Raw genomic sequence first — 144,179 nt, 5'->3', positions numbered from 1 at the left:
CGGTATTCACCACTGAGAGGGAACTTGATGACGGTGAGGACAATATGAGTGAGGTTGATGTTCTGGAGCATGTTGATATTAAGGGAGAAGAGGTGTTGGAGTTGTTAAAATACATTAGGACGGATAAGTCCTGGGTACTGACGGAATATTTCCCAGGCTGCTCAATGAGGCGAGGGCAGAGATTGTTGAGCCTCTGGCTAGGATCTTTATGTCCTCGTTGTCCACGGGAATGGTACCGGAGGATTGGAAGGAGGCGAATGTTGTCCCCTTGTTCAAAAAAGGTGGTAGGGATAGTTCAGGTAATTATAGACCAATGAGCCTTATGTCTGTGGTGGGAAAGCTGTTGGAAAAGATTCTTAGAGATAGGATCTATGGGCATTTAGAGAATCATGGTCTGATCAGGGACAGTCAGCATTGCTTTGTGAAGGGCAGATCGTGTCTATCAAGCCTGATAGTTCTTTGAGGAGGTGACCAGGCATATAGATGAGGGTAGTGCAGTGGATGTGATCTACATGGATTTTAGTAAAGCATTTGACAAAGTTCCACACGGTAGGCTTATTCAGAAAGTCAGAAGGCATGGGATCCAGAGAAGTTTGGCCAGATGGATTCAGAATTGGCTTGCCTGTAGAAGGCAGAGGGTCGTGGTGGAGGGAGTACATTCAGATTCGAGGTTTGTGACTAGTGGTGTCCCACAAGGATCAATTCTGGAACCTCTACTTTTCATGATTTTTATTAACGACCTGGATGTGGGGGTAGAAGGTTGGCAAGTTTGCAGATGACACAAAGGTTGGTGGTGTTGTAGATAGTGTGCCTCCATGAGTTGTTGTTGTTGTTCGTCGGAGTCAAAGACGACTTCTGTCAGGTGGAGGGTTTGTGACTGGGGGTCCGGAGGTGACTGGTGAGGCCAATCCAGGCCCTGACAGCTCGCCCACATGTGGGACACATGAGGGTAGGTGCTGCAGTGGAAGTGGAGGTAGTTCGAGCCTTGCGCGTGGCACGTTTCCTCTGAGCCTCTGCGGTGCATCTGATTTCTGCTGCATACGCTCCTTTAGTGGTCCTGCTCCACCAGGTTGGGTGGTCCAGAGCAAGCGATTCCCAGCTACTGGGATTGATGTTTGAGGGACACTTTGAGGCAGTCTTTGAAACGTTTCTTCTGCCCTCCAACTGAGCACTTGCCCTGGCTCAGCTCTCCATACAGCAGGTGTTTTGGTAGTCGACTGTCAGACATCCTGACAACATGGCCAGCCCATATGGCTTGGGCTTTCTGTAGGAGGGTGTAGACGTTGTGGGTGCTAGCCCGCTCCAGGACCTCCGTGTCTGGGACTTTGTCCTGCCATCGTACGTGGAGAAGTCTGCGGTGGCAGCTCAAGTGGAAGTGGTTGAGCTCAACCACTGTCGATAGTGTAGAGGATTGTTGAAGGTTGCAGTGAGACATTGATAGGATGCAGAAGTGTGCTGAGAAGTGGCAGAGGGAATTCAACCCAGAGAAGTGTGAGGTGGTACACTTTGGAAAGACAAACTCCGAAGCAAAGTACAAAGTAAGTGGCAGGATACTTGGTAGTGTGGAGGAGCAGAGGGATCTGGAGGTACATATCCACAGATCCCTGAAAGTTGCCTCACAGGTGGATAGGGTAGCTATGAAAGCTAACATCCTATAAGCTTTCTTAAGTCGAGGGATAGAGTTTAAGAGTCGCGAGGTAATGATGCAGCTCTATAAAACTCTAGTTAGGCCACACTTGGAGTACTGTGTCCAGGTCTGGTCGCCTCACTGTGGGAAGGATGTGGAAGCATTGGAAAGGGTACAGAGGAGATTTACCAGGATGCTGCCTGGTTTAGAGAGTATGGATTATGATCAGAGATTAAGAGAGCTAGGACTTTACTCTTTGGAGAGAAGGAGGATGAGAGGAGACATGATAGAGGTGTACAAGATATTAAGAGGAATAGATAGAGTGGACAGCCAGCGCCTCTTCCCCAGGGCACCACTGCTCAGTACAAGAGGACATGGCTTTAAGGTAAGGGGAGGGAAGTTCAAGGGGGATATTAGAGGAAAGTTTTTCACTCAGAGAGTGGTTGGTGTGTGGAATGCACTGCCTGAGTCAGTGGTGGAGGCAGATACACTAGTGAAGTTTAAGAGACTACTAGACAGGTATATGGAGGAATTTCAGATGGGGGGTTATATGGGAGGCAGGGTTTGAGGGTCAGCACAATATTGTGGGCTGAAGGGCCTGTAATGTGCTGTACTATTCTATGTTCTATCCACGTCATTGGTCCCTACATGGACCACGACATCTGGCTGCTCACCCTCCCTCTTGAGAATACTGAGAACTCAATCCGAGATATTGTGGACCCTAGCACCAGGGAGGCAACATACCATCCGGGATTCTTGATCTCTTCCACAGAACCTCTTATCTGTCTCCCTAAATATCAAATCCCCCCTATCACTACTGCTCTCCTCTTGTCCCTCCTTCCCTTCTGATCTGAGGGTCCAGTCTTGGTGCCAGAGACGCAACCACTGCAACTTGTCCCTGGTAGGTCATCCCCACCAACAGTATCCAAAACGGTATACTTATTGTTGATGGGAATGGCCACAGGGGTGCTCTGCTCATTCTGTCTATTCTCCTTCCCTCTTCTGACAGTCACCCAGTTACCTTGTCTCCTGACTCTTAGGGGTGACTGTCTTCCTGAAACTCCTGTCTATTTCTGCCTCACGAATGATTCGAAGTTCATCCAGCTCCAGTTCCCTAACTCAGTTTGTCAGGAGCTGCAGCTGGATGCACCTTTCGCAGGTGTAGTCATCAGGGACAGCTGTGCTCACCCTGACTTCCCACATACTGCAAACGGAGCACTCAACTGCCCTAACTGCTGCTTCCATTATCTACTTCTAAGCTAATTAGATTAATTAAAGGAGTTTACTCGACCTTACCTGACTGGGAACAAGCTCGTCCTCAGCCTCTGCTCGCCAAAGCCTCTCAAGCCAAAGCCTTCCTACTCTGTCTCCCACTACTCCGACGCCCACTCTGTTATTCTGCTCACTTTTTAAACTCTCCTGCTGTCTCAGAGGCCAACTTTCAAGTGCTTGTGCAGTCGTGCCCCATTCAAACTGCCGAAGAAATGACTTCCTCCCTCAAGCTGCTTGCTTTTTAAACTCTCCCGCTGTCTCAGAGGCTGACCTTAAAATTATATTCCTCTAGTTTTAGATCAATGGTTTTCCTCTCGAGACGGTCCAAAAAGCCATTGGCATGGCACAGTAGCTTTGTGCCGTCAAAGTCAATCCGATGGCCATTACAAATGCAGTGTTCTGCTACTGACAATTTCTCCTGGTGACTGAAATGGATACAGCTTCTGTGCTCTTTGATGCAGGTTTCCACTGTATGTCCTGTCTGTGATTTGAGCTTCCTTATGGAATTGTGGGTGGTATTAATCTGGTACTTCTTCAGGACCTGCAAACCTGAAAGGAAGCTCAAATCACAGCTTACGCGGGTCAAAGCTGACCTGGGACTCAGGTCGGCTGGTGTTTTCAGGATCCCCTGTGAATGTTGAGTTGCGTATATTGGTCAGATGTTGAAAACCCACATCAAGGAGCACAGCAGGTGTATCTGTTTGGGTTACCCGGAAATTGGTGGTAGCAGAACTCTGCATTCACAATAGCCATAGGATTGACTTCAATGACACAGAACTACCATGTCGCGTCAATGGCTTTTGGGACTGCCTGGTGAAGGAACCTGTTGAAATAAAACTAGAGGAAACAAATTTTAACAAAGATGAAATAACAACTGGAATTTGATTGTAAACTAGGTGGGAGAGCAGAAACCTAATTGGATAAGGATTAACCTATCAGGAGGGATGGACTACAGAGTTATAAATATCACTGGACTACACCTACCCTGGCATCATCCCTGATGAAAAGGGGAGAGTTTGTCATTGAAATGTCAGTTATTATTGATACTTGTACCCAACAGGAAGCTCAGGAAGAGTTTGCTTGTAATGGAAGTATTATTGGGATTTGAATGTGTTTCACTGAAACTAAATTAACTGTATTTTGTTAGGTAGAAGGTATCTTCTTCCAGGTAGGGAGATGGGACCCACCACTCCAATAATGGTTTTTGACCGCTAAACTCACTGTAGGAGGAGGGAAGTGAACTATCTAGCTTTTGAAGATTAGGTAGGTACAGTATAATCTCCCCTTCATGAGAGGACTTGTGGCTATTTATATCTGATAGTGCTTAAGGTCTTCATTTGAGTTTAGAGCTTCACAGTCAGCAAACCCAAAACCATCACATAGGGAGCTATGGAATTGGATCCAAGATCTCACTGTATATCAACGTTGTTAAGGGTCCTGCTAATAACTGTGTGCTTTCCCTTTACATTTGATCTCCCAAAGTGTAATGCCTCACACCAGGCTGGATTAACTCCATCTGCCATTTCTTCATTCATATCTGCAACTGATCTACTATATATCTTCTGTAAAATTTGGCAATTTTCTACACTACCCATAACACCACTATCCTTCTTTTGCCTGTGAACTTACTGACCCCTCCACCCCCGCCATGATTTCATCCAAATGATAAGAATGTTATCATCCAAATTAGTTTAAAAGCACCTGACAGCAGAGCTCAGGGAAAAGAACGGTATTTGTCCTCAGTGTGCTGGGTAATAGTTACCTCACAGCCAATACCACTTTCCCAGGTCACAATCACTCTGCTGTTTGTGGGATCTTGTCACATCCAAACTGGAACGGGAAATATTTCCTTCTTTCCACAGGCAGGAGCAGGGCTGCTGGGAAGCAGGAAAGGGAATGGGATTCTGAGACAGAAGATGAGTATGGGACTCTGGAATCTGGGATAAGAGGTGCCATTAGACTCTAGTGACTAGAAATTAACCGTGGTGATGATGTAGAAAATGCCAGCAGATTGGGTATCTGAGTAAAGTGACTTTAGAACAGGGCAGACATTGGGGAACTGATAAAGGATACAAGTATTGCAGATGATTAAAAGGGATATACAATGGCAATGGAAGAGCATTGGCTGGAGAGGGTGTGCAGTGAGAATAGAGAAACTGAGGACAGCAATCTGAGGATGAATGAATGGAAAGTGGGGCTGAACTGGGCTCTGACTGTCACAATTCCACAACCCTCCCCGCTGACAAGGACATCTGCAAGAGGATCAAAGTTCAAAGTGCATTTATTATCAAAGTGTAGCGGTGTGCTTCATGCAGCGCTAAAATAACGACACGGGAGTCGGTAAACCGCAGTCAAAGATAACTTTATTCGAACTCAACAGCCTTGCTTTTAAGCCTCCCTCAATCCGCTCCCCCGTGGGCGCAGATGCTCCAAAAGACACGTACTCACAAACCCCCGTAGGCTATCTCCCTTAGCCAGAACGCTGGCTAATTGTGAACCGGTTCGGGTGTGCCAGGAAATGGGTCGCCACATAAGCACATATAGGTCACCATATACAACCCTGAGATTTGTTTTTGTGGGCATACTCAGTAAATCCATGATAGAATAATAACCATAATAGAATCAACGAAAGGCTGCACCAACTTGGGTTTTCAACCAGTGTGTAAAAAACAACAAACTGTGCGAATACAAAAGAATAAAATAATAATAAATAAATAAGCAATAAATATCGAGAACATGAGATGAAAAGTCCTTGAAAGTGAGTCCATTGGTTGTGGGAAGCTTTCAATAATGGGGCAAGTGAAGTTGAATGAATTTATCCCCACTGGTTCAAGAGCCTGATGATTGAGGGGTAATAACTGTTCCTGAACCTGGTGGTGTGAGCCCTGAGGCTCTCCTTCCTCCTTTCTGATGGTAGCAGCGAGAAGAGAGCGTGACCTGGGTGGTTGGGGTCCCTGATGATGGAAGCTGCTTTCCTGCAACAGTGCTCCGTGTAAATGTGCTCAGTGGTGGGGAGGGTTTTTCCTGTGATGAACTAAGCTGTTTTTTGTAGGATTTTCCATTCAAGGGCACTGGTGTTTCCATACCAGGCAGTGATACAGCCAGTCAACACACATTCCATCACACCTCTATAAACATTTGTCTGAGTTTTAGCTGTAATGCCAAATCTTCACAAACTCTTAAGGAAATGAAGGTGTTGCCATGCTTTCTTTGTAATTGTACTTGCGTGCTGGACCCAGGACAGGTCCTCTGAAATGATAACACAGAAGAACTCAAAGCAGCTAAACCACCCCACTTCTGATCCACTGATGAGGACTGGCTCAGGAACCTCTGGTTTTCTCCTCCTGGTCGATAATCAGCTCCTTCATCTTGCTGACATTGAGTGAGATATTGTTGTTATGGCACCACTCAGCCAGGTTTTCAATCTCTCTCCTGTGTGCTGATTCATCACCACTTTTGACCCAGCTTAAACAAGTTAGCAACTTGTATATAGCATTGGAGCTGTGCTTAGCCACACAGTCCTAAGTGTAAAATGAGTAGAGCAGAGGGCTAAGCAAACAGCCTTGTGGTGCACCTGCGCTGATAGAGATTGTGGAGGAGATGTTGTTGCCAACCTGAACTGACTGGGGTCTACAAGTGAGGAAATCCAGGATCTAATTGCCCAAGGAGGTATTGAGACCAAGGTCTTGGAGCTTATTGATCAGTTTTGAGAGATCAATGGTATTGAATGCTGAGCTGTAGTTGATAAAGAGCATCCTGATGTATGCATCTTCCATGTCCAGATGTTCCAGGGTTGAGTGAAGTGCCAATGAGATGGCATCCGGTGTGGTAGGCAAATTAGAGCTGATCCAAGTCACTTCTCAGGCAGGAGTTGACATGTTTCATCGCAAACCCCCAAAATACTTCCTCACTGTGATATAAGTCCTAATGGACAATAAACATTGAGGCAGGTTATTACATTCTTCTGAGGCACCGGTAAAATGAAGTCTGCAGGCAGATACCTCAGACTGCTGAAGCAAGTGGTTAAAGATCTCAGTGAACACTCCAATCAGTTGGTCAGCACAGGTCTGTAGTACTTGACCGAGTCACAGCTGTGCACTTTCCGTGAGTTCACCCTCCGGAGACTGTTCGCATGCCAGCCTCAAGGACTATCACAGGATCGTCAAGGGCTATGGGAGTTAGTGATGGTTTTACCATGTTTTGACACTCAAAGCAAGCACTGAGCTCATCTGGAACTGAAGCCCTGGTGTCACCATTTAACTTTATAAGAGGTGATAGCATTCAAGCCCTGCCACAACTGTCAAGCATCCCTTGTTGATCAAAGTTTAGTCTGGAGTGCCAATTTGCCTATAAGATGGCTTTCAGAGTTTGTACCTAGACCTCTTGCAACTTTCTTGGTCACCAAACTTGAATGCCTGTCATCTGGCCCTCAGCAAATTGTGGTTCATCCAGGGCTTCTGGTTGGGGAAGTCTCTGAATGATTTTGTGGGGACACACTTGTCTACAACAGTTTTAATAAAAATTGTGACAACCACAGTATATTCATTCAAATCCATATGAGCACTACCTCAGTTTGCACAATTGTCTATTTGTTATCTACTGATGTTGTGCCTTGCATTGTACTGCTGCCACAAAGCAACTAGTTTCAAGCCATATGTGAGGGCTATGTTGGAGGGAAGGGTTAGATTAGATTAGGTAAAAAAGGTCAACACAACATTGTGGACTGAAAGGCCTATTCTGTTCCATGATAATAAACGTGATTTTGTGCAGGTGGAGGCTGTGGATGAGATCTGAGAATAGCAACCGAGGATAGGGTCAGCCATTAGAGAGTGGCGTAGCTCTCTGAGAAGGGGGGCGGGTAGACAGTACCCAGCAAGAGCAGGGAGCTGAGACTGGGAAATGTGCATTGGCATCTGATGGTGGGCTGGCCAAAAGAGTAACTGGAGAGGATGAGGCAGAGAGTGTGGTCTGGGGAATTGGCAATGATGACCAACATGTTAAGGGAGTATTGCATTTCTAGAAAACGGTCTTTTTACAATTTTCCATAACAAAAAGCTGCATCATCTGCACATCCATCAAGAAATCCGAGTTGGAAGAAGTGTTTATATACTTTCTCATCAGATTAATTCAGTAAGAGTGAAGTTTATTCTGTGTCACAAATATTTTTCCAGCAGTGATTTGTGAATTTTTTAAGTACTCCTCCATACTAATGCCACTTCCCTGCTCTGGGTTTGCAGCCTGCTTGGCTTGGGTAATTTATGGTCACCATGGATACAGTAATATATACATTTAAATATTTGCCACCACCCAGTCAGGCAGCCCCAATGTGATCCAAGAAAATTTCATAAATTTTCAGTGTTGGGATCCTGTCTCACCTTAGCACAGGAGTCAAACAGGCAACAGTTGACGTTTCAGACTGAGGCCCTTCGTGAGGACTGGGAAAGAAGGGGAAGGAAACCAGAACAAGAACGTGGGGAGACAGGAAGCACAAGCTGGCAGGTGAGAGGTGAAACCAGGTGAGGAGTGGAAGGTGGAATCTGATAGAAGAGGAAAGTCTTTCATGGGAGAAAGAGAAGGAGGAGGGGCACCAGAGGGATGTGATGGGAAGGTAAAGGGAAGGAGTGAGAGGGAGTCAGAATGAGGAATGGAAGAGAGAAGGGGAAGTAATTACCAGAAATTAGAGAAGTCTATGTTCAAGCCATGCGAGTTCATGGGAATGTGGGGGGAATAAAATTGGAATCACTGTAAGGGGTGGCTGATGATCAGTACGGACTCGGTGGGCTGAAGGGTCTGTTTCTGTGCTGTACCTCTCTGTGACTACAACACTGGATAATTCTGCCGATACAGCAGATGACTTGTACTTGGACATACTCACTTGGCCACTAGAGGACGCTGTCACTACACTTTCACTGTCTACATCAGGATTTTGAAGCAAACTTTTTGACGGAACTGAGGACGTTTAAATATCACGGCTTCAGCATGTCTGAGAGCTCTTTCACAGTACTGTAGGTATATAGGATTTCTAGATGAAATAAAAACCAAAGTCCTTTCACATTCACTATCCACTAGTTAAGGTGAAGGTGTCAAGCCCTACTGAAGAACAGCAGGAACGAAGGTAGAACATTACAGAATAGCACAGGCCCCTCAACTCATGATGTTGCGCCGACCTTTTCAATCTAGCCCTTCCCTCCTAGCTAGCCTTACAATTTATACCATCCACGTACCTATCTAAGACTGCCTTAAATGTTCCTCCTGTATCTCCCTCTCCCACAACCCCTGGCAGTGTGTCCCATGCACCCACCACTCACTGGCATCCCCCTATACTTTCCTCCAGTTACCTTACTCCCTCTATTAGCTCTTTTATGCCCCGGGAAAAACTCTTTGGCTGTCAACTCAATCTATACCCTTTATGATTTTGTACACCTCTACCAAGTCTCCTCACATCGTCCTTTGCTCTGAAGAGACAAGCTCTATTACCTCAGGAAATATGCTCTCTAAACCAGGCAGCATCTCATCTTCCTAAGGACAGCAGTCTGCTCAGGCCTGCCCAACCATTCAGTGAGGTCTTAGCAGCTCTGATCTTAGCCTCATCTCCCCCTTCCTGTCTGTTTCCTCGAACACCCTCTGCAAATGGATCCTTGGCTTTCTGCACAATCAAGAAGGATGGGTAGCAACACATCTGCCATAGTTATTCTCAAGACTGGTGTCAGACAAGGTGCATCCTCAGCTCCCTGCTCTACTCCCTGTACACCCATGACTGTCTGGCCATTTCTGTTCCAACTCCATCAGTTTGCAAATGTTATCACTGAGGTGGGCAGCATACAGGAAGGAAATAGAGAGCTTAGTGACACACAAAATGCTGAAGGAACTGGAGACAGCATCTATGGAGAGGAATAAAAGTCAACTTTTTGAGCCAAGACTCTTCATTAGGACTGGAAAGGAAGAGGGAGAAGCCAGTGCAGGAAGGTGGGGGGGAGGAACCAGTGTAGGAAGGTGGGGGGAGGTAGGAGCCAGTTTAGCAAGGTGGGGGAAGGGGGAGGAGCTCAGTGTAAGAGGTGGGGGGAGGGGGAAGAAGCCAGTGTAGGAAGGTGGGGGGGAGGGGAGCCAGTGTAGGAAGGTGGGGGAAGGGGAGGAGCTCAGTGTAAGAGGTGGGGGGAGGGGGAAGAAGCCAGTGTAGGAAGGTGGGGGAAGGGGAGGAAGAATGTAGGAAGGTGGGGGAGGGGGAGAAGCCAGTGTAGAAAAGTGGGGGGAGGGAAGGTGCCAGTGCAGGAAGGTGGGGGAAGGGGAAGAGCCCGTGTAGGAACGTGGGGGGAGAGGGAAGAAGCCAGTGTAGGAAGGTGGGGGAGGGGAGGAGCCAGTGTAGGAAGGTGGGGGGAGGAGCCAGTGTAGGAAGGTGGGGGGAGTGGGAGGGACCAGTCAAGGAAGTTGGGGGGAGGGAAGGAGCTCAGTGTAGGAACGTGGGGGGAGAGGGAAGAAGCCAGTGTAGGAAGGTGGGGGGAGGAGCCAGTGTAGGAAGGTGGGGGGAGTGGGAGGGACCAGTCAAGGAAGTTGGGGGGAGGGAAGGAGCTCAGTGTAGGAACGTGGGGGGAGAGGGAAGAAGCCAGTGTAGGAAGGTGGGGGGAGGGGAGGAGCCAGTGCAGGAAGTGGGGGGGGGAGGAACCAGTGTAGGAAGGTGGGGGGAGGGGAAGAGCCAGTGTAGGAAGGTGGGGGAAGGGGAGGAGCCAGTGTAGGAAGGTGGGGGGAGGGGAAGAGCCAGTGTAGGAAGGTGGGGGGAGGGGAGCCAGTGTAGGAAGGTGGGGGAAGGGGAGGAGCCAGTGTAGGAAGGTGGGGGGAGGGGAAGAGCCAGTGTAGGAAGGTGGGGGGAGGGGAGCCAGTGTAGGAAGGTGGGGGAAGGGGAGGAGCCAGTGTAGGAAGGTGGGGGAAGGGGAGGAGCCAGTGTAGGAAGTGGGGGGGGAGGAACCAGTGTAGGAAGGTGGGGGGAGGGGAAGAGCCAGTGTAGGAAGGTGGGGGAAGGGGAGGAGCCAGTGTAGGAAGGTGGGGGGAGGGGAGCCAGTGTAGGAAGGTGGGGGGAGGGGAAGAGCCAGTGTAGGAAGGTGGGGGAAGGGGAGGAGCCAGTGTAGGAAGGTGGGGGAAGGGGAGGAGCCAGTGTAGGAAGTGGGGGGGGGAGGAACCAGTGTAGGAAGGTGGGGGGAGGGGAGCCAGTGTAGGAAGGTGGGGGGAGGGGAGCCAGTGTAGGAAGGTGGGGGAAGGGGAGGAGCCAGTGTAGGAAGTGGGGGGGGGAGGAACCAGTGTAGGAAGGTGGGGGGAGGGGAGCCAGTGTAGGAAGGTGGGGGGAGGGGAGCCAGTGTAGGAAGGTGGGGGAAGGGGAGGAGCCAGTGTAGGAAGCCACTGACATGGTGGAATGGCAACAACCTTTCCTTTGAGAGAGTTGGTTATTGATGTCAGGAGGGGGTGGTGCACACTGCTTCCTCAAAGTTGCACAGGTGCACTGACGCACAGTAATTGAAATGTTCCTGTGCACGTCACCTTTGTTGCTGCGCAAATGGAATTAGACGTAGGTAGAAAAAGTTTACGAAACATGAAAGATTTTCTTTTATTATTCTGTATTTCATTATTCATTTCAATTAATAAATAAAATCAAAAGCATGTGATTTTTCAGTTTTCATTCTAAATATTCATAGTATGAATATTACAAAAAAAAATTTAAAGTGCCCTGTTTTCAGGCCATGTAAAATTTTTCTGCTCAGAGTAATGGTTGGTCTGATTAGGTATAAAACAAACTAGAGGGAACGCGTGCAAACAAGCTGGAGGAACTCAGCAGGTTGGGCAGCATCCATTGAAATGAGCAGTCAACGTTTCGGGTTGAGACCCTTCATCAGGACCGAAGAAGGAGGGACAGGGGCCCTATAAAGAAGATGGGGGGAGGGTGAAAAAACCAATCAGAGGAAAGATCAAGGGGTGGGGGAGGGGAAGCAGGGAGGGGATAGGCAGGAGAGGTGAAGAAGGAATGTAAGGGGAAAGCACTATGGATAGTATAAGGCAGAGTCATGAGAGTTGATAGGCCGCTGGAAGAGGAGAGAGAGTGAAACTGGGATGGGGGGAGGAAGGGGGAGGGAATTACTGGAAGTTGGAGAATTCAATGTTCATACCAAGGGGCTGGAGACTACCCAGACAGTATATGAGGTGTTGCTCCTCCAACTTGAGTTTGGCCTCATCATGGCAGTAGAGGAGGCCATGTATGGACATATCCGAATGGGAATTTGAAGCAGTGTTGAAGTGAGTGGCAACCGGGAGATCCTGTCTGTTGAGGCGGACGGAGCAAAGGTGCTCGACAAATCGGTCCCCCAATCTGTGTCGGGCCTCACCGATGTAGAGGAGGCCTCACCGGGAGCACCGGATGCAATAGATTACCCCAACAGACTCACAAGTGAAGTGTTGCCTCACCTGGGAGGACTGTTTGGGGCCCTGAATGGTTGTAAGAGAGGAGGTGTAGGGACAGGTGTAGCAATTAGGCTTGTAGGGTTAAGTGCACTTTGTGTAAACTAGAAGGAATGTTGTCGCTGCACAAGATCCTGTCCACATCAGTGATGTTGAGGTTGAGAGCTTTGTTGCTGGGTGTGAACATCAACAATAGCCTGTCCTGATCATATGTGTTACAATTGTACCCATCTCAGACACTTCCTCTGGCAGCTCATTACAGGCACTCTCCACCCTCTGGGTAAAGTTACCTCTCGGTTCCCTTTTAAATCTTTCCATCTCTTACTTTGTATCTGTGCCCTTCAGATTTGGACTCCTCAACCCTGAGGAAAAGACTAAGACCGTCCACTTTATCCACAGCCCTCTTGACTTTACAAACCTGTGAACTCAGCCCTCATTCTCCTCCACTAAGTAATAATGACCCAATGGCCAACCTCCTCCTATAACTCAGCCCTAATTCTCCTCCACTTAGTAATAATGACCCAATGGGACTCAACCCTCATTCTCCACCACTTAGTAATAATGACCCAATGGGACTCAACCCTCATTCTCCACCACTTAGTAATAACGACCCAACGGGACTCAGCCCTCATTCTCCACCACTTAGTAATAATGACCCAATGGGACTCAGTCCTCATTCTCCACCACTTAGTAATAATGACCCAACGGGACTCAGCCCTCATTCTCCTCCACTTAGTAATAATGACCCAATGGGACTCAACCCTCATTCTCCTCCACTTAGTAATAATGACCCAATGGGACTCAGCCCTTATTCTCCACCACTTAGTAATAATGACCCAACGGGACTCAGCCCTCATTCTCCTCCACTTAGTAATAATGACCCAATGGGACTCAGCCCTTATTCTCCACCACTTAGTAATAATGACCCAACGGGACTCAGCCCTCATTCTCCTCCACTTAGTAATAATGACCCAACGGTACTCAGCCCTAATTCTCCACCACTTAGTAATAATGACCCAACGGGACTCAGCCCTCATTCTCCTCCACTTAGTAATAACGACCCAACGGGACTCAGCCCTCATTCTCCTCCACTTAGTAATAACGACCCAATGGGACTCAGCCCTCATTCTCCTCCACTTAGTAATAACGACCCAACGGGACTCAGCCCTCATTCTCCTCCACTTAGTAATAACGACCCAACGGGACTCAGCCCTCATTCTCCACCACTTAGTAATAATGACCCAACGGGACTCAGCTCTCATTCTCCTCCACTTAGTAATAATGACCCAATGGGACTCAGCCCTCATTCTCCTCCACTTAGTAATAATGGCCCAACGGGACTCAGTCCTCATTCTCCTCCACTTATTAATAATGACCCAACGGGACTCAGCCTTCATTCTCCTCCACTTAGTAATAATGACCCAACGTAGCCAACCTCCTCCTATAACTCAGCCCTCATTCTCCTCCACTCCAAGTAATAATGTCACAATGTGGCTCTTTCATTCACTGTACACGTCCTATCCTAGTTTGAATGTCTTAAATATACCACCTCACACTTAACCAAACTAAAATCCATTTGAGGTTCCATGTGACCTAACCTTCCAGATCAGCCTGACATGCTGGACCCTGTCAAAGTCCTTACTAAAGTGTTTAAAGATAACATCCACTGTCCTATCTTCATTTATCCCCTTAGAAATTCATCAGAGATTACCTCCCCACACACAAAGCATTGTTGCCAATTCTGGATCAGGACTTCACTATCCAAGCGATAGTGATTCTTGGCTATAGTGCCTACATGGTTGGATCAGAGCAAGCTGGTGGTGATTTTTACACCTAGTAACTTGAAGTTCTCAAGCACCATTGATCATGACAAGGTTCATCATAGCTGTGGCAGTTCGATGAAGTCCCACACTTCTGCTTATTTTACTTACTGCTCTAAACCTTCCTCCTCTGAAACATTGACACAAAGATGTTGTACTATCAGATATTGCATGACTCGATACCTTAGTAGCTAGAAAAGATACCAAATATCTCAGTTCATAAGAACCATGAGAAAGACCAAGGAAAAGCAGTTGACTTCAGCTTCCAATGTGCAGCCAATTGACCAATCAGGACTATTTGCTGTGTTTTGCTTAACCAATCTGGACTGTTTGCTGTGTTTTGCTTAACCAATCTGGACTGTATGCTGTGTTTTGTTTAACCAATCAGGACTGTTTGCTGTGTTTTGTTTAACCAATCAGGACAGTTTGCTGTGTTTTGCTTAACCAATCAGGACTGTTTGCTGTGTTTTGCTTAACCAATCTGGACAGTTTGCTGTGTTTTGTTTAACCAATCAGGACAGTTTGCTGTGTTTTGTTTGTTCTTTGTTACCTTTAGTTCTTTTGGCACTTACATTAAATTCAACACTATAGACTGTGTAGTGTAGGCACAATCCTATCAAATTGTGCACCTGGGAGAAGAGTTTGCATACATAGGTTACAGTGTGTGTGTTTTTGTAAGATGTGTGTAGAGAGGTGTGCATAGGAGGATATTTATTTAAGGGTGGGTATGGATGGTATATGAGGTGGGGAGTAGGGTGCATGTGGTGGGAGGGTTCAGTGGGAATGCTGTGACTGGGGAGGTACTGGAAAAAAGCTGGGCTGATGGGTATTGAGGTGTAGATTGAGCTGAGATGTGTAGTTAGCAGAAGGCCAGGTGAAGATCAGGGTTAGGCTGATGGGGATGGAGTGAAGAACGCAGGGGAGGGCTGGCTCAGGTTGGAAGACAAGTTTAACACTGAGAGAAGTGCTCAGACATGAATGCATTTCTCTCACGCATATCTAAACCTGAGCATTACAACTCTGGGAGTGCTAGAGAACATCTCTGCTGACAAAGAGAATTAAGAGTTGATAGGATTATCCTCAGCACTATTGCCTCTTGAAACTGTGTCTTCAGACCCCTATTTTATTCCCTTTACACTCACAGGGACAGGGATGGGGGGACTTAAAGGTCAGGCTGGAGTCTAAGACTACATTCCATCAAAGGCTGGTGATGTGGATGTAGTCAGATTGGGTAGATTGGGTCGGTAGACCAGTGAGGAGGCAATGGCTATTGGTGAGAATGGAGCTTGAGGCCTAGTCTTTGGGGTCTTCTCATCGAGTCCGGAGTTCAGGACCTCATGCAATGTCCCCATTCATTGAATTCATCAAGTTCTGTTTCAATGACAAAGATTGAAATCCAAAGGTTGATTAGAAGTCCAGATCGAAGCCTAAGGTCAATGGGAAGTCTGAATCTATCCTGAAGGTCGATCAGAAATCCAGAAGCTGAGGCCCAGTGGCTGGAGCTCTGAGTCTGTGAATCTCTGTGAGCTTCTGAGGAAGTTGAAGGCCCAATATCTACAAATCTACTTCTCTGCTGGAGGGTGGAGGTGGTTGAGAGCCTGTCCTCGGTTTAGAGGACTGCAATATATGTTAGAAACGGGGCTTGTTTTGTTGTTGTTGCTTTTGTACGATGTACTGTGTATGTTAATCAAAATGGCTTCTTTGTTATGATAAGTGCTTTCTCTCGTAGTTGTTTAGCTTTAGACTTGCTGATTGTATTCATTTGTTAACCAATGGGGAAATGTTATTTTGTCTTGTGGGTCTGGGAGCTGGGGGATTTTCGCAGTCTTTTCAGGGAGTCGGGAGCAAGATGCCGAGGAAGGTGGACGTGTGCGGCACTACTCGGTCGACCACCAGGGTGGTCCCAGGTGCAAGGATATGGAGGTCAGCGGAAAGCGACGAGGGGTCGAGTGGTTCGATGGTTGAGCTCCAATGATGTGCACTAACTGACTGAACTTCGATAAGTTTTGGCGCCTTTTATTTTATTCTCTTTTCCTTCATATATATTGTATTGTTAGTAACCTTTTAGTTCTAGTAAAATCTTTAAAGTATATTTTATAACGGTATCCGGTGTGAGTTTGATATTGTGTGTGCATCACTGCATTAACTTGTTTTCCACAGCACCTGCGTATACGGGAGGTGGGGTTGGAGAGTGGCTGGAGTTCTTCCCCTAGACATATACCAGTCTGTTGGACAAGTGTTACATTTGTGGGGGCTCGTCCAGGATTTGGATTTTCAAGGGCTGTGGAATCGCGCAGGCAGTAGTGCGGAGATGGACAGAGATAAGATTGTGAGCTGGTGCGATTTAGAAGATGTACTGGCACATTATGCGTGCATGGTGAGTGGAGTGGATTTTGGGGTTTCGGGAGAGGCGTTAGTGCGGGGGGTTGAGTTTGGTAAAAGGAATGGGGCAAGTAGAACTAGTAGCCAGACGGTGTGGTAAAAAGGTAGGGTCTAGCTGGGTGTTGGTTTGTACGAGTGCTGACATGATGACGTTGGATCTGCCAGTGACGATCAGTGTTCCGGGGAGGCGAGGCCGTGGGGACTCCACACCCTCTTCGAGGATGAGGATGACGAGATACCGGAGGAGGAGCTAGAGCTAGAAGTGGCCCCCGGGGGAAGTGCCCATCACTAGTAAAGGGGGGTCGGAGGGGGAAGGTGTGACCAGGCCCCTCCCCCCCCCCCCCCCCAGGGACGGTGGCGGCCTCGGAGCTGGCAGTCGCACTTAACTCCCCGGTGGGAGTGGCTGAAGCTGGGGGTGTTCTCCGGAGCCAAGCCTACTCCAGACAGGGAGGTGGACTATGAGACCTGGATCAAGCATACATCCTTGATGTTAGAGGAGTGGCCAGGCTCGGAGGAGGAGAAGAGGCAGCGATTGGTGGGAAGTTTGAGGGGTGCGACGGCCAAAGCAATCTGGGAGACGAAAGCTGAAAAGCCCGGGGCTTCAGTGGAGGAGTGTATAGAAGTTTTGGAGGGAGCGTTTGGGTTGTCAGGGGAACCCTGGCTGCTTTTAGCAGAGTTCCAATGCCTGGAACAATGGAGAGGGGCAAAGCTCTCCGAGGACATATTTAGGATGGAGGGGATGCTCTCGGGGCTGCGGCGCCGGGGGTTATTGAAGGCGCCTGACGTGGCTAGCGTGAGGATGAGTCAGTTATTCAATGGCTCTCTGGAGGAGGACAAGGTGGCATGGACTATCAAGCAGGCTTATAGAAAGGGCCCCCTCTATCATTTGGGCAACTGATTAAAGAGGTGTGGGAGGAAGAGAGAGCGTTGGGGCGGAAAAGGGGCTTTGGCCACCGGGAGCGATCCTCAGCGATACAGGGAGTGGTGGCTGGGTGGGGGAAGGGAAAAGCCCAGGGGAGTAGGGACCCCCCCCCCACCTTTGGAGGGGAAGGATGGGGAAGGTACCCACTCCCGGGGGCGGCCTGTGCAGTGGGCTGGGAGCAGGGGCTGTACTGGGAGAGGAGGGGCAGCGGGCAGTGTGTGCTTTAACTGTGGGAAAGAGGGGCATTTCAGGTGGGACTGTGGCTGGCCGAGGGTGTGCTATAGTTGTGGAGAGGAGGGACACTTTTGGTGGGATTGTGAGAGACAAGCCCCCCTGTGACTAAAAAGGGAGAGGTGTCGGGAGTCTTAGGAGAGGCTCAGTGAGGAAACGGACTGGAGCCTCTGGAGGAACACGTTCCCAGAGATCAGCCTGGGGACCACTGGGTGCCCAAGCCTTTATTCCAGATGGGCTGGTAGGACCCCATGCTAGTGTCTGTCTAAGGATAGAGGGAGTTTACACGAAAGCCATTCTTGATACGGGATCGCAGGTGACCTTACTGTACCGGTCGTTCTACAACCAATATCTAAAGCATTTGCCCGTAACCCCATTTGACACCCTGCAGATTTGGGGTGTGAACGAGGGTGACTACCCGTACGATGGGTATCTATCAGTGAGATTGGAGTTCTCGGAGGACGATGTGGGAGTGTCCGAAGTGTTACGTACTTGTGACACATGACAGTGGTACCCTTGTCACATGACAGGTGTTGAAGCTATACTGGACTTGAGGTAATGGTCTTGTGATGGTGGAGTGACGTCATTTTCCCGCCAGTAGAGGTCATGTGACAGGTTTTTTTTTACAGGGTATAAAAGGAGGACCCCTCTCTGTGAGGAGGGGCAGTTCATGGCTGGATTTGCCATGTTGACTTCATGCCACTGCGTGATTTAATGTGATGATGCAGTTTAGTTGAAAGATGAAGTTTTATCTAATGCCTAAAGTTTAAAAGGTCATTCCAGCAGTTTCTTTACAATACTGCTAGTTGAGAATTAGTGGAGAGTGAAGATCGGAGTTCGGGAGTTAAAGATCGAGGAGAATCGATTTCGACAGTGGAACAGGTTCGACCTTGTTTGATCCTTATTCAGGAGGAATTCGTTGACTGTTCTCGTGTTAATCCCTGCAAAATAGCAGAAAGGATTGGGAATAGTTCTGTAAAGGAAAGGTCAGTGCCTTTAAGCCGTTTCGTTTCGTAAATTCCTCGTGGGAAAAAGTTCGATCTTGGGAACCGAAGTAACACGACTTGAAAGAGAATTTAAATCATCTTAAAAAGTCTCTCCCGTAAATGGACTGTGAGCATTTTGAACTTTTGGCAATACTACTCTAAAGATCTGTTTTTGCAACATCGCTTTAAGAACTGTTTAAGCTGCCGCACAGCAGCTGATTTCCGGTTACATTAGTGATTTGTTTACTTTTGGGGCGTTTGTTTTCAGTGTTTAATAAATGTGTTATTTGTTATAAGAACTCCTGCCTGACCCATTATATTTATTGTTGCCTGAATCTGTAACAGAAGCTACTGAGACATTGGTGTTGGTGTGTCCGGACACAGTGGAAACAGGTGGTGCTGTCCTCCTGGTGGGGACTAACTCCCCCGTTGTGCGATGGCTTCTGGGAGCTTGTAAGGAGAAAGGGCGGAGGAATGCTTTCTGGAGACCCTCTCAGTGCATCCAGTGTTTTGAGCGGTATTCGAAGAAGGGGTTGCCTCCCAAGGGCTGGACCCGGAGTGTAAACGAGGGACGGTGTGGTGTACACAGGCAAGGCCCAAGGTGATCCAACTGGGGAGGTAGCACTCATGATGGGGACCCCCAGATTCCCCGGAGTGTCAACAGACGAAGCCCTGTTAGTGGACGCCCTGGACGATCTTGAGGGGGAGACATGATTTCTGGCGGGGGCGCTGGTGAGGCCCGAAGTGCAGAGACCAGGGGTGGTACATGCGAGGAACACCATGGCAAGAGAAATCAACTTTAAGAGGGGAATGACGCTGGCACATCTATTCCCGGTGACGGTATTGTCTAGCACACCAGTGAGGGCCCCTAACGGGGAAGGGTTGGAGCATCGAAGGGAGCTGACCGCTGAAGCCTTTAACTTTGGGGATTCTCCTGTGTCGCCGGAGTGGAAACGCAGGCTAGTGGAGAAGATGCTGAAGATGGAAGCTGTTTTTTCTCGGGGCGAGTTTGATGTTGGCTGCTCCAAAAGCACTCGCCACACCATCTGGGCGACAGAGGACACCCCGTTCCGAGAGAGAGATCACGGCGACTGGCCCCAGCAGATGTTGAGGACGTGCGACAGCACTTGTGCATGTTGAAGGAAGCTGGAATCATAGCTGAGTCTCGAAGTCCTTATGCGTCCCCAATAGTGGTGGTGTGGCGACCCACTTACTTGCGCACTCGAACCGGCTCACAAATAGCCAGCGTGCCGGCACAAAGGCCAGTCCCAAAAGGGCGCCAGGTCTGCTTCACCAACAAGGGGAAAAGCCTGTGCGGGACTGTGAATACATGCCCCCTACAGCATCCGCGCCTGGGGAGGGCGGGATCAGGGAGGCTTTAAAGCGAGGCTGCGAAGTTCAAATAAAATATTTTTAAACTGCAGTCTACCGACTCTGTGTCGTTATTTCAGCGTTGCGTGTAGCACACCGCTACAGTGGCACGGAAGAAGAATGGGAGGGTGCGCACGTGTGTTGACTACAGGACTTTGAATCGGCAAGCTGTCCCTGATCAATATACCGTCCCGAGGGTCGAGGATACATTGGCCTGCCTGAGCGGAGCGAAATGAAATTAAGGAGTGGGTATTACCAGATCCCGATGAGTGCGGGCGATAAAGAGAAGACGGCCTCTATCTGCCCGCTGGGATTCTTTCAGTTCGAACGAATGCCCCAAGGCATATCGGGGGTCCCAGCCACCTTCCAGAGGCTCATGGAGAGAACTGTGGGGGATATGAATCTGTTGGAGGTGCTGGTGTACCTGGATGATTTGATAGTGTTTGGATCGACTTTGGAGGAACATGAGGAGAGGCTGTTGAAGGTATTGGGCCGGCTTAATGAAGAAGGGTTGAAGCTTTCCCTGGACAAATGCCAGTTCTGCAAGTCGTCGGTCAGCTATGTTGGCCACATCATTTCGCGAGAGGGAGTGGCTACTGATCCAACCAAGATAGAGGCCGTGACCACCTGGCCAAGACCACAGAAAGTGGGTGCTCTGCTCTCGTTTTTGGGGTTCTGTGGGTATTACCGGCGATTTGTGAAAGGATACGCCAAAGTGTGTCACCCGTTGACTCAGCTGTTGTGTGGCTATCCCCCGGTGGGAAAGAAAAGGACGGGGGACCAGAGGCAGGACGCTGGAGGACACTGGAACCCAGCGGAACCTTTTGGCTCGAGATGGGATGATCAATGTGAAGAGGCGTTCCGATCTTTGAAAAGGGCGCTGACCCAGGCCCCGGTGTTGGCTTTTGCCGATCCCCAGAAGCCATATGTGCTGCACACGGATGCCAGCCGAGAGGGTCTCGGGGCTGTTCTGTACCAGGAGCATGGCAAAGCATTGAGACCGGTAGCCTTTGTCAGCCGAAGCTTGTCGCCATCAGAGAGAAACTATCCCACTCACAAGTTGGAGTTCCTGGCGCTGAAGTGGGCGGTGGTGGACAAGTTGAGCGATTACCTGTATGGAGCCAAGTTTGAGGTGAGAACGGATAACAATCCTCTCACTTATATTCCGGCTAAGCTGGATGCCACAGGACATCGGTGGCTGGCGGCCTTGTCGGTATATGATTTCAGCCTGAGGTACCGCCCCGGAAGCAAGAATGTCGATGCGGATGCATTGTCTCGTCGGGAGCCGGGGGAGGAGGAGAGGGACGAGGAGTGGGAGAGTGTCCCTGCCCCTGGAGTGAAGGCGATGTGTCAGTTTGTTATCACCGTGAAGGCCGAGGGAAGAGGGAGGTTGGAACGAGCCGTGGACCATTTGGGGGTTTTTGACGACGCCATACCCCTAGCTTACTGTGACCTGACCGCACTGCGGACTAAACAGTTGCCGGTACTGAGTCCGGGGGAAGTGGCAGCTGCTCAGCAAAATGACCCGGGCATTGGCACAGTGTGGAGAGCGGTCGAGAAGAGGGATGGGGCGTTGGCTGAGAAGGCGAAACACCCGTGCGTGCCTCTGTTGTTGAAGGAGTGGTCTCGGTTGAAGTTAAAGAACAAAATCTTGTACCGGGTAACGACGCCTCCGGACCAACCCGCTGTTGGCAACTGGTCCTGCCAGAGGAGTATCGGCAGGCTGTACTCCAGGCCTTGCATGATGATTCCGGACACTTGGGGGTGGAAAAGACATATGGATTACTCAAAGACCGGTTCTACTGGCCCTGGATGAGGGGGGACGTCGAAGAATACTGTAGGGGATGCCGTCGTTGCATCCAGAGGAAGACCCTGCCAGAGTCAGTGACTCCACTGTCGCACTTGCAGAGTGTGGGACCTCTGGACCTGGTGTGTATGGATTTTCTGTCGATTGAGCCTGACACCAGCAACACCGCGAATGTCTTAGTTATCACCGATCATTACACTCGCTATGCTCAGGCATTTCCCACTGAGGATCAGAAAGCGACGACAGTGGCGAAGGTGTTATGGGAAAAGTACTTTTTTCATTATGGCCTTCCCAGGCGAATCCATAGTGATCAGGGGCGGGACTTTGAGAGCCGCCTTATCCATGAATTACTGACTACGCTTGGGGTTGAGAAATCCAGGACTACCCCTTATCACCCACAGGGAGATCCTCAGCCTAAGAGGTTCAACAGGACCCTGTTGGATATGCTCGGGACGCTGGAGATTGGGCAGAAAATTAAGTGGAGTTGTCATATTGGACAATTAGTTCACTGTTACAATTGTACTCGCAATGATGCTACAGGGTACTTGTCTTATTATCTGACGTTCGGGCGGGAAATGAGGTTGTCCATTGACTTGTGTTTTGGGGCTGAAGCAGGTGAATTACCCAGGAAGCCCTACCTAAAGTATGTGTCCGACATGAAGAGGGAGTTACAGTTGGCCAAAGTGGCGGCCACCAAACAAAATCAGAGGAATAAGAGGAGATATGATCAAAAGGTGAAGTTTGCTCAATTATTGCTGGGCGACTGGGTCCTTTTACAGAATTTGGGACTCCCCGGTAAGCACAAGTTGCAGGGCGAAAAGCATTATAGACAATAGACAATAAGTGCAGTAGGCCATTCGGCCCTTTGAGCCAGCACCGCCATTCACTGTGATCATGGCTGATCATCCAGTCAGTACCCCGTTCCTGCCTTCTCCCCATATCCCTTGACACCGCTATCTATAAGAGCTCTATCTAACTCTTTCTTGAAAGCATCCAGAGAATTGGCCTCCACTGCCTTCTGAGGCAGTGCATTCCATAGATCCACAACCCCCTTGTTGAAAAAGCTTTTTCTCAACTCCATTCTAAATGGCCTACCCCTTATTCTTAAACAGTGGATCTTATCAAGGAAGCATCTCACCCTAACCATGGACTTTTTACTCTCCTCCCGTCCAGTAGGTGCTACAGGAGCCTCCACTCCCGCACCAGCAGGCACAGGAAGAGCTTCTTCCGAGGCTGTGACCCTGCTGAACCTCACAACACAGCGCTAAGCAGTATTGCACCCATATTGTACTGTCTCAGTACTTTTATATTTGTGTGCTGTAGCACTTTTTATTCACAGTTATTTTGTAAATAACACTATTCTTTGCATTTCTGGTTAGATGCTAATTGCATTTCATTGGCTTTGTATCTGCACTCGGCACAATGACAATAAAGTTGAATCTAATCTAATCTATTCTAGTAACACCACTCCTCCTCCTTTAATCCCTCCCGCTGTGTCGTGTATAAAACAATGGACCCCCAAAATATTGAGCTGCCATTCCTGCCCCTCCAGCAATAAAATTGGCCACAATATCATGATTCCAGGTGTTGATCCATGCCCTGATCTTATTTGCCTTTTCTACGATACCTCTTGCATCGAAATATATGTAGCTCAGAACATTAGTCGCACCATGCTTATTCTTGTGATTCCTGACTTTGTCCAAGGTCTTAACACCAGAAATAGAATATGAGTGTTCAAGAGCCTAAGTTTGAGGGATAGTAACTGTTTTTGAACCTGGTGGTGTGAGTCCTGAGGCACCTGTACCTTCTACCTGATGGCAGCAGCGAGAAATGAGCATGGGTGGTGAGGATCTTTGATGATGGATGCTGCTTTCCTACGGCAATGTTTCATGTAGATGTGCTAAATGGTTGGAAGGGTTTTTACCTATGGCGTACTGGCCAAATCCACCACCTTTCGAAGGACTTTCCATTAAAAGGCATCGTTGTTCCCACACCAGGCTGTAATGCAGCCAGTCAGCACACTTTCCAGCACACGTTTGTACAGGTTTGCTGAGGTTTTTGATGTCATGTTGAATCTCTGCAGATTCCCAAGGAAGTAGAGGTGCTGCTGTGCTTTCTTTGCAATTACATTTATATGATGAGTCCAGGACAGGTCCTCTGAGATAGTGAACCCAGGAATTTGAAGTTACTGACCCTCACCACCTCTGATCCTCTGATGATAACTAGTTCATGGACCTCTGGTTTCCCTCTCCTGAAGCCTACAAGCAGTTTCCTGGTCTTATTGACATTGAGTGAGAGGTTGTTGCTATGTCACCACTCAGCCAAGTTTTCAATCTCCCTTCTGTATGCTGATTCATCACCACCTTTGATACAGCCCACAACAGTGAGGTCATCAGCAAACTTGTAAATGGTGTTGGAGCTGTACTTAGCTACACAGTCATAGGTGTAAAGCGAGTAGAGAAGGGGGCTAAGTACACACCCCGTGGTGCTCCTGTGCTGATGGAGATTGTGGAGGAGATGTTGTTGCCAATCTGAACTGACTGGGGTCTGCAAGTGAGGAAATCCAGGGTCTAATTGCACAAAAGGGTATTGAGGCCCAGGTCCTGGAGAATACTAACTAGTTTTGAGGGGATGATGGTATTAGATGCTGAACTGTAATCGATAAGGAGCATCCAGATGTACACATCTATGCTGTCCAGATGTTGCAGGGTTGTGTGAAGAGTCAACGAGATAGCATCTGCTGTAGACCTGTTGCTTCAGTAGGTGTATTGGAGCAGATCCAAGTTGCCATTCAGACAGGAGCTGATATGCCTCGACACCAGCCTCTCAAAACAGTTCATCACTGTGAATGTAAGTGTCACTGGGCAATAGTCATTGAGGCAGGTTACCACACTCTTCTTGGGCACCGGTATGACTGAAGCCTGCTTGAAGCAGATGGATACCGCACGCTGCTGAAGTGTGAGGTTGATGATAGGCAGCTCACTCGTCATGTTTAGGTACTAAGGGTCATCGGGAGACATGAGGGTGTGCAATGGTTCCTCAATGTTCTGGCAGTAAAAACGTGCATAGAAAGCCTTGAGTTCTCTAGAAGCGAAGCTCTGCTGTCCCCTACATCACAAGATTTGACTATATAGGAGTTATGGCATTCAAACCCTGCCACAGCTATTGAACTTCCCTCATTGATACCAATCTAGTCAGAAATCTCTAAACTTCGTCTGAGAGCTGGCTCTCCAGAGATCATTCCTGCACCTCATAGCATTCTTAATCTCCAGACTTGAATACCTCTGATCTGACTCTTAGCAAATTCCAGATTTCATTGTTCATCCAGGGCTTCTGATTGGGGTAGACCCAGAATGATTTTGTGGGGACACACTCAACTACAACTGTTGTAATAAAGTCTGCTACGATGCTAGTGTAGTCATTCAGACCCTCAGATGAGTTCTTGAACACGGCCCAGTCCACTGACTTGGGCAATCCTGTAACTGTTCCTCTGCCTCCTGCGACCAAATCTTAGTTGTCTTGATGTCTGGAGCCTTGCTCTTTAGGCTATGTCTGTATGCAGGTAACAGGAGTACAGACAAATAATCCGACTTGCCAAAATGTGGTCTTGGAGAAGGAATGGAAAGCGTTCCTTATCGTAGTGTAGCAGTGGTCTGGTGTGTTCAGACCTCTAGTGCAACAGTTTTCGTGCTGGTAGGCAGGGCTTTCTTCAAACAGGCCTGGTTAAAGTTGTTGATTATAATTTGAAATGCATCAGAATGGGCTATTTCTTGTTTACAGACAACATCGTGCATTTTTGCGAGGGCTTGCTTATAGTCAGCTGATGGTGGTAAATAAACTGTGGTCGGGATGACGGTTGGGAACTCCTGAGACAAGTAGAACAGTCTACATTTATTCGGTAGGTGTTCTAAGTCAGGGAAACAAGAAGTCAACATAACCCCAACTTTTTGCATACAGTATTATCAGAGGGAACTGAGGGACATTGGGATCCAAGTCCCTGGCTTACTGTAAGTGTCCACACAAGTAGATCAGATGGTAAAGCAGACTTATGTCTTTATTGGTTAGGGCGTAAAGTAAGGAAATTATGTTGCAGCTATAGAAAACATTGGTTAGGCCATGGAGCATTGTGTCCACATCCCTTTACAGGATGATGTGGAGGCTTTGAGAAGGGTGCAGAGCTGCCTCAATGGGATGCTGCCTGGCACTAAGTGAAGAGGTTGGACAAATTTGGGTTGTTTTCTCTGGAGCACTCTAGGCTGAGGGGAAATCTATTTGAACTGTATGAGATTATGAGAGCTGTAGTTAGTGCACAGAGTCAGAGTCTTTTACCTATCATAGAAAGTCAAGTACATGAGAATATGTACTTCAGGTGAGAGGGAGAAAGTTTAAAGGAGATAAGCAGGGCAATTTTTTCTTTCCGCAGAATGTGTAACGCAGAGCGTGAGACATACCTGGAATAGGCTGCCAAGGATAGCAGGGAAGCAACTACAATAGTGGGGTTTAAGGGACTGAAAATGCATGAATATGTAGGGATTAAGGGCATGTTCTGGAGATAAGCATTATAACAAATATTAGTTTCAACAGCAACCAGCCTTCAGATCTGAATATAGATTGTAGATTTGAATTTAAAATGCAGCTCAGAACAAGTCTTCCTGAAGCTGCATTTTAGAGTAAATACTTTATTCACAGAGATGTCTGCATATGCATGAATGCAATCAACACAGCATCAACATGAGACTCTGCATAGGCATGAATATGACTCAGAGACCACATTAGCACCAATTTTGGGTGTGTTGGTGGGAAGACACAGGTATTCGGAAAAAATTTACATGTATCTCAAAAGGAGCATTATGAAGGAATTATAACTATAAAAATTGTCCTGTTACCTTTGTTCTTAACATATTAAAATGTGCTGTAATTTTTGGTTGAAGAGCTTCTCTCCCTTCCGAGTGACTTGCAAATGTCCCAAATGATTTTATTTTATCTCCCAGCTGCACCCTTCCAGTGGCTTTGTTCACAGTCGTGACAATAGGCACGTGCAGGCAGAGGAGTGAAGACCAGAGTTCTTCACATAGTGTCTGGGGTCCCAGTCATCGGGCAGTCCAACATTCGAAGCTTGGAGTTCGGGGTCCTCACTTCTCATCATTGGCAAGTCCTTGACTGATACTGAAGACTGAAATCTGAAATTTGATCGGAAGTCTGGAAGTCGAGGCTTAGTGGCCAGAGAGTGAGTGAGTGTGTGTGTGTGTGTGTGTGTGTGTGTGTGTGTGTGTGAGTGTGAGAATGTGTTTGAGTGTGTGTGTGAGAGAGAGAGAGAGAGAGAGAGTGTGTGTGGTTGGGAGGAAGGAAGAGGGCTTGTTTTGCTGTTATCATTTTGATGCTCTGTGGATCATACTATATTAGCATTGCTGGCTGTCCCCCAGAACACAAACAATGCATCTCACTGAGTTCCAATATACAAATGATAAATAAGTGAATCTGAATCATTATGTTGGGCACAGACATCTTGGCCAAAGGACATGTTCTTGTGCTGTACTATGCTGTATTCTAACTGGAAACACCTGCTCCCTTTCAAATGTTTGTAATGAATCCATATTCTCCAGTGTTATGTACCCGTGGGTATCTTGTACTTGTCACGTGACTGTGGTGTTGAAGCTATACTGGACCTAAGGTAATAGTCTTGTGATGGTGGAGTGACATCATTTTCCCACCAGTAGAGGTCATGTGACAGTTTTTTTCAACAGAGTATAAAAGGAGGACCCCTCCCTGTGAGGAGGGGCAGTTCGTGGCTGGATTTGCCATCTTGACTCCATGCTACTGCGTGGTCCAATATTATGACGCAGTTCAGTTGAAAGGTGGAGTTTTATTTAATGCCTAAAGTTTAAAAGGTCATTGCCGGCAGTTTCTTTATAATACTGCCAGTTAAACATCAGTGGAGAGTGAAGATCGGAGTTCGGGAGCTAAAAGATTGAGGAAAGTCGATTTCAACGGTGAAACAGGTTCGAACTTGTTGGATCCTCATTCGGAAGGAATTCATTGGCTGTGCCTGTGTTAGCCCCTGTGAGAAGTGCATAGAAACATAGAAAATAGGTGCAGACGTAGGCCATTCGGCCCTTCGAGCATGCACCGCCATTCAGTATGATCATGGCTGATCATCCAACTCAGAACCCTGTACCTGCTTTCTCTCCAGACCCCCTGATCCCTTAAGCCACAAGGGCCATATCTAACTTCCTCTTAAATATAGCCAATGAACCGGCCTCATCTGTTTCCTGTGGCAGAGAATTCCACAGACTCACCACTCTCTGTGTGAAGAAGTTTTTCCTCATCTCGGTCCTAAGAGGCTTCCCCTTTATCCTTAAACTGTGACCCCTCATTCTGGACTTCCCCAACATCGGAAACAATCTTCCTGCATCTAGCCTGTCCAATCCCTTTAGAATTTTATACGTTTCAATAAGATCCCCCCTCAGTCTTCTAAATTCCAGTGAGTATAAGCCTAGTGGATCCAGTCTTTCTTCATATGAAAGTCCTGCCATCCCAGGAATCAATCTGGTGAACCTTCTCTGTACTCCCTCTATGGCAAGAATGTCTTTCCTCAGATTAGGGGACCAAAACTGCACACAATACTCTAGGTGTGGTCTCACCAAGGCCTTGTACAACTGCAGTAGAACCTCCCTGCTCCTGTACTCAAATCCTTTTGCTATGAATGCCAACATACCATTTTTCTTTTTCACCGCCTGCTGTACCTGCATGCCCACCTTCAAGTGCAGTTTCGTCAAGGAAAGGTCAGTGCCTTTAAGCCGTTTCATTTTCATCTTCGTAAATTCTCCGGGAAAAGTATAGTTTGACTGGGAACCACAACAACACGACGTGAAAGAGAATTCAAATCATCTAAAAAAGTCTCTCCTTTAATGGACTGTAAGCATCTTGAACTTTTGCAGTACTACTTTGAAGAACTGTTTTTGCAACATCGCTTTAAGAACTGTTTTCGCTTTATCCCTTTAAGAACTGTTTAAGCTGCCGCACAGCAGTTGATTTCTGGTTGCGTTAGTCATTTGTTTACTTTTGGGGTTTGTTTTTCAGTGTTTAATAAATGTTTTATTTGTTAAAAAAAACCTTGCCTCACTTATATATTTATTGTCACTGAACCCGTAACATCAGATACTTGGCAACTTCCAAAGGTCCAGTGCTCACAGCAGGACCAAAAACACGTGTGATGCTGGCGGTGAGTTGGTTGGTAGTGCCAGCTCTGACACAAAGCATTCCCTATATCCTTACCTGCTGCAGGCCCATGCAAACAACTACTATATTCTTTGCAAAATTCTTTGACTGTTTTGCATAAAGTTCATGTTAAATTTATTATCAAAGAACATATATGTCACCATATACAACCTTGAGATTTAATTTTCTTGCAGGCATTCACAGAACTTAAAGAATACAATAGAATTTACAAAAATCTATACATAAACACTGACAAACAACAAATGCGTAAAAGGAGACAAATCATGCAAATAATTTTAAAAAGTAAATAACATTGAGAACATGAGCTGTAGCTTCAGTTTGGTGTTGAGGTGAGTAAAGTTATCCATGCTGGTTGCAGGGCAATGACTCTTCCTGAACCTGGTGGTGGGGCATCTCCTGCCCGATGGTAGTAGTGATGGATGCTGCTTTCTTGTGGCACAGCTGCTTGTAAATGTGCTCAATGGTGGGCTGGGATTTTCCAGAGATGAACTGGGCTGTATTCACCACTTTCTGTAGAGTTTTCCATTCTCGGGTGTTACTGTTTCCATACCGGGCTGTGACACAGCCAGTCAGGATACTCCACACGGCTCACCAAGAGAGTTTGTTAGGGTGTAAACTTCTAACATAAACTTATTTGGTACATAAAGAACACATTCCTCTTGTAATTATCTTTAATCTGGGTCTCCTGATTACTGACAGAATGCCAATTGCAACATTTTCTGTCCAACTGAAGCACCTATTATTATGAGCTGCTCTATTATATCTTTCCTTAACCTTCACTAGTCCAAGCATTCAAGTTTCTCCCGCGGAGATACAAAATTGCTGGTTATTTACTGCTGAAATCCTGCAGATGCCTAAAATCTGAACTAAAAACAGTAAAACAGACTGGGGTTTGATTCCTGCCTAGTGTTGTTCCTCAGGCGTCAGTATTGGAACTGCTACTTTTCACATTGTTTGTCAATGATTTGGATATTGGAATTGATAGCTTTGTGGCAAAGTTTGCGGATCATACAAAGATAGGTGGAGAGGTAGGTAGTTCTGAGGAAGCTATATGATTGCAGCAGGACTTGGACAAATTGGGCAAAAAAGTGGCAGATGGAATACAGTGTTGGGAAATGTATGATAATGTATTTTGGTAAAGGAACAATTGTGTGGACTATTACCTAAATGGGAAGAAGCTTCAAACATCAGAGGTGCAGAGGGACTTAGGAATCCTTGTGCAAGACTCCCAGTGAGTTAATTTACAGGTTGAGTCTGTGGTAAAGAAGAGAAATGCAATGGTGTAATTTATTTCAAAGGGAGTAGAATATAAAAGCAAGGAGATAATGCTGAGATTTTATAAGACACTAGTCAAGCTGCACTTGGATTATTATCAACAGTTTTGGGCCCCATATCTCAGAAAGGATGTGCTGTCATTGGAGAGTCGGGAGAAAGTTCACAAGGATGATTCCAGGAATGAAGGGGTTAACATATGAGGAGCATTTGGCAGCTTTGAGCCTGTACTCACTGGAATTTGTGGGGGTATCCAGAACTAATGGGCACAGCCTCAAAATTGAAGGGTGACCCTTTAGAACAGAGGTAAGAAGGATTTTTTTTTTAGCCAGAGAGTAGTAAATCTGCCACAGACTGTGGTGGAGGCTAAGTCCATGTGTATATTTAAGGCAGAAGTTGATCATTTCCTGATTGGTCAGGGCATCAAAGGATATGGTGAGAAGGCAGATGTACAGGGTTGAATAGGATTTGGGAACAGCCATGATGGAATGGCAGAGCAGACTCGATGGACTGAATGGCCTAATTCTGCTGCTATGTCTTATGGTTGATAAGGAGTTTGTATGTTCCCCCATGACCATGTGGATTTCTTCCAGGTGCACCAGTATCTTCCCATATTCCAAAGATCTACAGTTAGTGTTTGTAAGTTTTGGGCATACTACATAGGCACCAGAAGCATGGGCTGTCTGTGGCACAATCCTCGCTGATCTGATTTGACACAAACCCACAATTCTCTCTATGTTTTGAAGTATGTGTGACAAATATTCCTAATCTTTATAATCTTTATAAAAAGCCTAGCAGTGGACTACCTGTGCAGAGAGAAACAAAGTTTATGAACTTTCACTGAAACCATTCCAATTTTCTTTGAAGATTTAGCACCCTTTCTAAATCTGGGTGCCCAGCATCAAACACACTGATCTAATCAAACCCTAAAGGATTTCTGGCGTTGTACTCCGTTAAGAACCCCCAACAGAGTTTTGATATCTGGATTTTCCAAAATTTCTCTGCACATACCTTCAATTTTCTATTGTCCTTTAAAATAACCACTTTTGATTAATATTATGTTATTTTCCTTTTTGAAATAAATCCCTTCTACCTCCTTCAGTATGACATTATCCGCCCTTTCTATGTGGTTTATGTCTTTTCTCTAGCCTCGGAGCTCTGTATCATTTGCAGGGTTTTACATTATGCCATGCAGGTATACCCAAATTCAGGTTATTAAAGAAAAAGTGCAATGGTTTTAATACTCATCCTCCAGCGAAGTAACTGATGCAATGATGGACGGGCAGCTGCTCACGACAGGCGGTTCCGGGCCCGGGCCGTGACGTAAGCCCACAGGTGGGAGCGCGGCTGATGACGCCATTGATCCCGCGGTTGACGCAGCTCGCGCGCGCGCGCGGATTCCCTGTGAAAGATGGCGGCGTTGTGAGAGGAAGGTGGATCGGCAATTGCGTGGCTCAGGGGCTTGCGGGTAAGGAACGGGTACGAGCGGGCGCTCAGGATGTCGGAGTGGAGGTGGGGTTGGTGGTGGTCGTGGTCGGAGACAAGCGTGAGAAAACGCCGTTCCTCCTCCACTTCCACCACCACCTTCTGTGGGCCGTGGCACGCTGCTCGGGTCATTGCCTCTTCTCGCACCCATCGTGGGGCAGTGAGAGCGATGGTGGGAAGCAGACATGCAGTGGTGGAGATGTTGGGCTTGGGGGTGTAGAGCTGGACCTACTAGCTCCGTTTCGTCTCGCTGAAATCGGCTCCCGATTGTGTCTTGTGGTACTCTCAGTCCTACCAGCTCACTCTTTTTCTCCGCCCCCTTCAACACTTGTTTATTCTCTCCCGCCTCTCCTACTAATCGCACACCGGTTCCCTATTCTCTCTTTGCAGCTCTCCCTCACGGACATATCCTCTTCACCTTTCTCCCCCTTCCACCGCCTCACTCTCCCTCTCTCTCCCACCACCTCCGCACTGCTGATTCTCCCTTCTTGCCCCCGCAATCTCCCGTACCCCTACACAGCTCCCTCAATCTCTGGCTCATTTTCCATACCCCATTGCACCAACTATTCCTCACCACATGCCCCAAGGGATGAGTATGAGGACCATTTTGGACTATTGTAACGGCTGGATATACCTGCATGGCAAAATTTAAAAGTTTGCAAATGATAAAAAGCTCAAAGTAAAAAGAACACTACTAAGAGGTGCATCAGCACACCATTTTACAGTGCTACTTTAAGGCTGGGGTTTAATTCCTGCTGCTGTTGATAAGAAGTTTATCCTTCTCCCATGACTGTGTGGGTTTCCTCTGGGTGATCTGGTTTCCACCCACATACCAAAGACATACGGTTAAAGTTGGTGAGTTGTGAGCATGCTGTGTTGGTATCAGAAGCATGGTGACACTTGCAAGCTGCCCAGCGCAATCTGAATTGATGCAAAGAATGCATGTTTTGATGTTCGTGTGACAAATAAAGCTAATTGTTTGTCTTTGCAAAAAGAATCAAACTGGATGGATGAAATTTGCGCTTCAAAGAATGTGACATGATTTATTTAAAAATTACTAGTATAATATAAAATGGTACAATTTTAAAGTGCTTAAAGATGCACATAATAGAGAGCATCTGCACAGAAATCTGGGAAAATCCAAATGGCAAAATATTACTTAAGATTCTTAGCTTTATTAAACTGTGCTTGATTCAGGGAAGCTAGCTTTAGGGGTATATTAAATCTTCAGAGTTCAGGGCCCACTCTAGACATACATTTGAAGCTGACTCCCCTGAGTATTGGGGTAGCACCGCCCAATCAGATGTGCTGAGTTTGGACAGTGTTGAAGTCACATCTGCTCTGCTTTTTCTTTTGTTGATTTCAGGGCACCTTTTAAAGTGTAGTAAAGTTCTGATCTTCCACGGTACCTATCCTATGACCAATATTGTGATTTCTTCAAGTATTATTTGTGGAGTCTTGCCAAATGCAAATTGACTACCGTGCTTCTTTTCATTATAACTGATTTCGCTTCGAAAATGCAATTGACAGTTGAACATAACATTTCCACATGTTATGGTTTTGAAGTTCGTTAAATAAGCATTTACTGTCCCACATATTCCCACCACACACAATATTGCTGCAGTCACAATTTTACTGCACGAAGCAACTTCTCAATGATGTGCTGATTGTTGGTCAGTTTTTGTTATTAAGACATTTTTATTTGTCATTTCTCATTGCATTGCATAATAGCAATATCACAGAATGTGCATTTCATTTCCAAACTTGAAAATATTTTATATTTTTCATTTGAAAACAAGTAGATCCTCTCGCCATGGGAGGATATAACTGGACATGTAACTGACCCAGTCAAAACTTACTAGCTTTTGTGTTATTTTGACCCACAAGCAACGATTTTTCTCAGTGACTTATCTCAGTGGATTTGCTTTTATCATATGACATTTCTTTTTACTTGCAACCTTTAAACTTTGTAGTTTTCTGGACAATTTAACACAGCCTGTGAATTGTCATGATATTCTGTCAATCCCGAATGATTACTGAAATTGTTTTGGAAGATCTTGAATTGGAAAAAATTTCCATATTTTTCATGCTCTCCTTTTGACAAAACTTATCCTTAAGACCTTGAAAGATGGTTCAAAGTTCTGACTGTTTGGAATACATGTATTGCTGTGTGTTTGTCCTGAACCTGAAGAGGATTGGTAACTTTGTAAAGTTGGATGATAGATGAGTGTGGTGATACAGTGGTGAGGTCAATGTATTCTGAAAGCTGATTTAAATCTGTCAGTAAGGAAATGGTGGTGAAAGGGCCGGTACAAATCAGAATATGCCAAACATTCTGATCAGCATCAAGTTTTTACCCATCTTCAAATGTTGCTACTGGAATTTATTTTACCATATTTGCTAACATTGAGAAAATTGGCACAATATTTAGTTATGCATGAAATAGTTACCCGATTTTCATTTGTTTGGTCCTAGATCTGGTTGCATTTTGTATTATAGAATACAGTATCACAAATAGAGTTCATAAACAGGGTAAACGGTGAGTTTGTGTGCTTCTTCATATTCTCACTTGTTGATGAACTGCACTTTGCAGGTGATCAAATCTTAGTAAATCTGGTCTTGAGCTTATTTAATGACACTGTTTGGAATATAATTTTCCTCAATTTTTTAGTCAAAACATCAAGAAAGAATCAAATGGGTTGAAAAGTTGAGGTAATGCAATCACACACAACATTGCTATAGTCATACTGCCCAAAGTAATTTCTCAGTGACAGGCTGATTGTTAGTCTTTAGACCTTTTAAATTATGATCCTTTTTTATTTTCTTGTCATTAGAGGTATTGGAATTTTGTAGCTTTGAATATGTTTGGTATGCAAATTCTATGTCATGCCATTTAATTTCCCGAGTATGTGCAACATGCAACTGTTTGTTTTATATAAGCCATATTGGAAAAATAGCAGCAGTAATATTAGCTTTTGTTGTTCAGTCATTTAGTTGAGTCCAACTCTTCATGAACTATAGGGTTTTCATGGCAACTTATTGAATTGACTTTATTACTTACATCCTTCATATACATGAGTAAAAATCTCTACATTGCATTTCTGTCTAAATGTGCAATTTATAGTAATTTATAATAAACGGTATGTACAACAGGACAGTCAGTATAACATAAAAATGCATTTGTATCAGCATGAATTAATCATTCTGATGGCCTGGTGGAAGAAGCTGTCCCGGAGCCTGTTGGTCCTGGCTTTTATGCTGCAGTACCGCTTCCCGGGTGGAAGCAGCTGGAACAGTTTGTAGTTGGGGTAGCTTGAGTCCCCAATGATCCTTCGGAACCTTTTTACACACCTGTTTTTGTAAATGTCCTGAATAATTGGAAGTTCACATCTACAGATGTGCTGGGCTATCTGCACCACTCTCTGCAGAATCCTGCAATTGAGGGAAGTATGATCCCCATACCAGGCAGTGATGCAGCCAATTGTGTCCCTGTAGAAAGTTCTTAGGATTTGGGGCCCAAACCTTCTTCAACCGTCAGAAGTGAAAGAGGCTCTGTTGTGCTTTTCTCAACACACAGCTGGTGTGTACAGACTATGTCAGGACCTCGGTGATGTGGATGCCGAGGAACTTAAAGTTGTTCACCCTCTCAACCCCAGATCCAGTAGGGGTGAGCCTGCCCCCATTCCTCCTGTAGTCCTGGACCAGCTCCTTTGTTTTTGCAACATTGAGGGGGAGATTGTTTTCTTGACACCACTGTGTCAGGGTGATGACTTCTTCTCTGTAGGCTGCCTCATTATTGTTTGAGATTAGGCCAATCGTCAGCAAATTTAATTAGGTTGGAGCTGTGGATGGCAATACAGTCATGGGTATACAGGAAGTAAAGGAGGGAGCTTAGTACACATCCTTGAGGGGCAGAGGTGAGGGAGCCCACTCTTACCACCTGCCAGCGATCTGGCAGGAAGTCCAGGATCCAGCTACACAAGGCAGGGTAAAGGCCGAGGTTTCTGAGCTTCTTGTTGAGCTTGGAGGGAATTATGCCGAACTGTAGTATAAGATTAGGATTCTCACATATGTGTAAGGAAATAGATTGCCAGACTGCCCAGCTTGGGACCCAACTGGGTTTGAAGTCCAGTGCTGATGCCACTACCCACTAGCTTACCCATATGTAATGTCTTTAAAATAGTAAGACAGCCATGGGAATTCAAAGTGGCTTATCGTATTGATGTTGAATCCAAAGGAATGAGTAGATCAGTGATCAAAGCTTTGTAAAGTTTAAGATTGAAGAGCTGTGGAGATTTAGATAAGCAGTTTCGATGCTTGGGACTGACTGAGAAAAGGCATGGTTGTTAGCACAAACAAAATGCTGGAGGAACATCAGGACGGTCCTGCTGAAGGGTCTCAGCCTGAAACATTGACCATACTCTCTTTTTTTTTTCCATAGATGCTGCCTGACCTGCTGAGTTTTTCCAGCATCTGCAGATTTTCTTTTACTCACAGTTGTTAACAATTGAGCTTAAAAATGCAAACACAAGGAAATCTGCAGATGCTGAACGTTCAAGCAACGCACACAAAATGCTGGTGGAACGCAGCAGGCCAGGCAGCATCTATAGGGAGAAGCACTGTCGACGTTTCGGGTCGAAACCCTTCGTCAGGGCTAACTGAAAGAAAAGATAGAGGTTTGAAAGAGGGAGGGGAAAATCCAAAATGAGAGAAGACAGGAGGGGGAGGGATGAAGCTGAGAGCTGAAAAGTTGATTGGCAAAAGGAATACACAGCTGGAGAAGGGAAAGGATCATGGGATGGGAGGCCTAGGGAGAAGGAAAGGTGGAGGGGAGCACCAGAGGGAGATGGAGAACAGGCAAGGGGTGATTGTGAGAGGGGCAGAGAGAAAAAAATAGAGGAGGGAATAATAAATAAGGGATGGGCCTTTCCCATCAATGATCGTCAAACTTCTCATGCTTTGAATTTTTTCAATGATTTTAAGTTCCCTGGCCCCCACCGCCTTATTTTCACCGTGGATGTCCAGTCCCAATATACCTCCATCCCCCACCAGGAAGGTCTCAAAGCTCTCCGCTTCTTTTCAGATTCCAGACCTAACCAGGTCCCCTCTACCACCACTCACCTCCGTCTAGCGGAATTAGTCCTTACTCTCAATAATTTCTCCTTTGGCTCCTCCTGTATGGGTCCCAAATTTTTGTTGGCTTTGTGGAACGGTCCATATTCCAAGCCTATATGGGTATCTGTCCCCCACTTTTCCTTCACTACATCGACGACTGCATTGGCGCTGCCTCCTGCACGCATGCTGAGCTCGTTGACTTCATTAACTTAGCCTCCAACTTTCATCCTGCCCTCAAATTTGCCTGGTCCATTTCTGACACCTCCCTCCCCTTTATTGATCTTTCTGTCTCCATCTCTGGAGACGGCTTATTTACTGATATCTACTATAAGCCTACAGACTCTCACAGCTACCTGGATTATTCCTCTTCCCACCCTGTCTCTTGCAAAAATGCCATCCCCTTCTCGCAATTCCATCATCTCTGCCGCATCTGCTCTCAGAATGAGGCTTTTCATTCCAGGACGAAGGAGATGTCTTCCTTTTTTTAAAGAAAGGGGCTTCCCTTCCTCTCCCATCAACTCTGCTCTCAAATAGATCTCCCATTTCACGCACATCTGCTCTCACCCCATCCTCCCGCCACCCCACTCGGGATAGGGTTCCCCTTGTCCTCACCTACCACCCCATCAGCCTCCAGATCCAATATATAATTCTTTGTAACTTCCACCACCTCCAATGGGATCCCACCACCAAGCACATCTTTCCCTACTCCCCGCCTCAGTTTTCCGCAGAGATCACTTCCTACGCGACTTCCTTGTCCATTTGTCTTCCCCCATCCCTTCCCACTGATCTCCCTCCTGGAACTTATCCTTGTAAGCAGAACAAGTGCTACACCTGCTCTTACATTTCCCCCCTCACCACCATTCAGGGCCCCAGACAGTCCTTCCAGGTGAGGTGACGCTTCACCTGTGAGTCGGCTGGTGTGGTATACTGCGTCCGGTGCTCCCGGTGCAGCCTTTTATATATTGGTGAGATCCGACGCAGACTAGGAGACTGTTTTGCTGAACACCTACGCTTTGTCCACCAGAGAAAGCAGGATCTCCCAGTGGCCATACATTTTAATTCCACATCCCATTCCCATTCTGATATGTCTATCCATGGCCTCCTCTGCTGTCAAAATGAATCCAAACTCAGGTTGGAGGAACAACACCTTATATTCTGTCTGGGTAGCCTCCAACCTGATGGCATGAACATTGATTTCTCTAACTTCCGTTAATGCCCCTCCTCCCCTTCTTACCCCATCCCTTATTTATTATTTTCCCCCTCTTTTTTCTCTTTTTTTCTCTCTCTGCCCCTCTCACTATCACTCCTTGCCTGCTCTCCATCTCCCTCTGGTGATTCCCTCCCCCTTTCTTTCTCCCTTGGCCTCCTGTCACATGATCCTTTCCCTTCTCCAGCTCTGTATCCCTTTTGCCAATCACCTTTCTGGCTCTCAGCTTCATCCCTCCCCCTCCTGTCTTCTCCTATCATTTTGGATTTCCCCCTCCCCCTCTCACTTTCAGATCTCTTACTATCTTTTCTTTCAGTTAATCCTGACGAAGGGTCTCTGCCTGAAACATCAACTGCACTTCTTCCTATAGATGCTGCCTGACCTGCTGCTTTCCACCAGCATTTTGTGTGTGTCACATTTGAGCTGTTGTTTTTTTTAAATTTGGAGTGTAGGGAAGTGCAGATGTCTCTGAGAGTATTTGGCCTGGAAGGGATTATGAAATCAGTATGAAACTATTTGATTCTGAGTCCATAAAAATCACTGTTGTAGGTTACCAACACAATGGATGAATGAATGTTACTTGGTGTGACAAGGACTGAGGTGGCAGCTCTTTATGCTATGGGTAACTGAAAGTGCACTGTGGGAGACCAAATGAGTACGAGAATGGTAGATTGCTTACCTTTGCACTAAAGTCTTAAATGTATTCTGAAAATTACTTAATTTCATAGATTCCTGGTTTCAAGTTCATTCATTCTTTCTTTGGTACACTTTGTAACCTGTTTATTCCCTTCTCTTTGCTCTGTCAAAAGGCGTACATTTTCATACTGCTGATATTTTTTCATGCAGTCTGAACGGACTGTTGTTAATTGACTTGGAAAAAAGCTCTCACTAAAGTGGCCTGGTTCACTCTGTCATTCATTTTGAATCCATTATCCACAGACAAGCTCGTGGTGCCAATCAAACTAATTTTATTTGTTGTTGCTGCAGAAACTCCATCAAAAAGCAATTATCTACTGTCCTGCCATTTCACTAACCTTAAATAAAAACAGTATTTTTCTACTCTTTATTTACTTACTCTAGGCAAAGGACTCCTGATGAAGGGTTTCAGCCCAAAACGTCATCACTACCTCCTCCCATAGATGCTGTCTGGCCTGCTGAGTTTTGCTAGCATTTTGTGTTTTTTTTATGGTACCATAAATGTGTTTTGAATTTAATGTTAATTTTTAAGGATATCAAGGTAAACAAGGCAACATAAGAAGGATAACAAACACAAAGTACACTGCAGATGCTGCGGTCAAATCAACACGTACAAACAAGCTGGATGAACTCAGCAGCTCATTTCAATGAATGCTGCTTGACCTGCTGAGTTCATCCAGCTTGTTTGTATGTGTTAACATAAGACGGAGCCTGCTATATCCTTCAGTCAGCCATCATATCAAAGGTAGTCATTTCAATTAGTTCATCTCATCCAAAGTTGGTAGTTTGTTAATATTAGGTCCATAAAGACCTGAGTAAATAATCTCAGCTAATACTTGGATATTCTGGTGAAATTAATAAAATTCCTGTCCAGTAATTTCACCAATTCTTTCCTTGCCTGGATGATCTCCATAAAACTGGTAGGCTTCGACTGTGCTGATTGTAACTCACCAGAGAATTGCTCATGCTGGGGTGCCACTTTATAGCTACTGCAGGAATTAATTACAGAAAATCCAGTGCTTGCTTAATTTACAGTACAGTAGTGTCATGATATTTGTTAATAAATTGTAATACATGCATCTATTAGTATGGGATTTTTTCCATCTACCTTGACAGCTTTGCTAAAATAGCAAACAAATGAATCCAATGTGACAACACTGAAGCATTCATCTCAAAATGGTAGATGTGTTTTCTATTCAATGTTGTTTAACCATACTGCACAGGTGGGCAACATTAACAAACATTTTAAACATGAAAAGTATTACAAGATTGTTTTCTGTTCAAAGCAGAGTCAAAGGATGTTTCTGGGGGGAAAAAAACACATTTTATGTCTGGGCATGGACGTGGGGAGTGCAGTCAAACGTGACAGTATATAGTTCATGTACACACACAGTGCTACATATTGTGGAATGTTACTTTGCTATTAGTGTGAAGTTCTACATGTTACATCTTTTTGAGATGGTCAAAATTGTAAGCAATTAGTTCTGTTGAGGAGAACACATTGAAAAGACTGAGCTCATCAGGCCACTTAATTTATTTTAGTGGATCTGGGTAGCATTGCATCTGATGCATTTATGGAAAAGGTTAAGTGGATCAGAGTATCGCGTGATTCCTTCAGAGTGCGTGGAAGGGATTGAGATTCGATACGATATTATGCTAAACCTATTGGTAACTGGAATGCAGTTTATTTGTCAGGAGGACGAGTGTAGTTATAGTAAAATGCCTTTATCTGGAGGCTGTGAATGAAGTTGAAGTAAGTTGTTCTTTGTAAGAGCAAATCCATTCATGGAAGGGGTATGATGATATTGTTACGTACCCCGTAACTGGGTGTCTGACCAGCAAAGATAGAAGTATTTGTTGGAGTCTGGAGGTACTATTTTCAAACAGTGTTTATTAGTAAAATATACAGATCAATATCAAACATGCAAATATGTAGACAATACACGTTAGCAATACTAAACCTAAAAGTGTGGGTATAATAATAATCAATAATAAACAAGCTCTATCGATGTCTAGGGGATAATGAATTGTCATATGTGAATATGAAGTTCAGTTCAGTTCATGTGGGCTGAGGTAGTTGTTGGTTCTTGTGTTTAATTGTTGGAGAGAGAGAGAGAGAGAGAGCAAACAGTGACAGCTATTGTCGGGCAAACCTTCCTTTACGATCTTGATCCGTTGATGTGTTGTGCCCATTCAAGTATGACCCCTCTGTCCTTCAGCTAGACCGTTCTTCTGTGGTGGACTCGTCACCCAGGCAAGGGTGGACGCACACACAAGCCCCCACCGGCCCTGCTATAAACATTGTGAGTTAAACTGACTGATCCTTTGTTCGGTTTCCGATGCCCCACACCTTCTCGTGGGTTCCAACACTCAAGCAGCGTTCACTAGTGTGTCTCCTGGTGTGTCTGAGGGGTGTCTCCCCAGACCTCACTTTTATCCCCACTCACGGGGTCTCAGGTGTCAATCAGTTTTGAATGTCTTAGTCCATTAAACCAGCCCACTCCGGCTGTCCACTGAGGAATTTTGATGAACAGAATAGTATGTAAACAATCCTTCTCAGAAGCCATAAGTCTTTCAGGAGTCATAATATGGTGGAACAACAAGCCTCCCTCCCCTCTCTTTATCAGTAGCAGATGTTCTGGCATGTTTTTGTTCCATCTCTTTCTCTCTCATTAGCAGCATGGCAACAGTAACGGTTTGTGATTCTCCGGGGTGGGGGAAACATGGGCAACTCTGTACCCCTTCTGCCCATCAGAGTTGTTCATCCTTCGTAACAATATGTTCAGGAAATCCCTGTGGTGCAGCATGGATGTAATGAAGGGATTTCTCTATTAAATAGGGAAATTAGACACTTGCAAAATTGTAGTAAAAGTAAATTTATTATCAAAGCATGTACATGTCACCATATACTGTAGATTCCATTTGGGACGTATGGGGACCAGTACATTTTAGTCCAATAAAGTGGCTGTCCCAATTAGCCATTGTTTCATGGAAATAGTTAAAAAGGTATAAAAAGATAAACTACCATCTAACTAAGTAATAAGTTATTTATTTAAATGAAATGGGAAACAAATTAGAACACTCATAATACTACAGTACTATAAAATTGTGTTTTAGTTCCTAATAGTTAGGATTGCATCCTCCAAATCTTCAATTTCATTGTAACATTCAACATAATTGTGGACCTTCAGATCCTTCATAGTTTCTAACTTGAAGTAGCAATATCATTTCATTTTCACTCCCAGCCATTTCTGGCATCTCCAAGCCTGAATGCTTGAAACCACAGTGAGCAAAACAGTTCTGAGTTGTTGTACAACTTGTTTCTTACCAACTACCAGTTGACAAAAATCACAGCTTTTTGAAAACAAACTCATGCTCTGAGCATGGTGTCATGCCTTTTGGCCACACAAGTGCACGTGGCTAATGCTAGTTAGAAACTGGCAAATCTCTCGCCCCAATTAAGTGTCATAGTGTCCCAAATGAATGAAGGGAATCCTGGCTATTTTCTCAATTAGTTTTTGTTCTTTAAGAGTTGGCCCAAATAAGTGGCTGCCCTAATTAACTGGGCAGTCCACTATACTACCTTGAGATTAATTTTTTTGCAGACATTTGCAGGAAAATAAAGGCATGAGTTGTAGAGTCTGGTGGTTGAAGGTTAATAACTGTTCCTGAACCTTGTGATGTGGGACCTCCGGTCCAATTGTAGTACTGAGAAGAGGACATGAACAACAGAAAATCTGCAGATGCTGGAGGAGCTCAGCAGGCCAGGCAGCATCTATGGAAAAAAATAGAGTCGATGTTTGGGCCGAGACTCTTCAGCATCTGCAGATTTTCTCTTGTTTGTGAGAAGAAGACATGGCCTGGAAAGTGAGACACCTTAATGATGGATTCTGCTTTCTTGTGGCTGTACTCCTTGTAAATGCACGCAATGTGGAGAGGGTTTTGTCTCTGTTGGACTGGGCTGTATCCACCACTTTTCCATTCTTGGACATTGGTGTTTCTGTACCTCACTGTGATGCGACCACTGTGCGTATATAGAAGTTTGTCAGTTTTAGGTGATATGCTGTATCTACGCAAACTTATAAAAGTAGATGTGCTGCTGTGCTTTCTTGGTGATGGCATTTGTGTGCTGGTCTCAGGACAGATCCTCTGAATTAAAACTTACTGACTCTCTCCACCTCCATTCCCCTAATGAGAACCTCTGGTTTCCTCTTTTGCTGATGTTGAGTGAGAGGTGGTTGTTATGGCACCAATGAACCAATTTTCCAAACTCCCTCCTGTTTGCCGATTTGTCATTACCTTTAATTCAGCCAACAGCAGTGGTGTCATCAGCAAATTTAAGTATGGAATTGGAGCTCTGCTTAGCCAGACCAAGCTAAAAGCTAGAGTAGGACAGACTGTTACAGATGTCAGTGTGGATCAATTGGACTACGAAACAAAATAGATAAAGGAGAGCAGTTCCATGGAGCAGGAAAAAGAATCAACGCACGCCTTTTGGATGTTGGGGAGATAGAAACAGAAGTGGGAAATGGTTGGCTGGCATCTAGTTATGGTCTACCAGATGGTAACAGAACTGGCTTTCTGCTTCTGCACAAAATAAGTTTTATTTCCTCAATAACAACAACTCCATCCTTGGTACCAGTTTAATGGCAGCTCACGATGAACCTGAAAGCTGCAAATACAAAGAAATGTATTTTAGAGGAAGTAAGCAGAGTAAAATTGTTCAGACAACTGTCTACATAGCAGTAAAAATATCTGAAAAAAATTGCATTAAAGTTCTTTTGAAAGGTTACAATTCTTTTTCTCCAAATGCTACTTGATGTTTTTTTCTGGTTTGAAAAGCAATAGATTTCATTAGCAAAATGTTGAGAGGATGATGAAAAAATGAACTAAGTTGCCAGAGTTGTAGGTTTCCTGCCACATTTCGCAAATTTGTGGCATCTTGAAATTAATTGCTTTATTTTCCAGTTTTGTAGTTGTGCTTTCCATTATTTGTTGCATTCCTGTGTATAGCTATTGAAGCACTATAGAAAATCGTGGTCAATTACTTTATATTAAGGAAAATCTAGTAAATTTAACATTGTTTTTCTGTGTCCATATTTCTTCTTGGTTTGGGGCATTGGTTTCCTGATCTGATGTAAGTTTTGGAAAGTAATAGATAAAAGATCTTGGAAAATGGGCATTATGATCATGTATAATTTATCCAGGGGATTTTTCAGTTTGTGGAAAGTTGATGGAAAAACGTTTAACAAAAGCAAGCTTATCACTTTTTAACTTCCAAAGTGATTAAGCTTAATTTCCAGTATAGTATTATAAACTGCTTCTGTAAACACATTTAACATTTTAGAGAATAAAATTAACTTTGAGTAGCAAAATAATAATTGGTTGCAATCTGTATTTTTATGCACTTCGACCCTTTTCACGCTTTTCTGGTGATCAAAATGATCACAAGATGATCAAAAACGTGTAGAACTTTTGACATTATTTCAGTTGGCCATGTTTAGTTGAATGATGAAACTTGTAGATATGTACCTAGGCTTTAAGCAGTGTTGTTTTGGCCTTGCAACTTTGCATGTATCTGAATTTGGTAAATGTTTATCTTTATCTGAAATATGGTCTTTCCTCTTGCCTGGAATTGTAAATATTAATATCCCACATTGAACTGCATATTATGTTACAATCCTGCTTATTTGAAAGTTAATTTGATTTCATGAATGTTTTATGATTGTTACTCATGCTCAGTTATTTCTGTGTATCTTTTGCAGTTTATCGTGGAACTTGCAGAATGGTGTTGCCTGTAATTGATGGATAAGTGCAAGCATGTCGGGCGGCTTCGGCTTGCCCAGGATCATTCGATTCTAAATCCTCAAAAATGGCATTGTATGGAATGCAATACCACAGAATCGATGTGGGCATGTCTCAGCTGTTCAAATGTTGCCTGTGGACGATACAATGAAGAACATGCACTCAAACATTTTCAGGAAAGTAAACACCCCGTGGCCTTGGAAGTAAATGAACTGTATGTGTTTTGTTATATATGTGATGACTATGTGTTAAATGATAATGCCACAGGTGATCTAAAATTATTGAGGAGCACTTTAAGTGCAATTAAGAGCCAAAATTATGACCGTACAACTAGAAGTGGTAGGACTTTGCGGTCAATGGCAGGCGGCGATGACTCTTATCTTTCTCGGGGATGTACACAAGCACAGCTGCGAAATGAAGATAGGATGTTCACAGCACTTTGGCATCGGCGTAGATCTCTTTTGTCTAAAGTTTTCCAGTCTTGGTTTGCACTGACACCCACAGGGAAACTGAGACTTGTAGAAGAGCGATTAAAGGAGGAGGCTGAAATTAAAAGAGCAGATGCCAGAAAAAGACGACAAGAGCTGAAACGACGGCTGTGTGAAAAGTTTGCAAATTTGCCACCATGTAAGAGTTCACGTATAAAAGAATCCTCTCGTTCCAATGGTCAGTCAACTGAACATGCATCTGCAAAATCTCCAGCAGTAACAGCTGGCCTTTCTTCAGGTACAGTTAGATTGAAAAAAATTGGTGATTCTCCCATTAAGCGGAGGCCAACTGTCACACCTGGTGTGACAGGACTGAGGAATTTGGGTAATACTTGCTATATGAACTCCATTCTACAGGTGCTTAGTCATCTGCAAGTGTTCTGTGAATGTTTCTTGGATCTTGATTTAAGTTATTCCCAAGACTTGCTGGCTGGTACAGCAAATGGGAAAACCAGGTCTTCTAGCAAGCAATATTTTGGTGACACAAGTTCAAGTTCATCTCTGGATGTGGAAAAGAGTTTGAGGCGACCCAGTTTTTCTGAAGGCTTAAGTGGGGGAGCATCTCAGAGCCAAAGTAGAGAGCTCATTCAACGAAAAGAGCCTAACTCAAAGCATATTTCTCTCTGCCATGAGCTCCATACACTTTTTCTGGTCATGTGGTCTGGCAAATGGGCATTGGTATCTCCCTTTTCTATGCTGCACTGTGTCTGGAGACTTATTCCAACATTCCGTGGATATGCCCAGCAGGATGCTCAGGAGTTCCTTTGCGAGCTGTTGGATAAGGTTCAGCAGGAGTTGGAAGCTTCACGAACAGTGTATACACCAACGATTCCTATATCACAGCGAAAACTATTCAAAAGAGTTCTGAATGTGATTAACACCATTTTCCATGGACAGCTACTCAGTCAGGTATTGATCATGTTAAACTTCGTGTTTTCTGAATATTAATTGGTTACATAGTGGAGCATTACCAAATAGATCAAAGTTTTAATCTAAATTCTCCTTGCATTTTGGTTTCAGATCGAAGAAGATATTTTAATTTGCTATATTTTTGGTGTTTTTTAGAGAGACCAAGATGCACATGGTATTAACATAATAAAGAGCTTAAGATCTTATGCATTTACCTTGTAATATTTGTGATTCATTGCATAATTACATTAGGAAGTTGAAACAACTCTAAATAAAACATGAAGTCCTGAGTAGCTAAGTGAGTTTAGCCACTTATTGCCCAGAGCTAATTGGAACCTAGAAAAGAGATTAATCCACTGTTATTGCTGAGTTTGGAAAGATTAGAATGAGCTTTGATGAAAACGTCAGCCAGAGTTAGGCTCTGTATCATTGTCTAGTGGCTATATGTTCTCGTCCCACTTACCTTTGCTCCCTTCAGCAAAGGGCGACATTTAGATGAAGTCTGAGGCTATAAAATGCAGCATGATCAAATAACCTCTGAAGCTTTCTTTTAAAGTTCATTTAAGGTGTGGCTGAAGTACTTGAGCGTTAAGTATGAACACTTATACAAGTCTTGGTATCTCAATTTTCTAAGCATGTTTCATGACACCCTCAAAACAACTGGGGGCCAGTACCTAGATTAGGAGAAATGTCTCACCAACAAGTTGAGCAGTGCTGTGACACAGTCGTATTCTGAATCATATTCCAGAGCTTCTTCACGATCTATTGTAAAGCACTTTGAACTGCATACTTCGTATGGAAAGTGCTCTATAAGTAAAGATTATTATTAATAATCTCTGCATTTGTCCTGTCCCATCAGGGGGACCCACCAGAAGGGGTAGCATGATAGTATATCAGTAGTAGACAATAGTCCTGTGAGTCTGGTATAGGGGAGTGCATGATGTGCACTTTGGTAGAAGGAATAAAGGCAAATACTATTTTCTAAATGGGGAACAAACTCAGAAATCATAAGTGCAGAGGGACTTGGGAGTCTTCGTGCAGGATTCCCTAAAGGTTAATTTGCAGGTTGAGTCTGGGTAAAGAAGGCAAATGCAATGTTAACACTCATTTCAAGAGCACTAGAATATAAAAAGATGAATCTCATTGAAACCCCTTGAATTTTGAAAGGTTTTAATAGAGTGGATGTAGAGAGTGTGTTTCTTATCGTGGGAGAGTCTAGGACCAGAGTACATAGCCTTAGAATAGAAGGACGTTCCTTTAGAACAGAGTTGAGGAAGAATTTCTTTAGCTAAAGGGTGCTGAATGTAAGTCATTCATTTCCACAGATGGCTGTGTAGGCCATGTCACTGGTTATAGTTAAAGTGGAGGTTGATAGGTTCATGTCAAAGGCAGGAGAATGGGATTGAGAGCAATAATAAATCAGCCATGATGGAATGGGCTGAGATCTGCTCCTATGACTAATTTATTCTTCAAAACTGCTTCTCAATTGGCTTGGGTCTCATGAAAGACTCAGTCTAGTTTGGGTATTGAATCCATCAGATTTCTTCCTTGCATCCTTTTTTAGTGCCTCTCAATGCTGGTCAAAATTTGGAGCAGTACTGAACAAAGCAGGACCAGATGGGGCACATTGATGCCCAGTCAACAGGCTAGGTCAGGCATTGTTGACTAAGTTGCAAAGACAGTAGCCAGACTCAATTAGAGAAAGGTAGTGAATAAACAAATCCTTCTGTTCCAATGTACCTGTGACAGATATTCATAATAACATTGGCAAAACCAATGACTGCAGTCGCAGGGGAGAACAAGCCCTTTTGCTTTTATGGCACCCTCTGTCATATTATGTGGCACTATAAAAGTACTTAATAGAGTAGATTTAAAACAATCCAGAACTTAAAATCAGATTTTCCTGCTGTGGAGACAATCATATCTGGTAGCAGTAGTGTACACTCAGTCTGTAACCTTATGGATTGGCATGTTCCTCTGTCTTCTGATACTAATGTGCCAGGTTTGATTAAGAGGTATTGAAGGGTATACTGGGAACCCTACCTGCAAGCAGCTTTGAATTGTGAAGGATGCTTAAACAGCTAAAGAGAGCAGGAAGTTCCAAAAACAATGCTACCTCTGAAGGTGAGCTCTAGACATGAGTATTAATGAAACGGTTGAAACATTCATAAATTTGTTCAGCTATAGGTGTTGAGTACATCACCTCCAGAAATTGCCCTTAGTCTCTGGAGAAAAATAATAGGGCTGAGGCACTATAGATCTGTCCTCTAGAGGTAGTGGTGTCTCTACCAGTAATTACAGCACCAGCATCTACCTAACCACGCTTCTCTGATATGTCCTGTTCACCAAAAAGCAGGATGATTTCAGTCTAGTTAATTACTATGCAGTCATTCTATTTTCACATCACTAAAGAAATGGAAACTGTTCTCAGTGCCATTGAAGGGCTCTTGCTCTCCAGTGCCCTGTTTGGGTTTCACCAGGACCACTTGACTCCAGGTAACAACAGCCTTAGTCCTACAGAACTGTGTAAAAGACTTAGCCACCCTAGCTATATAAGACTTTTGCACAGTACCATATTTGTCAACGAGTTCGTAAATCTGGTTGGAGCAAAGATATTGGGAATGGGGAGGGTGAATGCCATGGGAAGGATGAGGAACAGACTGTAGAGAAGTAGTGTCGGGGCAGGGAGTGATAGCATGGGTGCAGACACAACCAGCCCTGAGACACTGGGCAAGACCAGTTGATCATTACAGTGCTTCCTGCTCCTTCGCTGTTTCCCAACCATGATCCTTCTCACTCTCGGTCCATAATAGAAACCATAGATATATATCTTTTGCACAGTACTGTATCTTGGAATTTTTTTAAAAAACTGAATTTCAGTGGCGAATTAAGTTATTTTTGTTGACATCAGGGCAGCATTTGACAGTTTGACTTTATGTAATTCTGGCGTAACTAAAATTGATGAGTATCCCGGAAAAGCACTGCATTAGTTGAATTTACATCTTGTACAAAAGGCAGCGGTTGTGGTTATTGGAAGTCGTTCATTCCAGCCCTAAGGCATTGCTGTAAGAAACACTGACACATTGTCCTGCACCTGACAGTTTTTGGGCTACTACTTCAGTGCTCTTCATCCCTTTATTCATAGTGTCTGAAGGGGGATGTGCAGTTATCGAGGAACTATTCAGTTCTAAAGCAGTGTATGCCTGTTTGCAGCAAAGTGTAAACATTATTCAGAAATGGACTAATATCATTTGTGACAAGAAAGTTCCAGGCAGTGACAATCTCTGCACAGAGAAAATCTAGGAAAATGTACTTGAAATTTTATAATAATAACAATGAACAATAGTGGTGAAAATGATGAAGCTTTTTGGCTATCATTAAGTGGTGGGATACTGACATTAAGGATGGAAGAAAAAGAGGGACACTTCATGATCGTGGCATTAATAAGAGCTTAATGTGCTGAATGATCGGTGGATGCCCATGCTAATTGAGAAACCAATCTCATGCCTATCCAGCAATCAATATCCCAAGCTCAGTCAAGTCCTAAAACTTTGATTCCCCTGTGCACTGGTGGGAAGTGGCTAAGGAGAATAGGTTCTTCATCTGCAGAGGGGTTCCGAAAGCAAGGCAGGGTGTGAGGGAACTGCCTAAACTCCACACAGAGTTGTAGTCAAAGGGATTGGAAGTGAGGGAGGAGTTACGAGATGTGACATTCTCACACCTCTTTTCAAAAGTTTCACTGGGGGAGCTCTGTGATTCATAACCTTTAAGAAGAGGACTTCTAAGTAGCATCCTCACAGACTGGTTAGCCCCCCCGCTCTTCTTGCTTTACAATTATGGCTGTGCTAAGCATAGCTCCAAAGCCATATTCAAATTTGCTGACAACACCACTATTGTAGGCTGAATCAAAGGTGGTAATGTATCAGCATGTAGGAGGAAGATTGAAAATCTGGCTGAGTGCTGCTCTAACAACTACCTCTTACTCAATGTCAGCAAAACCAAGGAGTTGATTATTGATTTCAGGAGAGGGAAACCAGAGGTCTGTGAGTCGGTCCTCATCCGAATATCAGAGATGAAGAGGATCAGCAACTTTAAATTCCTTGGTGTTATTATTTCAGAGGACCTTTCCTAGGCCCAGCATGTAAACACAATTACAACGAAAGCATGGCAGCGCCTCTACTTCCTTAGCAATTTGCGAAGATTTGGCATGATAAATAAAACTTTGACAAACTTATATAGGTGTGTAGTGGAGAGTATATTGCCTGGCTGCATCATAGCCTGGTATAGAAACACCAATGCCCTTGAATGGAAAATTCTACGAAAAGTTGTGGATATGACCTGGTCCACCATGGGTAAAGCCCTCCCAACCATTGAGCACATCTATATGGAGCACTGTCGTAGGAAAGCAGCATCCATCAGCAGGGACCTCCATCACCCAGGACATGCTCTCTTCTCACTGCTGCCAGCAGGGAGAAGGTACAGGAACAGTTACTACCCCTCAACCATCAGGCTCTTGAACCAAAGGGGATAACTTCATCAAACTTCACTTGTGGCATCATTGAAATGTTCCCACAACCAGTGGACTTGCTTTCAAGGACTCTATCTTGTATTCTTTAATTGTTTATTTATTTATTATTATTTCTTTTGTATTGGCACAGTTTCTTGTCTTTTGCACACTAGTTGAATGCCCAAGTTGGTGCAGTCTTTCATTGGTTCTATTATGGTTATTATTCTATAGATTTATTGGAGTATGCTCAAACAAAATGAATCTCAGGTTGTATATGGTGACATATATGTACTTTCATAATAAATTTATTTTTAACTTTAAAATTTTGAACTGGCCTGACTGGTCCATCAGGTCTGATTATGTGAAGGTGCTGGAGATCTGGTTCGGAGGGAACAAGACATGCAACGGGAATAGGTTGGAAGAGATTGGGAAGGCAAAACAGGAATTGGGGCTATGAGGATGGATGTTACCTCTCTAAATGGGAAGAATCTGCTCTTCAGGTGTGTGGTGCTCAATTACCCAATGCCACCCTCACCCTGATAATCACCTTCATGTGTGGCTGCATCATGCTCTACATGGAACTGAGGAGCTGAGGAAATAGTTATGTTGGTACCCTGTCCCAGTTGGTATTTTTTGATCATGTTAGTATGGATTATCAGGTAACAGAAGAAGGAAAAGCTATTTGAGATCCCAAAGGCCAGGAAAAGAAAATGTTATTATACTTTATTATATCTTGTACATTATATTGTACAAAATGGAGAAGGCTCCATCTGAATGGATAGGAAGGAAGCTAAGTGAGGAAAGCTATGCTTCAAGCATGCTTTTTGACCAGAGTAACATGATTGTATAGTGCTTTGTTTATAGAGAGTATACCATGGTAAATATGAGCTATTTAAAGGGCTTAGAGTATAGGAGTTGGAACTAGCTGGTTGGGCACCATGGTTGATGGCTGGTTAGGCCAAAGGGCATGCATCTGTGTTGTTGTGTGGTATGACTTTGTCCATTCCAGCTGGAAACAGGAAAGACATTAGGGAGTACATGGTCCTCGTCTCTATTTTGGTAATGCCTGTTTCTGACATAATAGGAATGGAAATAAGCCTGGAGTTAAGCAAAAAATGTACTACAAAGCATCAAGTCTGTTTAAAATTTATGTGAAAGTGCGATTTCCAGATTGTTTCCAAGGCAGTTGTCTGTTATTGCAATGCTAAACATTGAATTCCTAAACAACTAAAATGGTGCACATAAGTAGGAAAGATGGTGCCAGTGAATGATGTGACCAATGGCGATGTCTTGCAGACATTTCACAAAACTACTACTTTTACTTTTTCTTTCAAATATGATTCCACTTCTAAGCTGGGTACAATTAGAACCTGTGATTTACATTCTGGTGTGTTTTTGGGCTGATTGAGCATCCTAGCGCTTTGCTGTCTTCAAGGGAGTTCGGTTGAGCTTTGAAGTGGAGTGTGCGGACTGGAGATGGGTTGTGAGCCCATGGTCAACTCCATCTCTCACCGATTGAAGTGTTGAGCAACATTGAATTCAACAAGTGTGAGAGTGGAAGGTGAGCGGGTATTCATCACCATCTGCCTGTGTTTGACTAGTCTCCCCTTCTCAATGGTCTTGGGGCAAGGTTTAATCGATGAAGTTTGTGCGCTGGACTCTAGTTCATGTTATGTGTTTCTGGTTGCCCCTTTTTTTATTTCTATTTTGTGCCATTTTGATTAGGGTGGACTGGCTCTGTGGCCTGTAGTCAATGAAAAACACAACACTAAATTGAAATGATGTGAGCATTCCTGGATTGTTACATTGACTCTGTGGTTTGATATTTTATATTGTGTGCTTTTTCACTCATTTTTTGCATTTGAGTGATTTGGTTTATTTGTGCATAGGGTATTCGATTTTTTTTCTTTTTTTGGAACAGGTTCCAGGGTGTTTCCTTGGTCCGTGGCTATGTGTGCGAAGTTGAATCTCAGGGTGGCATACTACATATATATACTTTGATAGCACTTTTTTCAAAAGTGTTGCTTCCTCAGAATTTTTTCTTGTTTATGATAGACTGCTTGAAGATGAATACAAATACAGTTTTAGATTACTTGTATCATGTAGGAATTTGGAGCAAAAACAACACTAACTTTTATTGAATATAATGTGTTTAGTTGCATAATGGTGCTGATGCTTTGCAATAGTTCAACTAAGTTAAAAATATTTTGTTAATGATTTTCATTTGTACTCAGTATCTGAAGCTTCTGGCTTAAGTGTCGCCAGCATTGATGGATTCCAGTTGAGATGGTATCTTTTCTCCATGACCGCAATGTCCTGGTGAAACCTTTCACCATGCTTGTCACTAACAGTACTAAGATTTGCAGGGAAGAAGTCTAAATTGGAATGCAGAAAATGAATCTTTAGTGACATGTTGCATTTCATGGTTTTATGTGCTTGAAGCATGCTTTCAACCAGCTGCATGTAGTTTGGTGCTCTGTAGATGCCGAGAAAAATTTCAACAACTTCCTTGAATGCCTTCTATGTGATTTTCTCTGGTCCCACTAGAAATTCTTCAAATTGCCTGTCTGATTTGTGGACCAATAAAAATGCTTCCCTTAATCTTGGCATCAGTTATTCTGGGAAGCATCTGTCTCAAATATCAAAATCTTTCATAGAAATATTTGTGCCTGGTGATAGCAAATTCTATCCTTATAGTCCTGAACCCAGTAATTATTACTAAAACCAGTCCTGCCATGCAGCAGCCACACCGCCTAAGCATGGCTAGACAAGATAGGAAACTTTCCAACTTAACATTGTAGGCAACATTTTAATTGACTTGAATTATGAATTGAAATAATTAGCATGTTTATTTAAAAAGTGGTGCATGATAGGGAAATTTCATGGTGATTTTCATGATCAGTAGCCCAAAATTCATAAGATACACCTGAAGGTATTCAGGAAATAAAATCTTTGTTGTCCAGTGTAATAAATGTTCTTTAAAATAACGCACTATATCTTTAGTTGTCGTGTTTTATTCAATGCTTATTGCCAATTCTGACTTGATTTGTTGTCTAATATTGTTTATTTTGTTGTTTGTATTTACTTTTTTCAAACTATGTTTATTGACATCAAGGAAATTATAAAATAATCCTGGGGAACTACAGTATTAATTATAATTTTTTCTCTGCCTAAACTGACGCCATTGCTTCTTGTTTCCCTTTTTGATTGGCTATTATTGTGTATGGAAATTAGGATGCTGATTCCCGGCTTTATTTTTTTATGTGGCAAGGAGACCATGAATAAATTATTCTTTTAAGCTCCATTGTTTAAGCACTTCAGAGATTTCAATCTGAGAGACTATCATATAAATGAAGTACAAAGAAACATCTTGTTAAGTAAATTGCATTACCATGTCTCAGTTGTCAGAAGTTACAGTGCCATTTCAGTCTGCAAACAAAACCAGGACTGATATCACGATGAAGGTTAAGTCATGTGCTTAAGTCACTTTGATTCCAATAATAATGCTTGAGGCAGTATTAAGCCAAATAATAACATTTGTCTGATACCCTTGTTTGATTGGCTTAAGTAGAATTGTTAATATTAATGTGTCAGTGTTGCTTAAATTTGTGTGGTCAAGCCACAAACATTCTGAAATAAAAGAAATTAATTGAAGTGTAATTTTGTTTGTAATTCATCCAACATTTAAATTTAGCCTTTTATAGAATGCGAATTTTGATGGCACTTGTCACGTTGCACATCGGCAGAATGGACATATAGGTTTCAAAGCTCTTTTAACTTAGAACCTGTAAAATGTAAGTGGAGTTGCTTAAATAACGTAGTATAGAAAAAGCTTGTTACATCCAACATTCTAATCAATAATTTTTCCTCAGCAGGATATCTTGTGGACCAATTGAGATTATTTTATCATGTTCCCCAATTCTGTTAAGAGTATCCCTGGCATTGTTTTATATTCTGTCATTGTATGAGAAATTGTCATTAAATTGTTATTTTAGTTTGTAGCAATAAAATGTGAGCATAGCAGATCAAAAATCTAAGGGGGAAGAAATTTGTAATAGTCTACACATTTGTAATGGAAACTTATATTGTTAAGTTAAACAAATGGACAATAAAATGGCAAATGGAGAATAAAGAAGTTGTGCACCTTAGCAAGAATAAATATAGAATTTGTAAACTGAGAAAGAAATAATTGTAATACAGTTATAAGTGGCGTTCCTAAGTATGATACAGTGTAAATGCAAGTACTTAGGAAGGCAAATGATGATCAGATAACAAAGTTTTAGTGTTGTACAGTGCTTTGCTGAGACAACTCGGAGTAGTATATGTAGTGTTTTGCTTTAGCCCTTAAAGAAGATGTTTACCTTGGGAGTTTGTGCATTTTAGGCTTGCCAGATTGAGTCCTAGCATGCAGCAGTGACCCACATAGAGCAAAATGAATCTATACTGAATAATATTTAGTAGAATAATAGTTAATCTCATTGAGGAATAAGATCGAGAGTGAATCCCTGGAGAGATAATGAAAGACTACTTCCTCCAGCTGGTGCTCCACAATTAGAGGGTTAGTCATTTAGAACTGTGATGAAAGAAAGTTTCTTTTGTACAGAGTTACAAATTTATGCTACGACAGCATTGTTTTTGATGTTCAGGAAATTGTACTTAGTGAATTCGGTTGTGCTGTGGTTAACATGATGCTATTACAGCTCTGAAGTTTAGAGTTCAGTTCCCACATCGTCTGTACGTCCTCCTTATGGAATCCATGGGTCTTCCCTGGGTGCTCTGGTTTCCTCTGTCAGTCCAAAGATGTATCGGGTAGGTTAATTGGTCATTGTAAATTGTTAGGGTTATTCAGATTTGTCAGGGGTTGCAGAGGAGGCAAGGCTTGAAGAGCCTACTCTGCTCTGCATTGCTAAATAAGTAAAAGTGAATGAGATATAAGATTGATCATGTTAAGGAACTGTAAATCATGCTCAAGAACCCTTCAGTTTATTCTTGCCGTATTGTAAGAATGTAGTGTAGTGTAAGCTTTTTCTCTGCACCAATTTTTACTGCAAATTTTAGGTGTTTGGGAATTTTCATTTATTCAATATTTTCCTGTTTTCTGCATGCATTGATGTGTAGAAAATATCCCTCTGCTTAAAAAAAACTTTTAAATTGTAAATCTGAATCCCATAGAGACATATAGATTCTCATTAGTTTTTAATGATTACTCTAACCACTTAAGTTTATTGAGACTGACATCACTGATAAGTTACTTTGTTAGTAGGGTTTTCTATATATTCCAAGTGACTGGCTTTCAATTTAAAAATGGAGAAAATTTAAACTGCAAGAAATGCTCTCCTTTGTGTGACAGGAACTATGATGTGACAGATATGAAATGTGCACATGTACCACTTCATTTGCCAGTCTCCTGAGTCTCTGCTTGGGTGAGTCTGTGAATATTACCTTGTATTGACAATTTCATCTGGGCATTTCCCAGCAGAAGGTACCATTTCTCGTGGAAAAGCTGTTCTTTCTTTTGATTAAGATGCAATTTTATGTGCGGTGATAGGGGGGTGGAGTGACTGACGGTAGATGCACTGGAAATGCCAATATCAGAGCAAGCTTACTGATTCGCCTAATCCCTATTTCAGTATGCATACTGAAATGGTTCAGTGGTTTAATTTAACATCTGAGAATGTATACTGTGTGAAACCTGAAATTCTTAAGCTTCACAGACATCCACGAAACTTAAATTTCAATGTGTTGCTCTTGGATCAAAACCCAGGGCTAACCTCCATCAAAGTCTATCCCAATTCTCTTGAACTTATCCTACTTCCTTTATAGCTGATCCTTATTGATGACTTGCTTGACTGTAGCAAACTGTCTAGAGTCTTGGCATTTAAGTTGAGGTAAATTTTTAAAGATTTGATAAGTTGGATGTTGGATGATGAATTATTGTTGAATTATTTCAAACATTTTTCAGTTCAGCAGTTCAATAATTGAATCATTATTGAACTGCTCAGCTGAAAATGTTTGAAGCTTATATTAAAGTAAAGTGGAGGTTTCCAGGGTTTTGCTGTGAAAAAATAAAAAGGCAGTTATTTTGTCTCTTGGATTCTGCTTTGCAACACGAGCAACTAAACTGATCACCTTCATTTTCCTTATAAGCAATTAGTTTTGGTCTTTGAGTCAGTTTCCTTGAAAGTGGTTTCTTCCTTAAAAAGAAAATGCCATTTTAGCAACACAGTAGTAGAGCTGTATATTGTAACTGTATGAGCTTTTACAAATTTAATATAAGAAAGTAATTTGAAATTTAGAAAATTGTTTTGTGGTTTTAAATGTTTGTTTGTGATCAAGTATAGAAGAATCGGTAGAGATAGACCTGGGGTTTCAGTATCAACAGGTATTGATCCAGTCCCTAATCCGCTGGGTTCAGTCTTGAATTTCATCTTATAAAGCATAAACCATAAAAGTCAGGGAATTGTTTCCCACCAACTCAGATGGAAGCAAGATCAGCTATTGTTAGGAAAGCATTTTGGTTATGTAAATTAACATTTAACAATTGAGTTGATTGGACGTAGGGCAGCATTGAAATGGGGTCCATTGGTCCATGTGAGTCTATGATGCTAACCATCAAGCACCAATCCCATTTTATTTTCCCCACATTCCCTTTCACCCTTCTCTGATTCTACCAATAGCACACTTAAGACAATTTACAGTAGCCAGTAAACCTTTGGAATATGGGAGGAAAATCATGTGACCACAGGAGCCCCTGCAACACCACCCAGATGGCATTGAATCAGGGTAGCCAGAGTTTTAAGGCAGCAGCTCTTGAGAGTTGTGTCACTGCACTGGAAACAGGGTTAGCAAGTGTAGAGGTATAATTACTACTGCTTTAAGGACACCGTGATTGTCGCAGTGCATATGTTCACGTAGTTTTGACAGGCACAGAAACAGACACTTCAGCTCACCAGGTCCGTGCTTGCTGTCAACTACCTAACCATACTCATCCAGCCTCTGTAGTGGTATTTTAGGTGCTCATCTAAATACAGACTGAGAACCTCTTATCCAAAATTCAAAAATCCAAAAATCTCCAAAATCTAAAAAAGTTTTTTTTAGCGTTGACGTGTCACAAATGGAAAATTACACAAGATGCTGGGAAGTTTACCAGTTCCCATGGGTCTCTGTGTGCACCACAGATAGTTCTGAGAAATGACCTTATATGTAATGAACGGAAGTTAATGACAATTGAAATAAAATACTACATAAAGTGAGAAATGAAAATCTTTATGTTTTGAAAAAATAGATTCATCAGCGCTGGAGTAGACATGTTTCTTAACACGAGGAAATCTGCAGATGCTGGAAATTCAAACAACAACACACACAAAATGCTGGTGGAGCATAGCAGGCTAGGCAGCATCTATAGGGAGAAGTGCTGTCGACGTTTCGGACCGAAACCCTTCGTCAGGACTGTGTTCCACCAGCATTTTATGTGTGATTTTGCTTAACAGTATGCTGATAATGAAAAACAACAAAGATCTATCATAATGAACTAGAAAATTGAAGGGAATTGTGAATATTCCACAGAATGATTGCAGAAATTTAACAAAAGGCATGACATTTAATTTTTAAAGAATTGTGACAAAGCATCTGCTAATCATGAAGCAACAGAGAAATTCATTGAGTTTGCCAAGATTGTCACTGATAATCACAATTCTATCTCCTTTCCCAAAGCATTGGAGAGGGATAGGAACAGACAAGTTAGGAAAGTGTTTAATTGGAGTAAGGGGAAGTATCAGGCTATCAGGCAGGAACTTGGAAGCATAAATTGGGAACAAAGATTCTTAGGGAAACGTATGGAAGAAATGTGGCAAATGTTCAGAGGATATTTGCATGGAGTTCTGCATAGCTACTTTCCAATGAGATGGAAAGGATGGTAGGATACAGGAACTGTGGTGTACAAAGGCTGTTGTAAATCTCTTCAAGAAGAAAAGAAGAGCTTACAAAAGGTTAAAAAAAAACTGGGTAATGATAGAGATCTAGAAGATTATAAGGCTAACCGGAAGGAGTTTAAGAAAGAAATTAGAGCCAGAAGGGGCCATGAGAAGGCCTTGGCGGACAGGATTAAGGAAAACCCCAAGGCATTCTTCAAGTACATGAAGGTTAAGTGGATAGGGCATGATAGAACAGGACAAATCGGATGTGACAGTGGAAAAGTGTATATGGAACCAGAGGTACTTTGCTTCAGTATTCACTATTGAAAAGGATCTTGGCGGTTGTAGGGATAACTTACAGCAGACTGAAAAGCTTGAGCATGTAGACATTAAGAAAGGGGATATTGCTGGAGCTTTCAGAAAGCATAAAGTTGGATAAGTCACTGGGACTGGACGAGATGTACCCCAGGCTACTGTGGGAGGCGAGGGATGGAGATTGTTGAGTCTTTGGCAATGATCTTTGCATTATCAACGGGGATGGGAGAGGTTCCAGAGGATTGGAGGGTTGCAGATGTTGTTCCCTTATTCAATAAAGGGAGTAGAAATAGCCCAGGGAATTATAGACCAGTGAGTCTTACTTCAGTAGTTAAGTTGATCTTGAGAGGCAGGATTTATGAACATTTGGAGAGGCATAATATGATTAGGAATAGTCTGCATGGCTTTGTGAAAGGCAGGTCATGCCTTATGAGCCTGATTGAATTTTTTGAGGATGTGTCTAAACACATTGATGAAGGTAGAGCGGTAGATGCAGTATATATGGATTTTAGCAAGGTATTTGACAAGGTACCCCATGCAAGGCTTATTGAGAAAATAAGGAGGCATGGGATCCAAGACGACATTGCTTTGTGGGTCCAGAACTGGCTTGCCCACAGAAGGCAAAGAGTCATTGTAGAAGGGTCATATTTTGTATGGAGGTCTGTGACCAGTGGTGTGCCTCAGGGATCTGTTCTGGGGATCCCTACTCTTTGTGATTTTTATAAATGACATAGATGAAGAAGTGGAGGAATGGGTTAGTAAATTTGCTGATGACACAAAGGTTGGAAGTGTTGTGGATAGTGTGTAGGGCTGTCAGAGTTTACAGCTGGACATTGATAGAATGCAAAACTGGGCTGAGAAGTGGCGGATGGATTTCAACCCAGATAAATGTGAGGTGGTTCATTTTGGTAGGTCAGATATGATGACAGAATGTAGTATTAATGGTAAGACTCTTGGCAGTGTGGAGGATCAGAGAGATCTTGGGCTCCAAGTCCATAGGACACTCAGAGCTGCTGCGCAGGTTGACTCTGTAGTTAAGAAAGGGTGCAGAGGAGATTTACAAGGATGTTGCCTGGATTGGGGAGCATGCCTTATGAGAATAGGTTCAGTGAACTCTGCCTTTTTTCCTTGGAGTGACAGAGGATGAGAGGTGACCTGATAGAGGTGTATAAGATGATGAGAGGCATTGATCATGTGGATAGTCAGAGGCTTTTTCCCAGGGCTGAAATGGCTAGCATGAGAGAGCACAGTTTTAAGGTGCTTGGAAGCAGATATAGAGGAGATGTCGGGGTAAGTTTTTTACGCAGAGTGGTGTGTGCCAGCAATGGTGGTGGAGGCAGATACAATAGGGTCTTTTAAGAGACTTCTGGACAGGTACATAGAGCTCAGAAAAATAGAGTGCTTTGGGTAATTTCTAAGGTAAGGACATGTTCAGCACATCTTTGTGGGCCGAAGGGCCTGTATTGTGCTGTAGGTTTTCTATGTTTCTATAAAAATCTTAACACACTGCATGAGTAACAAGTGTAAGACAAAGCCTCCTTACCAGTAGCACATAAATTCAAAGTCAGAAGTGACAGCGATCCCAAACTATCTCATGTATTCTAAAATCCCAAACCCTTCCATCCCCAGGCATTTTGGATGAGGGATACTCAACCTGTATTTTTTTTTAATATTACAGGAGTACCTGCCCTCATCAGGCAACTTGTTCGAGATTACGAAAAATTAGTTATCAAACCTCTAAAATTCACTGTCCCTTACCTTGCCCTTCACCATTAACAGAAAATAGCAGTTCTTTTTTGCATGCCTCCCACTGAATGCCTGTAGATTTACCTGCAAGTGACTGCTCCGAGATACCTTTTGACAAGCCTTGTCATTTTATTACTGGAACAACAACATTTCAGCGTCCTGATTCAGGATATCCATTTCCAGTCCATCCTTGATCTTCTCCATGCTGACAACAAAATTTGAAGTGTATGGTCACCATCTCCAAAATGCTTACACTCCCTCCATTTGCCTACACGCCAAAAGGTTAGATATATTACTGCCCCTTCCCTGGCAGGACCATCTGTATTGGCTCAATGTTTCTTGCACATGTTTTTAACTAATCTGCCATTGTAAACTTTTCCCACCAGGGTAATCCCACTTAATTTCGGGTAAATTTAAAACAGCTGTTATTATTTTTAAACACGTACAGAAAGATTATAAGTGAATGACAGTTTATAAAACTGTATCTTAACAACATAAGCAACACACACACAATGCTGGTGGAATGCAACAGGCCAAGCAGCATCTATAGGAAGAAGTACAGTCGACGTTTCGGGCCGAGACCTTTCGTCAGCACTGTCAGCTTTAGCTCAATGAGTACTTTGCAGTATCAACTCAACAGTAAAGCTCTTAACAACATAAGAATGAATTGCGAGCTCTTAAACTCTTCACAATTATTTCAAATATAAAGTTGCAGTTTATCAAAGGACCTGTAGTAGGCACTAATTGTGTACATATATTTGAAAATTGCCCTGTTTTAAAGGGATTCATTGGAAAGTGTCAGATATTTGCAGTATAGCAGTATTTTTAAGAGTAAAATAAAATGTGTATAACTTGCATTATAGTATCTTACAAAGTAAGGTTTTTCTTTTGAAGGTGAAGTGACATACAATGGATCATAAAAATTACACATCTCCATACTTGATGGAGGTGAAGAGCAGTTGCTTTAGACCAAGGGAGGTGAATCAATGAAATTAGAATCACTTTATTTCCAGCATGAATTCATTGTGCTTTGGTGTCAAGCATAAAACACAGGAGTATTCATAACACAACACAATAGCAACCAACAATTTACAGGACAGTAGTGCAAGCAGCCATGAGCGATCAACAATTAGTCATGTGGAAATGTCAATAATCAAACTTGAATGTGAACATATGAACAGACTCAATTATCAACTGAACAAGAAGAGCAGGAAAAGCTATTTTACAGATGCTGTGAAGGGATAGTTAAGATATTACACCTGAGTGAGTTTTGGTGATCAGATGAACATCTACAGGAGACAAGTTTTGGAGATTACGTGTAGACCTGGTGGTGATAGACTTGTAGCAATTTTGTGGATAGGTGACTGGTATGGTGGGTGGAGTCGTCTTCTCTCTGGCAATGAATGGGTCTTTTATTGTCAGTAGCTGACAGCCAAAGATCTGTACTGAGTGGATCACTCACTGCAACCTGGACTTTGAGAGGGAGGATACAGCAGGAAAACAGTGATAGAAGTGGTCACAACACTCTTAGTGAGGGCTGAGTATAAATTCATCAGGATATGCCCCGAGATGTTACGTTTCTAAAGCTGGCATAGGGAAAGCAATCTCTGCTGGGCTTTCCTGGTGATGAGTGTAATGAGCTTGACCCACTTCAATGTATCGATAATAATAGTTCGTTGGAATTTGAATGACTCGACCACAGACACAGCCTGACCATCATTTTCCAGGAGGGGACAGGTTGGGGCTTTTGGAGGATGTCGGTCCTAGTGTACATTGTCTTAGCAGCATTAAGCTCCAAGCTGTTACAAGCACACCATGCTGCAAGACTGCCTACCCTTCTCTGATAGGTCACATCATTATTAGAGATGTGACCAACCACAGTTATGTCATCTGATTGTAATGGATTTGTCCATGGAGATGGTCATTTGAATAATGTGAGAACAGGAGGGGTGAATGAGCATAGCCCTGGAGATCCTGTGCTTAATAGACACTGGATCAGACAAGTAGGAGTTCAGCCTTGTGTACTGCTTTCCTGTCAGGAAATTTATAATTCATTGGCATACTGTCGTGTACGGCTAGCATTGCCACAGTTGGCTGGGGAGAGAAAGTTGTTGGGTATATTTAAAGCAGAAGTTTTTGATTAGTAAGGATGTTAAAGATTATGTGGAGAAGGCAGGACAATGGGGTAGAGAAGGGTAATAAATCGGCCATGATGGAATGGTGCAACAGATTCGATGGACCATGTGGCCTAATTCTGCTCCTATGCATTGTGGTCTGGATGGTCTTTATTCACTTTGTCAAAGTTTGCAAGTAGCAGTAATTAGTGAATATCCAGAAGCATTGGGTGAAGAAAATGAGTGAAACCAGTTTGAAAGTGCCTGTCACTTGTACATCCATTAATTGCACATTGACATATCTTTAAAATAATCCTCTTGGTATGCTGAAAGGAGTAAGTGTTCTTTATTTTAAAGCTCAGCCTGCCCCTGAGTGCATGTCCAGTTAACTGCAGGAGATGAAGCAAGTCTGCAGACAGGCTCCTCACCAGCCGTGGTATCGGTTTCCCATAGTTTTTTTTACTGTGCTGAGGTATGCTAATGTGGTTGGGATTATTGGTATGGCCATTCTGGAAGTATTCCTACAGATATATGCAGTAATGCCTCTGGAACTTTTTGATGCTTTTTCTCATCCTCTAAAACAAAGTTACTTGAAGGTGCTTACAGTCTCATGCAGCAGGATGGTAAATAATGACTTGCTAAAGGGCACTGCATTTTTTTTGGTTAAGGTATTCCCTGTAATAGAATAAAATGTATTCCATTACAGAGACTCCCCTGGTATATTTACATGTATATCTTTAAGCTCTTAACCGGTTACACACAACTGCTCAAGTGATAGCTGCTATTGATTTCCTTGTAAATAAAGGTACCACTATTTGTCATTACTTTAAGTATTTTCTATGCAATCAACCCATAAAGCCTAAGAAAATATTTTAAGTTGTTAACATCAATTAGTTTACTACATTTTCAAAACTGGGAAATATGTTGTCATTTCAGATATTAACTATAAAGAAAATCTCTTTTGTCATTTTTAAATTGTTCAGCCAGCTTCATGGTAATATTCTTTAAATGGATGGATTGCCAAGTTTCTGTTGACGCAAAATTTTTTTCATCCGCTTGGGATCCTCTTTTACTTAATTAACTGCAAAGTGAGGTTGAAGTTGCCAATTAAATAATTAACTCATATCCTTTGAAACAGGTTACATGCCTTACTTGCGACAACAAATCCAACACAATTGAATCCTTCTGGGACCTTTCTCTAGAATTTCCTGAAAGATACCACTGCAATGGAAAAGAAGATGCTTCCCAATATCCTTGCCTGTTGACAGAAATGTTAGCAAAATTCACAGAGACTGAGGCCTTGGAAGGGAAAATTTATGCCTGTGACCAATGCAACAGTAAGTAAAGAATTGCAGTGTGATTGCACATTGATTTAATTATTAAAGAGCAATGATGTTTTTTTTTAGTTTGCACCTCACTTGTATATAAAATTGTTAATACACTCAGATCCTGCTTAATGCTAAGTATGCGTTCCTCAGAGGTGGAGCGCTATGTAAATTAGCACTAAATGAGGTCATTATAATACGTACATGGCCATGTGTGCCTCAAACCCAAGATATATGATGTATTATTTTATGTATACACAGTAACTCATGGAGTAACAAACATGCATGTAGGCCTAACCTGTACATAAGTGGAGTAGAAAAATATCGCAGCAGCAGAAGGAAGTGGGTGGTGGTTACATCTTAAAGGAGGGTGCAGGCTGTGGGTCTTCTCTTTGCCTTATTGCTTCACTCCCAGTCAGGGTCATTATTGATGAAAATTGCAAATTTCAAAGAGGCAGCAACATCAACCTGACACTCACCAGCTTCCAAACGCCATATCAGTTGCAGTTTCACATCCATGCTGATGCTTTTTCTAGACATCTTAAATGTACAACCCTCACTGGAAATTGCAGGCCATTTTCCAGAAAAAAATTGGTGAGGGAACAAGAATGTTTACACACAAGGGAGAGGCAGAACGTGAACTAATGTGATTGGCTCAGAGTATATATAAAGCACTCTCATTGGCTGATTGAATGTTTACTGTAATGGCAGCCACTCTTAAGTGTTAAGTTTTAAGTGTTGTTTGGAATGAATTTCTGTCATTTTTAAAAATTACAGTAAAGAATTGACTAACCATGTTGCAACAAATCAGCACTGTGCAAGGTAGCGTTACACTGGGTTTCTGTGTATGTGCCAAGAGCATTTTTTAAGCTTTGAACTTTAATTTATATACTGATTTCTCTTGTATTCCTCTTGCCCACCTGACTTAATTGTAAAGCTCTCAAAATCTTAGATTCTGTTAAAGTAAAAGGTATTTTTCATTCTGATTGCCAGTCTAATTGAAGAAAGTTACTGGTCAATAGTACGGTTGTCAACCCAAAGTTGCTTGCAATGTGAACCAAAAATGCATATCAAAGGATGTTTCACAGAAACTGGGTAAAAGGACCAAATGGTCCATGTCTGTGCTACTGCCTAATTCTTTCAAAATAATCCTATTTCTTATTCCCTTGTTTATTTATCCAAATGGTATTAAATTCATTCATACGCAGGTTTCACATTATACTGCATTCTCTGTTTCTTTATATTGATTCCTTGAAGGTCACCTTCCATTCTCAGTTTTTGCACTTCCATGCACTTCTCCATTGAAACATGAACTAATTTTAAAGATCTCTTCAGGATAGCTCTCTGCCTTCTTTCTCCAACAGAAAAGTGACCCAAGTTGTTTATATTGTTTTGTGTATGTATTTAATAAAACTGTATCTGGAGGATCTGGGTGTAAAGACCAGCATTTATTGCTCATTCAGCCCTTCATGTTTGCTCCACCATTAGGTCATGGCTGATTCTTTTTTTCCATCTCAACTCCATTGTCCTTTCGTCTTCCTGTAACGTTCTGACACTTTTACCAATCAAGAAATTATCAGCCTCTGCTTTAAATATTGCAATGACGCAGTCTCCCGAGTCATCTATGGCAGTGAATTCCACAGATTCACCATCCTCTGGATAAAGAAATAACTCCTCATCTGTTCTAAAGGGTTGTCTTCTATTTTTAGCCTTTGCCCTCTGGTCCTAGACTCTACCACTATAGGAAACATCCTGTCCATGTCCACTCTATCTAGGCCTTGATTTGGTAGATTTCAATGACATTTCTTTCTCTTCCCCCCCCCCCCCACCCCCTCTCCATTTCTGCTGAACTCTAGCGAGTACAGGGCTGGGACCATCAAACTCTCCTCCTACATTGATCCCAAAAATCAAAAATCATGAACCTCCTGGGCGCTCTCCAATTCCAGCACATCCTTTCTTAGATATGGAGCCTAAAACTGTTAACATTACTCCAAGTTGGTCTGACCAGTGCTTATAAAGTCTCAGCATTACATTCTTGCCGTTATATTCTCATCCTTTGCAATCAAATGCTAATTTGTTTTCCTTACTACTGACTAAATCTGTAAATTAACATTTAGGAAATCGTGCACTAGGACTCCGAAGTCCCTTTGCACTTCAGATTTCTGAATTTGCTCCCAGCTTTGAATATAGTCTACGCCTTTATTCCCTCTACCAAAGTGCATGACCATATACATTCCTCAACTGTATTTCATCTGCCTCTTTTTTTGCCCATTCTCTTTATCTGCCCAAGACTGTTCTTCATCAACACTACTTACACCTTTCAGCTATCATTGTCTGCAAATTTGTTCCAATTCCACCATCCAGATCATTACTATATAACATGAAAGCTCTGACCCCTGCAGAGCACCACAAGTCCCCAGCAGCCAACCAGAATAAGCCCTTTAATCCCACTCGTTGCTTTCTGCCAATCAGCCAACCAGAATCAGCCCTTTATTCCCATTCATTGCTTTTCTGCCAATCAGCCAACCTTCCATCCATCTAGTATCTTTCTTGTAATAGCATTGGCTCTTATCTTGTTTAACTGCCTCATGCAGCATCTTGTCAAAGGCCTTGTGAAAATCCAAGTAACCAACATCCACTGATTCTCTTTTGTTAATTTTGCCCGTTCTTTCAAAGAACTCCCAACAGATTTGTCAGACAAGGTTTCCCCTTTAAGGAAACTATGCTGACTTTAGTCTATTTAATTGTGTGCTTTGAAGTACCCCAAAGCCTCATCCTTCAGGATATATTTTCTTGCAAGCATATTCAGTAAATCCAAGAACTAGAATGGAATTGATGAAAGACGACACCCAACAAGGTGGACAGACAACTAATGTGCAAAAGACAACAAACTGCAAATACAAAAGGGAGGAAAAAAAGTAAGAAATCAGTATCACGAACATGTGATGAAGAATTCTTGAAAGTGAGTGTTGTGGGAACGGTTCAGTGTTGGAGCAAGTGGGGGACTGGCCCGCATCTGCTACTTTTTGTAGAACATCCTCCACCTTCGAAACCCCAATGAAGACTGAATTATGGACCTCTGATTTCCTCCTGAAATCAATGATCAGCTCCTTGGTTTTGCTGACATTGAGTAAGAGCTTGTTGTTACGGTACCACTCAGCCAGATTTTCAATGTCCCTCCTTTATACTGATTCGTTGGCCAAATCAAAGATGCTGATGACAGTCAGCGAGTCATTTAAGCAAACTTAAATATAGCAGTGGAGTTATTCTTAGCCGAACAGTCATCAATATAAAGTGAGTAGAGCAGGGGGCTAAAATACGCAGCCTTGTTTGTTGCCAATGCAAACTTTCGGGGGTTTGCAAGTGAGGATATTGAGGATCCAATTGCACAAGGAAGTATTGAGGCCAAGGTCCTCCCTTTAACTGTCATTCCGCTCTTTTGGGGGGGGGGGGGGGGGCTTTCTTCCCTTAATGAGAGGAGTGACATTTGTGATTTTCCAGCCCTGATGATCATAGCATGTTGCTTTCTTGATCTTTCTAACAAATAGCTTCCTCAGTGCAGATCGATAGTGTTCCAGCAGTTAACCCAATGATTGTAAAAGAACAGCAAGATACTTATAAGTTTCTGAATGAGAACAATATTTTAGAAATGTTTCAGTCAGGTATTAGGGCAAACCACAGAACAGACACTGCCCTTCCGAAACTTTGTGGTCTTTCTAAGAGATGCAATGTATCTTTTGGTGTTGCTCAGGGAAGATGCCTTGGTCGCCTTCTCTCCTCTATATACATACTCCCTTTAGCAGACATCATCAGACAGCCTAAACTTGATTTCCACAGGTATGCAGATGACACAGAATTCTTTATCTCAATTGAAGCTGTCAATGATTACACCCTATCTTCTCTGCATTCTGGTATGGCTGTAATAAGCAAATGAATGAACAATAATTTCTTAAAATTATTAACAAATTTCACGAATCATGCCAATGATAATAAATATGATTCTGATTCTAAATATAAATGAAGATAAAACTGAAATGCTTTTAGTTGGTTGTAAATCCAAAAGAGAGAAACTTCTTTATAAACTTGGGGAAGTTGCTTCCCCCTGTAAAATCAGAAGTAACAAGCCTTGGTGCAATTGATTCAGATTTAAATTTTAAGTCCCATAAAGTGACCAAAGCATCATTTCTACACTTAAGAAATATGCCAAAGGTAAGTCCCTTTCTATCATGCAATGATACTGAAAAACTAGTTCATGCCCTTTAATTGAATGGACTGGATTACTGGAGAGTAAGCGGAACAAGTGCTACTCCTGCCCTTACACTTGCTCCCTCACCACCATTCAGGGCCCCAGACAGTCCTTCCAGGTGAGGCGACACTTCACCACACATTTTGATTCCGCGTCCCATTCCCATTCTGATATGTCTATCCATGGCCTCCTCTACTGTCAAGATGAAGCCACACTCAGGTTGGAGGAACAACACATTATATACCGGCTGGGTAGCCTCCAGCCTGATGGCATGAACATTGACTTCTCTAGCTTCTGTTGATGCCCATCCTCCCCTTCTTACCCCATCCCTGACATATGTAGTTGTTTGTTTTTTTTCTCCCTCTCTCTCTCTGCCCATCACCCTGCCTGTTCTCCATCTCCCTTTGGTGCTCCCCCCCCCCCCCACCCCTTTCTTTCTCCTGGGGCCTCCTGTCCCAAGATCCTTTCCCTTCTCCAGCTCTGTATCACTTTCACCAATCACCTTTCCAGCTCTTGGCTTCATCCACCCCCTCCAGTCTTCTCCTATCATTTTGCATTTCCCCCTCCCCCCACTACTTTCAAATCTCTTAGTATCTTTCCTTTCAGTTACTCCTGACAAAGGGTCTCGGCCCGAAACGTCGACTGTGCTTCTTCCTATAGATGCTGCCTGGCCTGCTGTGTTCCACCAGCATTTTGTGTGTATTGTTTGAATTTCCAGCAGCTGCAGATTTCCTCGAGTTTACTGGAGAGTGCTTTTTACTGGCAATCTATTGACAGACTCAATACATTCAGAATGCTACTGTTAGACTTATAACTAAAATCAGGATAAGGAAGCATGTCACTCCCATCCTAACTACTCTGCTTTAGCTTCTTGTATCTTTTAGAATTGCTTATAGTTCTTCTATTTTATTTGTGAAGCTCTGGTCTGGGACCAAGTACATCACAGAATCACTTGTGTTTTATAATCTTGCTGAAGCTTCCGGGTCTTTTTTTGGTCTCTTAAATTTAAACAATCTTTCTCAAAAGATAATTGGCAGATCAGTTTTTTCAACTATGCTCTTATACTGTGGAACACAATACCTGAAACTATAAGGGGTGCCAAAGTTGGTACTTAAACGCCAGGTGGAAACCTATTTATTTAACTTTGTTTTTTATTTTCATGTTAGCGTTTTATCCCATTGTAAAGCACTTTGAACTACATCATTTGTGTGAAAAGTTCTCTATAAATAAGATATTATTAAGTTAGGATGGTACAAACCCCATTTCCAGAGAAGTTGGGATATTTTCCAAAATACAATAAAAACAAAAATCTGAGATATGTTAATTCATGTGAACCTTTATTTAACTGACAAAAGTACAAAGAAAAGATTTTCAATAGTTTTACTGACCAACTTAATTGTATTTTGTAAATATACACAAATTTAGAATTTGATGGCTACAACACACTCAACAAAAGTTGGGACAGAGTTAAAATAAGATTGAAAAGTGCACAGAATATTCAAGTAACACCGGTTTGGAAGACTCCACATTAAGCAGGTGAGGTATCATGACTGTGTATAAAAGCAGCGTCCATCAAAGGCTCAGTCTTTGCAAGCAAGGATGGGTCATGGCTCACCCCTTTGTGCCAAAATTCATGAGAGAATTGTTAGTTCAAAAGAAACATTTCCTAACGCAAGATTGCAGAGAATTCAGAGACATCTCAATGCGTAAAGTGCAAGGTCAGAAACCACTGTTGAATGCGCGTGATCTTCCAGCCCTCAGGCGGCACTGCCTAAGAAACCGTCATGCTACTGTGACAATTATAGCCACCTGGGCTTGGGAGTACTTTGGAAAACCAGTGTCACTTAACACAGTCCATTGCTGCATCCAGAAATGCAACTTAAAACTGTATTACGCAAGGAGGAAGCCATACATCAACTCTATGCAGAAACGTCGGCGAGTTCTCTGGGCCCGAGCTCATCTCAGATGGACCGAAAGACTGTGGAACCGTGCGCTGTGGTCAGATGAGTCCACATTTCAGCTAGTTTTCGGAAAAAACAGGCGTCGAGTTCTCCGTGCCAAATATGAAAACAACCATCCTGATCGTTATCAGCGAAAGGTGCAAAAGCCAGCATCTGTGAGGGTATGGGGGTGCATCAGTGCCCACGGCATGGGTGAGTTGCAGGTATCTGAAGGTACCACTGACACAGAGGCGTATATTAGGATTTTAGAGAGACATATGTTGCCATCAAGGCGACGTCTCTTCGCGGGACATCCACGTTTATTTCAGCAGGACAATGCCAGACCACATTCCGCACAGGCTACAACAGCGTGGCTTTGTAGACACAGAGTGCGTGTGCTTGACTGGCCTGCTGCCAGTCCAGATCTATCTCCTATTGAAAATGTATGGTGCATCATGAAGAGGAGAATCAGACAACGGAGACCACAGACTGTTGAGCAGCTGAAGTCTCGTATCAAGCAAGAATGGACAAAATTTCCAATTGCAAATCTACTACAATTAGTATCCTCAGTTCCAAAACGATTAAAAAGTGTTATTAAAAGGAAAGGTGATGTAACACAATGGTAAACATGCCTCTGTCCCAACTTTTGTTGAGTGTGTTGCAGCCATCAAATTCTAAATTTGTGTATATTTACAAAATACAATTAAGTTGGTCAGTAAAACTATTGAAAATCTTTTCTTTGTACTTTTGTCAGTTAAATAAGGGTTCACGTGAATTAACATAACACAGATTTTTGTTTTTATTGCATTTTTGGAAAATATCCCAACTTTTCTGGAAATGGGGTTTGTATGTGAGTGGGGAGGAACTTGCAGTTATTAGTATAAAACAAACCCTTTGACCCACCAACCATAATCCTGCAGGAACTCAATATGTCAGGCGGAATCTGTTGAGAGAAATGGACAGTTGAGATATTTCAAGTCGAGATCCTTCATTTAGACCCAGACTTGTCTCTCCTTTAGCCCACCATGTTTGCATTGGCTATCAAGTATCTATCTTTAATAATTCCATTGTCCACTTTTTATGTCTTGGTGTTTCAGTATCTAAATGCTGCTTTACTGCTGTGAGATCATTTGCCATCACTCTGTCATTGTGTTCCACATTTCAAGGGAGAAAATATTCTTTTCCAGATCTCCTATAAATCTTCTACCCTTTGCTGTAAACCTATTATTATTCAGATTATAGCCATCTCTGTTAAGGGGAAAAAGTTGTTGCTATTTATCCTATTTATGTCCATGCTAATTGTATTACTTAGTCAAGTACCTCTTTTGCTTTCTCTGCGTTAAGGAAGAGAATCCACTGTACCTTCATCCTGGTAAATCTTTTCTGCACCTTCTCCTGAGCAATAGTATTATTTAGAAGTGCAGTGACCTGAGCTGTGATCTAAGTGTTTTTTTAACCTCTCAGTTTTCCTTTAAGTTATTTGCTCTGACTAATGAAGGCAAGTATCTTGTCCTACTATCCTCGGACTTGTATGCCAAGATCTGTTTGTACTTCCAAGTTCTCTCTCTCCATACTTCCTATGGTCCTGTTAGTCATTGTTTATTTAGCCCTTCTAGACCTCCTAAAATTCATATTTTTCAGATTTAAGTTGTATCTGTGTCCATTTTATCAACTGATGTTGATATAACCAAAGACCACCCTCTCTATCATACACCATCAATCTCATGTCTTGCCCTGGATCCCATGAGCTGTTTTATCTTTTAGACCTGTCTCCCACATAGAAACTCACAAAGGCCTTGCTAAAGTCCATGCAGAGTGCATCAGCCAATCCATACTCAAGTGACACAATTTGTCACTTCCTGAAAATATAATCATTGTCAAACAAGATCTCTTAACATGACTTTGTGATACTTGATACATTTCTGCCTCCCAGAGTACACATTAATCCTATCCCTCAAATTTTTGAGATACAGTAAGAGGTTTTTAAGAAGCTGTTAGATAGGTACATGAAAATCATGAGAATAAAGGGTTGTGGACTAAAAGGATGGATTAGTTTATTTAATTCAGCAGAATATCATGGATTGGAGAGATTGTTCCTGTACTGTTCTGTTTTTCAATAATTTCCCAACCACTGATGCTGGAAATGACTGGCTTGTGATTCCTTGGTTTATCCTTACTGTCCTTATTACTATATATTCTGACCTCCAGAGTATAGGGATTTATCTGCCTTTTTAAGCCATCACAACCCTTCTGGTCCCTTCTCCAAATATTCCAACTACAATATTATTCTCCATAATGAATACACATGAAGTATTTCAGATGACACCTAGGTCCTGCTAATCTGGTTTGCCAGTGCTATTTTGTGCTCCTTCATTGCCCTATTAATTAGCTATATATTCAATCAGAAAAAATAATTTAATTTGGGATCCTGCTTAGCACAAACGTTGTGGACCTACTGTTCTGTATTCCATTGCTCCTTTATAGGGCTCTAAGGACCAAAGAATGAAGCTCAAGAAACAGTAAGCTTTTTACACCAAGGTGATTCCAGTTAATCACAGGGAACTTGAAATGCAAAACTACTATTACCCTGTTAAAATGCAAAACATTGAAGAGTACAGCACAGGAACTGGCCATGTGGCCCACGATGTTGTGCCAAACCAGCTAAAAGTAAATCAAACACCCGAACACTAATCCTTCCTACCTATACCATATCCATATCCCATCATCTTGCTTACATCCAAACATCTCTTAAAAGCCTCTGAAGTATTTGCCTGTACTGCCATACCACAACTCTGTGTTTAAAAAATACTTACCCAGCACATCCCCCTTGAGCCTTCCCCCTCTCACCTTCAATGCATGCACTATTAATATTAGACATTTCAACCCTGGGAAGCAGATACTGTCTGTCCATTCTGCATCTCATAATCTTCTAAACCTTTATCAAATCTCCCCTCGGTCTCCAGTGCTCCAGAGTAAACAACCCAAGTTTGTCCAGCCTCTCATGATGGCATTTGCTTTCTAAACCAGGCAGCATCCTGGTAAACCCCTTTTGTGCCCCCTCTAAAGCCTCGACATCCTTCCTATAGTGGGGCGACCAGAACTTTATGCAGTGCTCCAGATGTGGCCTAACCAGAATTTTATAAAGTTACAGCATAACCTCCTTGACTTTCCAGTCAATGGCTTGCCTAATAAAAGCAAGCATTCCATAAGCCGCCTTAACCACTTTAATCGACTTGTGTAGCCACTTTCAAGGAGCTATGAATTTGGATCCCAAGATCTCTGCTTAGCAACACTATTAAGAACCTTGCCATTAATAGTGTACTGACTCCTTGCACTTGCCGTACCAGTGTGCAACAGCTCACATTTTTCTGGATTAAACTTCATCTGCCATTTCTCATTCCATATCTGCAACTGATCTATACTTTGCCAGTCTTCTACACTATCCAAAGCTCCACCAATCTTGGTATCATCCACAAATTTACTAATCCACCCATTGACGTTTTCCTCCAGCTCATCTACATAGATCACAAACAGCAGAGGTCTTGGCACAGATCCCTGTGGAACTCCACTATTTTCAGATCTCTAGCTTGAATAAGTCCCTTCAACCATTATCCTCTGTCTTCTAGGCACAAGCCAGTTCTGAATCCAAAACGCCAAATCACTGTGGACCCCATGCATCTTATCTTCTGGATGAGCCTCCCATGAGTGACTTTGTCAAACAATTTACTGAAATCCATGTAGACAACATCCACTGCCCGACCCTCATCAATCTCTCTTGTTACCTTGTCAAAAAAACTCAGTTAGGTTGGTAAGGCATGAACTGCCACTCTCAACACTATGCTGTCTCTCCCTAATTAGACCACAGGTTTCCAAATGCTCAAGTATCCTATCCCTAAGAATTTTATCCAGAAATTTCCCTACAACTGACAGAAGACTCACTGGTCTATAGTTCCCAGGATTTCCCTTTGTTCTCTTCTTAAACGGAAGTACAAAATTAGCCAGTCTTCTGGGACCTTGCTTGTGCCTAGAGAGGACACAAAGAACATAGAATAGTACAGCACAGTACAGGCCCTTCAGCCCACAATGTTGTGCCAGCCCTTAAACCCTGCCTTCCATATATCCCCGCATCTTAAATTCCTCCATATACCTGTCTAGTAGTCTCTTAAATGTCACTTGTATATCTGCCTCCACCACTGACTCAGGCAGTGCATTCCACGCACCAACCACTCTTTGAGTGAAAAACCCTCCTCTAATATCCCCCTTAAACTTCTCTCCCCTTACCTTAAAGCCATGTCCTCTTGTACTGAGCAGTGGTGCCCTGGGGAAGAGGCACTGGCTGTCCACTCTGTCTATTCCTCTTAATATCTTGTACATCTCTATCATGTCTCCTCTCATCCTTCTTCTCTCCAAAGAGTAAAGCCCTAGCTCCCTTGATCTCTGATCATAATCCATACTCTCTAAACCAGGCAGCATCCTGGTAAATCTCCTCTGTACCCTTTCCATTGTTTCCACATCCTTCCTATAGTGAGGCAACCAGAACTGGACACAGTACTCCCAAGTGTGGCCTAACCAGAGTTTTATAGAGCTGCATCATTACCTCGCGACTCTTAAACTCTATCCCTCAACTTACGAAGGCTAACACCCCATAAGCTTTCTTAACTACCCTATCTCCCTGTGAGGTACATGCCCACAGATCCCTCTGCTCCTCCACACTACCAAGTATCCTGCCATTTACTTTGTATTGTGCCTTGGAGTTTGTCCTTCCAAAGTGTACCACCTCACACTTCTCTGGGTTGAACTCCATTTGCCACTTCTCAGCCCACTTCTGCATCCTATCAATATCCCTCTGCAATCTTCAACAATCCTCTACACTATCCACAACACCACCAACCTTTGTGTCATCTGCAAACTTGCCAACCCACCATTCTACTCTTCACATCCAGGTCGTTAATAAAAATCACAAAAGTAGGGGTCCCAGAACCAGTCCTTGTGGGACACCACTAGTCACAACCCTCCAATCCAAATATACTCCCTCCACCATGATCCTCTATTTTCTGCAGGCAAGCCAATTCTGAATCCACCTGGCCAAACTTCCCAGGATCCCATGCCTTCTGACTTTCTGAATAAGCCTACCATGTGGAACCTTGTCAAATGCCTTACTAAAATCCATGTAGATCACATCCACTGCACTACCCTCATCTATATGCCTGGTCACCTCCTCAAGGAACTCTTCACAGGCTTGTTAGACACGATCTGCCCTTCACAAAGCCATACTGACTGTCCCTGATCAGACCATGATTCTCTAAATGCCCTTAGATCCTATCTCTAAGAATCTTTTCCAACAGCTTTCCCACCACAGACATAAGGTTCACTGGTCTATAATTACCCAGACTATCCCTATTACCTTTTTGAACAAGAGGACAACATTTGCCTCCCTCCAATTCTCTAGTACCATTCCCGTGGACAACAAGGACATAAAGATGCTGGTTAAGGGCCCAGCGATCTTGTCTCTTGCCTCCTTCAATAGCCTGGGGTAAATCCCATTGGGCCCTGGGGACATCCAACTTAATATTCATTAGGAGGCCTAACACTTACTCTTGCTTGACCTCTAAATGCTTTAATGTATTTATACACGCCGCACTGATTTTCTGGTTCTCTATTTCCTTTTCCTTGGTAAATACAGAAACAAAGTGCTCATTAAATACCTCACTTACATTCTGTACATCCAAGCAAATGTCTGTCCCCCCTCCCACCCTCTCCCTAGGTATCCTCCTGCTCTTGATGTATATATAGAATGTCCTGCGTTTCACCTTAATCCTACTTGCCAAGGGCTATTCCTGGCCCCTTCTGGCTTTCCTAATTGCCTTCTTTAGTTCTTTTCTGGCTTATTTGTACTCCTTGTGCTTCATTTAATTCTGACTTCCACAGCTTGTCTAAATTCATCACCTTGCTGGACATCCAAGGTTCTTGTTATATTTTCAATCCTGTCCTTCCTTCTAACAGGAATGTACCTTTTCTTTACTCTGTGCAGTTGATCTTTAAACACCCTCCACATGTCTGATGTAGAGTTGCCAGAGAAAAGGTGTTCTGAAATAACATTTCTTAGTTCCTGCCTAATGCCCTCGTAATTTTTCCTACTCCAATTTAAAGCTCTCCCACATGGACCATACCTATTCTTATCTATAGCTTTCCTGAAAGTTAAGGAGTTGCGCTCACTGTTCCCTAACTGTTCACCTACGAAGAGTTAGTAATCTGCCCCCCACCCCAGAACCCAACTGTTGGTCCGGTACGACCCCATCTCTCATTAAGTTACATATTGATTTAAGAAACCTTGGATACACAAAACAAATCTAGCCCCATCTAAACCCCCTTAAAATAAGGAGGGTCCTTGTTTATATTAGGAAGTTGAAATCCCCCATGACAACAACCTTATTATCTTTACACATTTCCTTCAGCTGTTCCTCAATGTCCCCATGGCTATTGGGGGGGTGTCTGTAGTACAGTCCCTTTAGTGTGATTGCACCCTTTCTATTCCTGAGGCCCACCCAAATGGTCTGTGTCTGACCCCTCCATTATGTCTCCTCTGAGTGCAGTTGTGATATTGTCCCTGATTTGTAGTGGAACTCCACCTCTTTCTCACTTTTCTCTCCTCTTCTATCTTGTCTAAAGCTTCAAAAACCTGGTACATTAATTACCCATTCCTGCTACTCTACCAAGTTTCAGTAACGTCTACAACATTGTAGTTCTGTGTACTGATCCATGCTCTAGGTTCATCACCTTACCCATAATACTCCTAACATTATAATATACACACTTCAAGCTACCTGACCCATTATACCTGTTATTTTGATTTTTCCTTTCAATACTTTCCCTGACATCTATCTTCTGGTCTGATTCTTCCCTTACTGACCTGGGGCTCTGTTTCCCAGTCCCTTGCAAAACTAGTTTAAACTCTTCTGAGTTGCATCAGGAAATTGGTTCTCCTCCAGTTCGTGTGCAGCCTGCCCTTCTTGTACTGGTCACCCGTTCCCCTGAAAAGGTTCCAATGATCCAAGAACTTGAAACCCTGTCCCCTGAGCTAGCCCGTGGCACAAATTGAATTGACTTTATTTCTTACATCCTTCACATACATGAGGAGCAAAATCTTACGTTACGTCTCTGTCTAAATGTGCGATGTGCAATCATAGTAATTTATAATAATTAGAACAGTCACTCAAATCAGCGTGAGTTAATCAGTCCAATGGCCTCGTGGAAGAAGCTGTCCCAGAGCCTGTTGGTCCTGGAGATTACATCCTTCTCTTCAGCCTCTTTCCTAACTCTACTCACTGTGTTGGACCTCTTCCCCTTTACTGCCTATGTCATTGGTGGCAATATGCGCCACGACCTTTGGCTCTTTTCCCCCTCCTTGAGAATATCTTGCAGCTGCTCCGATACATGATGGACCCTAGCACCCAGGAGGCAACACACCATCCTGGTGTCACTTTTGCTGTCACAGAATTTCCTTTCTGTACCCCTAACTATCGAGTTCCCTATAACTATCAGATTGCCTGACTTTACCTTTCCCTGTCGGCCGCAGTGCCACCATGATGATGGGTCATTTCCCCAGCAGTATCCAAAGGAGTATAGTTGCTGGGGAGAATGGCCACAGGGGAACTCTGCAATGACAGCTTAATCCCCTTACCTCTTCTGGTGTCACCCATCTACTGTCCAAAGGCTGTGCTGTGGGTGTGACCACCTCTTCAAAAGTCTCGTCTTTCTCTTCAGCCCAGTGATCCTGAGTACCTCCAATTCCTTGACGCAAGTCAGTCAGGCAGTGAAGTTGGGTGCACGTCCCACAGATATAGTCATGAGGGAAACCGTCAGTTATCCTGAATTCCCACATCTGACAGGAGCATTCCATCCTGATTACTCTATACCGGGGGTCGGCAACCCGCGGCTCCGGAGCCACATGCGGCTCTTTTACCTCTGTGCTGTGGCTCCCTGTGGCTTTGGGAAATAATTGGTCTGTATTTAATTAAAATGTATTTTATGTTAGTTTGTTAGTTTTTGAAATGTAATTCTAAATTTGAAGATTATGGTGATCTTGTACAATCTAAATAAGACGTTGTGGCGACCCATTTCCTGGCACATTGGAACCAGCTCACAATTAGCCAGCGTTCAGGCTAAGGGAGATAGCCTACGGGGGTTTGTGAGTATGTGTCTTTTGCAGCATCCGCGCCCATGGGGGGCGGGTTGAGGGAGGCTTAAAAGCAAGGCTGTTTAGTTCGAATAAAGCTATCTTTGACTGCAGTTTACTGACTGCGTGTAGCACACCGCTACAACGTGTTTTTATCGCTGGCTGTCCAGAGGGGAGGTGCTGAAACGCTTTGTCGTGTGTCTGGAAGAAGTGAAAACTTTCCTGGGCAGCAAAGGGCTCACCTTTCCTGAGCTGGAACAGCCAGAGTGGCTGGAAAAGCTACACTTCATGGTAGACATGACAGCGCACCTGAACACGCTGAACACAGCTCTTCAGGGGAAAGGACGTACAGCCCTAAACATGTTGGAGGATGTTTTGGCATTCGAGCGCAAGTTGACAGTGCTTGCCAGAGATTTACAGAAAGGCACATTGTCTCACTTACCCAATTTGAGAGAGTTCAAACAAGGTCACGACATGATAAATTCGGAGTATTTACATTCTGCAATCATCGCAATGCGAACATCGTTTGGGAAACGCTTCTGTGAGTTCAGAGAGGAAAAAAACACATTATCCTTCCCAGTCACTCCCCTAAGCATCGATCCATCCCTACTGAATACGACTGCATTGGCAGGTGTGAGTCAACCTGACCAAGTGTGATAAATATTTTAATTGCCTATTATTTTACGTATATTCATATTTTTTCATTGTTCAGTGAAATAGTCCTTCTATTTTTCAGTTTGACAGCTGGCTGACGTTATTTTTGGTTTGCTGCTGGCGCCAAATTTAAGTTCGGTGTTTTTCATAAATACAAGAAGGACTCAAATAGACATTGAGTATTTTACTTAAAAGTAACCTTCAACCCAACGTCTTTTTTTTGGAGCTCAAAATGTTTTTGTTGCATGCAGAAATGTAATTTCGTTTTCTCTGCAGGAGTTCATCAATTTCATAAATGCAACACATTATAGTTTGTTTATACATAGCATAAAGGCAAAAAAAAACGTATGCAGTGTTATTTCATTTTAAATGTCAAACGGGTTTTGCAGCTCCCAGTGTTTTCTTTTCTGTGGGAAACGGGTCCAAGTGGCTCTTTCAGTGGTAAAGGTTGCTGACCCCTGCTCTATACCAAGCAAGCGAAAGGATTGCCTCTCCTTAACTGTGCCTTCTGTTCATGCCGAAGCTTGTTAAGCCAAAGCCTTCACACTCTTATCACCGGCACACTCTGCCAATGACCACTTCACTTGAGCTTACCCTCTTTTGTTTGCAACTGTGGTTAGGCCCAAAAAGACAGGCCTTGCCTAATCAGCTCCTCTTATCCCCCTCCTCTCTCTCTCCTCTAGCCCGAGCCATCGAAAAAATTATTTTTATTTTCTTGTGATTTTACTTGCATATCTGTCCTCTGCCTCTTGTTGCCTGTTAGTAAGCCTGTAGTATGCCCCAGGAAAAGTGATTGCTTCCTTTGGCCTCATTTGAAGAACCTGTTTTATTTCTCCTACATTCCTTACTGCTGTAATGGAGTCATTGATTATTCCAATTTTTACATTAAATTACAGTCTTTTAAGTTACACCATGCCCCATTTATCTTTCTCCCACTGTTGTGTCTAAAAATTCTAACCCCTGAAATACTGAGTTTGCAGTCCTGCTCATCTTTCACTCAAGTCTCTGTGGCAATAAGATCATATTCCAGTCTGGGATTCGATGCTGTCAGTTCATTTGACTTGCTTGTCAGAGTCCTTATCTTAATGTAGACACAGTTCAGCCTCACATTCATTCCATATGTCTTTTGAATCTATATCTGTTCTTCCCATTTGACTTATTTGGGTTTTCTACTACATTCATTCCCCCACTGTACTCCTACTCTGTCCTCCTGCCAAATTTCCTGACTTGCTGGTATGCCTGTGCTGCAGCTGTTCTCCTGGAATGGTGGAGATTTGCAGGTTGAGAGATGATTCCTGAGTAACTGCATTGCAATTTGTAAATAGTACTATGTGCAGTAGTGGTGGAGGGTATAAATATTCAGGGTGTGTGATGGCTTACCAACCAAGAGTACTGCTTTTTCCTGATGTATGCACGCAGCCAGTTCCTCTATTTACCTTAAGGTTGCTCTGATAATTAGACTTGACAGACTACCTTGCTGATACCTTCCTGAATTGTGGCTTCACCTCTACCATAGTCAACAGAAACATTGCACACATCTCATCTATTTTCTTCACTTCAGATTCAGATTTAGTTTATTGTCATTTATAAACCACAAATACAATGCAAATAAAAAATGAGACAACGTTCTCTGGAATGATATCACGAAAAAGCACAAAACTGACCATACAAGAAAAACCACATAACATTTGGTAATCCCCAATCCAGAGTTCGGAGAGGCTGCTGCGTATCGATATTGCGCTACTGTCTTAGCACATTCCCCGGAAAGGAACTACAAACCCATCAGACAAACCTAAAGCCACAAGACCTACACAAAACCACAGAGTTACATATAGTTATAGAAAACATATAGTTTCAACAGTGCAGACAATATCATAATTGATAAAAGACTAACTGACAAAGACCACATAATTATAACAAATTGTTTCAACAGTGCAAAACAATACCATAATCTGATAAAGAGCCGTCCATGGCACGGTTTAAAAGAAAGTCTCAAAGTCCCGACAGCCTTCTGGAAATAGAAAGTGGCGAACCTCTCCCCTTGGGCTTATGAACTACATTTGCACATTTTCTGTTAAGCAGGATTTTGCTTTCAGAAATCTTTATTTCAGCAACTGAGATCTCATATTTGATCATGAACTATTTATGGAAATTGTTTGGTGCAATTAAATTTTGAAGTACATGTCCCTGAAATATTCAGTATTTTGTTTTATTAAAACCAATCTTAGTCTCACAAACCCTGGGAGGCTAGAGTTTCAGCAATAACTGAAAAAGCAGTGGTTAATGGCAACTAAACAAAAGGAATTTTCTTCAGTAATTTTTTTCAATGATTCCTACATGGCCTATTCTTGTCTGTTTTTGAAAGTGATCTTTTGCTATAGTTTGCTTATAGTCTCTAGGGAGCAAAACAGTAATTTTCAGTGTGAGTGTTTGGGCTTCAATGCTTTGCATTGTTTGGCCCGTCCATCATTCCAGTAAACCATTCAAAACATAACTACTCAAACAGTTAACAGTTTTTGGGATATTGACATTGTCAGGTTCATAATTATCACCCACCCTTGATTGCCTAGGTTCAAAAAAAGGCCTAGAATAAGAAAATAACATAAGTAGGCTTTGTGGTTCTGCAATTTACTCTGATGTTCAGTACCATGAGGGTCCCAATATCGTTATCTGTTCCCCATGTTCTCTGCTTCTCTTTTGTCCCAAAGTATATAAACTTAGTTTTGAATAGGTTTTTACTGAGTGCTGTTCTGTACATTCTAAATGCACACAACAGTGTAATTCTGCCCCTTTCAGTTCTAAAAGATGCCCCTTATTTTGATACTGGTCCCCAGTTCTAGACTCCAGATAGCGGAAATAGCCTTTTAAATCTTGTGCTTCAGTGGTATCACCTCTCTCTAACTCCTGGGTTAAAAATTGATAGAAAAGTAAGCTGTACTTAAGATAAATAAGTCACAGGTTCCGATGGAAACCATCCCAGCTTGCTCAAAGAGATGAGAAATTGTATGGGTATTACTGTAATATTTCATTTGCAGGTGTCATTCGCACAAATTACACAGATCAGTTTGCCCTCAATAGTGGTGAAAGTACTAGAAAAACGTGATTGCATGGACAAGTGTAGATTGGTGAGAGAAAGGAATTATTTTGTCAAAGTCAAATAAGTAACAAAGAGGGTATTGAAATTGTGTGCTTGGACTGGTTGGTAATGGGTTCTATTAAAGTTGAAGGTGTGGAATAAAACAGGTCATGATAAAATGAATAGAAATTGCTGAAATGAAGTAAAATACAGTAAAAAAAAAATCTATATATAATTGCAATAGAAACTTATGGAAATATTCAGCAGATTGGGTGGCATCTTTGGAGAAATTCTGAACCAGGAAAGGTTGGGGTTAAAAATAGATATTTTCGGGGAAGAGATAGGATGGAGAGAACAGAAATACTGTGAAAGGCTGAGAATCACAGGAGACTGACATGCATGATGTTAGAAGTGAATGGGAGGGTGGTGAAAGCTTGTGAATTGCTGCATGAATAGGAGGCAACAAATGAGAACAGAAATACAAAACTATGCTGGACCTGAGGTCAAGAACAGAGGAATTGCTGGAAATCTGAAATACGAGAATGCCAGAAAATCTTAGTGGATCAGGTCAAGCAGAGAGTGGATAGGTTCTGTAATTTTCCCTGGAGTAGAGAAGCCCGTGAGGTGATCTGATGGAGATATAATAGATTGGGCAGGATCAGTAGGACAATTAGTCAGAATCTCTTTCCCTTGATGGGGATGTCTAAAATGAGGAAAGGGTATATATAGGCTTGAAGGACATCTGACATCTGAGGAGACTTTTTTTCACAAAGCGGTTATAGTCTGGAATGCATTACCTGAGGAAATGGAGGCAAGTATTTTCACAACATTTAAGAGGCATTTAGACAAGCCAATCACCAAGTCTAAGAAGCAATAGATCAAATGTGGATAAATGGGATTGTTTTAGCTTAAAGGTCAGCATGGACATAATGTGTCAGTGTCTGTGCTGCATGACTTTGACTCTGAATGAAATTTTGGTCTCAAATTCTGGCCATCTAGAACCAAGTACTTAAATAGACCAAAACTGGGCATGTAAAATTTCACAGGCATTCCCTGCACCAGTAGCAGCCCAAGGCTAGTATAACTGGTCATTTTAAATCTGTGGCAGGTGCTCTTTATTGTTTGGTTTGGGTTGGAGTGGGGATTTTAGTACTCTTAAGTGCATCTAAACTTTGATCAAACCTCCTGCAATTTTATGGTTAAGTGTAGCCATTGATCCAATGACACCTCCAGTACCCCAGATGTCATGTGAGTTTTGAGCTTAGCAATGATAACAAAATGAAATTGTTAAAAAAAACCCACCTATCTCACTAATGTTCTTCTGACTCACCCTTTCTGGCTTGTGTGACTCCAAACCTGTATCTGTGGTTCACTTCCATTCTTGTCTTCCACCTTAGTTCAGGGCAATTAGCAAAAGGGAGATAGTGATTGGCATTATCAGTGGCATCCATAACCTGTAGACTCTCTATTCCTAATCTTTCAGGTGCTGGTTGCCTGTTTTATTTTCTTTAAGTCACCAGAAGGAAAACAATGAAATAGTAATTTATAGAATAGAAAGCAACCAAGAATTTGTTCAGTTTAGATTCTGAAATTTTGGTTGAGGCCAAGATTTGAGACAAATTTCATTTAGGATCTGAGTCATGTCGCGCAGAACGGGCCCTTTAGCCTGCCTTGTCCATTCTGTCCACTAGGCTAATCTATAATGGTCTCACTGACACAAATTTTCGACCCATGCCTTATTTTAGACATCCCCATCAAGGGAAACAGATTCTCACTCATAGACCCGGTTGCTGCATGGACCAGACCATCATGCCACAGTGTCACATTTTACAGCTACCCAGGGGAGGATTATAAGGTACTTTGTTTTGGCAGTTTTTACTATAGACCAGCTTGTATTGGCTTCACATGTGAACTCCTTTATTCATTTGGTGTGGACTAGACTGTGCTGCCAAAGTCAAACGTGGAGCAGAATTCCAGTAAGATGGCAGCCTGAGGGTCCAGACAAAGAATACTTGTACATTCCTTACAATTTTTACAATCGCAAAACACTGAATGTTAAGAGCATTAAGTATTGCAGCTCTACCACATCAGCGAGCTGAGCTTGTTATGTACTATGTTGCCTGCTACTGCCACTCAAGAAGGGAGGCATCAGAGACGGTGCATATGATTGCCTTGTCATCGCAAGACCCTGTTGAGCATTGGTAATGTAGAATACTGCAGGTCTGATTCACTAGTTCATTGACGAAGCTAGCAGGGGAGGTGTATGGCCTCAGTTGTTGTGGGGCCAGGCCCTCATGCCACACTGTCACTTGTAGCAGCCGCTCAGGAGGAGATACCGCAGGTGATGGTGGAGGGTACAGAGGTACGGAAGGCATACTGGAATTCATACTTGCATGACAGCTGGCCCCTTTCGTTAGTTTTGCTTTCCAGTGGAGGACAAGGTGGATTACGTTTGTCCGCGGCTGCCCTAGTACATGATGAGGGACTAGTATGTGCTTGTTCTTCCAGAAACGTGGCTCCAGGACAACATGTTGCCATATCACTGAAGAACTTGGGCTATATATTTTCTTGTGACTATGTTATACTGCTTTCATAATTCTATGTGCCTTGTTTTGTGTGTGGCTCTTGGTACTGTATTTTGCAAAGGAACAGTGTTTTATTTGGCTGTATTCTTGTGTATGGTTGAATGACAATTAAACTTAGACATAAAAATCCAGTTACAAGTGGCCCCCATTTTTTTGAACGTTCACTTTACGACAGCTCGCTGTTACAAAAGACCTACATTAGTACCTGTTTTCACTAACCAAAGAGGATTTTTGCTCTTACAAAAAAAAGACCCCCGCTTTATACATGTGTTTACCTTGAGAAAGATTAACATGACCGTGAAGCCTAGTGCAGGCAGTTGTGTGTGCGTGCATGTATGTACGTACGTACGCATGTGTGTACATGCCGCTTTTTTTTCCAAATCGATTTTGGCTCGCTGTCTTCCCGATTTTGATAAGTGAAACTACACCGTACATACAATATTTCTACTTTATATAGGCTGTATATTTATCATATCATTCCTGCTTTTACTATATGTTCATGTTATTTTTTGGTTTTGTGTGTTATTTGGTTTGATTTGGTAGGTTATTTTTTGGGTCTGGGAGCACTCAAAATTTTTTCCCATATAAATTAATGGTAATTGCTGCTTCACTTTACGACATTTCAGTTTACAAACGGTTTCATAGGAACGCTGTACCTTCGGATAGTGGGGGAAACCTGTATTAGCATTCAGACTCATTTTGTATGATGTAACACCTAATGGACTATGTTGGAACTTTTCTCTTAAGAGTGTGTTATTTAAAAGTTGCTTCTTTTTCTTAGGAAAGCGCAGGAAGTCCTCCTCTAAACCATTGATCCTAACTGAAGCACAGAAGCAGCTAATGATCCACAAACTACCTCATGTTCTGCGTCTGCACCTCAAACGCTTTAGGTAATTGAGATCCTAATAGCTGAAAGAAGTTGCGTGTGTTCAAGTTTGTGATTCTGTATCTGGTTCTCCAATGACTCTTGTTGCAGGTGGTCAGGTCGCAATCACCGTGAGAAGATAGGAGTCCATGCCAGCTTCGACCAGGTATTAAATATGGAACCATACTGCTGCCGGGAGTCAACTGGAGTCCTTGGAGCCAATTGCTTCATGTATGATCTGGCTGCTGTGGTCATGCATCATGGGAAGGGCTTTGGCTCAGGACATTATACAGCGTATTGCTACAATACAGATGGAGGTGTGTACTTTTATTGTGTTTAAAACTGCATGCATCCCAAATAGATCAGTCTGGGATGTGAAGGCAGTACTAAAAGATGTGAAAAAATGATTAAATTTGCTTAAATATTGAGAGTTCTATATGCAGTGGCAGTCCAAGGGTTAACATTCAAATTGCATTAAAAGATATATGTGCAGAAAGAAAGCTATTAGTGGTTTCTGTTTCCTTCTGCTGCCACCTTTCCCCTCTCGCCATGCAATCAGTTAGAACAGGGGTGGGCAAACTTTTTGACTTGTGGGCCACAAAGGGTTCTAAAATTTGACAGGGGGGCCGGACCAGGAGCAGATGGACGGAGTGTTTTGGTAATACATCTCATAAGAGAAAATAAAATATCATGGGATATGTAGAAAACATGTGCTTTAATTTCAATTGAAAATGAACAAACGCATTACAACAGAATATCTGTCTTTGAAGTCCCATGGTATTTAGCTATTTATTGAAATGACTTTTAAAACACTGAAAATTAAATGAATAAAATACAGCTTTTTTTAATAGTAACAGTTATTATTTTAAAGCACTGAAAATTCTGTTATCCTTCAAGATATTATCATCATCACTCTCCTCCTGACTGTCTTTATTTCAAAAACGGTAGGAGATGCAGGTCTACTTGTCCTGCTCCTTCTTATTCAATTGTCCCCTGTGCCAAAACTCAACAACGACCAGCACAAGGACAGAACTCCGCCAGTATGCGGAGCGCGTTATTTGATCTGGAGCGCATTTTTTATTTTGAGAACGTACGTGCACCTGCGCACTACTCATGTCCATCACTTAACAGAAATGACATGTAACATGTAAGGCTTATTGAAAAAAATATTTTCAAATGCATTTTTTACATAACACAACGAAGAAACTTATTTTTAATTTCAGTGGGAACAGTGGTCTCCCTTTTTAGCCAGCGCATCAAAATCTGGATTTAGTTTTGTTGTGGCGATTCTCAGGATGGATCTGAGGTGTTGGTCAGTGAACTTGGATCTGTGGCTGGCTTTGTTGATGTTCATGACGCTGAACGCCTGTTCACACAAATAGGTCGAGCCGAACAAAGAGTAAAGCGCAAATGTGGAGTAATACGCTGCACCTCAACAAAGGTCAATGTGTAGCGGTGTGCTACATACAGCGCTAAAATTACGACACGGAGTCGGTAACTGCAGTCGAAGAAAAAAACTTTATTCGAAATCCCCAGCCTCACTTTTAAGCCTCCCTCAACCTGCCCCCCCCCCCCCCCGTGGCACAGAGGCTCCAAAGCTCTGTGCTCGCAAATCCCCGCAGGCTATCTCCCTTAGCCGGAACGCTGGCTAATTGTGAGCCGGTTCGGATGTGCCAGGAAATGGGTCGCCACAAATGTATATAGAGTGCATCATCTATTGGGAAAATACCAGAATTGCGGGGAAAAAACGTTAACAAGGTTTATTAATATAATTTCATCAAGTTCTGCGGGCCGGATTAAAAAGCTTAATGGGCCGCATATGGCCCGCGGGCCGTAGTTTGCCCATGCCTGAGTTAAAATCTAGCCTGATCCTGGGGCTTCTGTCATTGCTGGAAGACATTGCACATGAAACGCACTTTAGACCAAGGGATCGCTTTCCAAATATTTGCCATAGTTCTGCTTCATCAGTAATTTGCACTGTCTGAAAATTTGAGCAGTAGTTGATTTAGAGTCTTGCCCATATTAGTAAATTCGAGTTGTGTGACATTGACCCTTTCACTGTTTTGTTTAAGGTATGTTTACTAAGTTCTGCATTATTTCATACAAATCTTTCTTAAAGGGATTGATCCAATGTTTTATAATTGGCTGGTGAAAGTAGGAACTGCATTAATGGCTCACTCATGTCTCATTCAAAGAACTTTGATTGGATTCGTTTGTAGCTTTGGCTGGGTTTGAGGTTCGTGTCCCAAGAGTGACCAGTGCTGTGGACTGTACTTTTGATTTAATGAACTCTGAACTAAAGTAAGTTCAGAAGGTTTTCACTCTTGCTCTGTCTTGCTTGTGATATTCTTGTGCACATTTGTGTATTTTGACTTAAGGTTCTGCTTGCTCTACTCCAAAACAGTGGGTGCTCCTAAATTAAATTTAAAATGTGAAATAAGAATCCTTTGACCTTCACCACCCAGTTTCAATCTGGAGGTATGTTCAGAGCAAATGGTGAAACACTGATCTTGGCTGATACTGTTCTGCTGCAGTTGGCCTTTGCTCTGAGATCACTTCCTTCCCGGTTATTACTGCAGCAATGTCACAGCCCTTTCTAGAGAGTGGGGTCCGGTGTTTCCCCATGGTCAAGTATGCTGTCTTTCTTTTCGTTTGCATGTAATGGTACCTGAGGAGCATGAACATTTTCACCCTCAAATAGCAGCATTATCTTTTAATATGTTTATATTATAATATGAGTATTTTGGTTTTTGTAGGATTGTGGGTCCACTGTAATGATTCAACAGTGACTATCTGTACCGTGGATGAAGTTTGCAAAGCTCAGGCCTACATCCTCTTTTATATCCGTCGACTCCCTCATGGCACTAAACTACCATCACCACCTGCCTCACCTGGTAATAACTGAACACCAGCAACACAATTACAGCTTGTATACTCGTTATAATTACTTTCTCAACACAGCCCTAGCCCACGGATTTTGTGGATATGCATTTTATGGATGACTACACTGATGTCAGACTTTCCTTTTTAAAAAGGTGCATAATTACTAGTTTTATAGTGTTTTTATCAAGTAATTATTTGGGTGTCGAAGTAAATGCTTTCAATTGCTTTACATGAAATAACCATCCTATAATAATTATGTACGTACAGAACAGCATTTGTAATTTTCATATCTGGTATGTGGAGTTCAACAGATCACTAATGGAGACCTCATACCGTTAGTTTATTGTTTGGTGTAACAGTGTTAATATATCTATTTTGTCAGTCTTTTAGTTTTGTTTTCCATTGATCTGACACATCGCTTTTACATTGTTTACTGGTTAATTGTATTATAATGGTCTTTGTGGAATCTGCAGTGATCCTTGGTTTTAAATCTCTAATATTTTATCTGCAACATTTAAGATCTTGTATTGAACATGCACTTTTATCCATTAATGTGACCCCTCCACAGACATCCAAATTGAAAAGTAATGTTTAATTTTATTTCTAAATTAAATGAGGATGATGGTTGTGCTCCAGCTCTGCACAGCCTTGGTGAAAATATTTTTGGAAGTTATGTCAGTTTTGGATTCTGTAGCTTGTGAAGGCCTTGCTAAAATGCAGTATAGATTTACTGTAGAAATGAAGAAACACAGGATAAGATGTTAATATCCCTTGTACCAATGGGTCGTGAACACTTGCTCGAGGTTGCCTTGTTGGGGGTGGCACAGGGTTGACACGCAGGGCTTTTTGAGTGGGCACCCTCTTTCCTCTATGTTTCATCAGTTAGCCCACTACATCTCCAGAGGGCTCAATGATAACTTCTGAGCCCCAGAGTCATCCCTCGTTGTGTCCTCCCACTCTTGATGCTAAGTTGGAGCCCAAGGGATGTTTTTTCACTTGATCCAAAGCTATTGATTACTACTTTCTGTGGCCCCGGTGGTTCTGATGGTTTACTGTAGAGTCTGACCATGGATCCCTAGTTCCTTCAGCAATTTGACGGTGGATGTGTTTATAAATCCCTTACAACCCACGTCCACAGCACAATCTTTGGTTTTCCAGCCCCTTTGCTGAGCTTCAGCAGTTAGATCTGCATAGTGTAGCCTCTTGCACTCATAAGCTTCAGCCACTGAATCCTCCCACAGGACTCTGTGTTTCATGATGTAGATGATCTGTAATGAATTAGTGTGGTCTAAGGTTGGCGGTAGCAATTTCTGGTGAAAAGGTGAGTTGTTTATTGACATCCTCCAGCATTTTCCAGTCAAGGGCCATGTTCATCTGCCCTGTATCTGGCTTAGGGGGTAGATTAGTTGGCCTGTTCCTTCCCTCCCGGGTGAATGCTGCTGGTGTCAGAGAGTTCGTTGTTCTAGGGGGCAGTGAGGTCGTTGCTATCCTCTTGGTCTCGATTGGCATTACCAGGCTCTTCAAGACCTGGTTCTGATGCCACATGTATCTGCCTTGTATGAGGCTGGTTTTCCAGCTTGCCAGGATATGATTGAGGGGTGCCAGAATCGGGCACAGGGGACAAGTTGGGCTCTCACTGAATCATCGGTGGAGGTTTCTTGTGAGGGAAACACATCATATGTAGCTCTGATGAGAAAGCTAGGTCTGTTTGCTTCCATCTCCCATATGTCCTTCCAGCTGACTTCCCTCCTCTCAATGCTTTCCCACTGCATCCATTGTCCCTGCTTAGCCCCTTGCACTTTTGTCTGACTATTCTTGTCACTGTACTTCCTTGACAACCATTTTCCTTTGCTCTGGAATAGTGGCCTTGTGCCAGGTGGGTCCACTTGCTGTCAGACAAAGCTGCCCCTGCCCTGTTGGACTTGCCCCACAACGTCTCTATCCCTAAGGGCTGCTGTTGCTGCACCACATCAACTGGGGTCCGATTCCGCCCATTTGATAAGGTCCGTGCAGTGTTACTGATGGTCTTCTCATGAGGGTCTTTGATTGTCATTGATTGACAAACCTCGGAATACCTGAATTTCTATAAGGCCAGTGAAAGGTAGTTCAAGGACTCCTTTACCATAGAGACTGATGTTACTGATGCACCTTTGGACACCGAGCCACTTCTTTACAAATGACATGGTGGTTCGCTCGAGCTTTTTCAAGGTTGTTGGTGATACCTCGTAGACACTGAGTGGCCTCATCCCCTGGGGTAGGAGTCCAAATTGTAAACACTAGATCTTTAGTTTTCCTGGCAGCATGGTCTTGTCGATGTTATCCAGGCTGCTTTAGTTGCTTTAGTTGCAGTACCAGCTCTTTGTCTTTGAGGCTGGCGTTGTACCACCTACCCGTGCTTTTGTCAGGCTGTTCAGACACTGTTGGAATTGGGTCATCACAGATGAAGAACTTTGTCTTTCACCATTCCCTGGACTGTAGAGATGCTTCGTGACTTGCTGGGTCTGATTTTCGTTCTGGCCCACTTGATGTTTTCCTGTAGCTTTCCAAGTAGTCGCTTAGTGCAAGCTGCAGTAGTGATCAGTGTTGTTATATTGCCCATGTATGTCCTAATAAGAAGACCAAGTCCAGCACTTGTTCTTTTACTGCCTACCACTAGCCCTGATAATAACCTCCATGGCCATTATGAAGACCAGGGGTGATATTACTGTTGTGAAGCACAATTGCAGTTCTTGGAAGTACAACTTCCCCAGAGTTGTGATGGGCTCTGGTATCAAATGCTTCCCAGAGGAGTGCATGGGGAATTGAGCGGAATGAATGGGCGGGGTCCAGGAAGATCACATGGAGATTTTTTAATGTCCTTCCTAGCTGCTTGGATCAGATGCCACATTATGTTTGTTTGTTCCAAACACCCGGAGAACCCTGGAATTCCTGCTTTCTATACAGATGTGTCAATGTACTTGTTTTTCTCCAGGTAGCTGGCCAGCTTCTGTGCTTAGTGAAGAAGCTGTTCCCCCTCAACGTTCAGAAGACAGATTGATCATAGCTGACTGTTCTCTGCATGCTTTTCTTTTGAATAAGGACACCACCAGACCCCCGCCACACTTTGGGTATTATTCACCTCTGTTACACTACCCTCATGAGCCTCCAGAGAAACTGCAAGACATCTGGTGCGTTCTTGTAAAGTACTCCATTAGGCCCTGGAGCAGATGCTGCTCCTGCCTGTCAGAATCCAGGTGATAAATGGGGGACTGAATTGGTGGGATGTCAAATGGAATGATCATATGTTCCTGCCTTTTCAAGTTGATGTGAATCTTTTCCAGGTACTCTTCCAGTTCCTACTTTGAAAGTTCCACTTTTTACTGGTGTGATGAGACCTTTAATGAACCTGAAGAGTCTACTCCACAGTCTATTGCTAAAATAAATAAAATTTTATAAAAACTCGCCCACACAACTGTGTTGCATTCCTTGATGTAGCCACTGACTCTTCCTCTCCTGATGTTCTGCCTGATCCCAGCTCCACATTTCTGTTGTGTCTTCACTATCCTCTTTAACTTTATTTTTTATTAATTTACTTAGCTTTAACTGTACTTCACTAAATCTGCACCCCCACCCTCATTGTGTAGCAGAGATCTCACCTTAGAGTCCCTTTAGAACAGAAATGTGGAGAAACTTCTTGAGCCAGAGGGTTGTGAATCTCTGGAATTCATTGCCACAGATGGCTGTGGAGGCCAAGTCATTGGGAATATTTAAAGCAAAAGTTGATAGGTTCTTGATTAGTAAGTGTGTTAAAGATTACAGGGAGAAGGCAGGAGAATGAGGTTGGGGAGAAAATAAATTAACCACGATCAAATAGTGGAGTAGACTTGATGGGCTGAATGGCCTGATTCTGCTCCTCTATCTTGTGATCTTTGTATCCCTGTTCAAAGAGGTCGAGATCCATCAGGTGTTGAGCTTTTCTGTAGCCTCTGTCTCCATGCTAGTTTCTTTGGTAAGAAATCTTACCCCAACTGATGATCCTTTCTCCTATCTTCAACAGACATTCCCTTCTGGCCTCTTATCCCCTCTCATTTTTTTCATTTTCAGCTGTTTGCCTGACATTAGCCATATTGACATCTCCAATCCCTTCACCCCATCCAACCTGTGAATTCACCCCCGTCTCTCCACTCTTGTCTGCCCTGATAGCAACCACAGCATCTACCCCACAGACAAGGATGGTGGTGTTGTATTTTGGAGGACTGACCTTCACTTTACAGGGGTCAGATGGCAGATATCAGACACCACTTCTTACTTACCCCTGGACCAGAACCTGGCCAACTAGCGCCTGGCCACCATCTCCCAAACCTTCACAGATTTATCACCTTTCAAAATCTTCCATCTACCACTTACAACTTAATAGTTTCCTAACCACATGGTCCTGTTTCTGTGTTCTGCCCAATCTGGGTAAAGGGTCCTGTGAAGTTTTATTTACTGTTTTCAAAATTTTTTGCACTTGCGTCTGACCGTTAACTGCCTAACTCTTGGCCTGCCGAAGGTTCTTGGCCCAAAAAGTTGACTGTACTTTTTTACAAAGATGCTGACTAATCTTCCGAGTTCCTCCAGCATTTTGTGTGTGTTGCTTAGATTTCCAGCATCTGCAGATTCTCTTGTTTGAACTCTTGAATTGTTTGAGCTTGTGTTTATAATTTAAACTCTTCAGTTATAATTTGTTCTAAATGAACAAATAACCATATAACAATTACAGCACAGAAACAGGCCATCTTGGCCCTTCTCGTCCATGCCAAATGTTTACTCTCACCTAGTAGGGAACCTACTTTTCAAAAATTGAATATATCATGCCATACTGCAAGTTTGGATAGGAGTTGACGCTGCTGTGCTATCGCCATGATTTGACAAATGCTGATGTGTACCCTGCTACAATATACTATAGTTTACACAGTATTTCAGTACTGGCTGTTGCTAACATGTGACCATGTTGGAGCCAGCAAAATATTGCTGGTGTGAAACAGTTACTTAGGAAAAGGTCTGGAGGAAATGCAATACATAAAAATGATAGCTGCAGCTTTCACTCAGACGTTCATCCGGTATCTTACTTTCAGTTATTTAGCCTCAGCTAATTGTAATGCAAAATAATTCAGTATATTGTATCAATCCTGCTCTTAGATATCGAGGTAATCCCATTATGTGTTTCCTTATGCTCTGCATCTTCCTTGTTTCTATGTTGTTTCTACAAGGGAAAGTGATTAATAACCTTTGCCTCATGGGCTGTTGTTCTGATGTGGTTTAACGCAGTTCTAATTTTGCTTTGAAATACAAATCTATAGCTAAGTGAGATTAATTGAGTTCTGGTGAAAATTCTTTGAGAAATTCAGAACATGAATGCAATTTGCTGGAGTTATACTTTAAATGTTGAAATGTTGTGCTTTAATGTAGGAAATCATTTTGAATATGATTGTATAACAATTAACAATTAATATAAAAACAGAATATGCATCACTGTGGAGATAGAAGCAGAGTTAATTCAAGCTGATTACATTTGAAACACCAGAAAATCTGCAGATGCTGGAAATTCAAAGTACACACAAAATGCTGGAGGAACTCAGCAGGCTGAGACCGAAATATTGACTGTTTACTCTTTTCCATAGATGCCTGCTGAGTTCATCCAGCATTCTGTGTGTATTGCTTTTGAAAGAATTTTCTATTCTTATTGTAACTCTCCAGCTCTTAGTCATTGAATTTGTACAGTACAGAAACTGGTCTTTTGGTACTTTACCTTGCAGAAACCAGAAAGCAGCTCTTGTAGACTGGTTACTGGGATCATTTTGGGAAACCCGGAGATCATGACAAGGCCCGAAACATCGACAGTGCTTCTCCCTATAGATGCTGCCTGGCCTGCTGTGTTCCACCAGCATTTTGTGTGTGTGGTTGTTTGAATTTCCAGCATCTGCAGATGTCCTCGTGTTTGATCATTTGAGATGCCCAGTTCTTTAAAGTACCCTTCCACTCTGAATTTTGTTTAAAGTACTGGCTTTATAAAAGGGACTGAAATTCCATAAATCTTGTGCAAGTCTCCGACTGCATCAGTGAGCATTTGGGTAATTGTGTAATAAAGTGATTAGTGTCAGTGTGAAGTTAATAATGAAGGTAGTTTGTTCCTTGTTCCATGCTTTTCATGAAAGCATAGACCATTTACTGTTTCATCTTTTTGAATTTACATCTGAAAAGGAAACCAAATCATCATTTAAACTATTAAGAATCTGTTTTGGGTCACCTTTAATCGGGAAAGGTTCTTGAGTCTGTGTGACATATATTTCAAGTAAGAACGTGCAAAATTCACAGAGGAAAAAAAGGTCTGTTTGCATATCAGGGCTCAAAAAAGTGCAACCTCATCCTTGGTAATATGACATTTAATGTTTCAACTGTGTTCTTAATATGATTTTTCACCTTTAAATGCCTGTTTATATCTTTTGTGTGCTTTGGATCAGTATTTCTACACCATGCTTTCTTTCTTCAAGTCATGCTGCTTGACTACTCATACTTTTGCCCAACGGATCTTGAAGCAGTCTGTTAATCCTTGATTACTTTCCCCTCTCTCTGCTTCATTGATCTTTACCATCCACCCAAAGTGCCAAGCTTAGGTTTTGAAGCAAATTCCAAATTGCTACAAAATTGCCTATTAAGGCAGATAGTTGCATCAGGTTCATAGTAATATTTTTACTTTTATTGAGCACACTGGGAATTCTAAAGCATCAAATAGTTGATGATCTTGTAAATAATTCATGACAACCTGTGAACTTACTTTTATGTGGATTTTTGGTGGTATTCCACATCTTCTGCAGACTTGGTAAAGGTCAGATTAGGTGTTTATAAAATTGCATCAACCATGCTAATTTCATGCTGTGCTTGTTGCTTAGAGCTGTGACTGTGCTACTGTTGGCCTGATCAGCTGTCATTGAAACATCCCTTAAGAACCCATGTTCATATTTCTTATATTATTGCATAGAAAGCTATTTCACCCAGTATGGCAGTTCTTGGAGTTCACACAATGCAACTTCCCCATTAACCAAGATTCAAGGTTGTCCAATGTCATTTCCTATACACAAGTGTAAGAACAAAATAATTGTTACTCTAGATCTGATGCAGCACAAAAAATTTAAAGATAAAGAACACAAACATAAATATAGAGCTTATATACATAGGGTGGTATGTCCACCACCTACTTACACTATGGGTATTTCATGGTGGCCAGTAATCTATCAACTAGTGTGTCTTTTGGATGTAGATGGAAAGGATAACCCACAGGGAGAACTTTCAAACTCGACTAACCACTGGAGCTCAGGATTGAACCCTGATCTCTGGAGCTGAGGCAGCAGCATAATCTGTTAGACCCGTGCTTTTTTTGCATTGATGCTTTCTAAAATTTTAAACAATGATCAAGAGGGGTCTTAATGTTTTCAGTTCTCATTAATGAGCTATTGAATTCTCTCCTCTTTCTGGGACCATTGTATGATTATGCCTGTTCTAATTTTGGTGAAATTTATTTTGGTTGAAATACAGTGAGAAGTTCTTAATGTATGGATATTTTTCTAAAATGTGTATCAAAGAGATTAAAGTTAATCATGAATATGGTTGTGACATAAAATGAGTTCAAATGGGAAAAGAATGTGTCTCAAATGTTTTCTACAGTCAAGGTTTAGATTCAAGATTCTATTTTTTGTAAATGTGGCTCTAACTTGAAATTTTACATATGTGCAACTAGCTTTTATTGACAAGTTGACCTATATCATAGCAGCATTTTATACAGTACAATAGAGGGAAAAAAAGCTTTTACCCAATTTGGTTAAAAGATGATTATTCATTTTGCTATATGAAAATTGTTGGTTGTTGTAAAGAAATGCTATGCAAAATTGTTACTTCAACTTTAGATATCTTACCTCAATAAAATTTTTAAATAAACAGGACCTCCATGTGTTACCAACTTTTAAATCTCCAGATTGACATTTTTTGGTTTTCTGAAAGTTCTGTTGTAATGTAAATACTAAGCTTTGGAGTCCAACACATTACTTTAACATCAGTTAGTGGTCCATTCACAATACCTGCATTGCATACTTAAAATTATACAATTCTAAGAGTCTTTTGAGGTGGGTTGATGGTCTGTAAAAGGCTGCATTGCCTTTTCTTAAAGAGAAGCATTTCCATCTTGTTTAAAAATAAAATGCTGTCAAACTGGGGATTGGTTCCCCAGTACTGCTGAGGGGTTTCAGCCAGAAATGTTGAATGTACTCTTTTTCCATAAGTGTTGCGTGGCCTGCTGAGTTCCTCCAGCATTTTGTGTGTCTTCCCTATTGATTGGAATAGGTATTTATTTGGCAAATGTGTTCTATTATGGATGAATGCAAGATATTGATTCTTTATCCATTGGGGAACATGTAAGTTGGAGAGTAACCAAGGCAGTGCAGAGGACTGATTGTGGAACAATTTAAAACAAAGTACATTGTACTGAGCTGTAGAACTAGTTAGACCAGAATTGGATGGCTCTCAGTAGTTGGCTACAAAAGGGCATGTGAAGTAAAAAAAACATTACATAGAAAAGATACCAAAAATGAAAAGCAAAGAGGGGACAGAATTGGATTCTTGCAAGTGGAAACTGAGATGTAGTTTTACATGCACATGAAAGGAGCCAAGGATAAAATGTATTCAGTGGTGCTGGAAAGTTGGTGAACCCTGTAGATTTTTCTCTATTTCTGCTAAATATGATCTAAAACGTGATCAGATCTTCATACAAGTCCTTAAAACTAGATAAAGAGAACCCAATTAAATAACACAAAAACATTATACTTGTTCGTTTATTTATTGAGAAAAACAATCCCATAATTATGTATTTGTTTGGGGGCGGGGAGAAGTACGTGAACCTCAACAAAAGCCATTTGGAGTCGGGTATTCCAGTCAATGAGATGAAATTGTTGGTATGGGTTGTAGAGGTGCCCTGCCCTACATATTTAAAAGAAAAACTGACAGAGCCAGCTCTTCTCAAAAAAAAATCTTTATGTGCACCATGCCTCAATCAAAACAACTCTCAGAGGGCCTTGGGAGAATTGTAAAGATGCACGAAGCTGTAAGAGGCTACAAAAGCATTTCCAAAGATCTGAATGTTCATTAGTCCACGGGAAAAGAAGCTGTCTACAAATGGAGGAAACTCAGTACTGTTGCTAGGAGTGGGTATCCTGTAAAAATCACAATGTGCAATGCTGAATGAGGAAACCAATACTTTCCAAAAAAGAATATTGCTGCATGTCTCAAGTTTGCAAAAGAACCACAAAAGTTCTGGGACAATGTTCTGTGGACAGATGAGACAAAAGTTGAACTTTGACAGAAATGCACACAACTGTGTTTGGAGGAAAAAGGGCACTGACTACCTACACCAAAATCTCAGCCCAATTGTGAAGCATGGTGGAAGGAGCATCATGGTTTGAGGCTGCTTTGTTGCCTCAGACTAGACAGCTTGCAATTGTTGAGGGAACAATGAATTCAAAATTATATCAAGACATTTTACAGGAGAATGTCAGGATAGCAATCTATCACCTGCAGCTTAATATAAATTGAATAATACAACAAGACAATGATTAGAAAGATAGGAGTAAATCAACAACAGAATGGTTTAAAAAGAAAAATCTTGTTTTGGAATGGCCGAATCAAAGTCCTGACCTTAATCCTATAGAAATGTTGTGGAAAGACCTGAAGCGAGCAGTTTATGCAAGGAAACTCATTAACATCCAGAGTTGAAGCAGTTTTGTAAGGAGGAATGGCCTAAGATTCCTCCAAGCCGATGTGCAGGGCTGATGAACAGTTACCGGAAACATTTGGTTGACGTTATTGCTGTACAAGGGTATCACACACTTTTTCCAACAAATACATGTAATACTGGATCATTTTTATCAAATAATTGTACAAATATAATGTATTTTGTGTTATTTATTTAATTGGGTTCTCTTTATCTAGTTTTAGGACTTGCATGAAGATCTGATCATATTTTAGGTTATATTTATGCAGAATAGAGGAAATTCTACAGGGCTCTTAACGTTCTAGCACCACTGTAATTTATACTAAAGCATCCAGTGTGAGTTCAGTAGAAATGTAACCAGTGAGTCCTTGAGTAGTTGACAAAAACAGAATGATGGACTAGTAGGGAAATTAGCAAAGGAGATAGGAATAGGTCAACTGATGGTTACAGAGGTGGGAGCAAAAAGCAGACGTAGACCTTCTGGGATGGAGCATGACTTTTGTGCTCTAAATGGTAAAAGTTTATATTTAAACTATTGACTTTTTCAAGTTGTGAAAAAAATCAAAAAATTGTCTTGTCTTTTCAGCCTATCCATTGATTTGTGAACACTACATAATATTTATTATATCTTCATTCTGAAAGTGAGTCTGATATAACCAAAGACAAATGGGTATTACAAGTAATTCCTTAATTTTTATTGTTTCATTGCAGCTTCTATTTAGGGAAGCCACTGATTCAAAATGATCATTATAATAACCTTTGCTGCAGCAGATGGCCAATGAGATATTGGATTAATAGTAGCAATTGGGTTCCAGCTGGATGTCCCACTTTAAGTACTAAAAATCTGCTTCAATTTAGTAGAAATTCACTTGAAGTTGTTCTTCCAGTTTAAATGCAATCTGTGAACAATCTTTTCCATTCCAATAACTAAGCCTAACTATGAGAATTATAATGCGTTGTTTAGCTGTAGGAGAAGGGCAATGTTAGTCTAGTTAACTGCATCAATTGAGATTTTCAAAAGCAGATACCCATAAAAATTGATAGGTAACTGTTTCTGGTAGTATGACACTCTGGAGTTCGAGAATATCTTCCCTTTCTGTAGAACATTTTGTTGGCTCTGACAGGATTTATCAACCTTTGCCTTAAATATACAAAGACTTGGCCTCCATAGCTGCCTGTGGCAATGAATTGCACAGAATCACCACTCTCTGGCTAAAGAAATTCCTCCTTACTTCCATTCTAAAAGGATGCCCCTCTTTCATACTCTCCCATCATAGGAAACATCCTCTCCACATCCACTCTATCAAGGGTCTCTGGTCTCAGCCTAAAACATTGGCTACTCTTTTCTCATGGATGGTGCTTGACCTACTGAGTTCTTCCAGCGTTGTGCACGTATTCTCTACCACTCTATCAAGGCCTTTCACCATTAGGTTTCAATGAGGTCCCCCTCATTCTTCTGAATTCTAGTGAATACAGGCCCAGAGCCATCAAATGCTCTTCATATGACAAGCCATTGTACCCTGGAATCACTTTTGTGATCCTCCTTTGAACCATCTCCAGTTTCAATACGTACTTTTTTAGATAAGGGGTGCAAAACTGCCTCTCATCATCTTGTATACCTCTTATCAGGTCACCTCTCATCCTCCATTGCTCCAAGATGATAAGACCATGTTCACTCAACCTATTCTCATAAGGCATGCTCTCCAATCCAGGCAACATCCTTGTAAATCTCCTCTGCACCCTTTCTATGGTTTCCACATCCTTCCTGTAGTAAGGTGACCAGTAATGAACACACTACTCCAAGTGGGGTCTAACTAAGGTCTTGTATAGTTATAACGTTACCTCATGGCTCTTGAACTCAATCCCACAGTTGATTGAGGCTAACACAACATAGACCAAGATCTTGCTGATCCTCCACACTGCCAAGAGTCTTACCATTAATACTATATTCTGTCTTTAAGTTTGACCTACCAAAATGACCACTTCACACTTATTTGAATTGAACTCCATCTGCCACTTCTCAGCCTAGTTCTGCAACCTATCAATGTCCCACTATAACCTCTGACAACTCTCCAAACTTTCCACAACTGCTCCAACTTTTGTGTCATCAGCAAACTTTCTAACCCATCCCTCCACTTCCTCATCCAAGTCATTTATAAAAATCACAGAGGAACGATCCCTGTGGAATACCACCGATCACTGCCCTCCATGGAGGATACGAACCACCTACAACCATCCTTTGCCTTCTATGGTCAAACTAATTCAGGATCCACAAAGCAAAGTCTCCTTGGATCCCATGCCTCATTACTTTCTGAATGAGCCTCGCATAGGGAACCTTATTAAATGCCTTACTGAAATCTATATACACTATCCACTGCTTTACCTTCATCAATGTGTTTTGTTACATCCTCAAAGAATTCAATCAGGTTTGTAAGGCATTACCTGCCCTTGACAAAGCCATGCTGTATCCCCTAATCAGATTATGCCTCTCTAAATGCTCAAATCCTGCCTCAGTAAGATTCAGTGGTCTACAATTTCCTGATATATCTCAACTTCCTTTCTTGTACAAGGGAACAACGTTTGCAACCTTCCAATCCTCTGGTACTTCTCCTGTCCCTATTGATGATGCCCAGAGGTTTAGCATTCTCCTACCTTGCTTCCCACAGTAGCCTGGGGTATATCTTGTCTAGTCCCGGCTCTGACACCTGACCAGGTTCATTTCCCAATATCAGATCAAGTACAGCCCCTCCTCTAGTTGGCTTATCTACATATTGCATCAGAAAACCTTCCTGAACACACCTAACAAACTCCACCCCACCTAAACTCCTTGCTCTAGGGAGATGCCAGTCAATAATAGGGACAACAACCCTATTATTATTGCACTGTTCCAGAAACTCCTCCCTATCTGCTCCTCAATGTCTCTGTTACTAGTGGGGGTCTCTAAAAACCAGTAGAATTATTGCCCTATTCCTGTTTCTGACTTCCACCCACAAGGACTCAGTTGATAATCCCTCCATGATTTCCTCCTTTTCTGCAGCTGTGATACTATCCCTAATTAGCAGTGCTGCTCCCCCACCTCTTTTGCCTCCCTCTGCCCTTTTTGAAACATCTAAAGCCCAGCACACTTGGTAGCTATTCCTGCCCAGGAGTCATCCAAGTCGCTGTAATGGCCACATCATAACTCCACATTGATCCACGCTCTAACTTTATCCACCTTGCTCATGATACTCCTTGCATTAAAATGGACACATCTCAAACCATCTGGTTGAGTGTTTCTTTGCTCTATCATCTGCCCCTCAAACTATCAGAAATTGTGTGCCAACCACCCCATCCTCTGCCTCTTCACTTCGGTTCCCAACCCCTGCAAATCTAGCATTAGCAAACCTCCCTCCCAGGATAATGGTTCCCCTCCAGTTCAGGTCACCCCTTTCCCAGAAAAGGTTCCGGTGATCCAAGAACTTGAAACCCTGCCCCCTGCACCATCTCCTCAGCCACTCATTCATCTGCACTATCTTCCTGTTCTGATCTTCACTAGCTCGTGACACTGGGAGTAATCCGGAGATTACCACCTTGGAGGTCCTGCTCTTCAGCCTCCTTCCTAACTCCCTAAATTTACTGTGCAGGACCTCTATTGCCTCCAGCTGCTCGCTGTCCCCTTCAAGAATATTCTGCTGCCACTCAGACATCCTGGACCCTAGCACTGAGGCGGCAACACACTATTCTGGGGTCTCTTGCTACTGCAAAATCTTCTACTGAGTCCCCTATGACTTGCTCTGACTTCACCCTACCCTTCTGAGGCTCAGAGCCAACCAAGGTGCTGTTGGTCTGGCTGCTGCTGCCTTGCCCAGATAGGTCATCCCCCTCAGCAGTATCCAAAGGGGGATACCTGTTGCTGAGGGGAATAGCCATGTGGGAACCCTGCACTAACTTCCGTCTCCCTTTATCCCTCTCAGTGTTTGCCCGTCTACTCCCTGAATTCTGTACTCTGGGTGTATAAAACACCTGCTTTGCCTCCTGGGTGATCCTAAATTCTTCCAGCTCCAGCAACTTAAAGCAGTCTTTCATAAGCGGGAGTTGGCTGTACTTCCCGCAAGTGTAGTCATCAGGGAGAATATCAGGTTCAATGAATTCCCACATCCTAAAGGTGGAACATTCTACTGCCATATGTGCTATCCTGCCTGCACTGTGCAATGGTTAACAATAAATCTTCTAACCTGTTTCTTTGGCCTCAGCCTCTAAAGTCAAAGCCTGACGCGCCTACTCTCACCGCTGGCCTACTCCCAACAATGGCTGCCCCACTTGCCACTTCTGTACTTTTATTTAATTCGCAGGGTCCCAATGTCAATTGGACCTCTGGAATGTCTGAATGCCCGCAAAGCACTCCTTTTATACTAGCTTCTCTTTGCTTCCGACGCTGATTGGACCTCTCGAAACTACCTAACCCTCCAGCTATCTTAAAATCATTTACAAACTTTGCAACAAAACCATCAATTCCATCATTCAAATCATTAACATGTAACAAAAAGAATCAATCCCAACCCAGACCCCTGTGGAACACAAGTTACTGGCAGCCAACCAGAAAGGCTCCTGTTATTCCTAACTTTACCTCCTTGCAGGAAACTAAAGAAATCTGGACAATACAGTGAGAATCTCTGATCCAGACTGGTGAGCACTCTTGAAAGCAGGTTCCCAACATTTTTTTGATGTCATAGACCATTAAGTTAGGTGTCCACGGACCCCAAGTTGGAAACCCCTGATTTAAAAGATCTCTAACCACAATGACATACCATCTAAGAACTGTACCATTTTAAAACGTAAACAGTACAAAACTAACTTTTGTAAAAGGGGCAATTTTAAAAAGAAACATGCACTTCCAGAGGATAGAGAATGAGATAGTTAAGATGTGAGAACATTTATGTTAATCTCTGGGGGAAGAGTTTAATCTGCTAGAAATTTGTTCAGCAATCTGAGACCATGTAGAACCCAACAACTGCAGTCATTTTACTGGTGCAGTGAATAGCTGAAGTTGTTCACAAGTGGTCTAATCAAGGTGTAGACTGGTAACTGAACATGAAATTCAAATCCCTCTGGTGATGTTGCTGTTGAGGTATGTGTGGTGATGGTGCATCTCAGCCAAAGGGTTAAAAATAAAACAAATGAAAATCAGCTAGAGTTCTGGAACCTCCATCCTCAATGTCAGCTGCAAGGTGTACAATTATTTTACATAACATCAGTAATATACTACATATAAGTTCTCTATTAATAAATGTTTGACTCACCTCTAAAGTAGAAAGCTTCCATGAACACCCAGGCTGCAGATGACATTCACAGATGGTGATGATGATGGTGTACGTAGAAACATAGAAAACCTACAGCTGATACAGGCTCTTTGGCCCACAAAGCTGTGTTGAACATGTCCTTACCTTAAAAATTACCTTGGGTTACCCATAGCCCTCTATTTTTCTGTGCTCCATGTACCTGTCCAGGAATCTCTTAAAAGACCCAATTGTATCCATTGCCAGCAGCCCATTCCATGCACTCTCTGCATAAAAAAAACTTACCCCTGGCATCTCCTCTGTGCCTACTTCCAAGCACCTTAAAACTGTGCCCTCTCATGCTAGTCATTTCATCCCTGGGAAAAATCCTGACTATCCACACGATCAATGCCTCTCATCATCTAATAAACCTTTATCAGATTACCTCTCATCCTTCATCTCTCCAAGGAGAAAAGGACAAGTTCACTCAACCTATTCTCATAAGGCATGCTCCACAATCCAGGCAACATCCTTGTAAATCTCCTCTGCACCCTTTCTATGGTTTCCACATCCTTCCTATAGTGAGGTGACCAGAACTGAGCACAATACTCCAAGTGGGGTCTGGCCAGGGTCCTATATAGCTGCAACATTACCTCTCAGCTTCTAAGCTCAATCCCACGATCGATGAAGGCCAATACACCGTATGCCGCCTTAACCACAGAGTCAATTTGCACAGCTGCTTTGAGCATCTTATGGACTCTGTCCCCAAGATCCCTCTGATCCTTCACAATGCCAAGAGTCTTACCATTAATACTATATTCTGCCATCATATTTGACCTACCAAAATTAACCACTTCACTTATCTGGGTTGAACTCCATTTGCCACTTCTCAGCCCAGTTTTGCATCCTATCGATGTCCCGCTGTAACCTCTGACAGCCTTCCACACTATCCACAACACCTCCAACCTTTGTGTCATCAGCAAATTTGCTAACCCATCCCTCCACTTCCTCATCCAAGTCATTTATAAAAATCACGGAGAGTAGGGGTCCCTCAACAGACCCCCGAGGCACACCACTGGTCACCGACCTCCATGCAGAATATGACCCGTCTACAACCACACTTCACTTTCTGTGGGCAAGCCAACTCTGGATCCACAAAGCAATGTCCCCTTGGATCCCATGCCTCCTTACTTTCTCAGTAAGCCTTGCATGGGGTACCTTATCAAATGCCTTGCTGAAATCCATATATACAACTACTACTTAACCTTCATCAATTTAGTCACATCCTCAAAAAAAATTCAATCAGGCGCGTAAGGCACAAAGTGCCTTTGACAAAGCCATGCTGATCATATTATACCTCTCCAAATATTCATAAATTCTGCCTCTCAGGATCTTCTCCATTAACTTACCAACCACTGAAGTAAGACTCACTGGTCTATAATTTCCTGGGCTATCTCTACTCCCTTTCTTGAATAAGGGAACAACACCCACAACCCTCCAATCCTCCGGAACCTCTCCCATCCCCATTGATGATGCAAAGATCATCGCCAAAGGCTCAACAATCTCCTCCCTTGCCTCCCACAATAGCCTGGAGTACATGTCGTCCAGTCCTGCTGACTTACCCAACTTGATGCTTTCTGAAAGCTCTAGCACATTCTCTTTCTTAATATCGACATGCTCAAACTTCTCAGTCCGCTGTAAATCATCCCTACAATCGCCAGGATTTTTTTCCATGGTGAATACTGAAGCAAAGTATTAAGCACCTCTGGTTCCATACACACTTTTCCACTGTCACACTTGATTGGTCCTATTCTCTCATGTCCTATCCTCTTGCTCTTCACATACTTGTAGAATGCCTTGGGGTTTTTCTTAATCCTGTCCGCCTAGGCCTTCTCATGGCCCCTTCTGGCTCTCCTAATTTCATTCTTAACCTCCTTCCTGTGAGCCTTATAATCTTCCACATCTGTCATACCTAGTTTTTTTTAACCTTTCATAAGCTTTACTTCTGGACTAGATTTACAACAGCCTTTTGTACACCACAGTTCCTCTACCCTTTCTCTATCTCATTGGAACGTACTTATGCAGAACTCCACGCAAATATCCCCGAACATTTGCCACATTTCTGATGTACACTTCCTTGAGAACATCTGTTCCCAATTTATGCTTCCAAGTTTCTGCCTAATAGCCCCATATTTCCCCTTACTCCAATTAAATGTTTTCCTAACTCCTCTGTTCCTATCCCTCTCCAATGCTATGGTAAGATAGAATTGTGATCACCATCTCCAAAATGCTCTCCCACCGAGAGATATGACACCTAACCAGGTTCATTTCTCAATGCCAGGTCAAATACAGCCTCTCCTCTTGTAAGCTTATCTACATAGTGTCAAGAAACCTTCCTGAACACACCTAACAAACTCTACGCCATCTAAACCCCTCACTCTAGGGAGATGCCAATTTTGGAAATTAAAATCTCCACCGTGACAACTGTTATTATTACACCTTTCCAGAATTGTCTCCTTATCTGCTCCTAGATGTGTCCCTGTTACTATTGGGTGGTCTACAAAAAGCACCCAGTAGAGTTATTGACCCCTTCCTGTCCCTAACTTCCACCCACAGACACTCCGTAGACAATTCCTTCATGACTTCCTCCTTTTCTGCAGCCATGACATCATCTCTGAGCAACAGTGCCACGCCCCCAAATGAAATGATGTGAGGTTACCAACAGAAGTCAACCTGAGTGGGCCAGGAAGAGTAACTGGAACCATAGCTAAGGAAACAGGAGGATATTTATGTGCAATTGGTGGAGTTGCCTGACCATAACTAAATTCAGTTTTGTACCTCTCCAGCTTCAGGCCACTGTGGTTCTGCACAATACTCATCTTTTCCAATACAGCAACTATGAAAACGTGAGTTGAACAAAATGTGATCATGCATACAATCTGGCTAGAGCCATGTGGTTAAAAACAATGGCAGTTGCCTGGGAAAGAAAACTATTAATACTCAAGAATGATGCAAACCCATATTTAACTGCAAGGCAACAGATTTCAGCACAAATCTTAATTTGTGTTTATAAATCCCTGGTGCATAGGATCTGAAATTTTGAAATCCAGGTTGCTGCCTGGACTGGGAAGCGTGTCTTATGAGTGAGCTAGGGTCTTTTGCTGGAGACGAGGAGAGGTGACTTGATATGGGTGTTCAAGGTATAAGAGGCATAGAACAAGGGGGTAGTCAGAGAAATTCTCCTAGGGCAGAAAAGGGTAATTTTAAGGAGGCATAATTTTAAGGTGATTGGAGGAAAATATGTGGAGCAGGATTGATTACTCAAAAGTCCTGGGGTTTAGATGTTTCAAAAGGAACAGGACAGGAGGTAAAAGAGTGGTGCATTAATATGTGGAAATTAAAAGATTGCATTTTGTTCATTATCTTTCGGACCTTTCCCATCAGCTGCTCAATTAGATAGTGGACTCTAATTTAGAAGACCAAGTTCAAGCCCTTCCCCAGGGAACTTAGAATATAAATCATACGTCATGCTGTTTAGGGTGGATAGTTGTTAGTGGGTTGCCTCATTGAGAATTATATGAAAGCATTTAAAATGGTAGGAATTTTGTATGGTTTTAGTCTCATAAATACTTTATGGATGTACTTTATTGAAAGTGCTGAACATAGAACATAACAACATATAGTTGGCCCACAATGAGGTGCGAACCTTTTAAACTAAGGATCAATCTAAGCCTTCCATTTTTTTAAATCTTCATTGTGCCTGCCTCTGGCCACCCCGTACTTCCTCCAATCACCCCAAAATTATGCCTCCTTATATTAGTCATTTCCACCCTGGCTTTCCACTCAATCTATGCCTCTTATCATCTTATACACCTGTATCAAGTTACCTCTCATTCTCCTTTGCTCCAGAGAGAGAAACCCTAGCTAACTTGACCTTTCCTCAAAACATGCCTTTTCCCTAATCCCTAATCCATGCAACATCCTGGTAAATTTCTGCATTCTTCAGTAAAACTTCACATTGTTTCTATAATGAAACAATTAGAAGTGTACACAATCCTCCCAAGTGTTGTCTAACCAGGGTTTTATAGATTTGCAACATTTCCTCATGGCTCTTTAACTCAATCTCCCAACTAATGAAGATCAACATACCATATATCCTATCAAGGTAAATCTGTTTTTTTACTTCATTTCACCATCTAACTAGACTTCAAGTGCAGACTGCATGAGGGCTATTTTCTCTACAGGTTGTCAAAGCTCACACAATCCACTCTTAAAAATTAAGAGACAAATGAAATTCTGCAGATGATGGAAATCTTAAGCAACTACTAGAGGAGCTCAGCAAGTCAGGCAACATCTATGGAGGGAAATAAACAGTTGATGTTTTGGACCATGACCTTTCATCTAGACCCTCTCTAGTTCTGATGAAAGGGCTCAGCACAAAACATCAGCTGTTTATTTCCCTCCATAGGTGCTGCTGACTTCCTCCAACCTTGTGTTGCTTAAGTGTTAGGGCAGTTTAAATGATTTTAATTTAGCTAGTGCTTATAAATATCAAACACTCAGTACTTCATAACTACATTATATCCAACTCAAAGTATTAGATTTGACCATACTCAGTAGTCCAGAGCCTTGGCACTACAGTCCAAACTCAGAGTCATTAAGAGTGAAATGACAAGAGCTAAACTTCTTCAAATTAATAGGAATTGGACTGGTGAGTTACAAATCTCATTCTTGCTGCATGAATTTGATAATCCAGCCCGAGGTCATGATTCCTCTTAGAACAGTTGAACAAATGTTTATTGAAAATAATGATCAATGACAAAACTAAGTTGCTCTGTTTCTTTATCTTGGTCACTTCATCTTCCACATAAGATGTTAAGCCGGCAAATGTCACTCACTATGGAAGTTAATCTTTATTTTTTATTAAATTCTTTGCCAGGAAATTTAGAAGACAATTGAGAGTGCAGGTACTGACATAACAGTTATATTATAACAGCCTCTGGGAAATATTAGTAGAACTCTCTGCTAGAGCCGAGTTTCTACAGCAAGCAGCATCCCACACACCTGAAATGCCAGTACCAAATTACAGTTTTAATCATTCTAGCAGCAGACAGTTTAAGGGGAGATATCATACTCTGCTCCAATGCATTTCAATTGTATTCTATTAATCCATCAGTGTTAAGGAGAAGATCCCATCAATATAACAAAGTTCCTAGACATCAGAAATGTTTTATTAAAAATTTGAGTGATGGGTGGAAATACAAGCTGCTCCTTCTCCCTATTGCCACCCTCTCTAAAACATGGCAAACACCCAGTCCATTACTAAAACAAAGAGGTGGGAGAACTTTGAAGGTGAAACCATTCACACAGCCTCTCAGCACAACAAAGCCAGGTGATGTTTGTGGTCAATAATCGTCCCCACGGCTCACAACTTCTTTACACGTTGGGCGAAGTAAGATTGTGTGTTCAAACTGTGCTGTGTATGAGCCTTTGATGTCACACAGTGGAGGGTATGGATCTACTATCCCCAGATCACACAGGTTCTTCAAGGCCATGAGGTATTTGCTCTCACCCAAACGGTCTAGCCATCGACGGCAAAAGGCAAGTGTCCCAAAGTTCTCATTGATAACATTCAGGAGGTGCTTTGCTCGTGGAAGTCTGAACAACAAAAAGACGTCAAATCAATTCAGAATCACTAGACAAAACTGAAACAATTGTTCAGCATCAAGCTATAAATCACTCAGCAGATCACTCAACAAATTAACAGCAGAGATCACCAGCCAGGACTTCAAACCCTCCATGGTCAAATTCAAAGCTTTCTCTTTACAGAACAATCTGAGATATAGGTGAAAATAGACTAGTTTTAGTACTGTTATTCCCTCTCCTCCAAAATTTCCACTTAAATTCCTATCTTGCTGAAAATTAAACTGCCATAAAACCAACGTTATCGGGGATTTCTGAAATTTTTTAAAGCATTTTTTTACATCAAGATCTGTGTTGAACTGTGATAACTTTCAGTTCATTATTTGTGATAATACAAAATGATCTAACAAGCACAACTGTAATAACATGGATGAAGTTATTAGCTTTCACCCATGTTCTTGCACCTTATTAACAACCCCTTCCAAAGCCCATTGAAGTATCTAATTATTGGAGAATTCAGAAGTGATTAAGTAATTGGTCTCAGCCAGTCAGCTGGAGTGGATAGAAGCTGGAGGTCAAATTGAATGCTTAAAATTCCAGTCATTTGCAGTGGCTGACCAATTTTGAGCAAGTTGTGCTGGACCGCTCTGCAACTGAAAAATAGACTCTTTGATTTATAGATCAAATCAGATGAACGTGCTCATACTTTTAACGTTTAATGATAAATCACCAGTTGACTATTACTGCACAGCCAACATTGCTAGATCAATTCTACACAAACCAACAGAAAAATGAAAGACTTAAATGTCAATGGCCTGAAATCTAATTACAGTTCCATTTGATACAAGGATTTTGTTTCTGTAAGTCAATTAACTATGTTCAGAAATTAATTTTGTCTGTTAACACCAAAATTTAACAGCTGAGGATCCCTGCAACAGTGAACCTGTGATCACTGTCTCGTAGGACAACGTTAGACCATCTTTCAAGAGAGTGAGCTTGCAAGGTGACAGGCCTCGGTGGGATACCTGGTAGGGGTTTGAAAGCCTATGCCAAACAAATGGCATAAGTGTTCAAAGACATTTTCAATCTCTCATTGCTACTGTTGGAAGTTCCCTCTTGCTTCAAAAGGGCAACAATCATACCTGTGCCCACAAGCGGCAGGGTGAGCTGCCTCAACACTATCGTGCAGTAGCACTCACATCTACGGTGATGAAGTGCTTTGACAGGTTGGTTATGGCTAGAACTCCCTTCTCAGCAAGGACCTGGAACCACTGCAATTTGCCTATTGCCACAGTACAGCAGATGCGACCTCATTGACTCCTCATACAGCCTTGGTTTACCTGGATAACACTAATACTTAAATCAGGCTGTTATTTATTGACTACAGCTTAGTGTTTAATACTATCATTCCAGTCAGACGTGCAGTCCTACTTAGGTGGAGAGATGCTGCCCCGCCCACTCAGAAGGGTCAGAAATGGAAAGAGTGAACAATTTCAAGTTCATCTCTAAGGGTCTATCCTGGGCCCAACATATCAATACAATTACAAAGGAGGCAAGACAGCAGTGGATGCTGCCCGACCTGCTGAGTTCATCCAGCTTTTGTACATGTTGACAGCAGCTATATTTCATTAGGAGTTTAAGGAGTTTTGGTATGCAGATTTCTACAGATTTACCGTGGAGAACATTCTAACTGGCTTCATCACCGTTTGCATGTACATCCTAATTGGCTGCATGGCTGGGGGGGGGGGGAGAGACACTGCACAAGATCAAAATAAGCTGCAGGAAGTTCTATCATAAGCACTAGCCTCCCCAGCATCCAGAATATCTTCAAGGAGTTATGTCTATATACAGTATATTTACTTACTGTAATTCACAGCTTTTATGTATTGCAATGGATTGCTGCCGCATAACAATACATTTCATGACATGCGCCAGTGATATTAGAACCAATTCTGATTAACAGATTTACCTGATTGGTACATGGCCAACATCAAAGTTCTTCATATAATGTGAACAGTCCATGTCATCGTGAACAACTCCTTTCCCTGTGCTCCCAAAAGTCTCTATTGCATATACTTCTCCTTCCTAAGTGAATAAAAACATAAAATAACCAAAATTTAAATCTCAATGACTACAGTCAAATGACACTAAATTACATGCATGCACACTGCACAGCCATGTTTTTTTCTGTTCTTTCTCTCTGTCCAGCTTTCTTTGCTTTCGGTGTGCCAAGCTGCCGTAAACCTCAATTTAGAGCTCTGTTGGACCTGTCTCCTTGTCAGGAGTGCTTCATTCGCAATTTGGAGAACATAATTTAAAGAAGCCAGCATCCAGGAAGCAAAAGAACGCCGCTGGGGAGAATCAACAGTACAAGAATTGCGCTAGTTTCCATATTAACAAACTTATAGCCTCGGTGCTGACCTGTGTTTTCATATTGTCGATTTTGGGTTTTGGATTACTCCCTTAAATTTGGTTACCCTGAATCACTTCTGTAAATAGAACAGCCTGTGCCTGCCTTCTTTTCCCATCACAAACACACAACACTAAGGGTGGACTTGTTTTTATGTTGCTTCCCCAACACCCCTAGACTAGAGCCTACAAGGCTTCTCCAACACCCCACAATGTATGAATTCCAACCATGTGGACATTACTTATTTCAATTTGCATGTCTTGAACCATCAGTTTATAGGCATTTTAGGTGGGAGTTCTTCTGCCCACTCACCACCACACTTGGCCTCCTGCTATAATGTGGCAGTAGAATCTAACAGCCTTTTCCAGCATATGCTTCAGTCTATGCAATACCCTAGAAGGAATGGGGTTCTATCTCATATAAGTAAATTTGAGCTGGTGTTTTCTTAAAATACCCATGCCTCCCAGTAAACCTGGAAACAGAGCAAGCCTGTGCACCCTTATGCACCCTTCTGATGCTACTGTTTGGGAGATACAAAAAGATTTGGTTTTAATTTGGCAAAATAGATGAAATTCTTTCAATTTCATATGGCTATCAAGGAACGCCTTGAGGTCGTCCGTGAGTGATAACCCACAGAAACCATCAGATGATACTTGTATGAAGCTTAAATATCATTTTAAGAGCTTTACCAATGATTAAGTTGTTATTTTAAGATAAATATTTAACATTCTAAACCTATACATGCTGATTTCTTGGTGTTTAATGAGGGCTCTGCTTAACGCATGGCTTTCTTGTACAGATAGTTTGACTGTGACAAAACAGTTACACTCCTAAAAAGCGCCACATTATAGAAAGTAGCATTATAGGTTGTAGTAACAAAGGACAGATTTAAACAGGTTTTCCCAATAGCACTGTAACCAATGCAGCCTGTGTGATTCAAGTAGTGCTCCCTAAACCATCAATCACATAACAAATTCACATTATGGAAACTCACATTATAGCTGAACTACCTGTAATGCCATAGCTGAACTACCTGTAATGCCTTAATAATGGTTTGTTTCCATGATTCTCATGATGACAGACATTAGGCAAGTCTATAGTTCCCTACTTTCTTAAACAATGCTGTTATATTTGCTGTTCTTATATTTGTAAATCCTCTGACTTCTTCAGAACTAGGGAATCTTGATAAATGATAACTATTGCAGCAGTCACTTTCATTAAAACCCTGGACTTCAATCTATTGGTCCCAAGGATTTATTTACCTTCAGTTTCCTAGCACTGTATACTATTGATATAGTTTTCTTTTTATTTTTCATCCAACCTTGTACATCCTTATTAATCTGCTATTTCTGGGAGGGTTTTGAGCCAAAGTAACAAAAAAGCAACAGTTCCAGTTTCATTCTAAAACCAAAGTCTCCTGCCATTCTCATGTGATGACAGACTATTCAGCCCACTGAGTCCATGCCTGCACTCTGAACAACTCACTTCAATGGAACATCCCATTTCCCTTTTCAATGAAAAATCACATTTTCCCGACAACCTCTTCCAGCAGTTGGTACCATAACTCCAGGCTGCCCACCAACACATGGGTTGGATTGTTCTGCAGGGTTCTTAAGCCCACTTAACTAAATATAAAATAACCTTAAGGTGTTATGGGGGTAACTGTAATCAGATGATTACCAACTTAATCTAGTACGCTGAGAAAATGAAGGAAGAATGAAATTTGAACTTCACCTCCATTCTGGTTGCTTCACCACCTTTGACAATTGGAACTGTTTTCCCTGCATGTATTCTGTATTGTCCAATAGAATGTCCATTTAGGTTACGGATTGGTTTTACTGTTAAGATTTAAAAAAAAGTGAGAATGAACTTCAGAAGGTGACGGTCTAAAGTAGAAAATCTTTGAAAGGGCATTGCGATACACCTTTGAAAACAATACATTGGCCAAACATTCAGAACAATTCAAAGCATTGAGAGTTGCTGAAGGACGATCGCAGGGTTGACACCTGCTCTAGTACAGCTGAAGGATTCAACTTTCCTCAATGCCACCGATTAGATGGTGGGAAAAAGGGTTTCTATGCCATTCTAAATACTCAGCTAATTTAACATAAGTAAAACCAAGATGCTGGAAATCAGCACGTCAGGAAGCGTCTGTGGAGAGAAGAACAGCATTAACATTTCAGGCTGGTGAACTTTCATGAGATCTGGGAATAATGAGAGAAATAGGTGTAATGATGCAGAGAAATAAAAGATACATTTTGTGCTGTGGGGACAGGGGTGAGAGAAAATGATGAAGGTAGGCTAGAAGGCAGGTAACGATGTTTTAAGAAAAAAAGGCCAGTGGGTACCTATTAAGATGGTATGACCATAACATATTGGAGCAGAATTCTGCCATTCAGCCCATTGAATCTGCTTCATTATTCAATCATGGCTTTTTTAAAAACTGATCTGCTGCCTTCTCCTCATAACCCTTAACCCCTTTACCAATCATGAACCTATCAATCTCCAGCTTAAATACGCCATTGATTTTGCCACCAACAGCCTTCTGTGGCAACAAATTCCACATTCACCTGCAAACTTTGAAGTTTCATGTGAAGATCCCATGGGAAATGGAAGAGTGGATCAAAAGAGGAACAGTTTTGTAATGAGGAAGAGGATGATGGGGTAGACATCACATTGAAGATGTTGGCAACTGCTGAAATCTGTTGGGATGGAAGGCAAATATGAAAGGTCTGAGAGCAGGATGAGGAGACAAGGCGGGAAAAGCAGCAAATGGAGTTTGTGGCCTTGACAAAGCAGATGGCATCTAATGTTGAGGAGAAAGGCACTGGAAGGCAGCAGAGAGAAACGAGAGTTTGGGAAACAGGAAAATGGAATGGAATCCTTACAGAATGGGAGGAAGCAGGCAGATAGCCGTTTGTTAGTGGGCTTGTAGTGAATATAAAAATGAAAAGGAGAGTCCAAGGAAGGGAAGTATCAAAAAGTCAAACAGCCTAACACAGACAGTGACCTGATTGCAATCACTGTCTATGTGGAGTATGCAGATTCTCCATGATCATACGAATTTCTTCCACATGCTCCAGTTTCCTTCCGCATCTCAAAAAAGTGTGGGCTGGTAATAACTGGGCACTATAAATTAATATGTTGGTGAATGGTAGAATCTGGGTGTAGGGGGTTGAGTTCATGGAGGGTGCAAGTTGCAGTAAGGCAAGAATAGATAGCCTGGGGCAGTTTTAGTCAAATGAGATGGTGGAGATACCTCTGCTTACTACAGATGAGACAGGCTGGACTGATCTGTACTCAAGCCAAGTCCAGGCAATCTGTACTCAAGCCAGACGAGTGAGGCCTTTGCAGTGAGACTTCTCCAGAAAGGCCTCTGAGGTGTAGCACCTCTTTACAATGGGGTGCCAGAGACATACCAGATAAATGTAACTGAGGATGTGAAACATACCCAAAACTAAGGCTCTATTGTCTTCACTAACTTCAAAATATGATTAGCTGGCTTTTCAATGTTTCGGTTGACTTTAACACCTCTATTGTAAATAGTGATTGATCTTACAAGTAAGGAATTCGAATATAAACCAATTCTATATAAAAATAGCAGTTTTCTGTTCAAGCGTGGGTGACAAGGGCTCATGCTGTTCTCCTTATGCACAAGTAAAACAAAGACAATGCTTGAGTCAAGAGTGCGCATGTTATTATCAGCAACAAGTCACTTCAGAAGTATCAGAAGAACCAAATGGCAGGATGAGTATTAAAAAAAAGTACTTGATGGTCAACACAGACTCAGTGGGCCAGAAGTACATGCTGCACCTCTCCACAACTCTACACTCAAACCATATATTTAACCAATACCTTGATATGTTTTGCCATCAATTTCTACTTCATAGGATTCCATGACTTCCTGAATGGATTCCCCAATGTCACACAGGCGAACATCAATTCCTGCATTCTAAAATAAAATCATTCAGATTAATGGCAGATAAAAGCATCAGATTTCTATCAAATACAATGCTTGAATGGCTCAAGCTGTTTCAGAGAAGCTTGGCTGCAGATTCCTGGCACAATCTAGTTTCCATAACAACTCCACCAATAACAGAATATCATTTGTGGGGTAAACCTACATCTGCTGGAAATCTGAAATGCTGGAAACAGCAAGCATGTCAGGTGACATGTGTGTGAAACCTTCCAATGCAAGCTCTTGACCTAAAATAATGACAATTCCTTCCCTTCCATCCCCTACAGAGCTTCAAGACCTAATCCCCTGAGTTCCTCTAACAGTTGGTTTCGGCTTCATATTCAAACATCTGTGGATTCTCTCCATCTGTGGAATGTCTGATATTGAAAGATATAGGGATTATGCAAGAAAGTAACCCTAAAGTAAAAGACTGTCCATGAACAACAGAGCAAGCGGAGGTTTGCTTTCACCTTTATTTCTTAGGTCCTATTTTCCAAATGGAGACTGTAAACTGTCTTTTTGTTTTCTCATCACTTCACTAATGAAGCTTGCCAATTATCTCCACAAAATAGGGGATTTTTCTTTCTGGGATTTGCACATGGTCTACATGTCCTCCGGAGTATGGAGAAGGACAAGGGGAGGACTTCCTGCTTTTAATCCATCAAATAGCCAAGGCAGGTTGATAGATAAAAGACTTTAAAAGATTGGTCTGTGGAAAATATTTGCAGTATAGAAACACAAAATAGAGGTCATTCAGTTCATTAGATCTGCTCCAGCATTCAGTGCAATCATGTTGACCATCTTTATCATTTGTTCCCCTTCAAGAATTAAACTATCTACTCCCTATACTATTCCTCCAATTCCTGTGATAGAGAATTCCACAAATTCATTACCCTTTGAATGAAAATAAATTTTTTTCTGCTGGGGACTGGGTGACTCCTTGATCTTGACTCTCCAGCCACTGGGAACATTATCTTATCTGTCTAAACCCATCTGATTTATAAATCACTTACCTTGATACCAGTATTAGTGGCATCTCTAACAGCTTCTATAAGCTTGTCATATTTGGGGTTAAAAGCAACTGTGAAAGCGCAGTCAATAATATGGCCTGTTAAAGAGAACGGTCAAATTAAGCATTTAGCAAAATCAAATTGCGAGAAACTCAAACATTTCAGAAAGACCAGGTAAAAGAAAACCAGACCAACCATTGATGTGGGTTCCAAAATCAATTTTGCACACATCATCATACTGTAATACAGTTGGGTCTCCTGCATTCGGTGTGTAGTGGGCTGCACAGTTGTTCAGAGAGCAGCCTGTTGGAAACGCCAACCCAGCATTCAGTCCATCTTCTTTGATCAACTTCCGGGAGCTATCTTCAAGCTTTTCACTGTAAAAACGAAAGCTTGCCATTAATATCATCTTCTGGTCTGCAAAAGATGTGCTACCCAACTTTGCAATGAATTATTAGTAGCTGGGCAAATTCAGGTTAAAAGATGTAAAGAAAAATATTGTGACTTATCCAGAAGATCAAAGAGCCCAACAAATCTACTGTTCACCTAGTATGTTCTAATTTTGTCTGAATTTTAAGACTTTTTTTCTATTTAAGTTGAAGGATAACAGTGTGAAGTGTACATTAAAAGTAAATAAAATTTTATAATGTTGTTTGCAGAGCCAGTCAAAAAGCAAACAAAAGTCAGCTGCAGAAACCTACACCTGGCTTCCAGTGAACAGCCAGTCAAGCATATTTTACGTCAACCTGATAACTTTTTGTTCCACTATCATTTCAATCAAAATTTAAAGTGTAATCTAAACTGACAGTTTTTAGTTTAGGAAACAGAAGGGCATGGTAATGTAGTAATAAAGCTAATGAATTAGTAACCAGAGCATGAACTATTGCTCCAATTACACAATACCAACCCTAGATATCTGTGTGCCAAACCAGTATCAGAAGCAGAATCAGATTTAGTATCACCAGCACGTTGTGAAATGTAATAACTTTGCAATACATAATATAGAAATAAAACCGAATTACAGTAATTATCATGTATATTAATAGCTAATTTAAAATAAGTAGTGCAAAGACAAATAAAAGCATTGAGGTAGTGTTCATGGGTTCAATGCCCATTTAGAAGGAACTGCAGAGGGGAAGAAGCTGTTCCTGAGTGTGTGCCATGAACAATGATCATGAAACTAATAAATAGATGTCACAAATATGCTTCAAGAAAGGAAATCTTTGGGGTTAAATTCAAATCTTCCCAGAGTGGCAGGATATACAAACTCAAGCAATTCAGATCTATAACAACCTAATATGGTCTCCAAAAAACATCTGCCTTTCTTGGTCTGCTTGCCGCTCCAGACCCACATTTGACTCAGCACCACCCTCTGTGGTGGTCTAGCAGCCAAAGCTTTGGGACTAATTAGGAATGAACAGCTCATACTAGCCCTATCAGCAGGTTCACAATGCTTGAGCATATCAGCTGTACCCATGGCTTATCAACAAGTTTAAACGTTATGACATTTTACTCACCAGATCTCTATCATGGTCATTCCCGGCTTGAGCCAGCTCCTAACATATTTTCGAACTTGTCTGTGAGCTTCAGCTGCTTGTCGAAAATCATTCCAGATCTCCTCACTGGCCTGATTTAACGCCTTCTTCTGCTCGCTGGTCATGCGCCATGCAGAAGTACGCCTTAATGTTAGAAGTGAGAGGAACGAAGGTTATCAATCTCACAAAGTCAAGAAATACTAAGAGGCAAGTCTAAGAGAACTTCTAAATCCTTATAAAAATAAACAAGTTGCTTCCAATATACTTGTATAGATTTTATGAATCAATACACAAGTTTCCTGAGTACTGCTCATTACCCCAAGTATGAGTTGGAATGTTCAATGCTTATCCTCATTTCTCTTAAACACAGAAGAAATACAATGTATTCCACAGATCGCTGAACAAATTCTGTATTGAGCAAGAAAAACACATCAAAATAATGTTAAGAATCTCCACTTCAGATACTAAATTTCCATATTACAATATAGTTGCCCAAATCTAAAGCATCTCTTTGGTCTCTATGGCCTCGTGGGTTTATCTCAGTAACGTGTTCAGGTACATACAGTATGGCTTACTTGCTCCGCTGCAAATACAATTAAACACAATGAAGGTCCAATGATGATGATAATGCACCCAAGTCGACTATTTGTCCACTCAACAACACATTCTTTCCCATTTTGGTGATTCAATCTTCAAACAGGAACGTGTTTCAAAGGCTCAATAAGTTGGAGTGGTTTTCTGACAGATGATGTCTACACCTCTAAATTTTGATGGCCAAGGTTTACCTAAGAAGTGATAGTCAGAGCCAGAATAAGCACTACTTGTCAATTACAAAGAAAAACCCAACCTCAGAATCTGCTGTATCTACAACAGTATCCTGTGTTTGTCATTAAGCAGCTATTTACAATTTGTTTCGAGAGTATTTAAAAATTGTTTTAGGGATGTGGAGCTTTATTTTTCAACACAATCTTAAAATGAGCATTTCCTTAACACATTGTTTCTGAAAGCTCTTCCATAACTGATAGACGTTCTGATGACCAAGAGGCCAGCACCATATCATTAAAGCTAGCAATGAGCTCATTTATGTGACGGTCCTTGGAGTGAACTAGTGACTCAAGTCTGATTGCAAGCTAAAGTTCAGGGTGTGGAACAGAAGGTAGAACAACCACTGAGTACATCACAGTGCATTTACCTGAAACAGTGAGGCAAGTGCACTAGATTATTACACACAACGAGTAATTTGTCTAGTCAAATCCATCCCCTCTCATCCTGATTCTCTGCAGATAGTGCTGCTGCTTCAGGTCTTGGACCAGAATTCAATCCCGTAACCGTACAAGACTCTTTCCACATCCCAAAGGCATGCTACTTGATAGATTGATGGTACACTGTAAATTACATATTTTTTAGGAGAGAGATAAGAAAAGTCAGAGAAGTTGATTGGCATGCGAGAGAGACTAGGTTACAGGGTCACAGAAGAAAAGAATGAGCTGGCATATTCAATTCAATAAGCCATCAGAAAGTACTACAGTCCCCACCACACTGTGACTTTCATTTTTTTCCATTTGCAAGAACCTGAGTACCTAGTATTGATCAATTTTTGAGTTAATTAGCCCTTTTATGAGCTTCTTTCACTGATTTAAACCTGCATTCTTTTGTCCTATTTTTACAAATGTTTAAGGAAGTGGATTTTGGATTTACATTTGCATGCCCTTTATTCTTGTTCTGGGAATTAGATGCCAACAGCAGTAACAATTAGCTGGTTTAAAACAAAACCTCCAAGCATGAGTGACCACTAGAATCTCAAATATTTGAGAGTAGATTTCTTTGGAAATAGGGTGCTTAAAGGAAATTCACATTTTAAAAATGTTTATGGCTGGAGATTAAGGAAAACACTGAAGGAGAATTAATTGTATATAACATGTGATACTTGGGAATGCAGAAAACAAGTATTGTAAATAACCAAACCTTATATACAATAATTAACATCCATCATGATGGCCTTCAAAAATAGTAAAAAAGTGGTGCTATTGAAATAATCAATACAACATACTAACACAAAAGATCAAGGTCCAGCTGTTTACTTGCACTTAGTAGTGAAGGTGTGGCAACCTCCACGGAACAATGAATATCAAAAGGCTATTAAAAGGATATCAGAAGGCAATTACCACCCAGGAAGCGGAAAATGTGCTTGGATTAAGAACTTACCCATCCTGTAATGGTGGATATTCACATTCTTGTCCTTTAAGATATACACCAGAAGGAAACAACTCACAAATGGCAATGGAAGGAGGATCAGTCTGAACTTTCGCTGTCATTGATAAAAGCATTGAGGACAAGGATTAGTGGCTATAACAAACACCGAATAATAGTAAAGTCCATCATTTAATTAGATTTTAGCCAATGCCTACATTACCTCTGCACACATACAATCCCAAAATAAAAGTTCATTTCAGTTTTGAAATTTTGAATTGAACCTCAGCCTCAGCTGCCGTTTGAGAAGAGAGCTCCAAATATCTATTGTGCTCTGCAGGAGATACAACCCCACATGCTGCAAACAGTTACAAACTCAGCCATCTCCATCACGGGAACTAGCCTCTCCAGTATCGAGGACACCTTCAAAAAGTTTTGCCTCAAAAAGGTGGCATCCATAATTAGGACCCCATTACCCAGGACAGGCTCTATTTTCACCACTACCACCAAAGTGGTGGTATAGGAGCCTGAAGACACACACTCAACATTTCAGTTTCTTCCTCTCCGCCATTATGAATGGACAATGAACTCATGAACACTACCTCACTATCTTCCCTTTTTTTGAATTAATTTTTTGTTGTACTGATTGCAACTTGTAGCTTGATTATGTATTGCAATGGATTGCTGCCGCAAAACAGCAATCTTACGATATATGCCAAAGATATTAAACTTGGTTCTGACATCAAATATCTTAGTTCACATTTTACATTTCTATACTTTGTATTTCCACTCCCCTCCCACCCTTGAGATTTAACGTTGAGAGTGACATGGAAACAAAGGCTAAGAGTAACACTCCGGAAACTCAGTAATTATCCACGGTGTACTTAAGCAGGTTCTAAATACATTGGGACTCTGGTTAATTGAGACACTCCAGCCCAGTACATTCTGGCCCAATTAAGCGGCTTCCCAAATTAGCCTAAGTTTTATGGAGACAGTTAAAAAGGTATTAAAAAAGACAAACTGACAAATTATGTATTTAAATGAAATCAAAACAAATTAGAATGCAATCATTACTACTACAGGACTATAAAACTGTACTAGCTTCCTAATAGTTATCGTATTGGAGCAGAATTCTACCATTCAGCCCATCAAGCCTGCTTCATTATTCAATCATGGCTTTTTTTTCCAAAGTGTACATTGGCACATTCTTTTGATTGGCTGTAAATGAACAAAATCAGCTCAGACATCTAGTACAGATAATGGACCGCCTTCATACAAAGCTGTTGATGATTGCATCCTCTTAATCTTCACTTTCCTTGTAACATTGAAGATGATTGCTGATACCTTCAAATTATTTGTAGTTCCTAACTTGTAGTAGTACAATCATTTCATTTTCACTGGCTGTCCATTCTGGCATCTCCAAGCCTGAATGCTTGAAACTACAGTGAGCAAAACAGTTCTGAATTGTCTTGATGCTCTTTTCTCGCCAAGTATCAATGATAAAAATCACTGCTTTTTGAACATAAAAAGCAACTGATACTACTTAAGAACTTCACTTTTAAGTATGGTATAGTTGTCCAGCATCCACACAAGTGCATGTGCCTTATGATGGTCAGAAACTATTCAGCAAGTCTCCTGTCCCAATTAAGCAGCACAGTGTTCCAAATAAACAATTGGGAATCCCAGATATTTGATTAGATTTTTCCTGTCCCTAATATGCAATGCCTCAATTAATTAAGAGCCTAATTAACTGGAATCCACTCTATCTATTTGGGTAATTTCACCATCTCTACCAGTTCCTCTGTAGGAAAACAAAAGTAGCAATGCGAGTTAACTATACATCTTACCAAGGGCAAGGAATTACTTAGCAGGTTATAGAATAAAACTGCAGCTTAAAAAACATGGGCTTCTCATTTAATATGATGCTATCCTTTTGGAGTTAATACATCCAATTCAAATATAACTTATTTTAACATACACTGACAGCGTGCATTTAAATAGTACCTTTGACACAAAACTACACAGTATTCTTTAGACAGATGGATGCCTAGAGTACGACAAATTAGTAAGATCAAAACATGGTCACAAATGTCAGTTTTAGGAAGAACTTAAAGAAATTATAAATTGGGTGACAGCACTGCACAAGACCTGAAATAATCTTGGACATCAAGCATCTTGGACAGGAAAAAATCCAAGGAAAACTAGAAGTAATTTAAAAGCAAGGGTGACCTTTTTAGAATTGATTAAAAGCTGGGGATTCAGTGTTATGACAGTGATAAGAAAGATTTGACACAGAATAGGGTTGGACCATAGTTCTGGTAAACTCCCAAAATTTACCCAAGATTACAGATATGGTTTTTAGCAGTCATTTTTAATCAGAGTCAAGGTAACTATCCTGCAGCATTGAATTCAATTCACTTTATTACTTACATCCCTCATATATATGAAAAAAAATCTTTGTTTTGTCTCCGTCTAAATGTGAAATATGCAAATTATAGTAATTTGTAATAAACAGTATGTACAACAGGACAGTCAATATAACAGAAATACAATGGTATCAGCGTGAATTAATCAGTCTGATAGCCTGGTGGAAGAGGCTGGCCCGGAGCCAGTTGGTCCTTTTGCAAGCATTTAAATGTTTGCAATAAACGTTTGCTTTGCTTCAGCAGAAAGGTTTGTCAACATGCCCATGTGCTGCTTAGTCTGACATGAACCAGAACAGAACTGCTTAGCAAACTCCACAGATACATCCATCTGAAAACAGCTTGGGTGTACATTGCAATGACTGGATCACGAAGTAATTATGAATTTTAACAAGTTTTTAAACTGTGACAAAATTGTTTTAACTTTTTCTACAAAGTTGGAACAACTCTTGTGGGAAAAGACACAAATCAGAACAATACTTGGCTGAACTAGGCCACTTTCAGTATCTACCCTCCAAGGGATCAGTCCTTTCCCTATATACACACCTTCATAATTTAAACCATGGTTTTAAGTCACTAGAAACTCCTGTTCAACGAGAAGCTCTCATTTAAAATTTCCAGGCAATATTCTAATAAATAAGCATTGCCCAGTTTCTATTGCACAAACTTCCCATTTGGGTTTGAACCACCTGTATGACCCGGCATTTTTGTGGCATGAACTGAAATCCTGAAGGTGCAGGACAATTGCAGCATGGCACATATGGGCCAAATTGAGGTGACAGGGTCCGTGCACAAGAGCAGGGAACTAGCTAGTTTTTTGGCTATTTCTAGAGCAGACTTGGAGGTGATTCAAAGCGTCAGAACTGAGGCAAGGCAGAATCAAGGGGCTCAAGAGTAAGGAACAAGCCATTAGCGCCAGGTCAGCTTGAAAATGTTCGGGTGTCGGGGCCAGAGGCAAGGGACAGGTCATTTACATTGTTCAGCTTGCTATCAGGCAAAGTTTACTCATCTGTGCCAAATTGAGGGTGTGGCCTGCAATTAACAGACACCTGGATTAGCTGTGATTGGCCGTGTGGTTGTGAACTCCCTTTCATGAACTTCAGTTCTGAATGTTATTTGCTTAGCTTTATTGTTTGCACAATTTGGATTTTTTTCCTGCACTTTGAGTGCTTGACAGTCTTTTCTTGATGGGTTCTATTGGGTTTCTTTGTTTTGTGACTGCCTGTAAGGAGGTGAATGTCAAGGTTGTATATAGTACACATACTATGATAATAAATGCTTTTTGAACTTTGGTTAAGGCTGAGCTCAAAACTGCATAGATAACACGTAATTCAGTCCTACCAAAGTTTTACGTTAGTAAAATTCAATAATGAATGGATTGCTTTGAGCTTGTCTGCAAGTTGGAAAAATATAAAAATGATATGGTATCATACCTCAAAATTATGATGAATGGCATCAAAAACATGCTAGACTAATAAAGGCAATTACTAGAGAGAGGGATGGGATGGAAGAGGGAAGAGGGAACTAGTTTTGAATGCTTAAGAGTAAATGCAAATACATACATCTATCTTTTGAACTTAGTAACATTATAGGAGCTCAATCTCATGCAAGGGGTGTCAGAGTCAGGATTCATAATCCAGCGATAGTCAATACATTGACCTTTATATTTCATGTCTCGTCATAAAATGTTTGACACCAGGAAAGCAACTTCATACCCATCAGATCAGATAGGATTTCTTAAGAGAAAACAAAATCTAAGGGACACCTGAGATTTTTTTTTAAAACTATGGAAGATTTTTACGAAATGTACTTCCACTTATCAGAGCTGAACAAAATTTAGATGCTAACACTCACATTGTCACTCTAAAATCAAAAAGATATTGCAGAAGAAATCTCCGCACCCAAAGGTTACCACAAGCAGTTAATGGCATTGATGTATTTATGAGATACACAAACCGAAAATGTTTGAGATAAGAAAAAAAAACTGAAATAATATTGTGTTGAAGGCTAATCAAAGAAAGTTTTGACAAATGATCTCAACCTGAAATCCAAACACAAACAAGAGAAAATCTGCAGATGCTGGAAATCCAAGCCACACACACAAAATGCTAGAGGAACTCAGCAGACCAGGCAGTATCTATGGAAAAAGAGCACAGCTGACGTTTTGGGCTGACCCTCCGGCAGAAATTTTTAACTCTACCCCTCATCTGTTCTTTTCTCCAGTCCTATTGAAGGCTCTTGGCCAGAAACTTTTACTGTACTCTTTTCTACAGATGCTACCTGGCTTGCTGAGCTCCTTCCACATTTTGTGTGTTGCTTCAACCGGAAATGTTAATTCTGTTTCTCTTTCCACAGACTGACGTCTTCTGCAATTTAAGTGTGCAGCCAATGCAGTTTTGTTTTTCACATACCAGGCAAAGGAGAAGAGTGGATTTTTTCAAGTTAGATAAAGGGAGTAGAGCAATATGCATGGCCTGCTCAGATAAAATGGACTTTGCACTGTATGTGCAATGTATATCTTGTCCAGTTGATATTACTGCTGCAGCAACATGTCAGATTCACCAAAAATCTACTTACGTCCTTTCTTCTTTTTCTTCTTTTTCTTTTTCTTAGCCGTGGAACTTTCACCTTCACCATCTCCCTCTGTTGGGTAAATTAACAGGTGCGCTCCACTTTAGTGTAATGTATTAAACAAGCAATCACAGATAAGTTCCTTTTCTTCCACAGCTTACTTGCCTTCTTCACCTTCTTCTTCTTTCTCCTTGTCTTCAAGCATCTGCTTTTCCAGCTGTTTTGTTGCATCATCAACTCCCACAGATTCCTTTTCATATTCATTTTGGCCTCCTTCAAAAAAGCAAATTTTGTAGTTATAGTACAACATAGATGCAGTCCCTTCAGCCCATCGTGCCTATGCCAATCACCATGCATATCTATAGCACAGTCATTCCGTATGCCTCTATGTTCTACTTTGTTACAAGCTTGAGGAGATTTGGTAAAGACTCAAATTTCTCTTATATAAAAGCAGGATCATAAAGTGCAGAGGGCAAAAGTTGAGGAATCTTAGCAAGGAAAACACTGCTGAATTGTGGAATGATGCTAGGAAATTTCCAGTGGACCCTGACATCAAGTTTGGGAGTTCCCATGTAGTCCTGAACCTGTTGCCACTTACAAGTGCAAAAGCTGGCACTTTACAGAAAATCCAAGGCTTAAGAAGAAATTTAAGATGTTTCATTGTTTGGGAACAGGTTTCAGTAAACCATTTAAAAAATTTCAATGCTTACTGCAGTTCCATGATGAGAATGAACTAGAACTTCAGTGAGTTACAATTTCAGATCATGTCCCATATAAAATACAGTAATCTATAACAACAATAACCTCTTCTAGAGTTTGAAGTAGGGCAGAAAAAATGTACTGGTTTATAATTTCATAGAATCTTATACTTTGCAGATTTTATGCCCTTAAACAAAAGCACTCAATATTCTGAATAACACTCTAAAATCCTACTAGGAAAGTACAATTAAAAACACTAAGCTTCATAACAACCATCTTTATCAGTGAGATCAACTGTACTTCATTGAATAGAGATGTAGTTCACTTTCCTTGAAAGCTAAAATATGCTAGGCTTACATCTACTTGAGAGACAATGACAAGCAAAACTGAGAGGCATGGGAAGGGTATTAAGAGCCTATTTCCTCTTGCAAGTAAATCTAGACATGCATATTCCCAGATAAAGGTAAATGAGGCATCTTTGGTAATTTCTCCTAAAATGGCATCCTTAACAGAGACGGAATTGCAGCGGCAGGTGAGCATTTGATGAAGCTGGGATGAAAGGTTACTTTGGGTAAAGGGGAGTAGTAAATGACACAACCATCTGATTAAATGACTGAAGCTTGGAGGGGGGGGTCACATTTGCTTTAAAATTGAATGTAATATTGCAGTAAACTAAACTGGTTGGCACAAACTTGGCTTTTGAATCTGAAATCTTCCAACCATATAAGGAAGTGAGCACAGCAGACTATGAAAGTCCTGTCTTATTCTTTCCCAAGTCTCCAATGCAACAAAAATTGCTCTTGCCACTTCTACAAGGAGAGGGAAATTGTATTAAGTATTTAATGGTCTGTTTAGTCAATCTGCAATACAATTTGTTCAGAAGAGAAAGTAAAGGAAGTAATTAATGGTGTACTTAAATATATGTGTAAACTGCAGTGCCTTTTCTATTCATCCTGTTGCACATGACTCACTTCGATTGGCTGTTTTCTATTATAGAATTCCAACATATACAGAATTTCATTTTTATTCAGCTTTATTGACATTTTTAAAGCTCTCTTCAAAAGTAGCAAGCCTGTAAAACCGACCCTGCCATATCTGAACGTGGTTTCTGAACATGAAATTGATTGTCAGCTTTAAAGCAACCTAGCATATACACTACAATTTTATTTAACAACTGTAAAAGATTAGATGAAATAAGGGTTTTAGTTATAAATCTTTTTACCAGAGACGTACTCTGAAAATCGCAGTAAATGGTCAGTAGTGTAAAAACGATTGCTTTCAGCTTATTCCATCTTTTACTTAATACCTACAACACAAACAAGAGGCCCAGCTGGGCCGAGGCAATATTCACGCGTTACGAACCTTCAAACTTCTAAACTTATATACTGTTTAAGAACGTTTCTACTTTTCTCAAAGAGCTCCCACGTCGTAAAGCTCCTTATTAGTGGCAACTTCCACATTTAAGGGGTGGGTGGATTGAAAAGACGAGACGGGAAGGAAAGGAAGGGAAGCGCTGTGAGTGTGCACTAAGGTAGGATTTCATATACTAGGCACAGATGTAAGGACATTACGGCTGTAGGGCCCACTGCGACAACACGGAAAAGGCAAAGGAGTAGTGCCGCCCGGCTCCGACTGCCTCACATGCCGGCAGGGCCTACACCCCTCCCGCACCATGCCTTACCACTCTTGCCCTTCTTTTTCTTCTTCTTTTTCTTTTTGATGCTTTCCTCAGCCACCTCGTCGTCTTTCTCCAACGGGCCGCCGTTCACCAAGTGCTGAGCTTCGGCCACCTTCTGGCCTCCTCCCTCCCCGCCTCCTCCACTCTCAACCTTCGCCGCCTGTTCCGCCATGATGGGGTGGAGAGCCAGAGCGCATGCGTGGGCGTCGCGACGTAACAGCCACGTGGGCTTGGGGCTGACGTCACCCGGGCAGAGGCAGCGGCAGCCCGGGATCCAGCGGGCGACAACGGGCCGCAGCCCCGGCCCCCGGCCCCGGGCCCGGGCCTGGGCCTGCACAGACGGTAAACACGCGGTTGGTGCAGCGCTTGGTATGCAAGGAGGATAAGTCCCAGTGAAGCTCAAGGCAAGGGCCAGGAGGCAGGAGATGTAGGGACTTCGAGAGGTGGCAGAGTTGGAGGTTGATACAGGAAAAGTACATTTGAATTTGCCCGATTTATAGGCCTGCATTACTTTCACCCAGTAGTACTGCTAAATATGCAATGAATGGCCATCCTGAGGTATCTTCTGTCACAGATTCCGTATTTCACTACATTCAATGCAGAGGCACAAGTGGCTGTAGAAGCTGTCATCTAAATCAACAAGCTAGAAGCTGGAAAAACTCAGCAGAACAGGCAGCACCTGTGGAATGACATGACCATTCATCTGGACTTAGAATGTTGGTTACATTCAATTCTGTTTTGGAGACATTAAGAAATTCCTCAGCACAATGGAGAAAGCAAACATTACAGGCCTTACTAAAGCCCAGGTTGTAATCGCAAAGACTTGTGTTGTGGCACAGTGCAGCTAGCTCTGAAGCATAAACTAAGTAAAGGAAACACAAGAAGCTGGGGATAAACATGTTTACTTTGCTTTTACTCCTATTGAGGCACGTGCAAATGACATGGTGGCATAATGACGTATGCCGTTTACATACTTTTATATATAACCTGTAATGAATTACTTAAAAAACAAAATATTTAATCAAATAATATAATTACAATATTACTCAAATATTACTGAACTATTAAATATGCAACAATAAGCTCAAACTCAATATAGAATGCATTTCAATGTAGGAATAAGTTCAAGGGGTGGACCGCAGTAGCAGATTTGGCAAGAACCTGTTACAGTAATTGACAAATCCTAAAAAAGACCACAACTGACATGCCCTTTGGCCTCGGGGCATCCACCACTGCTTAAATTTTCTCAGCACACTCTCCTTCTGGTGTGTCAGTGGTGTAAGTGATGCTTGGTTTAAAGAATTTACACGTTGCATCTTGCACTGAGCCCATAATCTTCTAATCTTTTTACCACTGTCTTGAGATTTTGGAAATATTCTTTGTCATCCTTCCTGATGACAATGATGTCATCCAGGTAACACTGAGTGCTTGGGCGGACTGAGCACCTGGCCCATGGCTTTTTGCCAGAATCCAAGTACAGATGCCACTTCAAAAATAAGCGTATTGTAGCAATAAAGCTCTTGGTGAGAGTTTATGATGAGAAACACTTTGTACACTTTCTCCATCTCCATTTGTAGGTAGGCCTCCACTAAGTACACTTTGCTGAAGTCCTTTCCTCCAAAAAGGTTTGCAAGGATATCCTCCATCCTGAGCAGAGGGTATTGATCTATATTCAGTACTAGATTGATGGTGACCTTAAAACCACCACAGATCCTGACAGACCCCTTCTCCTTACCTACTGGGACCACTGGTGTTGCTCTTGGCTCCAGTCAATCCTGGAAAGAAATCCTATTTCCAAGTGAGCTAGCTCACTGGCTACTTTATCACGAATGGTATGAGGGTTTTGTAAAACTTGAGTGTGGCATTTCATTTAACATTGTTTTATCTTTGATATGTTTCCTTGAACACTGCTCCAGCGTCATCCACTACCTTTCTTAATTTGCTTTCAGCTGACTCTGCTGCAGGGGATGTGGCATGCAAATAGTGAGTGGATCTCTAATCAAGTTCTGGTTGTCTCATCCAATCACAACCCCCACAATAATGGCCCTCCTGTTTTTACCATATGTGCCTCGTTGGTTATTTCACTGTTACAAATGTCATTCCCATAGGAGTTACCATTTCTCCAGTGTAAGTTCTTAGCTGGTAAATGGTGTTCAGACTGTTAGGGTCCGGTCCCAAGCCCGCCTTCCTGGTCTTGCTCCGGTCCGCGGACTCCGGACTCCGGGCCTTGCAGCCAGCCCTCCTGTCACCTGGAGTCATTGGATCATCTTGGCTTAAGGAGGTACACCTGTCACCTATTAGGGGGCAGGTGTTTATAAGGGGCTCGGGGACTGAGCATAGTTGGGAGGGTCATCCTGCTCTGCGCCTGGCCCGCCGGCTCTGAATCCTGCTCTGCTCTGGTTGCTGCCCTACTCCTTATCCTGCTCTGCTCTGGTTGCTGCCCTACTCCTTATCCTGCTCTGCTCTGGTTGTTGGCCTGCTCTGTATCCTGTTCTGCCCTGCTTGGAATCCTGTTCTGCCCTGGTCGCTGGTACCCCTTGGGTGGTTTTGTCCCTTCCTGTCCCTTGCCTCCGTCGGGTAAGCCAGGCTGTCTGCTGTTGCCCGACTGAGGGACTCTGTTCCCTTCTAACCCCTCACCTCAGATGGGTTGTACCCTGCACCTGCCCAGGAGTCTGCGCCTTGCCAAGGCCTCCGTGTTTCTGCCTGGGAGGCGGCCCTGCCCGGGATCCATGCAGCCTGCCCTGAGGACTCTGACCCTTTCCACCTCTTGCTCCCTATGGGTTGTGCCCACACCTGCCCAGGTGTTCTGCGCCTTGCCCGGGCCTCCGTGTTCCTGCCTGGGAGGTGGCCCTGCCCAGGAGTTATGTGCCTGTCCCAGGAGGCTCTTCAGCTCGCCTGAACTGTGGGATCCTGCCTGCCTGCCTGCCCCGCCTGAACTGTGGGATCCTGCCTGCCTGCCTGCCCCGCCTGAACTGTGGGATCCTGCCTGCCTGCCTGCCCCGCCTGAACTGTGGGATCCTGCCTGCCTGCCTGCCCCGCCTGAACTGTGGGATCCTGCCTGCCTGCCTGCCCCGCCTGAACTGTGGGATCCTGCCTGCCTGCCTGCCTGCCCTGCCTGAACTATGGGATCCTGCCTGCCTGCCTGCCCCGCCTGAACTGTGGGATCCTGCCTGCCTGCCTGCCCTGCCTGAACTGTGGGATCCTGCCTGCCCCGCCTGCATCCTGCATTTGGGTCCAATCCTGTCCCAGTTCCTGACGCAGACCCACTTTGTGGAATGACTGAAGCAACCAATCCAGTGTCCAATTCCATTTTAATTAATTTGCTGTTCACTTTTGGTGTAAGCCATGTAGACCGGTGCTATCAAAGACATGCGACAGCTTACTGGTAGTTCAAAAGCAAAGAAATTCAATTAATTACATTACTAATAGTCACTTTTTAAAGAAGTAAATTGTTGTAAACAATCACTGCAAACAAAGAAGAGGAGGCAAAGGCGAAGCAAATTCGAGAGATGTGCCAGGCTGGTGTGCTGCAAAATTGACGTGCTTAGAGTTGGAGCCATGTTGATTGGAGTGAATGATTCAGAGTGGAGAAGTTGAGGCAGTGGAGTTCTGATGCCCATCCAACTAACTCAGATGCGAGGGTGGATCTCTCCACATGCCAAGTCGATTTGGAACAGCTTCTTCAGCAGCATAATCAAGGCCCAGAGAGATTCGCGGCGGCGGAGTCCAAGTCCTAATGAGAGGCACAATCCATGGTATAGACAATTTAATGCCTGTCCAGATAGACTGGAAAGACAAGGTGTTGAGAGGTGGGCAAGGTTGGATGGCTCTAAGTGCTGATCCAGTTTGGAGAGGTTAAGTATGACTTCTTCAGCAGCAAAATTTAGGCTCAAAGCAAATCCCTGGGCAGTGTGTTCTAGGCCCAGAACAATTTGTCACAGTGGAGCCTGGGTCCTAATGCAAGGTATTTTAATTGTTCAGACAATTTCAACACTGGGCCAGATGGACTGGGGCTCCTCTCTCCATGACACTGAGGCTGTGAGACTGCCTGGCTGCTGTGTTTAGTCTCTGAACTTTGCAGCAATTTGCCCTGCTACTCCGGGAATTCAGATCTAAGGACTCAGTTTGGTTCGGAAAGCAGTTGCATTTCTATTGCATGCTTTATATTGTGTTGAAATTGTCGGAACAATGATCATACCTCGCATTAGGACCCAGCACATCGTTATTCAGGTCAAAGCAGAGAATTTGACTGGCATCCGATGCAACTCTCTCGATACCTTGTCTAGAGTGAGTAATGTTGACAAAATGTACTTGCCTATCCTGCTCAGAAAGTTGCATGTCTGCCTAGCTCTGCCTCTCAAAGCTGCATCTGCTAACATCAACAATTTCAGATGCTTGTAAATGTCTTTGTATTTCGGTTTTCCATCAAGTTAAAAACTATTCTGATCTGAAAATGTATTACTGTCCTTTCCCCATTACTGAATTTAAATCCTGGAATATCTTATCCAACAGTATTTTCACTTGAAGGACTGCATTGATTCAAGAAGATAGTTCTCACCATTTGTTGCTTGAGAGAAGTTAGAAATGGGGAATAAATACTGGTCTTGCTAGCCACACACATATCTTGCAAAAAAAATTAAGAGTGAAAATGCCATATTCTGGCTAGGACCGAGTTCGTGAGAGACTGAAGCTGGCAGATATTGTTCACCACATGCAGGTCTTTCTGAGAATGTATATCTCCTCTCCCAACATTCAACACTAAACACAAGGACAATAAATAATTATAATTTCAATAGTTATAATTATCTACTTGAACATTCTGAATGTAACCAGACAATCTTTTATAGGTTACAATGGGGGCATATCCCAACTGGTAGAACTCTGTCGAATATTTATATATCCAAAATACCACACAACCAAAATAAAACCTAAAGTGTTAAGGAATGGCTCACTGGATGTACAAACAACCAGAATATTAAATGCCAACACAAGCATGTCCTGAACTCCATTCCTATGATAGGGCATTAATGACGGGTTCATTCAGAAAAGAAAGCTTTTCACAAATTCACATTCCAATAGTAAACTGCAGATGGTTGAGCAGAGATGCCACCAAACCCAAAGGCTCAGTAATATTGAAGTAGGAGCATGAACAGTTGTGAGCTTGTGGTTAATTGTGAATTGTTGATCATTGTGCTTCATGTTGTGCTCGTATCTAATACTATTCGCACTCAGCTCTACTCACCCATTACTTACTTCTGTTATAGTATTATCATTGTCCAAAGTTACCATTTATCTCACTGTCACTGCACCCTTGAGCTTTTCCAATTTCATGGTTGTTGAAAGAGTTATAGAATTAATACAACTCAAAAGATTACTTGTTCTGTCCAGCCCATGTGGAGTAACAGAGTTAACTGTTCTGTTCCCATATCTCAACAAGACTATTTCCATTCAGACACAAGGGACTGCAGACGATTACTGATTGTCTCCGTTTCCATAATTCATATAGGTTACGTACCAGCAGCAATAGATCACAAATTGAGTCAGGTTTTGATGTTAAAACCACTATATTTATTAGTATCTACTTAAAATATAAGAGATTATACAAAATAAACAAGTTAAGTGTGTGTGTGTGTGTCCCAAACTGTCAAGCTTAGGAACAGTTCTTAAAGTCTTAAAATGGCAAACTAGAAAGGTCCAGTAATCCACGAAATTAGTGAGGGGCGGGGACTGGTAAATTCACGTTATTGTGTCGAGAGGAGGATCACGAAGAATTCCACACGTTCCCCGCTGGGAAAACGAAGTAACAGTCGCTGAAGATCTTATTCGTCGAGTCGTTCCGAAATCCACGTAGAAATATCACAAAGGTGGCAGCCACGGAATATTCCTTTAGCACAAGTGGTTACCACATAACATACCCGAAACCTAGTAAGGGTTAACAAAAGTGGTCGTCACAGGATACTCCAACAAAATCCACGTATGGATCATACGAAGTGACAGTCACACATCCAATGAGCACGGTGTGCCATTTCCTTTGGGCATGGGAAAGTATCAGACTTTACCCACGGTCGCAGCAAGCTTCTGCTAGCAGCTTGCAGTCCAAAACTTCCACTCTCTCTCTCTCCTTTCCTTCTTCTGAAAGTCCCGCCTCATCCAGGCGTTTGAAAGTGGATCTGACAGTAAACGAAACCGTGGTCATGTAACATAGGGAATACACTGGAGGTCATAAACAGCATATTCCATGTTTCCTTAAAACAACTAACTGTAGAAAGGGGCCATTTAGTTCAGAGTCATTTCTGGTTTAAAGAACAATTCTCAAATTAAATTTCCCAGTAACCTACTCTCCTCCATCTTGTTAACTTTCCCAAGATTCTACCATTCGAAGAATACGCACGGGAGAGGCATTCTACTTACCGTGCATCCATTTATCATGCTGGGACTAACTGAACTACTGTGGTAACACCACACTGTCACAAAACAGTATGCAAGCTCCCCACAGACAGCACCAGGGCTCAGGGTCAGATCTGAGCTGCTGCATTAGTAAGGAAGCTGAAGATCTACTAGCTGTACACTGTCTGGTACATCCCCACTGTATTTCTCACCCAAAGCCCCGAGATCTTATATCATCAGAAAAAGGGGAAAACTTCTCTCTGTCTGCACTATTTAAACTTGTCCTAAACATATAATATCTACTACCAAAGAACAAGGTCAGCAGACATATATGAATATCCCATTGTAATAGATACCACAGAACCTTCTATAGATGTCTGGTGGAGAGCATTCTGACAGGCTGCTTCATTGTCTGGTATGTGTGGCCACTGCACAGTACAGAAAGAATCTACAGAGGGCCGTAAATTTTGGGTACTAGCTTACAAAGTACCCAGGACATCATCAAGGAGCAGAAAACCAGCATCCATTATTAAGAACCCCCAGCATCCAGGACATACCATCAGGTAGGAGGTACAGAAACCTGAAGGCACACACTCAGCAATTCAGGAACAACTTGTTCCCCTCTGCCATCCAATTCTGAAATGGATATTGAACCCATGAATACTACCATACTTTTTAAATATATATTATTTCTGTTATTGCACTATTTTAATCTATTCAATATACATATACTGTAATTGATTTACTTGTTTATTTTTACTTTTTTTCTTTTATGTTATGTATTGCATTGAACTGCTGCTGTTAGGCAGCTAGGTTAACAAATTTCATGACACATGCCGGTGATAATAAACCTGATTCTGATGTTGATGTACATGTTGATCATCAAGTTCCCCATCAATACCAATGTCATTTACCAGCACCAATCTGAAGCTTTCAATGTCTTGATAATTCAAGTGCTTATTTAGCTACTTCTGAAATGTTTTGAGAGTCTCCGCCTCCACTACCCCAAAGACAGTGCATTCCAGATCCCACCCATCCTGTAAACATGCCAAGCCTCACCTTAAATCTATGCCCTCTGACTTCACTCATCTCTGCTACTGGGAAAAGCTTCTTACTATCTGTGCTCTATATGTCCTACATAATTTTGTGTGACTTAATCTGGTCCCCATTCAGCCAGCTCTGCTCCTTGGGGATCCACTCATACTCTCCCCTTGCTTCATTCCAGGCATGATTGAAGTTCCTCTGCACTCTCTCCAGCATAACCGTACCCTATAGTGTAGCAATATAGTGTGACCTGCACTTTATTTGAACTATATACTACCTGGTCTTATATTCTTACCCCAGATTAATGAAGGCAAGAATCTCATTCACCTTCTCTCTATCACTTTATCTATCTTTGCTGTCAACTCCAAGCATCTTTGGGATACTTGGATCCTGATGCTTTTGTGATCCAAAGGTTCTTTGGAAGTCAAGAATGAGGCATAAAACTTACTGTTAGCAATTTTATTAAGTGTTACAAGAACCAAAAAAGATAAAAGAAAAAGCAGTTCTAGCCATCTCATACTCAGACTGGAGATAACACAATTACAATGTTAACAATTAACTTACTAAATTGTCATGGACCAGTCCGTGAAATCTGCATTCAGGTTCACCGTCTGGTCCATGTTCCTTATTCCAGGTTTTCCCCAGTTTCTGCTGAGGCAGCTGATTCTCATTTGGGCTGGCTTCATAAATAGCTTCAGGATTCAGCCTCTGGCTGCTAGATTGTTTCTGTCCAAACCCCTGTCAGTATCCCTTCCCTTTGCCCTGCCCTGCAGCCTTGCCTCGCCTCTGCCTGGAGCCTCGCCCTGTTTGGAACTGTCTGTCTGTGTCTACACCTTCGCTAGGTAGATCCGGCCGTTTTGCCACTACCTAGTGTTGGGAACTGCCTCTCTGTGTCCATGCCTTTGTTAGGTAGGTCTGGCTGTTTTGCTGCTACCTAGTGTTGGGAACTGTCTTGTTGTGTTCAGCATTCTGTGTAATGAGTCCTGGCCCTATGTCCTGTATCCAAGGAGGGGTCCCGGCTCAGTGTTCCATGTCCTCCCTCGACCAAGGATCTGTGTTCTCGTCTTATTGATGAGCCTCGCCCAGCCCAGGAGCCGATGTTGAGATTCCCTCGTCCTGTGCTGGGGTTCCCATATCCTGTCCAGGAGTCTCATGTCCATTCCTGTGCCTCTCCTCGTCCTGTAGCCATGTCTTGTCCTTGCCTGGTTCTGGAGTTCGAGCCCGAGTCAAGACCAGTCTCTGGCTCGGAGTCCAAGCCCAGGCTCCTAGTTCCCAGCTCCATGTCCTGGTTCCACTATCCTTGTCAAGTCCTAGCCGGCCTGTGTCATGTCCAGCACCCTTTCTTCCTCACTTCCCTTGCTTCCTTCTCATGCCTAGTCCTGTTCCTGGTAGTTCAGTGCCTGTGTCTTGCTTTTGGGTCCACTTCCATTGCCCCCCTCTTATGACATTAAATAGCCAGACTCAAGTGGTGTGACACCTGCTACAGAAAACTACAAAACTTATATAAAAATATCTATTGTATAATTACTGGGAATTCAATAAACAATTACATGTATGTAGGTATTACTGTATATTAAAATGTAAGCATGTAGAGGAATGTTAAACTACAAGAAAAGTAATATTTCAATACAGTCTAATCCAGCAGGATTGTACACAAATGTCATTGTTCCTCAATACATCTTTGGCAATGCTGTACAATTTGTATGTCCTGGCTTTATAAGTTCTCCCAAAATGCACCACTTTACATTTATTGGGATCAAATACCTTTCTTTGTTCTGCCAATCTGACCAATTAAAGCAGTTCAAAATGGTGAGTCATTTCAAAAGCAGATAGGGATGAGCAACAACTCTGGCATCTTACAGCTAACCTTTTAGCCTAAGTTCTCCATCTCTGACTTTCACTGTTTGTTCCTCTACCAATAATTGTACTACAAAATGCATTCTGAACTCCACAGTGGCTCCTCAGGAGCACCTTACAAATCATCAACCCCTACCACTTTGGCAGCAACTGGATTGGAATTCCACTGGCTAAATAAAAATGCCCTTAAAATCACACACCCTCCAGACTTAGAAATATACCGCCTTTCCTTCAATAACAGTGCATCTAAATCCTGAAAACTACGTACCCAACAACATTTGTGAATGCCTTCACCACAGGGACTATTGTGGGAGTGTTTACCACCATCTTCTTGAGAGTGATTTGAGATGGGCTTGCTACCTATACCCACATCTTGTAAATGAAGAAGCTGCAGGTCATGTGTCTCAACCATATTTCACTCCAGCACAAAATTCTGGCATCTGAGTTAGTGGACGTGACTGTCAGCTACAGAAATGCAATGGTTTTCTTCGCCAATTAAAGCTCCACTGGGATTTATGAATGCAGTGAATGCTTCTGTATGGATCTTAAGGAAGTGTTTGGTAAGTTATTCTTCTTCGGTAATCCTTGGGATTGAGAAGAGCTTGCTTCCATTCTGTATGTTTTGAGGTAAGTGAGGAGGCTAGTGTAACATGTGCAGTTTCTTCCAAGATGGAACAGGAGCATGCCAGGGTAGGCAATTTGTAGGATGGGAAATCTTTCTGCACTTTATGCAGGGTTTCCATGTTATCTTGATTAATGGATTCAAGGGTTTTCAAAATTAATCCAAATGTGCTTTTTCCACCTTGAATAGTCAAGAATCAGTGATTCCCAGAAGGTGGAAATGTCACATTGTTTCAAGATACCTTTGAACACATCTTGAAACTTTTCCCCTGTCCTCCTGGTAATCTTTTCCTTCAACAGACCTTAAAATAAAGTTTTTTTTTTAGGTGTTGGGTATTGGCATGATATAGCCTGCAGTCATATCTGAATGGCTGGAGACTGATATTGGTTCATTTACACCTTGGATTATTTTGCAGGAACAGTGTTGGTGGTACATATGCATTGTTCTGAGATGCTTGATGTAGATAGTGCATATTCCAACAATAATTGGGGAACAGGCATACTGCTGCCCAATAGACCAGGAGTTTTGTTCTATTACTGAAGTCTTGATTCAAACATTGCCTTCCTCAATAAGTCAAACAAAAGTACTACAGATAAAGCTGGTTAACAAAATTGAGGGTTTTGGAAATGAGGATCAGTGCCAATGAAGAAATAGGGTCAAGGACAGACAACAGGACAGCATTAGAACGTGAGTATAGTGACAGCCATCAAGGGCAAATGGTTTAATGATAAAGTTAATTTATTTGGACATTGAAGAGTTTAAATTTCTCGATTTGCTAATGATACTGAACATGGAAAAAGGCAAACAATGAGGATAAAGCTAATGAAATACAACTGACCATGGACAGCTTAGTAGGGTGGAGATGATGCCATCCAGTCTTGATCATCACTGTGGGCCACCCATTCCACACACATCATCAGCCTCCGATCACCTTCTGGGCTGCTCCCCCAGCTTGAGTTCTGCAGTGGGCAGGTTGCTCTTCTGGTGGGATTTCTGGGTGAGCCACTTCCCGTGCTCAGAACATGGGTGTGGACCCCCATCTGTCCTCAGGAACACTATAATATGTAGTGATCATGAATAATGTTCCCCAGTGATTGTTAATTAATATTTTCTCATTACTTCTGAATAGACACAAGGAGATCAGGATAACTGGATGGCTTATTGTTCTGTGAAACTACACTTTACTGGCCCACATGCTAGTTCTGCTGGTTGATTTCTCCAAGCTCTACAGATTCACCCACAATTATTGCAGTGATTTTCCTGAAAGCCCCGATATTTTCTTTATGCTCTGTCATGTAACATTGGTACTGTATATGGAATTTATAGTCTATTCCCCCTTGAGTGGAAGTTTTTCATTTTCAATGTAACTCTATAATTCTCAATGTAAAAGATCAATGCTATATTCTTGCCCAGGCGGCCATTGATCTTTAATTTTATCCGACCTATGGTTGGATTGTATCAGGATTTTGATTCTTCGCAAGGCTGCTTCAGATGTCATTACCAAGGACGTTGTGAAGTGTGGCAGCGTCAGCTACCGTTGCTCGGTTGTAAAAGGCAAAGTAACAATTGTGTCCTGGTCCCGGATAGTAGCGTTTGGGTTCCCTCCCTGTTTCTTGCTGTCCTCCGTAAACCCAGTTTAGCTCGAGCCCCATGTCTAACTCAACTTTTGGCCCACTTGGGAATCACAGCACACACAATTCAAGCCAGCCTAGCCTAACACATTTGTGTTTTCGAGAAAGGGAGATATGTTGCGACAGCTGCATAGAGTACAGACTGAACGGTATCTGGCTCCTGACATCGCGTTGAAGAAAAGTGGACCTGGAACCCGGAGTCCAAGTCGGTGTCGTCCTTTAAAAACGGTGTATTAAACCGTTAGGATCAATTTATCCTGGAACAGCGAGTGAGAGGTGAGTCCTGACTGAATGTAATCGTCAGACCATGAAACATCTATGGAAAAGAATAAACAGTCAACGTTTTGGGCCGAGACTGAGACCCGATGAAGGGTCTCGGCCCGAAACGTCGACTGTTTACTCTTTTCCGCAGTCTCTGCTGCCTGGCCTGCTGAGTTCCTCTAACATTTGTGTGTGTTACTTTGATTTCCAGCGCCTGCAGAGTTTATCTTGTTTATAATCGTCAGACCGGTGTGTTTACCAATGATTATACAAACAGTTCCCGTCGCCTGCGGGAGTGTTGTTTGAAGCAGTGCGTCTGTCTGCTGTGCGCTTGTGAATTGTGTAAATAAGTGTGTCAGTCCGTGCGAGTGCCTTGTCTGGGAGGGTGCAGAAGCGAACAGAAACAACACGAGGGAAGAATCAGCGGGTCATGCAGCATCTGTGGGGCATAAGTTCTGGTGGAAAAGCTGCAGCAGGACAGAAAGCTGAGTATCTAATGAAGGTAAGAGCACTAGCAGAAGTAGGCAATTCCCCATTTATCTCCTTCAGATACTAAGATCGTTGCTGACGGTTTGTTTCAGCTGCATTCTCCGGTGGTAAGCCCATACCTTTTGTTCTCTTAATAGTTAAAAACTATTGAGCCTTCTTAGTTGAGACTCGCCGTGGTCGGAGTCGACCACGGATGTTGCGTCCTAACTGCCAGAGCAGTACCAAGATACTGTCCAGACGGCAGGCGGCTGAAGGAACGGCACAGGCCGATACAGTTTGGCATCAGTGGCCTTTCAGGAGTTGCCAATCAGCGTTGAACTCCAGCTCCGAAATTCTCTCTCGGGGTTTACTCCTGAAGCCCTCCCCATGAGTAGGTATTGCCGTATAGGCATCGGAGGTTTGAGATTAGAGTTTTCTTCCTAGATGAACTGCCTACCGTGGGCGACGAGCCCCATCTGCCCGAAATGACCAGTTTCAAAGCACCAGTAACCTGCCTTTGCCTCTTTCCCGGTCAGTAACTAAGCCACACTTGAAGGCCAAGAGCTGGACAGCTGCAATTCGAAAGGCGGCCATTGGGAGCATTTAATCGGTAGTGGGAGTTTATCCCCACTGCACCCACCCCGCCCGCCATAACAATCTTAAGGAGACTTCTTAGTTTCAGAATGCACTACAGTTCTAAGCACTGTTCCCTCTAAGCTGCCTAGCCGCGCACTGACTGAAATGTTCCCACACACCTAACCTTTGCCACACAGCTGGAATTATCCTTTATATAATGTGCTGGCAGTTTTCCTGCTCAGAGCAATGGATGGTGGAAAAATTCCGAATGGCTCACCCCTTCACTTCCCTTCTGAACCCATGACTCCTGATTCTAGACATCCCATCCGGTGGAAACATCAACCTATTATGTACCTTCATTTTGTATCTTTCAATGTATCATTTCTAAATTCATGACAGTGCAGCCCCAAACTGTATACAGATGACCCCATGAATTGGGAGGGATGATGTTCCTAGAAACTGGACCATAGGGCAATTTTCTGTAATGTAAAGCCACGTCATCTGTACATTTTTCAAGAAATGTGAGTTGAAAAAAGTTGTGTTAATTTATCCACCTCTTCACACATAAATTCTATGGAATGAATTTTATTCAAAGTTTTGTTGTTTTTGTGAATTCTTTTAAGGGTGAATATCTGTAACCTAACTGACTGTATCACAGAGATTTCTATAATCTCATATTTTATGACAAACCTGACAATCCAGTAATCTACCTGGTGAACTTTTGCTGTGCTCTCTCCATCACAAGTGGATCCTTCCTTAGGTAAGGAGACAGTTATTCCCAGATACTCTCTTCCCAGAGCTCTGTGTAATTAGAGCAGTAGATCTTTATTCTTGCATGCTAATGCTTGTTGAGTAAAAGGCAATGTAGCATTTGCTTTCCAAACTGCATGTTAACTTTCAGTGATTCATGTACAAAATTACCCAGATCCCATTGAATGCCAACTCGTTTTAATCTCTCACCATTTAAAAACTATTGTTTATTTAATGTGAAAACTTTTGTGTGTGCATATGGTGTTTGTCTGTCAGAATCTCTCAAAATCTGTATGCATGTGTCAGAAATGTCTGCAATTCTTTGAGTATATTGCAATTTATCTTAGTGAATTGGGGTATGTGGCTTGTGTGTGTGTGTCTGCTATCTGAGTCTGTATGCTGAACACGTGTAAGTAATTGTACTGATATAGTAACATAAAATAGCAGGCCTTTCAAACCTACTTTGTTCTTTTGTCATTCAATATGATTACTGCTGATTATCTAAATTCAGTACCATATCAGTCAATCTTTCTAGCCCTGAGAACAATATCTAATTCTGTCTTGAATAAATCTATAATCTGGCAGTTTCATTTCTCCTCATTTCAGTCTCAAATAATTTTACCCTTTAACTTTAGACTCTGGCCCCTGGTTGTTGACTCCCCAACTATTAGGAGCATCTTTCTTGCATGTGTCCTATCCTGCTTTGTTACAATCGTGTAGGTTTCTGCGAGGGCGCCTGTGCAGCATTCAGCTTCCTATCATCATCCACAGTTGTCAAAGTGACAGCTAACTGTGACACTGATTTAAGTTTCCTTTATAAAATTTCTTTTGCCAGCAGGGTCATACAAACTGATCTGTATTTACTAAGTTTGCCTTTACACCCATCATCAAGTAAAAGTGTAATATTTCCATTTCTCCAGTGATCAGACACTTCTTTCAAATTACAGATGTTTGAAATATTATGATCAATACCCTCACAGGCCTCAACCTTATTTCAGATATGCAACCTACCTGGACTGGGTGATCTACTATTTTATGTGCAATTAACCTTGTAAATGAGATCTTTCTTTGTCACTTGTTGGCTCCACCTCTTATCTTACTTTTCAATGGGGTCTGACTCCATAGTTCTTTGAAAATGGCTACATAGGTTGATAGGGTGGTAAAGAAAGTGTATGGCATTTTTAGTTAGGCATTTAGTTACTAGGTTAATTAATTTGGTAAAACATTATGTATTCTGTGTTCTATTAATTGTTTATGAGCCATAATAAGATTTTAAGATTCTATTTTATGTTTGCTGTCTGTGATACTTCATACTTTCCCTTCCTCATCATTTTTTTGCTCCCCCCCCCCCCGAACTTCCTTTCATAAACCCACTATGTTTTCTTGGGTAAATTAAATTTACTTAGAGTAATTCATTTCCTCTTGAATAATTATTCTAAACTTTATAATGATTACTGTTCTGCAAATATTCCTTCACTGGTGCTTGTTCCACTTGACCTGCCTTATTCTCCAGAACCAGGTCCTTCATCGATCGAAATGTTGACTGGTCAAGAAAGTTCTTCTGAATACACTTAACAATTCCTTCCCTATTTTCCCTTATAATGTTGCTGATCCATTCTTTATTAGGATTGTCTATTCTCTCCCCTCTTATCATAACTCTGTGGTTTTTGCACCTTGCCCAGGTGTGACCTGCAAGCTAGTAGAGGGAAGAAACGTCTTACGCTTCCATTTGTAAAGACGTATCTCCACTCTACATTGTTAGATGGATACCTATATTGTAACTACAGTATACACAAACAGTTGATAGATCAATGATTCAGCATTTCTTATTTAAGATTGTTGCAAATGCACTTACATACTGAGTCTTGGTACAATGAATGATGATGTTTATCGACCACCATTCATGACTAGATGGATCAGAACTGCAGAGGTTCAATCTGATCAAGTTGTTGTGGGGTCAGTTAGGTTTGTTTATAACCTACTGATTATCATATTTAACATGCTTGTAGATCTTTGTTGCAGCATATTTCTGGACATCTGTGCTTTAGTATGATTGTCCGTGTGAAAATGCCCTACAGCCTACTTAAACCTGGCAAAACATTTTAAAGTTCTGTGCTATGCTTTGAATATCAATCTGCGCAAATTAATTGTGTATGACCTTGTATTTGTGAGGGAACTTAAGCCCCTTATGTGTGAGCATTTATGAGTTTGTGTTGAGAGTGTGAATGAGCTGGTTCATAACGTAGAATTCAGAACTGAGAACACAGAACAGTATAACACAAGAATAGGCCCTTTGCTTCAAGTCTGTGTTGACACAATGCCAAATTAAACTAATTATCTTCTGCCTCTACATAATCCATAAACCCTCTATTCCTGAATGTGTCAACCCAACAGCTGTTAAACATCACTATTGCATCTGTACCCACCACCCAGGAAACCCATTCCAGACACCCATCACTCTCTGTATAGATTACCTGCCCCACACATCTTTTAAACTTTCTGCTTCTCATCTTGTCTCTCTAGTACTTGACATTTCCACCCTGGGATAAAGATCCTGACTGTCCACTCTATCTATGCCTCTCATAATTTTATTAACTTCTATCATATCTCCCCTCAGTGTCTAAAACTCCAGAAAAAGCAACCCAAATTTGTCCAACCTCTCCTTACAGCTCATACTTTCTAATCCAAGTAATCCAAGCAGCATCTTGGTATTCCTCTTCTGCACCCTCTCCAAAGCCTCTACCTCCTACCTGTAATAGTGCGAACAGATCCTGCAAATGCAATCTAGCCAAAGTTTTATACCACTGCAGTATTACTTCCTTATTCTTATACTCAATGGCCTAACTAATGAAGGGAACAATGCCATAAACCTTCTTTATCAACCATCATTCAATGAGCTATGGACTTGAACCCCAAGTTCCCACAGTACATTTGTTCTTTTTAGAGTCCTGCATAACTGTTTATGTTCCCCTTACATTTGAGCTGCCAAGCTGCAACACCTCATACTTAACAGTAT

The 144,179-nt window shown here is 42.2% G+C and overlaps 2 protein-coding genes across 2 annotated transcripts; one reads left to right on the top strand and one right to left on the bottom strand.

Moving 5' to 3' along the window:
• Positions 1–31,742: 31,742 nt before the first annotated feature.
• Positions 31,743–96,375, top strand: usp44 (ubiquitin specific peptidase 44). The gene is made up of 6 exons (XM_059987802.1): positions 31,743–31,835; positions 44,636–46,072; positions 63,806–64,004; positions 85,451–85,559; positions 85,646–85,851; positions 88,291–96,375. Exons 2-6 carry the CDS (start codon positions 44,675–44,677, stop codon positions 88,437–88,439), a joined length of 2,061 nt encoding a protein of 686 aa, XP_059843785.1. The 5' UTR covers positions 31,743–31,835; positions 44,636–44,674; the 3' UTR covers positions 88,440–96,375.
• An 11,969-nt stretch (positions 96,376–108,344) lies between these two features.
• Positions 108,345–127,771, bottom strand: metap2a (methionyl aminopeptidase 2a). The gene is made up of 11 exons (XM_059987801.1): positions 127,571–127,771; positions 125,356–125,463; positions 125,197–125,262; positions 120,212–120,314; positions 117,989–118,150; positions 116,667–116,848; positions 116,475–116,569; positions 115,359–115,455; positions 113,238–113,341; positions 111,063–111,178; positions 108,345–109,108 (listed from the first exon to the last, which is right to left on the bottom strand). The coding sequence occupies exons 1-11, from the start codon at positions 127,737–127,739 to the stop codon at positions 108,856–108,858; spliced, it is 1,455 nt and encodes a 484-aa protein (XP_059843784.1). The 5' UTR covers positions 127,740–127,771; the 3' UTR covers positions 108,345–108,855.
• Between the last annotated feature and the right edge of the window lie 16,408 nt (positions 127,772–144,179).

The sequence above is a fragment of the Hypanus sabinus genome, chromosome 13 (genome assembly GCF_030144855.1).
Source record: "Hypanus sabinus isolate sHypSab1 chromosome 13, sHypSab1.hap1, whole genome shotgun sequence".
Taxonomy (NCBI): Eukaryota; Metazoa; Chordata; class Chondrichthyes; order Myliobatiformes; family Dasyatidae; genus Hypanus; species Hypanus sabinus.
This window is presented reverse-complemented; position numbering and strand designations above follow the sequence as displayed.

Coding starts and splice junctions, on each gene's coding strand:
- usp44 (XM_059987802.1), top strand. CDS start 44,675: ATGGATAAGTGCAAGCATGTCGGGCGGCTTCGGCTTGCCCAGGATCAT. Junction 46,073..63,805: donor ATGGACAGCTACTCAGTCAG/GTATTGATCATG, acceptor CCTTTGAAACAG/GTTACATGCCTTACTTGCGA. Junction 85,852..88,290: donor TTGCTACAATACAGATGGAG/GTGTGTACTTTT, acceptor TGGTTTTTGTAG/GATTGTGGGTCCACTGTAAT.
- metap2a (XM_059987801.1), bottom strand. CDS start 127,739: ATGGCGGAACAGGCGGCGAAGGTTGAGAGTGGAGGAGGCGGGGAGGGA. Junction 116,849..117,988: donor ATGACCATGATAGAGATCTG/GTGAGTAAAATG, acceptor TCGTTTTTACAG/TGAAAAGCTTGAAGATAGCT. Junction 109,109..111,062: donor GTTGGCCATGTACCAATCAG/GTAAATCTGTTA, acceptor TTTGTTGTTCAG/ACTTCCACGAGCAAAGCACC.